Here is a 144,179-nt window from a genome sequence, read left to right on the forward strand (position 1 = left end):
CTGGTGTTAAAATAACGTCTAATCGTCTTTATGACATTCAGTTAAGCTGTTAAATGAAGTCAATTTCAGAATGTTTCTGCTCCCTTGTATCGTATTTACTGAGTATGTATCGGTGACAGAGCATTATGAGATATTTTCCATGATCATTTCAAGTACAGAAGTGTTTGAATATTTTATAATTCAATTTTGAAACAAAGTTTTTGGAGCCAAAAAATACCCCGAACTATTTATTACTCTCAATTTTTGGCATTTTTCTCAGAAAAATAGATTCCCTTTAAAAAGTCATTATATGAAGTATTTTTCATACTGAATACAAATCTGGTGTTAAAATATCGTTTAGTCGTCTTTATGACATTCAATTAAGCTGTTAAATGAAGTCAATTTCAAAATATTTTCTGCTCCTTTGCATTTTATTTACTGGGTATGTATCGGTAACTGAGAGCATTGTGATATATTTTCCATGATTATTTCAAGTATAGAAGTGTTTGAATATCTTATCTTTCAATTTTGAAACAAAAAGTTTTTGACATCTGTTCTCAGAAAATAGATATCCTTTAAAAACTTATTATATAAAGTTTTTGACACTGTTCTCAGAAAATATATATCCTTTAAAAACTTATTATAAGAAGTATTTTTCAATCTGAATACAAATATGGTGTTAAAATGACTAGTCGTCTTAATGACATTTAATTAAGCTGTTTAATGAAGTTAATTTAAAGATATTTTTTTGTTCCCTTGCATTATATTTACTGAGTTTGTATCGGTAACTGGGAGCATTATGATATATTTTTCCATGATTATTTCAAGTATAGAAGTGTTTGAATATCTTATCTTTCAGTTTTGAAACAAAAAGTATTTTGAGCTAAAAATACCCCTAACTATTCAGGGTCGTATCTAGGGGAAATAACATTTTATTTTGTTCCATCGAACAAAACTCCCTCAATTAATGGTATCAACCGATTCGTATTATGAAATATTACAAATATATTTCCACTCAGAACTGGTCACTGGTCTAAAATAACACATTGTATTCAGTTCTATGAGAATTTGCACGGCGATAGTGATCGCGCACGACCAGAAAACCATTTTCAAGGGGCAAAACGTGTACGAAGGGACTTCCTTTTTTCAGTGTACGTCAACAGACAAGAATGTGTTAAGTGCTCTTAAACACAAATTCACAGTGTTAACTGAAATTTCGAGAAAGATCTAGTTAACTTCCAATCAAGTAACTATAACCATAAATATCCCACTGTTGAAGTCTTTTTTTTTTTTTTTTGCGAAAATTAGGGGGGACACATTTTCCCTTTTCTGCGGGAGAACATCTCAGTGATTTCATGTCTTAAAAATTGCAAAGTTCCCTTACATCCCACTTAAGTTTTGAGCCATTCATCAATATCTCGGCAAGTTTATGATACGCCTCCCCACCTCTCTCTCTCTCTCTTGACGCAAATATGAAGGTATTTACACATCCGTGAGTTGGGAATGTTGCGTCATCAAAAAAATGTAAACTGCCGACGAAACGTTCACTCACTTGTGGCGCCGCCATTGTGCCCAACGTACATAAAAAAGGCCCTGTTGATGCGTTTATACACCATATGTCACTCTTAACGTCACACGAAATTTACGGGGCTTGAGCCTCCTCCTTCACTGTCTGTCTTTCTTGTTCAATTCGTAACCATAAGCATTCTTGGATCAACTCTGGGGGCAGTGTAGGCTGTGGGCGGCAACCAGTCAGGGAAGGAGTACCTCCCACGGTTATTAGGAGTGTCAATGCGAGGTCTGTGACCATACTACTACTACTACTACCCACCTCTATCTTCAGTAAAACTTTCCGTAGTTACTAGGCTCGTCCATATATCTCAAATGCACTCTTCATACAGTTTTCTCTCTCCCCTTCTGTTGTCACTCCTTCTGCCTCTATTTCTAATACTCGCATGAAACAGTCGTGAATGTATACAGTAACCTGAACAAAATATGTCTGACTGACTCTCGTGTCAACACACAGGAGTCGGGCAACAGCGATAATGAACTCTTCCACGACCTCCAACTCTATTACTAGATATGGCTAATCCCATTAATATCACTAACATATGCAGTATTCCTACTGAAAAAAAAAATCTGTTGATCGTCACTTAGCTAGTTTTTCCTAAGCACGTGTGTGTGTTCCCATAAACTGCACGTCTTGCCATCGCTGAGTGTTCCTGGAGCAGAGTGGGAGCAGGGCAGGGCGCCTTGCGCCTTCTCAGATGGTCGACAGTCAGAGTCTCATCCCTCTCCAATGTGTTTCCCCAGAGTCATCCTGCAAGCTCACCACACAGCAAGTAGACAGTGTTGCTGCGGGCTAACGGTACGTACAACATTATCTCATGAATAACATATGATACTGCAAGTGTACCCTACACTGCTCCTGCCGTTTTTTTTTTTTTTTTTTGTACAAGTATTACTCAAATGGCGAAGCTTTACACTATTCATAGTGATTGTCGCGAAGTGACAGTTGGCTCTATCATTTTCCACATACAACCAGCCTTATCCTGAGAAAAAGATGACACTTCTCTCACAAAAAAACAAAAAAAAAAATACCAGAATAGTCTGTCACGACCAGCTGACTCTCATGAAATTGTTAACGTCAGCATGGGGTTATGCGAGCATATGGATTCGTACCAAGGAATATATGCCCAACACACTTCACAGGCCACTCGCAAACGCTGACAATAATTGCACACTTGCCCTCAACAGAACGTGTGTAAGTGAAGGTTTACTTCCGTAATAACCTTAGACCTGATTCTTATGCCTCTAAAAAAGAAAAAAATAATACGAATTACTGACAACTAAGCCTACTGTAGAAAACATATGGTCTAATTCTAAATATAGTTCTTGCCTATCTGATTATTTTCACTGTTAATTAGAAAATTCTTAAGTAGTGTTGAAAGACTACGTCTAAACGCAGCAGTGTTCTCCGCCCACGAAATCCTCCCATAAATAGGCAACAGAGCACCAGCATGGAGACCCGGGTGCAAGTGTCGTTCAAATGACAACCAAAACTTGGAGTCGTGACGCCAGGGGCTCCAGATGGGTGGAAAAACCAAGACGGGACTAAGTTCCTCTTCTTACTGGGTCACTCCCTCAAGGAAACACCTCGAGTACAATGTACGTAGCTAATCTATCTCGAGGTATGAGCCCGCAGAGATATTCAGTTACCAGTCAATGAAAGCATACCACCAGCCACGCCAACCCAACCCCACACATGGTCCACCATTGTACACGGCAACAAATGTCATAATTCAAGACGTGGATTGTTTCATGGTTGACCGAGTTTACAAAAGAAAAAAAAAGCTGAAAAACTGTTGTGATATTATTTCGTACAAATGATTCCTGAAATAACTGTTTCGGTTGATAGGCTAGGCTATGTAGACGCCGCTACCTCTAGGTAAAAGTCGACAGCAACATCTCTAAACACCAAGCCCAATAAACAAATAGGTCAGGATCACTAATATATTTGAAGCAATCAACAAAACAATATTTTTTTTCTTTGCTTTGTCGCTGTCTCCCGCGTTTGCGAGGTAGCGCAAGGAAACAGACGAAAGAAATGTCCCAACCCACCCCCATACACATGTATATACATACGTCCACACACGCAAATATACATACCTACACAGCTTTCCATGGTTTACCCCAGACGCTTCACATGCCCTGATTCAACCCACTGACAGCACGTCAACCCCGGTATACCACAACGATCCAATTCACTATATTCCTTGCCCTCCTTTCACCCTCCTGCATGTTCAGGCCCCAATCACACAAAATCTTTTTCACTCCATCTTTCCACCTCCAATTTGGTCTCCCTCTTCTCCTTGCTCCCTCCACCTCCGACACATATATCCTCTTGGTCAATCTTTCCTCACTCATTCTCTCCATGTGCCCAAACCATTTCAAAACACCCTCTTCTGCTCTCTCAACCACGCTCTTTTTATTTCCACACATCTCTCTTACCCTTACGTTACTTACTCGATCAAACCACCTCACACCACACATTGTCCTCAAACATCTCATTTCCAGCACATCCATCCTCCTGCGCACAACTCTATCCATAGCCCACGCCTCGCAACCATACAATATTGTTGGAACCACTATTCCTTCAAACATACCCATTTTTGCTTTCCGAGATAATGTTCTCGACTTCCACACATTCTTCAAGGCTCCCAGGATTTTCGGCCCCTCCCCCACCCTATGATCCACTTCCGCTTCCATGGTTCCATCCGCTGCCAGATCCACTCCCAGATATCTAAAACACTTTACTTCCTCCAGTTTTTCTCCATTCAAACTTACCGCCCAATTGACTTGACCCTCAACCCTACTATACCTAATAACCTTACTCTTATTCACATTTACTCTTAAGTTTCTTCTTTCACACACTTTACCAAACTCAGCCACCAGCTTCTGCAGTTTCTCACATGAATCAGCCACCAGCGCTGTATCATCAGCGAACAACAACTGACTCACTTCCCAAGCTCTCTCATCCCCAACAGACTTCATACTTGCCCCTCTTTCCAAAACTCCTGCATTCACCTCCCTAACAACCCCATCCATAAACAGATTAAACAACCATGGAGACATCACACACCCCTGCCGCAAACCTACATTCACTGAGAACCAATCACTTTCCTCTCTTCCTGCACGTACACATGCCTTACATCCTCGATAAAAACTTTTCACTGCTTCTAACAACTTGCCTCCCACACCATATATTCTTAATACCTTCCACAGAGCATCTCTATCAACTCTATCATATGCCTTCTCCAGATCCATAAGTGCTACATACAAATCCATTTGCTTTTCTACGTATTTCTCACATACGTTCTTCAAAGCAAACACCTGATCCACACATCCTCTACCACTTCTGAAACCACACTGCTCTTCCCCAATCTGATGCTCTGTACATGCCTTCACCCTCTCAATCAATACCCTCCCATATAATTTACCAGGAATACTCAACAAACTTATACCTCTGTAATTTGAGCACTCACTCTTATCCCCTTTGCCTTTGTACAATGGCACTATGCACGCATTCCACCAATCCTCAGGCACCTCACCATGAGTCATACATACATTAAATAACCTTACCAACCAGTCAATAATACAGTCACCCCCTTTTTTTAATAAATTCCATTGCAATACCATCCAAACCTGCTGCCTTGCCGGCAGGTTTATACTACAATATACTACAATATACAATATATTACAAGTAATTCTTATAATCCGAACACAAGATGGACACTATGGCGGACTAGCTACCAAACATTTATTCGAATTAAATCTGAAATTTACATTTACTCATAAATAGTTTTATTTCTTACTTCAATAAGTAATGCCTATACCCTTATCTTCTGATATAACAATTAATCAAGGGCAGACGGCATTAATAAGGGTAAGTACAACCTGATTATATAAAGAAACTAGTACACGAGTCTAGAGTTACCTAAACAGGAACGAGAGAGAAACCGAAACTCGAATCATTCAACAATTTATCTCCAGCTGCCAAAATTACTGTATATACATAACAGGCACTTCTTTATACAGAAAAGATAAAGAAATAACAAATTTTTACAATACTTTAATGATAATTCATATAACGAAGATGATATCAATGACATAATATCAGTCTACGAATCTATAACAGAAAACGTAATAGCATATTAAGGGACACTATACAAAACAAAAAATTTCTTTTAAGGGTTATAATAAAAGGTAATGCATAACACTATATATATATATATATATATGTGGGTGTGTGTGTGTGTGTGTGTGTGTGTTAGCGGTATGGTTGGTGGGTCACAAAGTCAGTGGTCGAGGAAATGTGTGGTGTGAGGTGGTTTGATCGAGTAAGTAACGTAAGGGTAAGAGAGATGTGTGGAAATAAAAAGAGCGTGGTTGAGAGAGCAGAAGAGGGTGTTTTGAAATGGTTTGGGCACATGGAGAGAATGAGTGAGGAAAGATTGACCAAGAGGATATATGTGTCGGAGGTGGAGGGAACGAGGAGAAGAGGGAGACCAAATTGGAGGTGGAAAGATGGAGTGAAAAGGATTTTGTGTGATCGGGGCCTGAACATGCAGGAGGGTGAAAGGAGGGCAAGGAATGGAGTGAATTGGAGCGATGTGGTATACAGGGGTTGACGTGCTGTCAGTGGATTGAATCAAGGCATGTGAAGCGTCTGGGGTAAACCATGGAAGGCTGTGTAGGTATGTATATTTGCGTGTGTGGACGTGTGTATGTACATGTGTATGGGGGGGTTGGGCCATTTCTTTCGTCTGTTTCCTTGCGCTACCTCGCAAACGCGGGAGACAGCGACAAAGTATAAAAAAAAAAAAAAAAAAAAAATATATATATATATATATATATATATATATATATATATATATATATATATATATATATATATATATATATGTGTGTGTGAGAGAGAGAGAGAGAGAGAGAGAGAGAGGAGATTAGGTCGACATGTTTGAGCCACTGTCGGGCGGTTTTGCGAGCGCGACTGACACACGTCCTACCCCATCGAGGGTTGTGGCATTTCGCCTTTACACATTAACCGCAAAATCTCATGCAGGACGTGGAGGATGACATAAACGGTCCCCAAGCAGGTATCTGTGGTGAGTGACTTCCCATGAAAACATAACGTTCCTCGTGGAAGTTTCCTCCAGCGTGTCTTACAGTCAGCCCTGAGTCGGCACAGCATCAGTCCAGAACCCCTGAATCAGTCCAGTGAGGGAGGTGTGAGGCCTCACTCCTCCGGTAAACAACGAGGCGCACGCCCTTTAGGCGTGCTTGTGGCGGCCGGGTCTGCGTCAGCTGTCCTGCCCCACCAGCCTGGTGTTCCTGAACGTGCGACCCGGCGGGCATAAACATTGACTCAGCGTCTCACAGACTCCTCCCTCATGTCCAGCTTCCAACACTGATGACGCACTCAACACCTGCTCCTCTGACCTGCTGACCACACATTACATTCATCACGCTGCATGACGACCTGTGGGGGTGAGGGCCAGTCCGCGGTCCTGGCCGATCATAATGATGTACAGGGATCTGTCAACAAGCACATGACCTTACGGGGGGAAGATACAAGCAATTCTGGGGTTGGGAGGCCCCTAGCATAGTATAAGGAGGCTGTTTAAGGGGACAGGATCAACTTCTGTTGTCGTCTGGAATACCAAGTGTTCACACCAGTGCAGTATGTGTAAGTTCATGATAGGAAGTCTCAGTATTCTACTTCTTCCTTTTATTCTCATATTTTTTCATAAGAGATTTCCTATGAAGGAAGAAAGAAGACTGAGGTTCTCCAGTGTGACATGCAACACTTGGCGGGAATGACATTCTCCAGTGTGACATGCAACACTCTGCAGGACTGAGGTTCTCCAGTGCGACATGCAACACTTGGCAGCAAAGAACAGTTTACTGTTATCATGTCAAAAGTATTCTTCTGACGGGACCATCATGAACGACTACTGAAATTCTGGTGAGTCATGCGTGGCGGGGCACAGACTGACTGGCAGAATGGACGTACGTTCGCTACAACGAAGCATTCGATCTTTGCCGGTCATTTCGTTCACCGCATTCGTAAAAGCGGTTCACGTGGCTCTGGTGTCGCTGGAGACAAGTGTTCCTGCAACACCCGTGAGACGGTTGTCTGTCGGGTCCAGGAGGTCAGGAGGTTGGTGTCAGGGGTCGGGCACACGTCCCATACGGGTAGTGTTGGTTATCAGGGTGGGTTAGGTGGGCTGACACCCACCTCCGGGATGATGGCTGGTGCCAATCTGACGCCAGTAACCGTTTAAGTACGACCTGCTTTGGGGGGGGCCTACGGTGATCCCTCTGACACGACCCTTGCTTCCAGGTCGTACACGAGCGTCCCAAGTGTCTCCCGTTGTTCAAGGGTCGTGGGGGGGGTGCGCGCCCCTCACGCCCGGCGCGCCACGGGCACGTCAGCGAGGCCCCGGGCGGCCCGTGCCCAGGTCAGCGGCCCGTCTGCTGCTGATGCTGGTCCGTCCGCAGCGCACACACAAGGAGGAGGAGGAGGAGGCAACCCTCCCCTCTCATCCTCCTCCTCCTCGCCCTCCTGATGACTTTTCACATTTGCCACAACATGTGATGTGGGGTGAGGAGTGACCCCTGCGTCGCCTCGTACTGGCCCTCCACGCTTGAGATGCCCACCCCCCTCCTTGCCCCACCCTTACCACACCACCACCACCATCACACACACCCACACCATGTCACACTTAGCGACCTGCTGACGCTCTGGCCACACTTTGCCCTGGACCCTTGGGGCATCAAGGGCGGACACAGGCTCAGGACGGGAGGCTATGCAGCATCACCAGGGACGCAGAGCGCCGCCTCGCCAGCCCGGCGTTGACACTCACGTTAAAGGTAACTTGCGTGGCCCGTCCACCCGCTGACCAGGTGAGCAGGGAACCTGTTGTCTCTTAGTCTTCCTCGAGACGTCTCGCACGCCGCCAACACAGGATATCTCGCTCTCAAGTCGCGTTGTCTTGTGTCCTTGCACAACATCGTGAAATATTACCTCCAAGAAAATTCAAGACATTGTGACATCGTCTTACTGTGTCTCGTCCCATTACGTGGCGTATATCAGAGGCCTACGTAAGGGTGCGGTAGACATCTTGTCGGATTCTCGTACAGTTAACGTCTCCGGGCGTGTAAGCGGATACCACACATCCTTCCTCTATACACCGCACGTGTTGCGTATTAACTCGTCCAATCTGCGTCGTGTTTACTCCGTGGCTTGAAGCATCTCGATCGGCAAAGTCACGGCACACCAGCCCGTGTTGGAGGCTGTGCATTTTACTCACGAGATCTGGGCAGCGGCCAGAGCGGTAAGTTAGGTAGGAGGCAAGAGGGATACATCATCATTCCTAGGAGTGTACAGCGCGCAGCCTGGGCGGCGGTACCAGAGCATTTCGGTCGGGAGGAAAGTGAATGGCGTTTTCCAGGATTGCGAAGTGCCGAGCACGACAGATAAATCTGGTGTTGTCGACGGTAGCGGGTGTTGCTTAGCAGTGAAGAGAAGGAGACGCAAGTGTAGTGATAGCAGTGAGCAGTGAGTGTTGGCGGGGGTATGGTGTGTAGCAGTGGAACAGGGTAAGGTTGGGGCGGCACAACAGTACCACCTTGCGGGACCCGGCCATGTGAGTGTGGCGGGAGGTACGGACGACGCACGCACGCACCAACACCAGCAGCAGCAGCCTCTCCTGCCGCAGGTAAGGTTCTCCATCAACGTCCTCATGGCGAAGGTAAAAGTGGCTGCAGGTGACCACCACACTGCCACTCTTATAACATAGGGACCCATGGAGGTAACGCTGATCAGGAAAAAGCCGAGTGTATCGCTGAACGCCAGTTATGTAGGCGTGTACTCCTACTGCCATGACCCTCACACGACATACGTGCCCACTGGGGCATGAGCTTGACCTCCCGTTATGTTAGTGTCCTCATCTCACGGTGTTAGTGTGTGTTTGCTTATATTAGTGTCTTAGTGTACTTGTCTTTTTTTACAAAGCCTGGCTGTTGGAAGTTTGTATGTTCTATGAAGGTGCGCTTTCCTATGCACTTTGTTCGTGTGTATGTGTGTGTGTGTGTGTGTGTGTGTGTGTGTGTGTGTGTATATATATATATATATATATATATATATATATATATATATATATATATATATATATATATATATATATATATATATATATATTCCTACTAGTCCACGGGGAAAATGAAACACGAAAAGTTCCCAAGTGCACTTTCGTGTAATAATCACATCATCATTGAGAAATCCCTTAAGTTAGCAAAGAAATCATTTTATAGAGTTGAACCCAAACCTCCCATTGACACCAAGAATCTTTTAGTTCTCCCTTTCAATAATAATTTCACTTTGCTTCCCATGTTGCTTAAATCCTTTAATGTAAATGTTGCCTTTAGCAACAATAATATTATAAAGAATATCTTAATCAGGAATTCACCAGAGAATTCTCTTGGATGCATCTATAAAGTGCCTTGTGGAAACTGTGATAAATTTTATGTAGGTCAGACTGGTAAGGATCTTTCTGTTAGACTTCAGCAACATAAATATAGTATAAGAACGGGACAAGAATCAAATGCCTTGTTTAATCATGTTAAAAACTATGATCATTGTATTGACTGGGGTAACGCCATCTCAATTATTAACTCTAACTCTATTACCAAGAGAAATATCATTGATTCTTCTATTATTGAATACACAAAGAATTATAATCTTAATATTAGTGATGGTCTATACAAATTAGATAACTTTATTGTTGATAAGATTTGTAAAATGATAAGTTTATGAACGCTCGTTGTATGTTTTGGACAATCACATATTTACCAAATGGTGTCCTAGCTTCGTCTCTTCGATGTGTATCAACTGACTTATATGTCTCTCCTGTGTCTCCCCTGATGATGTGATGATCACACGAAAGTGCACTTGGGAACTTTTCGTGTTTCATTTTCCCCGTGGACTCATAGGAATATCTTGATCACGCGCAAAATTGTGATCCTTTCCAATATATATATATATATATATATATATATATATATATATATATATATATATATATATATATATATTTTTTTTTTTTTTTTTGCTTTGTCGCTGTCTCCCGCGTTTGCGAGGTAGCGCTACCTCGCATATATATATATATATATATATATTTTTTTTTTTTTTTTTTTTTTTATACTTTGTCGCTGTCTCCCGCGTTTGCGAGGTAGCGCAAGGAAACAGACGAAAGAAATGGCCCAACCCCCCCCCCATACACATGTACATACACACGTCCACACACGCAAATATACATACCTACACAGCTTTCCATGGTTTACCCCAGACGCTTCACATGCCTTGATTCAATCCACTGACAGCACGTCAACCCCTGTATACCACATGACTCCAATTCACTCTATTCCTTGCCCTCCTTTCACCCTCCTGCATGTTCAGGCCCCGATCACACAAAATCTTTTTCACTCCATCTTTCCACCTCCAATTTGGTCTCCCTCTTCTCCTCGTTCCCTCCACCTCCGACACATATATCCTCTTGGTCAATCTCTCCTCACTCATTCTCTCCATGTGCCCAAACCATTTCAAAACACCCTCTTCTGCTCTCTCAACCACGCTCTTTTTATTTCCACACATCTCTCTTACCCTTACGTTACTTACTCGATCAAACCACCTCACACCACACATTGTCCTCAAACATCTCATTTCCAGCACATCCATCCTCCTGCGCACATCTCTATCCATAGCCCACGCCTCGCAACCATACAACATTGTTGGAACCACTATTCCCTCAAACATACCCATATATATATATATATATATATATATATATATTATCCCTGGGGATAGGGGAGAAAGACTACTTCCCACGTATTCCCTGCGTGTCGTAGAAGGCGTCTAAAAGTGAGGGAGCAGAGGGCTGGAAATCCTCCCCTCTCATTTTTTCCAAGTGAAGGTATTCCCTCTAAGGCTAAGTCCTCTGTTGTTAACGCTACCTCGTTAACGCGGGAAATGGCGAATATGTATGTTTACTTTGAAGAATGTATGTGAGAAACACTTAGAAAAACAAATGGATTGTATGTAGCATTTATGGATCAGGAGATGCTCTGTGGAAGGTCTTAAGAGTATATGGTGCGGGAGGCAAGTTGCTAGAAGCAATGAAAAGTTTTTATCGAGCATGTAAGGCATGTGTACGAGTAGGAAGAGAGGAAAGTGATTGGTTCCCAGTGAATGTCGGTTTGCGGCAGGGGTGAGTGATGTTTCCATGGTTGTTTAATTTGTTTATGGATGGGATTGTTAGGGAGGTGAATGCAGAGTTTTGGAGAGAGGGGCAAGTATGCAGTCTGTTGTGGATGAGAGGGCTTGGGAAGTGAGACAGTTGTTCGATAATGATACAGCGCTGGTGGTTGCTTCGGATGAGAAACTGCAGAAGCTGGTGACTGAGTTTAGTAAAGTGTGTGAAAGAAGAGAGCTGAGAGTAAATGTGAATAAGAGCAAGGTTATTAGGTACAGTAGGGTTGAGGGACAAGCCGACTGGGAGGTAAGTGTGAATGGAGAAACACTGGAGGAAGTGAAGTGTTTTAGACATCTGGGAGTGGATTTGGCTGCGGATGGAACCACAGAAGCAGAAGTGAGTCACAGGGTGGGGGAGGGGGCGAAGGTTCTGGGAGCGTTGAAGAATGTGTGGAAGGCGAGAACATTATCTCGGAAAGCAAAAATGGGTATGTTTGAAGGAATAGTGGTTCCAACAATGTTATATGGTTGCGAGGCGTGAGCTATAGACAGGGTTGTGCGCAGGAGGGTGGATGTGTTGGAAATAAGATGTTTGAGGACAGTATGTGGTGAGAGGTCGTTTGATCGAGTAAGTAATGAAAGGGTAAGAAAATGTGTGGTAATAAAGAGTGTGGTTGAGAGAACAGAAAAAGGTGTATTAAAATGGTTTGGTCACATGGAGAAAATGAGTGAGGAAAGATTGACAAAAAGGATATATGTGTCAGAGTTGGAGGGAACAAGAAGTGGAAGACCAAATTTGAGGTAGAAGGATGAAGTGAAAAAGATTTTGAGGGATAGGGGCCTGAATATGCAGGAGGGTGAAATGCGCGCAAGGAATAGAGTGAATTTGAACGATGCGGTACACCGGAGTCGACGTGCTGTCAATGGATTGAGCCAGGGCATGTGAAGCGTCTGGGGAAAACCATGGAAAGTTTTGTGGGGCCTGGATGTAGAAAGGGAGCTGTGGTTTCGGTGCATTATACATGGCAGCTAGAGACTGAGTGTGAACGAATGTGGCCTTTGTTGTCTTTTCTTAGCGCTACCTCGCGCGCGTGCGGGGGAGGGGATTGTCAATTCATGTGTGGCGGGGTGGCGACGGGAAAGAATAAGGCAGCAAGTTTGAATTATGTACATGTGTATATATGAATATGTCTGTGTATTTATATATATGTATACGTGCAAATGTATAGGTTTGTATGTGTTTTTTGGACGTGTATGTATATACATGTGTATGTGGGTGAGTTTGGCCATTATTTCGTCTGTTTCCTTGCGCTACCTTGCTAACGCGAGAGACAGCGACAAAATAATAATAATAATAATAATAATGAATGATAATATATATATATATATATATATATATATATATATATATATATATATATATATATATATATATATATATATATATATATACGAATAAAGTGTATATGAACGCGCACCTTCATATATATATATATATATATATATATATATATATATATATATATATATATATATATATATATATATATATATATATATATATGAGCATCAGATTGGGGAAGAGCAGTGTGGTTTCAGAAGTGGTAGAGGATGTGTGGATCAGGTGTTTGCTTTGAAGAATGTATGTGAGGAATACTTAGAAAAGCAAATGGATTTGTATGTAGCATTTATGGATCTGGAGAAGGCATATGATAGAGTTGATAGAGATGCTCTGTGGAAGGTATTATGAATATATGGTGTGGGAGGAAAGTTGTTAGAAGCAGTGAAAAGTTTTTATCGAGGATGTAAGGCATGTGTACGTGTAGGAAGAGAGGAAAGTGATTGGTTCTCAGTGAATGTAGGTTTGCGGCAGGGGTGTGTGATGTCTCCATGGTTGTTTAATTTGTTTATGGATGGGGGTGTTAGGGAGGTAAATGCAAGAGTTTTGGAAAGAGGGGCAAGTATGAAGTCTGTTGGGGATGAGAGAGCTTGGGAAGTGAGTCAGTTGTTGTTCGCTGATGATACAGCGCTGGTGGCTGATTCATGTGAGAAACTGCAGAAGCTGGTGACTGAGTTTGGTAAAGTGTGTGGAAGAAGAAAGTTAAGAGTAAATGTGAATAAGAGCAAGGTTATTAGGTATAGTAGGGTTGAGGGTCAAGTCAATTGGGAGGTGAGTTTGAATGGAGAAAAACTGGAGGAAGTGAAGTGTTTTAGATATCTGGGAGTGGATCTGGCAGCGGATGGAACCATGGAAGCGGAAGTGGATCATAGGGTGGGGGAGGGGGCGAAAATTCTGGGGGCCTTGAAGAATGTGTGGAAGTCGAGAACATTATCTCGGAAAGCAAAAATGGGTATGTTTGAAGGAATAGTGGTTCCAAGAATGTTGTATGGTTGCGAGGCGTGGGCTATGGATAGAGTTGTGCGCAGGAGGATGGAGGTGCTGGAAATGAGATGTTTGAGGACAATGTGTGGTGTGAGGTGGTTTGATCGAGTGAGTAACGTAAGGGTAAGAGAGATGTGTGGAAATAAAAAGAGCGTGGTTGAGAGAGCAGAAGAGGGTGTTTTGAAGTGGTTTGGACACATGGAGAGAATGAGTGAGGAAAGATTGACCAAGAGGATATATGTGTCGGAGGTGGAGGGAACGAGGAGAAGAGGGAGACCAAATTGGAGGTGGAAAGATGGAGTGAAAAAGATTTTGTGTGATCGGGGCCTGAACATGCAGGAGGGTGAAAGGAGGGCAAGGAATAGAGTGAATTGGAGCGATGTGGTATACCGGGGTTGACGTGCTGTCAGTGGATTGAATCGGGGCATGTGAAGCGTCTGGGGTAAACCATGGAAAGCTGTGTAGGATGTATATTTGCGTGTGTGGACGTATGTATATACATGTGTATGGGGCGGGGTTGGGCCATTTCTTTCGTCTGTTTCCTTGCGCTACCTCGCAAACGCGGGAGACAGCGACAAAGTATAATAAAAAAAAAAAATATATATATATATATATATATATATATGCGCGTGTGTATGTGGGTGGATGAGCCGTTCTTCGTCTGTTTCCTGGCGTTACCTCGCTGATGTGGGAGACAGCGATTATGTATAATAAATAAATGAAATATGAATAATGTATATATATATATATATATATATATATATATATATATATATATATATATATTATTATTATTATTATTATTATTATTATTATTATTATTATCATTATTATTCTTAAGCGCTGTTTCCCGCGTCCGAGAGGTAGCACCAGGAAACAGACGAAGAATGGCCCATCTACTCAAATATACATATATGTATATAACGCCCATATACACACATATACATACATATACATATCAACATATACATACATAGACATACACATACGCAGACATTACAAACATACACATGTACATATACTTGCTTGCCTTCATCCATTAAACACTTCCCTATCCACATCCAGGCCCCACAGAACTTTCCATGGTTTACCCCAGACGCTTCACAAGTCCTGGTTCAATCCATAGACAGCACGTCGACCCCGGTATACCACATCGTTCCTATTCGTTCTATTCCTTGCATGCCTCTCACCACCCTGTATGTTCAAGCCCCGATCGCTCAAAATTATTTTCACTCCATCCTTCCACATCCAATTTGGTCTCCCGCTTCTTCTTGTTCTCCACGAGACATATATTTTCTTTGTCAATCTTTCCTCACTCATTTTCTCCATATGTCCAAACCATTTCAAAATACCCTCTTCTGCTCTTTCAACCACACTCTTCATTTTCATATGTTTCTCTTACCCTTTCATTACTTACTCGATCAAACAACCTCACACCACGTATTGTCCTCAAACATTTCATTTCCAACACATCCACCCTTCTCCGTACAACCCTATCTATAGCCCATGCCTCACAACCATATAACATTGTTGGAACTACTATTCCTTCAAACATACCCATTTTTGCTTTACGGGATAATGTTCTCTCCTTCCTCAAGTTCTTCACTGATTCCAGAACCTTCGCCCCTTCCCCCATCCTGTGACACACTTCCGCTTCCATGGTTCCATTCACTGCTGAGTCCACTCCCAGGTATTTAAAAGACTTCACTTCCTCTATTTTTTCTCCTTTCAAACTTACATCCCAGTTAAGTTGACCCTCAACCCAACTGAACCTAATAACCTTGCTTTTACATTTACTCTGAAATTTCTCTTTTCGCACACTTTTCCAAACTCAGTCACCAGCTTCTGTTTCTCACTCGAATCAGCCACTAGAGATATCATCGGTGAACAACAACTGACTCACTTCCCAGGCCCTCTCATTCCCAAAAGACTGCATACTTGTCCCTCTCTCCAAAAACTCCTGCATTTACCTCCCTAACAACCCCATCCATAAACAAATTAAACATCCATGGGGACATAACACACCTCTGCCGCAGACGGACCTTCAATGGGAACCAATCACTCTCTTCCTACTCGTGCATATGCCTTATATCCTTGGGAAAAAAATTTTCACTGCTTCTAGCAGCTTACCTCCCACACCATATTCTCTCGACTTTCTAAAAAGCATCTCCATCAACCCTACCATATGCCTTCTCCAGACCTTCTTCATACATATCAATCTGCTTTTTTAAGTATTTCTCACAGGCACTCTTCAATGCAAACACCTGAACCACACATCCTCTACCCCAATCTGATGTTCTGGACGTGCCTTCACCCTCTCAGTCAGTGCCCTCCCATACGATTTTCCAGGAATACTCAATACTATATATATATATATATATATATATATATATATATATATATATATATATATATATATATATATATATATATATTGTTACGAACTCAGTGCTTATTCGAGCAAGGTCGCCAGTAACATATATATACGTTACAAATACTATACTAATCCTTGTCTTTGCAAGGACGTTAGATTTGTTATATTGCACAACTCAGGATAATGCTATCTTAACGTTATGGGATTAAAACAAACACCAGGGTTAGAATTACTTATAATGAAAGAACTCAAATGTACAAGGTGAACACATAAATCAGGCAAGAATCATTTACCACTGAACATGTGTTTAACATTGAACATGAGTTAACATTCCAGATAATATTTCAAACCAGGAGATCTCTTTCTTTTATGACTCTTTGTTCGGTAACATTACACTTAGACCTGACGTGACACAGTAAACATCATCGTTACACTTAGCTAAATCAGACGTAACACAGTAAACTTCGTTGCACTTAGCTCAACCTGACGTGACACAGTAAACATCATCGTTACACTTAGCTAAACCTGACGTGACACAGTAAACATCTTATAAACTAGGGCAGCGGTGGCTACGGGGTTCGAGACAGGGAAAGCCTACATTAACTTGCTGGTCTCGGGACTGCTCAAGGAATCGATTCCCAGACGATCGTTTGAGCCTTTTATCTGAAGGAACAGCTAGCCACGTCTCGACCCGCCACCTAATTCTACGATAGGTCAGAATGGCTTAATTGCCCTTGATTAGTCAAAAGACTGATTGTCACGCCCTCATCTTGACGTGATTGGCTGAAGGAGGCCTAAGGTCCGGCCTACATATTCAAACTTCTTTGCTCCCTTGTCCATGACAGCAGCGAACGTACGGGATGACACCCCGCAGCTGGCCCCACGCCTTGACCTGACACCGTTGACAAGGGTTTGGGTGCTAGAGGACTGGTCAACATCTGCTTCAAAACATAATTGCTAGGACAATCAACACGGTCAGGGAACTGAGATCCGAGCCGATAGCAACCAGACCCTACACCAAGGCACACCATACACAGAGATACACCATACTCAAATATACGAACATGTGGACACACACACGTGTTCGTAACAATATATATATATATATATATATATATATATATATATATATATATATATATATATATATATATACAAGAATATATCGCATATGAACGCGCACTTCCATATAATATACAAACCTCCAACAGTTAGAATCGAACTCGGGGCCTCTGTGTGTGTAAGGCGAGAGAGCATTATCGCTAGGCTATAATGGCGATCGCCATGTACGCACGGATGATTTTCTTGCTTGAGTGACGTCGCACTTGCCGCACCGCATGGTGGGCCCAGCACCACCCTACGATGGGTCCACAAGATGAACCCGGCAAGAGCAACTTGTTCCCCAGGGTGCGTCATGGACGATGGAGGGTGCGTCTCGCTCAAGACTCCTTCTAGTGTTACAATAAGCTCACAGTCAACACTCAGGTGTGTCCTAAAAACATGGCTACAGGCCATCTATAACCCCACAAACCCTGGTAACGGGGACCTTCCACGGTAGTAACGGTGACTGTACAGACAACGCGCCCAATATTGCGCTACCTTGCCCCAGGACGACTTCTCAAGCCAATCCCTGATCGTTCTCTGGGAACTTTGTGCAAACTCAACGCTTGACCAGAAGAACCTGTCGTGCTCGAGCAGGATCTTGAACGATAACTTGTTTCCGCGTTACCTCAAAATGTCCGACTCAATAGCAATCCCTCTGGGACCTGGTTAGATATCTTTCCGGGCTTATACTTGTGACGTCACTTCGGGAAAGTACACTTCCCTTGTGCGAAATTATATTGAAATCATACGATAGTTGTAATACACAGTAAAGCTTCCATTATCGATTACTCTTTAAAAACTTAAAATACATGTTTTACACAACCGCATGTCAGCAAAAATGGAGAAACAAGTCATCCATACGTCACAAATGCGTATCACTTCGAGTGTGAAATTTCCCGTGGCGATGTGAGATTCTAACACCACTTTGTGACTTAAGATTCTGTGCAATATACTACACGTTAGACACGACTCATTTAAGAAATAAGAGTTCATGGCATTTCTAAAGCCATCATCACAGGTTAGAAACAAATGTGATGAATCAGGTACTGATAAAATACAATTACATTTAAACTGTCGACGAATTAGGCACCACATACTCATTCTGGCTGTAAGCAAATCCAACTTTTCTTTATTCTAATTTGATGAATCATCCACTTAAATGTATACAGTTGTATTACACTGTTCAATAGAGGAAGTCTTCAACGATAAACTTTATGTTTTCATCATACATTCCAATATTGCAAATACTAAACTCCGAGCCAAGCGTGTCACCCAGTGGACGGACACTCCCGTCGTCACGTAAATGTGACTCATGAGAAGTGTAACGAAAATGTGGCAAACTTCACCAAAGTCGTATAATCTAAGATTTGACAATAGCTGGCAAGATAATTTAGTCAACACCGGAAATGACATTTGAACGGAATACTTTATTATATGCCATGCTATGTTATGCTATGCTATGCTGTGCTACCATGTATAGTCATCTTATGAAGAAATATGAGTAACTGTCTTCCGACAGACAGGTTCAAAGACAATTGATGAATCAGGTTCAATATAATGTTTTACCCAATGTGACGAAACTCATTCCCAGTACACAAGTGATCCATACTCATATCAGACTCTTCAATGTTTTAAAGCAAACATTCAGAAACTGTCAAATGACATAATCATGGCAGGGTGAAACGTAGAATTAAATAACACGACAGAAAGAACCATAAAGTAGGCGATCCTAGTGTGTCACGCCAAGAAGGTGTCCCTAACTCTCACGGCTCTCGATACACACTGAGAACGGAACCATTTTCGACGTCACTTCTTTATAAATTTTACTGAAATGATTTTTCTAGAGATTAAAAGAGGCGTCTGTAAGGAAGCTCACGCCATAATCAACGCGACTAGACAAAAATAACTCGTGTATAGGAATCGTGCACACTGAGAGGAAAATAAACGTACAGACTACGGTTATTCAAGAATGGTCTCTCTCTCTCTCTCTCTCTCTCTCTCTCTCTCTCTCTCTCTCTCTCTCTCTCTCTCCTAGTGGCAGAAGGCTAAGGATGACAATGTTTCACTGTGAATTTATAAAGCAACATTATCTTAGAAAATATCAGAAAATATTGAAGAAAAACATGCGAGAATCTAGGAAAAAAATTTGAAAAGATTATTCAAAGTAATTCAAATAATAAGACACATATAGGGAAGGGGAAAAAAAAGAAAGACAAGAAAACAGCATGAGGTTAAAGGCGCAGTTTCAGAGGAGCCAAGGACTGGTAATGATGTAATGTGCTTCAAAACAAGAAACGATATAATTCGCCATGTAAGATGTGTGGTGGCACGCAGGTCAATATCTAGCCTCTTAGTCCATGGGCCAGACTAGACAGACACCAGCACGTTCTGAAATGGCGAGTTCTGGTTATGAATAATTGAATGTGTATACGTCTACTGACGAAGGTCTGATGTGATGACGAGGGCTGAGTGGTAGCCGTCAACTGAAAGCTTAAGGTTCCCACTCAGTGAGGCGCAGGACGCCATCGTGCAATACACAGAAATTACTGACCTATGAATATAGTGACTCACTTCAAGGTCAAGTGCAACACGCGTGAGATTGATTAGTCGAGTAAGCGTTCGTCTGTGTATTGTTACAAGCCAAATATTGTCAAATAACAGATTCTTCTGTTTTCACATTTTTGTAATTCATGAGGTTAAGTGTTAACCGATTAATCACGTTATCAATTCAATTTGACGTCATTACATGTAGTATAGACATGCCTGGGAAAGATGTAAAATATAGCATCACCACGAAAGCCATGGTATACTTAATTTCCTGAGAACATATTTTTCGTTATCATACAATGTAAAACTATCATGATTTTACTGAACTGGTTACAAAACATCCTCATTTTGCCGAGGACATAGCACGTAAGGTAGCAGCCTTCACCCACACGTGAAATACATGAACAACTTTATGTATGAAAACCTATTTTCTGTGCGAGAGGTTACAGAGTCACTTGCCTGGCATACTGGTTGGTTTCTTAATACTACAAAAAAATTCCCTTCCACAAGGCAGCAGTAATGATAATTTGTTCTTTGTTTATCAACACAATAGATAGAATTTGAATTCTATATGATATCACGGTTGGGACAGTCACAATGTTGAGTATCGTCATTATATTCATCCACGGTCACTTTCTCCTCTTGATTAACAAGATGATTGTTTCATGTCTACAATGTACAGATTTGTTTACATTTCCAACCAAACTGCCAGGCAGGATGAGCAGCAGTCTAGAAGCTCACGAGCTGGCAACAGTGACGCGATAAGAGTTGCCAGACAGTTTCAGGGGCAGGTGACAAGACACCCCCTTGCCTCCTTTCAATTTCCAGCTTGCCGTCGGAACCTTCGATCCGTCCACAACCTCTACGGCCCCGCCACCTAACGTTCACATCATCTCCCCCCAAACAGCGACCAGCGCTGGCTCGAGGAACATGCCTGAAGAGGCGGCAGTAGACATGAGGCGGTAGCAGAGTGGGATGGACTCAGCCTCGCCTCGTTTAGCACAAGGTAACAGTACCTCAAAACACTGACGTCAGAAGATGATGTGGCGGGGATAGACATGACAAGTGGTAATTCGTAGCTTCTGGAACAGTTCTGTGAATACATCCCACGGCTGTCCTATGTGTTGCGTGATGATGGTTGGTGCTCATCTGCCTCAGTGCGCCCATTTTACTGACCTGAAGGGACGCCTAATGTATCACATCCCTTGAAGGCAAGCGACCCCACCAGGTCATACATGACTGACACCGTCACCCAGCGCCCTACCAAACCTCTCGAGGTCACAATACCACGTTCGGTTTCGCGTCCAACGCCTTCCATCCTGCACCCACTGGATGCTCTCGTAGGTTTTGTGAGGCACAACGATTGGTGCTTACATACGTGCGTACATGTGAATCCTCCACGGAGGTGTGGACGCAAGCGAGTGCTGGCTTCCTCCTGCCTCACGTGCAGCTCATCTTCATCCCACTGTTCCTGTGTGATTCTGGAACACGTATCATCACATGCTGGATGGAATGACATAAGATCTGCTACATGAACTGGAGAGAAGTTTCTACAATTGCTAGATGCTGTGTCTTGGTGGTATGTGCCTGAACTCAATGAATGCATCAGTCTTTCCCTCGCATCTTTCACCATCTATGATGGATGTTAAACATCAAAACGTTGGCTGTGGGCTCCTTCGGGAAGAACTAACGTCAGTATATGTACTGAGCCAACTGCACAAATGTTTTTTATCTTAGATTTTCTGAATTTGTAGACTCATCCCATCGATGGTAATCATCGAAGGTTCTGGAATTTCTTCAGCCGGGGGAGGGGACGCACACTTCTGTTCCCTGGCAAAAGCTGCTTTATCGGTTTCCCGCAGAGACCCGTCATCACTGATAAGTGCCACTTCAACCCAGGTGCAAGTCTCGGCTGTGACCCACCATCACCATGTGTCCAGCCTTCACAACAACAACAACCTGGTCAGCCTGCGCGCGGCTGGCTGCCTGGCTGCTTCCCAACGTTGGGGGAATGTTTTCAGGCTATTTCTCGTCTCGTCATAGAACTGTGCAGTTGGTGGTGGATTTGCTTGCAGGTGTGTTATACTCTGAAATGTCTGGATGCGCCTCTCTTAATCTCTGGGCTTCAAGGAAGTCAGCCGAAACACCGAGAGTTGTAAGAACAGCAGACGACAAGCTGACACAACCCCTCTAGAGTGTGTGGATTCGACCAGCTGGTCTCCGTGACGTCACCCAAGGATTTGAGATTCACAACTAACGGATTCGGATGGATTGGCTTGGATTCACTCTTACCCACCGCATCTCCAGGAAAATCTAGAGTTACGAGAAACGAGTCGTCCGAGTTACAGATTAACTGTTGTATGTGAGATGGAGAGACTGTGTTTTTCTGGACTAACTACCAATAACAATTGCGTGGGTGACGCAGAGAAAGACAGCACTGCTACTTGGGGCAAAGAAATGAAACTTGACAGTTATTGAAGTGATCTGCAGCGTAGTGAACCAGCACTTCGCACCCACTTAAGAAAACATCTACTGTTCCAGTCATCAGACACCACACACGCATGGCGTTCACTCCCTACACTACAGGCAGGTATTACAAGCGAGAGGCTAAATGTCCTCATAACACAACTATCACCTGACTAGGATGAGAGAGAGAGAGAGAGAGAGAGAGAGAGTAAAAACTCTAAGTATCCTGTACAAACATTTCGTCTCTTTACCCTACACCAACTCCTCACCCGCCCGCTCTTCCACCCGACCCAGAGCGAATATAACAAAGCTTTAGAACACATACAACACACCGGTCAGGACAACCAGTGGCCGTCTCGTAAACACAAACGCTCGACGCCTTGACAACGAACCAAAGATCCTCTATTTACGTGTGATCCACCTCAGTAGACTTGACATTTCATTCTCTGCAACAACACTTGATCTCCTCCCACCTTACCTGTTCCTTAAGTAACCACCGACCTCAACAGGATATAGAAAGCTTATCCACACCTCACACTTCAACAAAGCTATGCTCACAGATCCCCCGCAATAACGCTGACCAAACAATATATATATATATATATATATATATATATATATATATATATATATATATATATATATATATATATATATATATTATCCCTGGGGATAGGGGATTAAGAATACTTCCCACGTATTCCCTGCGTGTCGTAGAAGGCGACTAAAAGGGGAGGGAGCGGGGGGCTGGAAATCCTCCCCTCTCGTTTTTTTTTTTTTTTTAATTTTCCAAAAGAAGGAACAGAGAGGGCCAGGTGAGGATATTCCAAAAAAGGCCCAGTCCTCTGTTCTTAACTTCTTAACGCTACCTCGCTAACGCGGGAAATGGCGAATAGTTTGAAAGGAAAAAAAAAAAATATATATATATATATATATATATATATATATATATATATATATATATATATATATATATATATATATATATATATATACTGAAATGACGCGACGACCAAGCACTGATCACCCACCCTCTTAACTCAGTCTCATATGCCATCCCACGGATCCGTCAGGAGCCACAGCGTCTTCCCACACAGGAATGATGAGTTCCGTTTTCTCTCTCTGGACACCACCCGTCTCTACAACAGTACCAAGATGTATCAGCGATGTAGTAGATAACTGGAGGCAAGGTGTTGAAGAGTCTGGGGCCCACGAATGTTTAAAGTGGCCTCCTCCCTTTCTGTGCATGTGTGATCGCATCTTTGAATTTCATAAAGTAGTAGTCAACAAAGTCTTCCACGCCTTCTACCATGCCAGTTGGATGTCGTATCCGGATGTAAGTTCGGAGCCATAATTTCACGTACATTGAGTCACACACACACACACACACACACACACACACACAGACTGTCCTGTCTACGCCCGTGCCTGGCAACACTGCACAGACACCGTGTCAACACATCCAAAGACCCCGTCATGCTCGCGATGCAGTTACCACAGTGACGAAGACACCGACCACTCCTGACGTACACACACTCACACACACACACACACACACGCACACATCACCACCTTATGACCTATGGTCTCCCACGGTGGAAGTAGCCGACTTCCTGAGCACTGCGGGAGCCCACAAATGACAGAAAGAACTGGATGGTAACAGCCTCGCCATCACGAACAACACAAATATATAACAAGTGTCAATATCACAAAACTCTCTCTCTCTCTCTCTCTCTCTCTCTCTCTCTCTCTCTCTCTCTCTCTCTCTCTCTCTCTCTCTCTGCTGGAGTGGGATCAAAAGCTTTCCATCTTCTCGACCCTCCCGCTGTCGTCACCTCACTTCAAACCGATCCTTTATCAAGAGTCGTGACGTTGTTTGCTTCTCTCTGTTTTACAGGTATCATTATAGTCAGTGTTGCTGCTGCTGCTGCTGCATCCCACTGTTTCTATGTTGATACCAGCCGTACATGGATTCACCGTTGTAATGTACCCCTCCCACTTTTTTTTCCTCCCCCTCCTTCTTTCTTTCTGAAATCTTTTCACCTTCCACAGTCGGATCTACAAACAACTCAGGAGATTTATGTCAATTCTTCTTTCCCTCCCTCACTCCTGTTATCTCAGTACCCAGTTATCTCAGTACCCAGGCGGTCATGACTGGGTCATCACTTTACGGCATCACTTCGGCTACTGGGAGAGGAAAGGCAGGCTATTGCCACACTGTATACTCATTCATCTTTATAATGTATGAGACGAAGAAGAAAACGTATAATGTTGGAACCACTGTCCCACTATCATTTTCTCTGGTCAGGTCTACAAGGACTATTTTCTTGTCCCATTTGCCTGTTTGTTTACTGTGATATTTCATCTTACTTAAACTCTTGAGGACTACGATACGACCCTTGAGAACTACGTTACGACCCTTGAGTACTACGATACGACCCTTGAGTACTACGTTACGACCCTTGAGTACTACGTTACGACCCTTGAGAAGTACGATACGACCCTTGAGAACTACGTTAGGACCCTTGAGTACTACGTTACGACCCTTAAGTACTGCAGTACGACCCTTGGATATGATGGCCTTAAGCGTCGAGTTATAGCCATCCGCCCTGCTCAAGGGTCGTACATCCCTGCTCAAGGGTCGTACCACCCTGCTCAAGGGTCGTACCACCCTGCTCAAGGGTCGTACATCCCTGCTCAAGGGTCGTACATCCCTGCTCAAGGGTCGTACATCCCTGCTCAAGGGTCGTACATCCCTGCTCAAGGGTCGTACATCCCTGCTCAAGGGTCGTACATCCCTGCTCAAGGGTCGTACATCCCTGCTCAAGGGTCGTACCACCCTGCTCAAGGGTCGTACATCCCTGCTCAAGGGTCGTACCACCCTGCTCAAGGGTCGTACATCCCTGCTCAAGGGTCGTACATCCCTGCTCAAGGGTCGTACCGCCCTGCTCAAGGGTCGTACATCCCTGCTCAAGGGTCGTACATCCCTGCTCAAGGGTCGTACCGCCCTGCTCAAGGGTCGTACATCCCTGCTCAAGGGTCGTACCGCCCTGCTCAAGGGTCGTACATCCCTGCTCAAGGGTCGTACATCCCTGCTCAAGGGTCGTACCACCCTGCTCAAGGGTCGTACATCCCTGCTCAAGGGTCGTACATCCCTGCTCAAGGGTCGTACATCCCTGCTCAAGGGTCGTACATCCCTGCTCAAGGGTCGTACCGCCCTGCTCAAGGGTCGTACATCCCTGCTCAAGGGTCGTACATCCCTGCTCAAGGGTCGTACATCCCTGCTCAAGGGTCGTACATCCCTGCTCAAGGGTCGTACATCCCTGCTCAAGGGTCGTACATCCCTGCTCAAGGGTCGTACATCCCTGCTCAAGGGTCGTACCTCCCTGCTCAAGGGTCGTACCTCCCTGCTCAAGGGTCGTACCGCCCTGCTCAAGGGTCGTACCACCCTGCTCAAGGGTCGTACATCCCTGCTCAAGGGTCGTACATCCCTGCTCAAGGGTCGTACATCCCTGCTCAAGGGTCGTACCGCCCTGCTCAAGGGTCGTACCGCCCTGCTCAAGGGTCGTACCACCCTGCTCAAGGGTCGTACATCCCTGCTCAAGGGTCGTACCACCCTGCTCAAGGGTCGTACATCCCTGCTCAAGGGTCGTACCTCCCTGCTCAAGGGTCGTACATCCCTGCTCAAGGGTCGTACCACCCTGCTCAAGGGTCGTACATCCCTGCTCAAGGGTCGTACATCCCTGCTCAAGGGTCGTACATCCCTGCTCAAGGGTCGTACATCCCTGCTCAAGGGTCGTACATCCCTGCTCAAGGGTCGTACATCCCTGCTCAAGGGTCGTACATCCCTGCTCAAGGGTCGTACATCCCTGCTCAAGGGTCGTACATCCCTGCTCAAGGGTCGTACATCCCTGCTCAAGGGTCGTACATCCCTGCTCAAGGGTCGTACATCCCTGCTCAAGGGTCGTACCACCCTGCTCAAGGGTCGTACATCCCTGCTCAAGGGTCGTACATCCCTGCTCAAGGGTCGTACATCCCTGCTCAAGGGTCGTACATCCCTGCTCAAGGGTCGTACATCCCTGCTCAAGGGTCGTACCACCCTGCTCAAGGGTCGTACCACCCTGCTCAAGGGTCGTACATCCCTGCTCAAGGGTCGTACATCCCTGCTCAAGGGTCGTACATCCCTGCTCAAGGGTCGTACATCCCTGCTCAAGGGTCGTACATCCCTGCTCAAGGGTCGTACATCCCTGCTCAAGGGTCGTACATCCCTGCTCAAGGGTCGTACATCCCTGCTCAAGGGTCGTACATCCCTGCTCAAGGGTCGTACCACCCTGCTCAAGGGTCGTACCACCCTGCTCAAGGGTCGTACATCCCTGCTCAAGGGTCGTACCACCCTGCTCAAGGGTCGTACATCCCTGCTCAAGGGTCGTACATCCCTGCTCAAGGGTCGTACCACCCTGCTCAAGGGTCGTACCACCCTGCTCAAGGGTCGTACCACCCTGCTCAAGGGTCGTACCACCCTGCTCAAGGGTCGTACATCCCTGCTCAAGGGTCGTACCACCCTGCTCAAGGGTCGTACATCCCTGCTCAAGGGTCGTACCGCCATTAGACTCGTAGGTCGTACCGTCGTGCTGAGGGGTCGTAGCGTCCTGCTCACGGGTCGTACCGTCCTGGTCGAGGGTCGTACCGCCCATCTCAGGGGATCGTACCGCCCTGCTCAAGGGTCGTACCGCCCTGCTCACGGGTCGTACCTCCCTGCTCAAGGGTCGTACCTCCCTGCTCAAGGGTCGTACATCCCTGCTCAAGGGTCGTACCACCCTGCTCAAGGGTCGTACATCCCTGCTCAAGGGTCGTACCGCCCTGCTCAAGGGTCGTACATCCCTGCTCAAGGGTCGTACCACCCTGCTCAAGGGTCGTGCCGCCCTGCTCAAGGGTCGTACCCAAGGACGTAACGATGATTATCTCGGTGTGCGTCTAACACAGGGTCTTGCCTACAGCGGCAGCGTCCAGCGTACTGCAGTCCAGAGTGTCGTGCCGGGAGCGACTGAGGATGTCGGCCGAGAGCTACACACGCTGGCATTCCAACCCCAGCGACGAGGACGACGACGACGACGAGAACGAGGACGAGGACGCCGGCGGCCGGGTGGGTCGGGGCGGCACTGAGGCCGTCACCATCGTCAGCTCCCCCAGCGGGGCCCGACCCCGTCACCTGCCGGACCTCACCCCAGCAGCACAAACCAGGGTCATATGTATCATGGTAGGTCCATCGTCCGTGTTCCCTCATGTTAGGTCCACCGTCCGTGTTCCCTCATGGTAGGTAGGTCCATCGTCCGTGTTCACTCATGGTAGGTAGGTCCATCGTCCGTGTTCCCTCATGGTAGGTAGGTCCATCGTCCGTGTTCCCTCATGGTAGATCCATCGTCCGTGTTCACTCATGGTAGGTCCATCGGCCATGCTCCCTCATGGTAGGTCCATCGTCCGTGCTCCCTCATGGTAGGTCCACCGTCCGTGTTCCCTCATGTTAGGTCCACCGTCCGTGTTCCCTCATGGTAGGTAGGTCCATCGTCCGTGTTCACTCATGGTAGGTAGGTAGGTCCATCGTCCGTGTTCCCCCATGGTAGATCCATCGTCCGTGTTCCCTCATGGTAGGTCCATCGTCCGTGCTCCCTCATGGTAGGTCCATCGTCCATGCTCCCTCATGGTAAGTCCATCGTCCGTGCTCCCTCATGGTAGGTCCACCATCCCTCGTGGTAGGTCCACCGTCCGTGTCCAGTCATGGTAGGTGCACCATCTGTGCTCAGTCATGGTACCTACCTGCAGTATCGTCCTCAGCCACTCATTGTACTTGTTTCAAAATGATTCACTGTTGGCGTTCCGTTCTCATCCGTTCATGGTAGTCGCTTCATACTCATTTACCCATGTTACGGTGCATCAAACGTACCTACTCTTGGTAGATGTATCAGATTTACCCACTCATAAGCGCCTCATACTTATTCATGGCAGCTGACTCAACCTTACCCACTCATGGTAACATACACTGCCTTGGAAATCACATTAATGTATGTAAGTACCTACTTGTACAGCACGGGGGGGAAGAGAGAGAGAGAGAGAGAGAGAGAGAGAGAGAGAGAGAGAGAGAGAGAGAGAGAGAGAGAGAGAGAGAGAGAGAGAGAGATCTACACGAACGGAGAATTCATCTCTTCAACTTTCTCTATCTAACAATTATTCCAAACTTTTGTACGTGGTATGTTCTCAACATTCACTATCTCACAACTCAGTCTGGGGGTGAAGCGGGTGATGTGGAGTGAGTCTGAAAGCATGGGAGAGTGGTCAGGTGTCTGGACGAAGGCAGTGTTCGCTCCACTCTGTATAAAGGTGAAGGTAGTCTGAGTGAGTGTTAAGGTCATAGAAGAACGAGGAGGGGCGGTAGACCGTGGAAGAGAGGAACAGATGCAGTGAGGAAAATGAGGAAGGTGTGGGATGCTTCAAATGAAGATGACTGGGGACCTGATGCCCTGGAAGCATCTCATGTATGGAAGGTGACTGGGGACCTGATGCCCTGGAAGCATCTCATGTATGGAAGGTGACTGAGGACCTGATGCCCTGGAAGCATCTCATGTGTGGAAGGTGACTGGGGACCTGATGCCCTGGAAGCATCTCGTGTCTGGAAGATGACTGGGGACCTGATGCCCTGGAAGCATCTCATGTTTGGAAGGTGACTGGGGACCTGATGCCCTGGAAGCATCTCGTGTCTGGAAGGTGACTGGGGACCTGATGCCCTGGAAGCATCTCGTGTCTGGAAGGTGACTGGGGACCTGATGCCCTGGAAGCATCTCGTGTATGGAAGGTGACTGGGGACCTGATGCCCTGGAAGCATCTCGTGTATGGAAGGTGACTGGGAACCTGATGCCCTGGAAGCATCTCGTGTCTGGAAGGTGACTGGGGACCTGATGCCCTGGAAGCATCTCGTGTCTGGAAGGTGACTGGGGACCTGATACCCTGGAAACATCTCGTGTGTGGAGCCGGTGTAACTGGAGCTTGTTTGGTCTCACATGACGAGGCAAATGTGTAAAAGTGGACAAGTGGGAAGCACCTACAAGAGTGAGGAGGTGTATCTTTCACCCTAAGACGAGGCGGCGTTGGTTTAGTATGTGCGTAGTGTATGTGGTGTGAAAGGATGCAGTTGTCTGATCCATCCTATGGAACTGGGAGACGATATGATGATGATGATAAACACTGAAGTATTGCTTCACGTCACTGCCAACTCTCGTTTCTTCCTTCCCATCTTCTCATATACTCCAGGGGTTCCATTTTCTAAATCTGAAAAACTGATCAATATCTACACGGTCAAATGGATTCAGAATCTTTAAAGTTGTAATTATGTTTCACATTCTCCTTTCCCAGTGTAGGCAAGACCATATATCCAGTGTCCTCTCCCTCCCTATAACTCAATAATACCCGTACATCTGTTCTCCTCCGCTAGACCTCCACCAGGTCTATGTTTCCTCTTGTACAGGTAAGCAAACTGGTTAGGATTCCTCTGATACGTGACTTAATGATAAATGATACGTACAGTGTATATTTTCCCCTGAATAGCTCGTTGTCTATGGACCGGAAGACAATTTTGATATCAACCTCCTTCAACACGACGGCACGACCTCTGAGCACGACGGCACGACCTCTGAACACGACGTGATCTGACCATTAAGGATGAGGCCAAAGGCCAGGACATCACAAAGGGTCGGACCGTCGTGCTCGAAAGTCGCACCGTCATGTTCGAGGGTCGTACCGTCGTGTTCGGGTAATCAGGACCCACCCGGGTATAACACTGCCTGGGCTGGCCGATTCTCCCGTACCACAGGATCCGCGCCAGGCTGTCTCATCACTACGAAACACATGACGTCAAACCCAGCTGTGGCCTCTGTTGCTATTGTGTGGCCAGGCGTGGGTTTGGCCACTCCAGGATGCTATGGCGTGGCCAGGCAAGGGTCTGGACACTCCAGGATGCTATGGTGTGGTCAGGCGTGGCTTGGCCACTCCAGGATGCTATGGTGTGTGGTGTGGCCAGGCGAGGGTTTGGTCACTCTAGGATACTATAGTGTGGCCAGGCTTGGGTTTAGCCACTCTAGGATGCTATGGCGTGGCCAGGCAAGGGTATGGACGCTCCAGGATGCTATGGTGTGGTCAGGCGAGGGTTTGGTCACTCCAGGATGCTATGCTGTGGCCAGGCGTGGCTTTAGCCACTCCAGGATGCTATGGTGTGGCCAGACGAGGGTTTGATCACTCTAGGATATTATAGTGTGGCCAGGCTTAGGTTTAGCCACTCTAGGATGCTATGATGTGGCCAGGGGAGGGTCTTGCTACTTGAAGACGCATTTCCCTATGATATCGACATGCCGTCATAAGTAGCAAGTTGTATCACCTGTCGACCGTATGTATCAAGATGACAGGAACATAGTATCTCTACCGTCATAGTTAGAATGATCAGCTCACAGTTACGTCATGAATGATATGAGAACGACAAGAGGACACACTTCAGTCTACAGGTGTACCGTGTGTAAAGGTCACAAAGTGACATGATTAAACTGTGGTATTATATTCTTTTTTTTTCAGTTGCTACCACAACCCTTGTTAACAAGGTTTAGGAGTAGCAGTGTCAGTAAGGTTGTGTGAGAGAGAGAGAGAGAGAGAGAGAGAGAGAGAGAGAGAGAGAGAGAGAGAGAGAGAGAGAGAGAGAGAGAGAGAGAGAGAGAGAGGAGTGTTGTAATACAACCTTGGCTGCTGTTGCAGATGTTGGGTGGGCTGGTGTGTATGGTGGTGGGGGTGTGTATAGGCCGGGCCTGGGGTCACACGGCCATACACCACACCATTAACCACATCATCCCGGCCAGCGAGGCCCACCACTACAACGCCTCCCGCCTCCTGCGCAACCTACAGCCACAACTGATCCTTGACTACATGAGGTAGGTCTACTGCCACTCTTGATCTGGGGAAGGGGGGCGCACTGGTTGATATGGGGGAGAAGGGTCACTGGTTGATGTGGGGGAGGGGGCAGCGATTGATGTGGGGGGAGGGAGGGCACTGGCTGATGTTGGGGAGAAGGCAGTGACTGGTGTAGGGGGAAGGAAGGCACTGGTTGATGTGGGGAAAGCAAGACACTAGTTGATGTGTAGAGAGAGAGAGAGAGAGAGAGAGAGAGAGAGAGAGAGAGAGAGAGAGAGAGAGAGAGAGAGAGAGAGAGAGAGAGAGAGAGCACTAGTTGATGTGGGGGAGGGGTCACTGACTGATCTGGGGCAGGGGTCACGGGTTCGTTTGGGGAAGGGGGCTCTGGTTGATATGGGAAAGAAAGGGCATTGGGTGATGTCGGGGACGGAGGTAATTGGTTATGTGGACGAGGGAGGGCACTGGCTGACATGGGGAAGAGAGGCACTCTATAATGTGGGGGACGGGAGTCACTGGTTGGTGTAGGAGTGACCAGCTGACAGGGGAAAGGGCACTGGTTGATGTGGGAGAAGGAGGGCATCAGTTGATGGGGGGATGGGGAACACTGGTTGATAAAGGGGTGGGAGCACCGGATGATGTATAGAGGGAGGGCACTGGTTGACGGGGAAGGAGGATACTGGCTGACAGGCTAGGGAGGGGAGTTGTGGACAGAAGAGGGAGGGAGAGCACTGGTTGATTAGGAGGGAGGGCACTGGTCGACAGAAGAGGGAGGGAGAGCATTAGTTGATTGGGAGGGAGGGCACTGGTCGACAGAAGAGGGAGGGAGAGCACTGGTTGATTAGGAGGGAGGGCACTTTTAGACAGAAGAGGGCGGGAGAGCATTGTTTGATTGGGAGGGAGGGCACCGGTCAACAGAAGAGGGAGGGAGAGCATTAGTTGACTGGGAGGGAGGGCACTGGTCGACAGGGTAGGGAAGGAAGACAGTGGGTCACGAGAGGTAACCCGTGATGATGTTCCTGCAGGAGGCTGGACGACACGCCCAAGGAGCTGCTGGCGGAGTTCGTGGAGAGTGTGTGGCAGGCGCAGGGTCTCCTCACCAGCAGCACTCACTTCACCGTCCAACTCTCCAAGCCAGACACGTAAGCCACTCCCCTGCCCACTCTCCTGGCCACTGGCGCAACAGGAAGGCAACAAATAGATCGCTTAGGTACTGGTATCCACCCGGTCAGAATTTCCTTGTTCTCATTTCATACATCTCACGTAACAAGGCTCCACAGACTGTGCAAGACAAGCCTCTGCCCATTACACCACAGCAGCCTCCCCTCTCTGGCCTCTCGTTAACGTAAAGCAGATCGAAAGAGAACGTTAGATTTACATTTTTCATCTTCCCACGCACAGACGGACATACACTGTATTTGGAGATGATTTCTATGTTGTACACATCTGTGCAGGTCACGTGTCCTCAATGGACGATAGCAGTCAGACCTGTGGTAACCTAGGTAGAGCAGGCAGTCCCTCCCACCGGCCTGAGGGGAACGCTTGTCTCCCTCACTGTAGGCTTCTGGGCCTCGCCCCGTGCGCCACGAACCTCTTACATGTAGATCTGAAGATGGTGTGGCCTGACTCATAACACCGCAGACAAGATTGTGATGCGATGCTCAAGGTGCTACACAGAGTGAGGTCAAGAGAACAACACTGGACGAAGGTGTTTCGTGTATTAGCCCTAAGGTTACATTCTGACGTCACTGTGGTCGGAGCACAATTAACTCTCATCCCATTTTCTGTGATAAGATTATTCATATGAATCATGACGACCACTTCCCATCATGTGCTACACCGGGGTCATAATCACAAGAAACTGGCAGTTTCTGAGGTGGAATTAGTTCTCAATTGAATTGTATTAAATTACTGAATGACTGAATCATAGGTACCTAATCACCATCTATGAATGTTATAAGAGTTACAAACTGACGCGATAAGAATTATAAAATGTTATGTTTTGTCCTGGGTTCTGTACGTGTGATGGCCTCCAGCGAGCACCCCAACACTGTGGAGGTCACCTACAACGACAACCACACGGAGGTCCTCAACCCACTGCCTCACACCGTCGAGTCTCCTCCCTTCAGCGCCTACAGGTAAGGAAAGAGTCGTCCTGCCCCTCCCCCTCGTCACCGCCTTCAGGTAAGTTAGGCCAGACGTCCGTTCACTGTAAGACCTAACCTGCCTCCCCTCACTGGCTCCAGGTGGGTAGCACCTCACACAGCCCTTCCTCTACAGTCAGGGGACCACAGGTGGGTTAAGACCCGGCATACACACGGTCCCATGCCTGGAGGTCGGTGGTACGTCGTCCACGTCTCCTTCAGCGACAGCAGTTGGCCCCCACAGTGCCAGTCTGTAGGCTCACAGAGGGGATGGTTCCCGTGAGGTGCTCCCTGCTGTGACTTTGTCTCTCCAGAAATGATCGAAAATAAGTTAACTTAAGTGTAACACGACTTAACCCCCTTGAGTACGACGACTTACTCCTTGAGTACGACGACTTAACCCCTTGACTACGACGACTTACCCCTTGAGTACGACGACTCACTCCTTGAGTACGACGACTTACCCCTTGAATACGACGACTCACTCCTTGAGTACGACTTACCTATTGAGCACGACAATTTACCCCTTGAGTACGACGACTCACTCCTTGAGTACGACGACTTAACCCCTTGACTACGACGACTTACCCCCTGAGTACGACGACTTAACCCCTTGAATAAAACGACTCACTCCTTGAGTACGACGACTTACCCCTTGAATACGACGACTCACTCCTTGAGTACGACTTACCTATTGAGTACGACAATTTACCCCTTGAGTACGACGACTTACCCCTTGAGTAAGACGACTTACCCCTTGAGTACACGACTTACTCCTTGAGTACGACGACTTAACCCCTTAAATACGACGATTCACTCCTTGAGTACGACGACTTAACCCCTTGAGTACGACGACTTAACCCATTGAATACAACGCCTCACTCCTTGAGTACGACGACTTACCCCTTGAGTACGACGACTTAACCCCTTGAATACGACGACTTACTCCTTGAGTAAGACGACCTTGAGTACGACGACTTACCCCTGGAGTACAACGACCTCTGCTGCCCTTCTCTACACTTCTTTAACAGCTTTTTGTGCTTCTTCAGATGTGATGACCAAACTTGAGAAGCATGTACTAGGAGATGAACAGCTTGATGAATATTTCCTTATCATATACTTGAATGCCACTTTGATATTTACCAGCAAACAGTTAGACTCTTTATCCATTCTCCTAATCTGTGGCTCTGACGACAAGCTAGGGGAGATAGCGACCACCAAGTCTCTCGTACGAACAGGATCCTGCAACTTATTTCTCGCTTGGCGATATACATGGAGAGGTCACATCCTCACCGCATTTACTCGAGTTCGATCCTATCAACCATCTTGTCAGGTCAACTGCCGAGTCTGACTCGGTCCTCCATCAGGTGGACGCAGTCCCCTTCGTTTTTCACTTCATGACCTCGGCATCACCGGGGAACATACCCAGGTGTGAGATCGGGTTCTTCAGGGCGGATCAGACACCTGCAGCCCCGCCACTGGTGACAACCCACCTCGAGCAGGAGCTCCTCTGATATGCGTTCTTGGTTCCCTGCCACACTGAGATGATCCTCTGTCTATGGAGGTTGTCTTCCGTCACTCCCACCTGAGGATAGCGCTTTAATTTTTCCCCCTCAGCCTCCCATGATGATGATGATGATGATGATGATAATGATGATGATGATGATGATGATTTGGGTGAATTAAAGACGACGGAAGTAACTCTTTCTTGGCTTTGTAAGTGAACATCTCCGTTTTCTGTTAGGAAGGCTCCGTGGTATGCCAACGACTGTATTACTGTAACTGTTCATCACTTGATTGCAAATGCATGATGCTTAAAACCATTCTGTTTACTCTGTAAACATCCGTGTCCATCCGCCAGCCTGTCTATCTAGGTTTACCTCATCCGTGTGCTTCTACAAAGTCCGTAAATATGTAGCCCATCTTGATCTTCACTAAGCTTTCTTATAATTGTTTAACAAGTAACCATCATGACCTGCCAGTTCTGTAGTACCTGTAATACCTCAACGTGTGTTGTGAGCCAAGGGGTCGCCTAAATACAATAAGCCGTTATTGATTAATTTTATTTATTTACAAACTAAATCAGCTCGAGGACGCTGACACAGTCACCAGTTCTAAAGAGGCAGCACCACAACAACCAGAGGACATACCGCGTCATGAAGGAAGAAACTTGTTCCATTGTAGGGAAGTGCTTTTATAGCGTAAGAGTGATGGATGTAGTGAATAAATTGTTATGAGCCCCGTGCGTGAAGAACTCGCTCCCCGTATAATATGATTACAAAATAAATACATAATTATACACACATGGAGCCTAGTAGCTATAAATACGTAATAATACACACTTGGATCCTAGTAGCTATAAATACGTAATCTTGGATCCTAGTAGCTATAAATACGTAATAATACACACTTGGATCCTAGTAGCTATAAATACGTAATCTTGGATCCTAGTAGCTATAAATACGTAATAATACTTGGATCCTAGTAGCTATAAATACGTAATAATACACACTTGGATTCTAGTAGCTATGAATACGTAATAATACACACTTGGATCCTAGTAGCTATAAATACGTAATAATACACACTTGGATCCTAGTAGCTATAAATACGTAATTATACACACTTGGATCCTAGTAGCTATAAATACGTAATAATACACACTTGGATCCTAGTAGCTATAAATACGTAATTATACACACTTGGATCCTAGTAGCTATAAATACGTAATTATACACACTTGGATCCTAGTAGCTATAAATACGTAATTATACACACTTGGAGCCTAGTAAGCTTATATGCTGATGATGACTCAACACTGTATTCCTCCACTTCTCAAAGTGGTACATCTTGCCGCGACAGACCTACGTCTGATAGAGCCACTATATAAACTCAGATTTGGACAGTGAAGCAGACGCATAACTCTAAAACCCTTCACGACTTTCTCATCTCTTCTGATGCCTCTGTTAATCCCTTACCGGACGCGGCAGATATACCTCACATCATCGTGGTTGTCAGCCTATCTTGGTGACTTCACATCACACGAAGAGCGACAGTCTGACCCCCTAAGAAAGTAGGAGTTCTCTCCAAATGCCAGAGATTCTTTTCCCTGAGAACACTTTACCCTCATTGCTTAAAGGATTGATTCGTCCTTGTATGGATGGAGTGCTGCTCTCACATCTGGGAAGGCTCCACCTCCTCACACTTACTTGAGAGAGAGTGCGAGTCCAAGCAACTCGACTTATCATCTCTACCAGTCTGACCTCAAAACTCGACCCACTTGTCCTACGCCACAGTGTTGGTTCTCCTTCCTTCTTCCATTCATGTTATTCATGTTTCTGCCGCCCGTGAGAGGTGGCTGCTTGCGTGGCCCCCGCCACTAACTATACCGCGTCATGCTGTGCGGGCTATACTGCCTCCCGTCATTACTAGTGTGGCCGTTAGCCACTCGAGGATGGGCCGTTGTAATATCTTGTTCCCATCTGAGCATCACGAAGCACTGGAACTCTTGACCCTCACGCACCTTACCCTAACAGATAGGACCTGATGCCTTTTCAAATGGCGTAAGTTTTTCCAAATCCTCAACTGCTTATTAGATTAAGTTTACATTTTTTTATCCTTTTCATTTCCTTGTCCCTAACTTCTGTTACATTTATATGGATAAGCTATAAATACAAGTGAACCTCTTGTGTTGAACGAGTGTAGGAGTGAGGGAACTCCAGCTTGAGGTTAGGGCCTACAGTTTGTACGGCTGTGGCATATAAAAGAGAGAAAAAAAAAAGTAAAACTTCAAGGGAAAATATACCCAGAGGGCGAACAGTAAAGCGCTTCCCTTGTGTATCGTGAAAAAAAAAGAAATGTATATGAAAATTCTTGAAGAAAATGACTGAAATTAAAAACAGATTAGGGTGGTGTCGCTAAACATCCGAAAAAAAAAACAAACATTCTTTCGCCCAAAATATTCTGTTATACAACTGTCCCAGAACTGTGTACAGCCAGATGCAGCTGTGACATAGCCCGCGGTATGGCTGGGGTAACGTTCCAGATATATCGTAGAAACTTGAGCAAACTCACTCACGTTAACGTCGGGAACATTGACTTTGTGTAGGTTAGGCTGCGGTGTTTGTATGAGCCTATCAACGAACTACCAAGGTCATTCAGGCCTGACGTCAGGGTTAAAGCCACATCCAACAACCGAAAGTTCCAGAACACCTTCCTCATGCTGCTGGTGTGGTGTGCTGCCTGGCCGTACGCTCGGCGAGGCTATAAATGTGGAGTAACTGCTGCACTGAATGAAGACTAGAAGGCGATCAACAAAGTTTTAACGTAAATGTTTCTTTTTAACTAGTCGATTATCAATGACAATACAGTGAAATGCATGATAAACGCTTGGCCCCTTAAGGACGACTTTACGCCCCTTAAGCACGACGGTACGACTCTTCAGCACGGTGTTAGATCAATTACGTATAATGCCCTAGCCTTTTGACCTGAATTTTGGAGGTCACGTCGAAGGCCAGGCTGTCATAACCAAGGTACATAACCCCGCGCTCAAAGGCAATAATCAATCAGTGTAGGTAAGTGTACTGTAAGGACTGTAACATTAATATGTTCTGTGATGATGTATTCTATTCAAATATCTTCCTCAAAGCATTTTTTTTATTTGAATTTCGAGTGTGTGTGTGTGTGTGTGTGTGTGTGTGTGTGTGTGTGTGTGTGTGTGTGTGTGTGAGTGCTGCTGATGGTGGTGTTGGTGATTGACGAGGGTGTTGGTGGTGATGGTAGTGTTGGTGATGATGATGGTGTTGGTGATGATGGTAGTGTTTGATGATGATGGTGTTGATGATGATGGTGTTGGTGATGATGGTAGTGTTGGTGATGATGATGGTGTTGATGATGATGGTGTTGGTGATGATGGTAGTGTTGGTGATGATGATGGTGTTGGTGATGATGGTAGTGTTGGTGATGATGATGGTGTTGGTGATGATGGTAGTGTTGGTGATGATGATGGTGTTGGTGATGATGGTAGTGTTGTGATGATGGTGTTGGTGATGATGGTAGTGTTGATGATGATGGTGGTGTTGGTGATGATGGCCGTGTTGGTGACTGACTGATGGAGGTGTTGGTGATGATGATGATGATGCCAGTATTGTGGTTACAGCGCAGCAGGGGTGGTGACGGGCACCTTGGTGTACGGCCACTACGGGCGGCGGGAGGACCTGGCTACGCTCCAGTCCCTCAAGATCAACCTGAAGGGCGCCATCCTCCTGCTGAGGCACGGGAAGCTCCACGACGGCGCAAAGGTAAGCATTTCCTGAGCACGACAACCTAAAACAATGAGTACGACGAGTTAACTCCTTGGGTACGACGACTTAACTCCATGGGTACGACGACTTAACTCCTTGGGTACGACGACTTAATTCTTTGGATACGACGACTTAATTCCTTGGGTACGACGACTTAACTCCTTGGGTACGACGACTTAATTCCTTGGGTACGACGACTTAACTCCTTGGGTACGACGACTTAACTCCTTGGGTACGACGACTTAATTCCTTGGGTACGACGACTTAATTCCTTAGGTACGACGATTTAACTCCTTGGGTACGACGACTTAACTCCTTGGGTACGACGACTTAATTCCTTGGGTACGACGACTTAACTCCTTGGGTACGACGACTTAATCCTTGGGTACGACGACTTGACCCGTTGAGTACGCGACTTGAGTACAACGACTTAGTCTCATGAGTGCGACGAGCTAACACCTTGAGGACGACAACTTAAGCCCTTGAGTACGACGGCTTTAGCCTTTAGTAAGGCGACCTATCCTTGAAGTACGACATCTTAACGTCCTGAGTACGATGACTTGAGTCGTTGCTTATGATGACTGAACCTTTAGAGCACGATAACGGTAGTTTTCGTACGGAAGAGGTAAAGTCATCGTGCTGAAGAGGGTTGTCATCGTTCTCAAGAGGTTAAGTCATCGTAATGAAGTGGTTCAGTCGTCATTCTCAAGAGGTTGAGTCATCGTACTCAAGAGTTTCAGTAATCATGCTGAAGAGGTTAAGTCATCGTACTCAAGAGGTTGTCATCGTACTCAAGAGGTTAAGTCATCGTACTCAAGAGGTTAAGTCATCGTACTCAAGAGCTTAAGTCATCGTACTCAAGAGTTTCAGTAATCATGCTGAAGAGGCTAAGTCATCGTACTCAAGAGGTTAAGTCATCGTACTCAAGAGCTTAAGTCATCGTACTCAAGAGTTTCAGTAATCATGCTGAAGAGGTTAAGTCATCGTACTCAAGAGGTTAAGTCATCGTACCTTTTCAAAGGGTCAGGTTCTCAGTCCTCCAGATGTTAAGAAGAGAGAGAGGAGATAACGTGAGAGGGGTAGTGTTAGCGATCACCACGACGGTAAACATAATGCCCCAGCAACGCCATCTGTCAGGTAGTTAAGCAAACGCATGTGTGTTCAGGCGTCCCTCAACCCGCGCCGAAAATCTCCAGTGAAGTTAATTACCTTTGCGTAAGTCTTAATGACATCATTACTTGACATCACACACTTACAACACTTATACTTAAGTAAATACTCTCGAGAGGTCATCACAGATTAACCTAGATATGGATCGTTGATCAGAACAACAAATTCCAACGTCAGTGTGGTGATGACACATCTGTTGCACCGTGAGTGTAGTGATGACACATCTGTTGCACCGTGAGTGTAGTGGTGACACATCTGTTGCACCGTGAGTGTAGTGATGACACGTCTATTGCACCGTGAGCCTGGCGATGACACATCCGTTGTTCTATACAGTCAGCCAAGGGCAGAGATCTCCTACACTTTGTAGAAATTCAGTGTCATCAAATATGATAACAAAATGCGGGCATAACCTTGGATGTTGTTGTACCTGTGTGTGTGTGTGTGTGTGTGTGTGTGTGTGTGTGTGTGTGTGTGTGTGTGTGTGTGTGGTGGAGGGCCGGAGGGGGGGGAGCACACTGTATGGTGGTCAATATATGCTAAGTCACCTCCACTATCCTGTCTCTAAGTAATCCCGTCACCCAGGACACCTCCCCATCCCAGGTCATTCTGTCATCCAGGTCACCTCTCCTTCTAGTCCCCACGTTATCCTATCACCCAAGTCACTTCACCTTCCCAGGTCATCCCGTCACCCAGGTCACCTCCCCTCCCGTCCCCAGGTCATCCTGTCGTCACCCAGGGCACCTCCCCCTCCTATTCCTAGGTCAACTCTCGTCCATAAGCCATTCTGTCATCTAGGTCACCCCCTCTCCCTCCCGTCACCCAGGTCATCCTCCTACCCTCCGGTGTCCAGGTCATCCCGTCACCCAGGTCTGATGACGTGTTTCTCCGCAGCTTCACAACGCAGAGCAGGCGGGCGCGGGGGGCGTGCTGCTGTACCCTGACCCGGCCGACCTGCGAGGGGTGCGGAGGGGCGGCGACCCCTACCCCAACGGCACGGGGCTGCCTGACGACGGGGTCATCTGGGGCAGCCTGAGCAAAGTGCCCGGCGACCCCGCTACTCCCTTCCTGCCCAGCCTCGACCACGTCTACAGGTGGGTGAGCACAGGGCCTCGCTCCCGTCCTCTCCTGGCCTACGGTGCACCCTCTTTCTCCCCCCCGAGGCTAGTGTGGCTCCCCCTGGTCGGTGGAGCTCCTCCCAGGCATCTGTGGCTCCCACTGGCAGGTGGGGCTACCCCTGGCATGTGTGGCTCCCACTGGCAGGTGGGGCTCCCCATGGTAGATGGGGCTCCTTCTGGCATGTGTGGCTCCCCCTGGTCAAACGAGTCTATCACGTGTGTGATGGATGATGTCAACCTCTTGGTTTAGGACTTGTTGTTGACGACTCTTCTTGGCTTCGGACCCGTGGCTGACGACTGTCTGTCCCTGGCCAGCGAGACTTCCCGCTCATGATGTGCGTCGTCGATGACTGGCCTCGGGTGATGACTTCCCACAACTCATGGACGGTGACTTCTCCCGGGATTAATGTCATCCCCCCTCCCCCCCTGGCCAGCGTCTCCCCCCCAAGTCATCCCTTCCCCTCACCCCAGCTGACATCCCCTCTGATTCATGACCCCCCAGATGACTGATGACTACTAACCTCTGACTGTGGGATGACCTCCCATCACTGGTGACCTCTGGATGACAGCTCCCCGCTAGTGACCCTCTGCAGATTGAGAGACCCGACTGTCAGGGAAGCGAGCAGCCATGGCCGACTCTCCTCACGTATGATAACACAACCGACCCTAGTGAAAGTGCCTCACTTGTAGACATATTCCTATTCATGTTCCATTTATCATAAGGAATCCAGAGATGATGTCTCGTGTCAGTGTATATATTACCTGGTAACACGCAGGTCTTCCCTTAGGATACAATGCTCTGCGTGCCTCGTGTGCTCTTGAGAAACGCTACACAGCAGAGTCTAATACAACCAGTATAAGTTGTAGACTGGACAGAATAGTGTCTGATACAACCAGTATATGTTGTAGACTGGGTAGGATGCTATACAACCAGTATATGTTGTAGACTGGATAGGATAGTGTCTGATACAACCAGTATATGTTGTAGACTGGGTAGGATGCTATACAACCAGTATATGTTGTAGACTGGATGGGATGCTATACAACCAGTATATGTTGTAGACTGGACGGGATGTTATACAACCAGTATATGTTGTAGACTGGATGGGATGCTATACAACCAGTATATGTTGTAGACTGGACGGGATGTTAACACGATCGGTCATTGCAACTGTAATCTTTTTTTCAATGCCTAAAAAGAGCGTAGCTCATTTCTACTGGTCATTAGACCAGTACTTTGTACTGCTGATGGATGTATCTTGGCAATCAACAACATACGTGAACACTGACGGATCATGTCGAGTGTTGTGCTTGTGAGAGTAGTAGTGACCCCTGATGTAGTTGTGACCGTCTTCGGCAGGAAGGAGCTGTCGGGGCAGCCTCTGGCCAAGATCCCAGGGCAGAGCGTGAGCGGGGAGGTGGCTAAGCGGTTACTGACGCTGGTTGGGGGACCAATGGTTCCTGGAGGTTGGCGGGGAGACCTGGGCGTGACCTACAAACTGGGTGGATCGTGGGCCCCGAACTCACGCCTCACCAACCTCACTCTCACCGTCAACAACGTTCTCTACCAGGAGACCATCAGGAACATCCACGCCACAATGCCGGCTGCTGACCAGACCAAGTAAACCACCAGCTTTTTCAAAGTCCTTCTATCTATCTATTTATCTATCCATCTATATATATATATATATATATATATATATATATATATATATATATATATATATATATATATATCTTTCTTTCAAACTATTCGCCATTTCCCGCATCAGCGAGGTAGCGTTAAGAACAGAGAACTGGGCCTTTGAGGGAATACCCTCACCTGGCCCAATTCTCTGTTCCTTCTTTTGGAAAAAAAAAAAAAAAAAAAACCGAGAGGGGAGGATTTCCAGCCCCCCGCTCCCTCCCCTTTTAGTCGCCTTCTACGACACGCAGGGAATACGTGGGAAGTATTCTTTCTCCCCTATCCCCAGGGATAATATATATATATATATATATATATATATATATATATATATATATATATATATATATATATATATATATATATATTCTTTTCTTTTTTCTTTTTCTTTCAAACTATTCGCCATTTCCCGCATTAGCAAGGTAGCGTTAAGAACAGAGGACTGGGCCTCTGAGGGAATATTCTCACCTGGCCCCCTTCTCTGTTCCTTCTCTTGGAAAGTTTAAAAAAAAAAAACAAGAGGGGAGGATTTCCAACCCCCCGCTCCCTCCCCTTTTAGTCGCCTTCTACGACACGCAGGGAATACGTGGGAAGTATTCTTTCTCCCCAATCCCCAGGGATTTATATATATATATATATATATATATATATATATATATATATATATATATATATATATATATATATACTTTTTTATACGTGGTTGCTGCTTTTTGCTCTAGCGAGGTAGCGCCAGGGAGACGAGAGAAAAAAAAAAGGCCGCATTCGCTCACATCCACTCTCTAGCTGGCTGTCAAATGCATTGAAACCACAGCTTCCTATCCACAACCAGGCCTTACAGACTTTTCAGTGGTTGACCCCGGCCGCTTCACATGCCCTCGTTCAGTCCATTGACTCTATCCCGTGCACGCCATCCACCCTCCTGCATAGTCAAGCCCCCGAACACTCAAAATCTTTTTCACTCCATCCTTCTATCTCCAGCATGCCCCCCCCCCCCCCCCCCCGTTCACTTTGTTCCCTCCACTTCTAACACATATATTCTCCTTGCCAATATTTCCTTATTCATTCTTTTACTATATCCAACCCATTTCAAGACACGCTCTTCAGCTTTCTCAACCACACTCTTTTTATGATCAATCAAACCATCTCACACCACGTATGTCCTCAAAAATTTAATTTCCAACACATCCACCCTCCTCCGCACATTCTCATCCACAGCCCATGCCTCGCAACCATGCAGTACCGTCGGGATTCATATACCTTCAAACGTACTGATATTCGCCTTCTTAGATAATGACCTCTCTCCACACATTCCTTACTGCTGCCAGGACCTTTGTCCCTTCACCCGCCCTATGACTCACCTTAGCTTCCATGGCTCCATTTGCTACTATTAACACTCCAAAGTATCTAAAATACTTCACTTTCTCAAAAGATTTCATCATTCAAACTTGTATCCTAACTAACCTGCCTCTTTGCGCAGCTAAACCTAATAACCTTGCTTATATTCACAGTTGCTCTCAACCTTCTCCATTCACACACTCTCAAACTCAGACACAATTTGAGGACAGTATGTGGTGTGAGGTGGACTGATCGAGTAGGAAATGACAGGGTGTACGAGAGAGGGGTGGTAATAAAAAGGGCGTAGCTAAGAGAGTTAACGAGGGTGTGCTAAAATGGTTTGGACAAACAGAGAGAATGAGCGAGAAGAGATCGAGAAAAAGGACATATATGTGTCAGAAGTGGAGGGGACAAGGAGAAGGTGTAGATCGAATTAGAGGTGGAAGGTTGGAATGAAGAAGATCTTGAGTTCTCGGTCCATGAACATGCAGGGGGTGAAAGGTGTGCGCGGGATAGAGTCCATTGGAGCGATGTGGTATACATGGCGCAACGCGCTGGCAATGGAATGAACCATGGCATATGAAGCAGCCGGGGAAAACCATGGAAAGGTCTGTGGGGCCTGGTGTAGTTAGGGGGTTGTGGTTTTGATGCAATGCACATGACAACTAAAGAATGAATATGAGCAAATGAGGCCTTTAACTTCTTCCGTTCCAGTCGCTACTTCGTTGAAACGGGAAACGGCGAACAAGTATGAAACCACATGTCTTGGAGACTTGTTTGACATTATTGTTATACAGTCTTGGTCTCTCATGTGCCCTTGTCATTTGGTAACTGAGAATGACATAGGAGAAAAGAACGTGAGGACGAGCCAGGTAACCATTGCACCTGACCACAGGACGCTGGACTCCACACTCGCCTTTCTTTGGTCCACCGTCCAGGCTGGTCCACCGTCCTGGCTGGTCCACCGTCCATCGCCCAGGTTGGTGCACCGTCCTGGCTGGTCCACCGCCCATCGCAACAGGCTGGTCCACCGTCCATCACCCAGGAGGCTGGTCGAGAATATTAACATTTTCTGATCAGGTAACAGCGGCTTGGAGTGCCCTAACGGTTGAAGGTTACACGTAATCAGATGCAATGGTGACCTCATCTTGTAAGTATATTCTCGTCCTTCTCTGTCATTCTCAATTACCAAATGACAAGTGCACGTCAGGGACCGAGATGTTGTCGGAATAATGATAAACAAATGCCCAAGATGTGTGGTCTTATCCTCATACATGTTCGCGACGGTGTTTTGCTTCCCTCTGTTTCCTCGCTGAGGTGGGAGAGATAATACAGTTTAAGAAAGAAGAAAAGTAAAAAATGGATTGATTAAAATCTCTTTTTCGACCCAAACCTTACTTGTATTGTTACTTTTAATGGCGTCTTTCAAGTATACAAATTTTGTTTATTCTTGCATGCAGGGTGATCATGATGGGCTGCCATTATGGATCTCTCTATAGCAGCTCCAGCGCCGGTCTGGGGGCGATGCTGGCCCTGAGCGACGCCCTATCCAGGGCCTACCTGCCCAAAGGCACGCATCGCAAGGTGGTGTTTTCGGCTTGGGCCGCCGGACAGCAGGGCATGATCGGCTCAACAGAGTTTACCCAGGTGGGCGGCTTCCCGTTTTCTTTGGTGTAATTAGATGGGTAACTTATTGTATTCCTCTCTGATGAGAGAGTGACGTGGCAAAGTCATATGCACAACTAAATAATACATCCTTAAGGATATAGGACAGATGTAGGTAAAATTCTGCTTGAGGTATAAAGTTTATCAAACGTGGAATCTAATAGATTTTGTTTTCGAGAATAGTTTATAACCAGAGAATCCTGATTGAGAACACCTCAGTTTCATCAGGCAATAATTCATATAAGTGGGGAGGGCTGTGAAGATAGGGAAAATGTGGGATTACTTAATGCAAAGTAAATTAAACATTTGCAGAAATTTGTCTTATTTTCGATGTCATTTTAAAAGATGTAATTATTTTGGTCTCGTATTTATAGTCAGTTTACATCCTTCTACCGGGAGCAACGACATTCAGCGAACACACACACACACACACACACAAACACACACACACACACAGTAAATAAACCTCTCCACAACTTAAATGGAAACACGGGACTAAAACAACAGTATTTTATCAGATAACCTCAAAAACAAAGTATGTTTCAGTTGTTAGTGAAAGGTAGGTGAGGATTTCATGAGTTCTGATGGTGTTTTGCTTATACAGTATTTATCCCAACATTTTCCCTGATATTCATAGCCCTTCTCAGTACTTTCATTGTATGATGAAGGCATAAATGCATCAAACCAACCATCATGCAACCCCGTGTTAATTTACTCCACAAAAATCGTATCATTCCATAAAAATCTATGAGGTTCCGGAGTTAATAACGTCGAGGCTGTAAAGCCAACAATTTAATTTTGTTTCAGTGCATGTATGGTTTTAGAAATATATTCAACATCCCCATGAAAGTGTTTAGAATATATATATATATATATTGTGTGTGTGTGGTGGTAATGACGCATACAGCCTTAATGATCCCAGCAGTCGATACGCCTAACACTCAACCCATTTTTATTGTTGTTTTTTTTTTCATTCAAAAGTTTTTAAGTTTTCAAGAGGTAGGATACAAGCATACAAGTCTGGGCCAATATGACTAGCTCTGCTGACTGACGCAGAACTCGCTCGTTCGCTAGTCAAGGTTGATGAGAGTTGACGAGGCTTCCGTACTGCTATTTGACGGATCAGACGAGGATTTTCAGGAGTTGCGCTTGTTTTGTCCCACTGTGACGGCATTCAGTAGCAGTTACCTAAGGGCAACACCGCTATCGGCGTAGCCAGGGTAATCATCAGCGTAGTTCCTCGTTAATCAGAACACAACCTACAGGCGTTAACTGTGGTTACTATACGCACCGCCTGTCTGGGGTATCGTGAAGCCGCGTTTACTGGTCACATTCATGTTATGGCGTTAATTCGGATGTATCTGTTCACATGTAATTCCAACTGATGATACTTTAGGGTATGAAGCAGTATGGTGTACTGATGTACTTACGTACTTATGTACTGAAGGCTGAAAGGGAGACACTCCCACATAACCGACAACTTGGTTGTTGTAGAAGCTTCCCAGTTTATCCTCGCTTTCTAAGCAGAAACATATTAGAAGTCCCTTTATGTCCACATTCCTCACCTCGTTGAGGTAATCTCTAACGCTAACACTTTAAGGTTCGTGGAAGTAAAGCCCCAGATGGCGGCAATATCACAATACGCTGCATCGTACACTCGAGGGAGGTAATGAGTCACGGCTAGGCTTCACACAGTTGGTTTCCTTCCATTGCCGACCACGCCAACGTTGATCACTTTTGACGCTAGGTGTTCGTGCCCTCGGCCGCTGCTCGTGGGGTTTGCATCACTGTAGACATGGTCTTAACTTGACCCTCGTCAGTCACACGTTCTCAGGCCAGAGCATGGGCTTATCAAGCTTGGGACACCGTTCAAACTACAGCTTCTCCCGCTACTGTCAAACGACATTCTGTCTGATGGATGTTCCCAATTTCGCCTGATTACACAAAATACTGCATGTCCTGCCGCGGCCATTCTATTCACAGCTTCAAAATACAGCTGCGTGATAGACTCCTATGCAAAGGTCTACACAGACATATCGATATCCACATACGACTGTATGGACAAACGAGCCTGCGCGAGAGAAGCGTTCTACTGTATACATACACAGCCTTTCTCATGACCGTGAAAGTTCCACATACTGTCATCTAGCAGAACAAGAACTGACCATACTTTATAAAGGTATTACTGAGAGAAGTAGGGAGAGGTTACGTTCCTCATGTAACGTGTTATTCCCTACGACAACTGGACAAACACAGCGACACGGTGACAATGTCCAAACATCAACTGCACAGAGAGTCAGAGAGTCTTGACCGATGCGCGATCGTCAAGATTCCTACCAAAGTATCAGTTTTAATGTGCAAAAAAGATGACTTTGATTTTCAACTGAAAACTTGTCAAGTCCAGCAGGTGCTTTACCTCCTATGGTGAAAACTTTAAGAAAACTAGTTCCGTACTTTGGTCAAGCTTAAGCCTAGCTGCTCCTATCATTCTGGACATCGAAGCTTTGATCATTTGGGACGCTTTGGTGGCCGGAGGTAGGTCTTACAAACACCCCCTCCGTTGTATGACCCTACCTCCCCTTCTTGAGCCCCACCCCATGCATTTCCCACCCTTGTATGGCCTTCCCTTCCCCGCAAACCCCACCCTTGCATTTCTCTCCACTACCATGAGGGACCCTACCCTAACCCAACCCCGACCCGTTGCATGGCCTGCTACCCTTTCCCCGGACCCCCTACCTCTAGCATAGCCCTTCCCCTTCCACTGATACCCCGCCTCTCACGTGACCCTTCCCTCCCCAAACCCCCAACTGATACAATAGCCCAAGTAAACTATTACTTAATCAATTAGTGGCATAATTTGCCGTTCATACTTCAGTGACTCGATCAACAACGCCTTAAGGGCCTTCCTCTCCCACCATACTCACGATCTACGCCCTCCCACCCCCCGACCCCCCTCCCAGAGCCCTACCATCCTCCCCCGAGCCTAAACCCCCTTAACAGCCCTCCCTCCCCATAACCCTCACTCAGTGGTGGCTGTGTCCCTTCGCTGTGCCAGACATATTCTATGTAGACTATATAAAAGTTCTGTTTTCTGAGGGAAGCAGTGCACCTGAATCAGTGTTCGGACTGTTCTCCAAAGACATACGCGACGTTACTACCGTAATGCCGTTTCGGAGTTATCAATTTCGGTCACATAGGCAGATATAGCGATAGATGGCCACACTGTTGGTCAATTTCAGTTAGATATCACTCATGTCCACAGCCACTTTACCGGGGGCCACTAGCTCGAAAGCAAGCCGACAGACAAATTTATTACACTGGACACTGTCTGCCTATCCTCCCTCAAGCAGCCTATAGACATTGACTAGTCATCCATCATCAAACAGCCTTGACACTGACCAGTCGTCCTCCCTCAAGCAGCCTAGACACTGACCAGTCGTCCTCCCTCAAGCAGCCTAGCTAGACACTGACTGGACGTCCTTCCGTGAACATCCTATACGCTGGTTAGGCATCCTTCCGCGAACGATTATAATACCTGAGGATGCATGTGTCACCTGAGGCCACACGTGCGAAAAGGTTGGCTTGTACCAGAGTACATCTTTATACCATTAGTTTTACGCTCTTGTAACTTCAATTTTTTTTTCTTTTTTTTTTTACGTTGGAGGCTCCAGCCACGAACGAAAGTCCACATTAAGTCCAGGTCTTAATTGAAATACAGAAAGATTAATGAAAGGAAGAAAAAAAAAAGAGAAGGCTAAGTACTGACGAATTTTGAAGGAAGAGTAAAACCTGTCTTTTGAAATATGCCAAGTCATAGTTACTTCCAAAGCTACAAGGTGCAGGGAAAGAATTAGTCAAGATTGCCCATTCTTGAGTTGCCAATGGCCATACAGTAATCATGTGACGCAGCAGCTTATCGAGTACTGTGTAGTCTAAATAGTGGTGGTGGGGGGGGGGGGGAACACAAGCAGCCAGCCCTCGGGAGCAAAAACCAAAGTAATACCTATAGAAGAAGGAAAGTGCACCAACACTGCGGCGTAGGGCAAGGAGGGTCAAGTTTGGAAGTGAGCATTGGTCAGTTTAATAACTTGGACAGCTTTCCACCCAACTCTGTCAAGTAAGGATGCAGAGCGAGAACCAACCCAAATATGAGAAAGCAGTACTCCATACAGGGGCGGATGATAACCTGAATTATTAATGAGAGGTGAAATGAAAACAGGATGAACAGTATGACGCTAACAACAGCTTCCAAAAATGGATATTACGTCTTACATCGCTCAGCAACAAGGATCTGAAAGCGAGAGTCCTCTACAATAAGTTTTTTTTTTCTTTTCATCAAACAGCCTTGTAAGAAGCCAGTGTTCTGCTGCCGTGTGCATTCCACTGTCTTGGTGTCTTAGACTTTAAAAAATCTCGTGGAACTGCTGGGAAGACCACGTCCAGGACTAACAGGACTGCTACAGGTAAAGATCATGGCATTACATAAGCTGTTACCTGTGGAGCTATATACAGCCCATCACGGTAATGAGACACATGCCCACGAAGTATTTTCCAGCGCACATCTCGCTGCGCCTTCCAGATTCCTGGATGACGATGGGAAATACTCTTGTGACGTTGAGTCTACCAAATGGTCATTTTCTTTTTCCCCCTAACGTCTCATTTCCCTCATTTCTGGCGTCGTCTGAATCCAAGGGTAGTGTGAGGTAGGGTGCACTCTAGGCCATAATAGTTCTCCGGAGGTGAGCATTACTGTGTGACGACGTGGTTGCAGCTACACTCGTGGTGGGTGGACACGTCGATGATGGCGTACCTGAGCCTGGACGAGGTGCTGCGGGGCACGGGCAGCATGCGGGTGAAGGCCTCGCCCACGCTGCGGGAGGTCATCCGGCAGGCGGCCACCCAGGTGTCCTGGCCCATCGGGAAGGACGTCAACGTCCGCGACGGCTGGAGGATGTCGGACCCACTCGGGAAATATGGTAGGTGTCTGACCGTCTCCTGCTGGACCACCTCCTCTTGCAAACACGAGAGGCTTCATATGCTTGTATGTGTAATTGTAAGAAGATGTAAGTATGTATACGCTTGGAGAAGTGTTCGGGTGTGTGGAAGGGACTACGTACGCTATTGTGTGGTATATGTACCAGAGTTCCCTCCATATACCTGAGTGTTTCCCCAAGCCTTAAGCCTTCCATTGCATCAGTAGGTTTCCAGCTATCTCCCCTCTTCCTCTGATCTTGCTGATATACACCTGATCACTATCCACACAGCCTTTCAACTATTCATGCATCATTTCGGTCCCCTTACGGTCTTCCAACCACAACCTCGTCTCCATGACTTAAGACTGGGCACGTCCACCCTCCATCCTCCCCTCACAGTACCAAGTCTGGCGGCACCCAGGGAGAGTTCAGTGCTCATTCCTGTACAGTGTTTTGACAGGCTTTCCCTGAGATGGCTACTGCTTCACTGTGCGAGATCCCTCTGTATAGCGGAGGTTATCTTAGCTGTGGCGGACTCCTACGTTACTTCTTCTACCAAACGATTCTCTGCCCAGCCATGGATTGATCGCTCCCGCTCTGATGCTGCTCGTATCAGTATCAGAAAGAACCGGGTCAGGAAGCTCTTCCCTCCCCCTGAATCCCCACTCTGTTGTCATTTCTGTTCAGAGTCACTGCAAAGCTGTTCCTCGTAAAGTCAAGCACACCTGCATGAATGTTTTGACTTTAGGTCTCCTGACAAATCTTCCTGGTCCATAATCATAAGCACCTTCATAAAGTTCTGTCATTCAACATTTCCTCTTGTGTTCCTTACTGCAGCTAACTCTTCTCCAGTTGATGAAGCCACTATTTAAGTATCTTAATCTCCTGTAATCCTGATTTGGATGATTCCCTTGTGTAGTTCTTCTCTTCCTCCTCCTTCTCCCCCTAAACATACTTCCTCCTGTATCATCTTGGCGTAAGGTCTTTCCAGTAAACTTTCTAAGCTTCAAATGGACAAGGTACAAGGTGCGTCGTTTCTCGAGAGTAAGGTGGAGGTAGTGGGCGCAGTCTAACTGAGAGTGCTAACGAGGGTGTGGTGACGTGGTGTGGACGTAGGGAGAAGAGAGGAGAAAGACAGACAAGGATGATGTACGTGGCAGAGGTAGACGGAGCGAGAGAAATGGGGACGGCAGAGCATGAGACGAGAGTTAGAGTGAAAGGATATTTGACGTTCCATTCAAAGTGAAAGGTGGGCAAAGGATAGGATAAATAAGAGCAATTGGGTATATGAGGGGTGACTGACTGACGACGTGGTGTTCGGCGAGGTACCGTCACCAGGTACATACTGAGTAGTGTCATCAAGCATCCCACCCATCGTCCTGACCGACACGTCACGCCACAGAAGCGATTGACGTAATCGGAGATTATTACATGTTCTTTCCTTTATCCTGCCGTCTGCCGTTACATGATTCATAAAGACATCTTGTCCACGTACCAAGTGCACGTATGACTTCCTTCGCGCCAGAAGGTGTTGACGGCGCTCGGTGTTAACTCTACATCAGGAATGGAGTTTCAATTTCGCGGGGTAACCTCATCGCCCGTCCAGGATGGTAGTAGCTTCACTGCTGGCCTTCTTGGCTGTTGTAGTCAAGTAACGCATGCATGTACCAGAAAACACATATTTCTCTCTCCCGTGTTGTCTACACCACTGCAGCCACACCTCTCCCGTGTTGTCTACACCACTGCAGCCACACCTCTCCCGTGTTGTCAACACCACTGCGGCCACACCTCTCCCGTGTTGTCTACACCACTGCAGCCACACCTCTCCCGTGTTGTCTACACCACTGCGGCCACACATCTCCCGTGTTGTCTACACCACTGCGGCCACACCTCTCCCGTGTTGTCTACACCACTGCGGCCTCACCTCTCCCGTGTTGTCTACACCACTGCGGCCACACCTCTCCTGTGTTGTCTACACCACTGCGGCCACACCTCTCCCGTGTTGTCTACACCACTGATGTCACACCTCTCCCGTGTTGTCTACACCACTGCGGCCACACCTCTCCCGTATTGTCTACACCACTGCAGCCACACCTCTCCCGTGTTGTCTACAACACTGCAGCCACACCTCTCCCGTGTTGTCTACACCACTGCAGCCACACCTCTCCCGTATTGTCTACACCACTGCAGCCACACCTCTCCCGTGTTGTCTACACCACTACGGCCACACCTCTCCCGTGTTGTCTACACCACTGCGGCCACACCTCTCCCATGTTGTCTACACCATTGCAGCCACACCTCTCCCGTGTTGTCTACACCACTGCAGCCACACCTCTCCCGTGTTGTCTACACCACTGCAGCCACACCTCTCCCGTGTTGTCTACACCACTGCGGCCACACCTCTCCCGTGTTGTCTACACCACTAGGGCCACACCTCTCCCGTGTTGTCTACACCACTGCAGCCACACCTCTCCCGTGTTGTCTACACCACTAGGGCCACACCTCTCCTCTGAATCAAATCTGACGTGCTCTCTCGCACCTTGTGTTGTTCTGTGTCTTACTTTACACTAATCCAATCAACATTCTCTACCGTCCACACTCGCTGCTGTGATTTGGACCAACTCCCTCTGCTTATTTTCCTTGTGTCACAAACCATTAAAGCTGCTTGCTACATCCGGTTCTGCTCACACTCGCGTGATACGACGTATTTCCTGTCTATATGCAATTGTGCTTTTACAAGGCAATGCGTACAATGTGTTGCTGTCATGTGAAAACATTTGGTCATGTATATATCGGTATGGGTGGAGTACAGGTGTGTGTGTGTGTGTGTGTGTGTGTGTGTGTGTGTGTTGGCGTGTGTCAGGCTGGTGACCAAGTGACCCGCTCTTACAGACGTGCACTTCAGCAGCCTCGGCTCCGGCAGCGACTTCGTCAGCTTCACGGCGCAGCGGGGCGTCCCCTCCGCACACTTCACAGCCATGGGAGAGGAGTGGGTAAGGCGACACGTAGGGGGAGAGGGGAGAGGAGAGCAAGTATGAGTTCAGAATGAGTTATCGTGAGGCCAGGATGAGTCCAGGGCAGGTAAGTCACGGTGTAGGAATGGGGAAGTGAGTCAGGACGGGAGAGTGGGTATAGTATTAAGTAATTCCAGGTGAGGGAAGGCTGGAGTCACCGGGAAGGTGAGTATGGGTGAGGGAGGAGTGAGTGAGTGTAGGGACCCTGGGTAGAGTGTGGCTACAGAGGAGGAGGGAGAGAGGCACCGCCAGTGACATGTGACAAACACGTCTCCCAGCGACCATTATGGCTGACGACCACGTCTCCAAGCGACCATTATGGCTGACGACCACGTCTCCAAGCGACCATTATGGCTGACGACCACGTCTCCCAGCGACTATTATGGTTGGAGGAGCGTCCGGCATTACAGGTACACTGGCCGGGGGCCAAGCGGCAGGAGACACGGTCCACCAGGACCGTGTCTCCTGCCGCTTGGCCCTACTTGACCTTCCTACCTACCACCTGACCCTCCTCCCTCCTGACTGACCTTCCTACCTACCACCTGACCCTCCTCCTGACTGACTGACCTTCCTGCCTACCGCCTGACCCTCCTCCCTCCTGACTGACCTTCCTACCTACCACCTGACCCTCCTCCCTCCTGACTGACCTTCCTGCCTACCACCTGACCCTCCTCCCTCCTGACTGACCTTCCTACCTACCACCTGACCCTCCTCCCTCCTGACTGACCTTCCTGCCTACCACCTGACCCTCCTCGTACGGTCGTGCTCAAGGTCTGTACCATCATCCTTAAGGATCGTACCGTCGTGCTCAAGGTCTGTACCATCATCCTTAAGGACCGTACGGTCGTGCTCAAGGTCTGTACCATCATCCTTAAGGACCGTACGGTCGTGCTCAAGGTCTGTACCATCATCCTCAAGGACCGTACCGTCGTGCTCAAGGTCTGTACCATCATCCTTAAGGATCGTACCGTCGTGCTCAAGGTCTGTACCATCATCCTTAAGGATCGTACCGTCGTGCTCAAGGTCTGTACCATCATCCTTAAGGATCGTACCGTCGTGCTCAAGGTCTGTACCATCATCCTTAAGGATCGTACCGTCGTGCTCAAGGTCTGTACCATCATTCTTAAGGATCGTACCGTCGTGCTCAAGGTCTGTACCATCATTCTTAAGGATCGTACCGTCGTGCTCAAGGTCTGTACCATCATCCTTAAGGATCGTACCGTCGTGCTCAAGGTCTGTACCATCATTCTTAAGGATCGTACCGTCGTGCTCAAGGTCTGTACCATCATTCTTAAGGATCGTACCGTCGTGCTCAAGGTCTGTACCATCATTCTTGAGGATCGTACCGTCATGCTGTAGGTCTGTACCATCATTCTTAAGGATCGTACCGTCGTGCTCAAGGTCTGTACCATCATTCTTAAGGATCGTACCGTCATGCTGTAGGTCTGTACCATCATCCTTAAGGATCGTACCGTCGTGCTGATGGGGTTAAGTCATGATGATAAAACAGTTGGTAAAGTTGATATTTTCATCATCTCGGCAAGATAACTCATTTCTGCCCATATGTCTTTCTTTCCTATGTGTTGGTGACACCGCCTGGCCTCGCTCCTGGCCACCTGGCACCGCCTGGCCTCGCTCCTGGTCGCCTGGCCTCGCTCTTGGACACCTGGCACCGCCCTGCCTCGCTCCTGACCACCTGGCACCGCCTGGCCTCGCTCCTGGCCAACTGGCACCGCCTGGCCTCACTCCTGGCCACCTGGCACCGCCTGGCCTCGCTCCTGGCCACCTGGCACCGCCTGGCCTCGCTCCTGGCCGCCACCTGGTGTGCGGGGTGGACTACCACAGTGGAGCACCTACTCCCTGCGACACTCTCAGTACGACACCCTGGAAACGTACACACAGCTGCTGGACCCCGGCTGCAAGTGGACGCACATGCTCGGTAGGTTCCCGCCTCACCTGGCGTCACTCTTCACCACGCTTCCTGCCTCCCTCACGCTTCCTGCCTCCCTCACGCTTCCTGCCTCCCTCATGCTTCACTGACTCCCTCACGCTTCCTGCCTCCCTCACGCTTCCTGCCTCCCTCCACGCTCTCCCCTGACTCCCTCAGCTGCCTCCTCCTATCTCCCTGCCCCTCACGCTTCCTAGCCTCCTCACGCTTCCTGACCTCCTCACGCTTCCTGCCTCCCTCCTGCTTCCTGCCTCCCTCACGCTCCTGCCTCCCTCACTGCTTCCTGCCTCCCTCACTGACTTCCCTGACTCCCCTCACGCTCTCCCTGCCTCCCTCACTGCTCCTGCCTCCTCACGCTTCCTGCCTCCCCTGACGCTTCCTGCCTCCCTGACCGCTACCCTGCCTCCCTCGACGCCTCCCTGCCTCCCTCGAAGCTCCTGCATCCCTCACGCCTACCTGCCTCCCTCACGCCTCCCTGCCTCCCTCACGCCTCCCTGCCTCCTCACGCCTCCCTGCCTCCCTCACGCCTCCCTGCCTCCCTCACGCCTCCCTGCCCTCCCCCACGCTCCCTGCCTCCCCTAACGCTCCTGCCTCCCTCACGCTTCCTGCCTCCCTCACGCTCCCTGCCTCCCTCACGCTCCTGCCTCCCCTAACGCTTCCTGCCTCCCTCACGCTTCCTGCCTCCCTCACGCTCCTGCCTCCCTCACGCCTCCCTGCCTCCCTCACGCTCCCTGCCTCCCTCACGCTCCCTGCCTCCCCTAACGCTTCCTGCCTCCCTAACGCTTCCTGCCTCCCTCACGCTTCCTGCCTCCCTCACGCCTCCCTGCCTCCCTCACGCTCCTGCCTCCCTCACGCTTCCTGCCTCCCTCACGCTTCCTGCCTCCCTCACGCCTCCCTGGCCTCCCTCACGCTTCCTGCCTCCCTCACGCTCCCTGCCTCCCTCACGCTCCCTGCCTCCCTCACGCTTCTTGCCTCCCTCACGCCTCCCTGCCTCCCTCACGCTCCCTGCCTCCCTCACGCTCCCTGCCTCCCTCACGCTCCCTGCCTCCCCTCACGCTTCCTGCCTCCCTCACGCTTCCTGCCTCCCTAACGCTTCCTGCCTCCCTCACGCTTCCTGCCTCCCTCACGCTCCCTGCCTCCCTCACGCCTCCCTGCCTCCCTCACGCTCCCTGCCTCCCCCAACGCTTCCTGCCTCCCTCACGCTCCGTGCCTCCCTCACGCTCCCTGCCTTCCTCACGCTCCCAGCCTCCCTCACGCCTCCCTGCCTCCCTCACGCTCCCTGCCTCCCTCACGCTTCTTGCCTCCCTCACGCTCCCTGCCTCCCTCACGCTCCCTGCCTCCCTCGTATGATGACGTTGCTCGCTATGATTGCTATGCTCATGATTCTGCTCGTTCATGACCTTCCTGGTCTTTGCTCACAGCCATGAGTTGTGTTTACTCTAAAATTATGAGTTTTCTATGTTATGCTCGCGGGTCTCCACTTATATAATATAGGGCCTGACATACGATACACTATCGTCTACAGATATACGGGAGTAGGGAGGGAAGAGGACAAAGTTTTACAGGAAGTGGAAGACCTTCCTGTTAGAAAGGGTTAGGTTAGGCATTAGGTCACGGGTGTTAGGAGAGACACGAGACAGTAGAAGAGAGTTCGAGAGCTTAGCGGTGTAGGGGAAGAGACAGACATCACAACGGTTCACCCGTGACTTGCCGAAGGTCCACGAAGTAACCTGTATGACGCAGCAGCTCGCCAGCCTGCCCAGTGTTACGGGGGTTTAGCTAATGGTGACGGTATTTGACCAGCCAGTCCCCGGTATCAGAACTCGATGTAATATACGTATTAGACTACCAGAGGTCTGTTGTAATGACCGGTCATTATGATCATATAATGCTACGTGTACTATGACCGATCATTATGATCATATAATGCTACGTGTACTATGACTGGTCATTATGATCATATAATGCTACGTGTACTATGACCGATCATTATGATCATATAATGCTACGTGTACTATGACCGGTCATTATGATCATATAATGCTACGTGTACTATAACCGATCATTATGATCATATAATGCTACGTGTACTATGACCGATCATTATGATCATATAATGCTACGTGTACTATGACTGGTCATTATGATCATATAATGCTACGTGTACTATGACCGATCATTATGATCATATAATGCTACGTGTACTATGATTGGTCATTATGATCATATAATGCTACGTTTACTATGACTGATCATTATGATCATCTAATGCTACGTCTACTGTGAGTGATCATTATAATCATATAATGCTACATCTACTATGACCGGTCATTATGATCATATAATACTACGTCTACTATAACTGGTCATTATGATCATCTAATGCTACGTGTACTATGACGGATCATTATGATCATGTAATGCTACGTGTACTATGACGGATCATTATGATCATATAATGCTACGTGTACAGAGTATGATGTCTGTCATCACGGCCACAAGTCATCAATCTTCCACCCCCCCCCCCCCCCTCCCTTACCACAGTCACCACCCATGACCGTACTAGAAGGGTCAACACGCCCACCGTTCTCTATCCCACTGTGGACCTCGTGAGCCCAATACATTACATTTTCTATGAAAAAAGAAAGAGATATCTAAGAAACACTTACGTCCTCTGCAGGCCCTTCATGACCCTGGCCACGTGATCTGAGCAGACGAGAGAGAGAGAGAGAGAGAGAGATTAGATTACCCTTTGACATGTCGTGTGGCACACAGTGGTAGCCTAGCCTCCCTGGTGGCCAGGACGTGGCTGAGAAATACTGGTGATGTGATCGATATTCCATACATGATATGACCTGATGATGCTCTATGTATAGTGTAGGTATGGTAGGGACAACAGGAGGGGACATAGCAGGGACAATAGGAGGGGACATAGCAGGGACAATAGGAGGGACATAGCAGGGACAACAGTAGGGACATAGCAGGGACAACAGTAGGGACATAGCAGAGACAACAGTAGGGACATAGCAGGGACAATAGTAGGGGCATCGGGGACAACAGTTGTGATATAGCAGGGGCAACAGTTGGGACATAGCAGGGACAACAGTAGGGACATATCATGGACAACAGTAGGGACACAGCAGGGACAACAGTAGGGACACAACAGGTGGGACAACAGTAGGGACATAGCACTTCAACATTTAACCTCGTCTCTCTTCGTATAAAAGTTAACTGTTATTAGCCTAAACTCTGTAAAAAAAAAAATGTTGACCGCGTGGGAGGAGTGCAGAAATAACGTGCAGCTGGGATTAAGATTTTACTTAAAAATCTGATTAGTTACTTTGTGGAAGACGAATCCAACAACAGTAAGGGAATTTACCAGCGACATTCGATGTAGAATTCTCCCTGGACGGACCGACTTGTAGTAAACCGTAGGACCAGTGTGCCTACGTTAGCTTGGTAGGTGCTTACGTCGAGCTGGTAGATCAGGCTGGTAGATCAGGCTGGTAGATCAGGCAGGTAGATCAGGCTGGTAGATGCTCGCTTGCTTGCCGCGTCTGCCGCCGACCTTCGCCTCTAGAGTGTACCACCTCCACCTCCTCCGTTCCTCCGGCAGCGTCGCTGGTGGGGTCGGTGATGGTCATGATGAGCCAGAGCGAGGTGCCCCCCGTCCTGCTGAACGAGCTGAGCGGCGAGCTGTACAACGGGTGGCAGCGGTTCCTCCACCTGCACACCTCCGCCCTCACCAAGTCCGGCTACAACTTCACCAGCATCCTAGGTGGGTACACTCCTCCAGTGGGGGGGGGGGGGGTCCCTGGTGGGTACACTGCCAGGGGTCCTATGTGGGTACACTCCCCTGGGGTCCTAGGTGGGTGGGTACACTCCCCTGGGGTCTTTGGTGGGTGGGTACACTCCCCTGGGGTCTTTGGTGGGTGGGTACACTCCCCTGGGGTCTTTGGTGGGTGGGTACACTCCCATGGGGTCTTTGGTGGGTGGGTACACTCCCCTGGGGTTCTAGGTGGGTGGGTATACTCCCCTGGGGTCCTAGTGGGTGGGTACACTCCCCTGGGGTCCTAGTGGGTGGGTACACTCACCTGGGGTCTTTGGTTGGTGGGTACACTCCCCTGGGGTTCTAGGTGGGTGGGTATACTCCCCTGGGGTCTTTGGTGGGTGGGTACACTCCCCTCGGGTTCTAGGTGGGTGGGTACACTCCCCTGGGGTCCTAGTGGGTGGGTACACTCCCCTGGGGTCCTAGTGGGTGGGTACACTCACCTGGGGTCCTAGTGGGTGGGTACACTCACCTGGGGTTCTAGTGAGTGGGTACAGTCCCCGGGGTTCTAGTGAGTGGGTACAGTCCCCAGGGTTCTAGTGAGTGGGTACAGTCCCCGGGGTTCTATCTTAAGTACAGTCTCCAATATTGAGGGAACCATGTATGACCACGAAACGAGTGCGCATGCGTACCAGCTGCGCAAAGGGAGTGCGCAATGGCCAGCAAGTTATATACCGGGTAAGTCAATGATTCCCTGTCGTGTGTTGTTGTTAGCGTGAGAGGTTTCCCGCTCACGACGGAGCGATGGTGGCTCGTCAGCGACGCTGACGCTGAGGCAGGCTGGAAGACGACAGGTGATGACGTCAGTCATTGCCATGCTGGCGCCACCTACGTACGTACTTCTGTCATTACCTGATATTTCTCTCTTCTCTCTTCTATCACTTCTGCTGCAGCGACCACCGCCATCACACTTGTCATTATTTTCTTAATATGTTCTAAGGTGTGACCAGCAGCTTTTACAAGGCTTCTGATATATATATATATATATATATTATATATATATATATATATATATATATATATATATATATATATATATATATATATATATATATATATATATATATAATCTTCCAAAAGAAGGAACAGAGAAGGGGGTGGCCAAGTGGCGAATATGGATGAAGATAATTTTTCCGCCAGGTCAGTAATTTGGTAACAGCCAATTAGATAGTTTAAAAGCACGCCAGTCCACTGCAGCATGCAGCCTTACATCATGGTCGTAAATAAGAATCCACAAAATCACAGAAATATTGAGTATGGATAAAATGTAAAATACCACGGGTATATATCTGGCACAGACGGTAAATATCATCAAGTAGCCAGTCATATTAAGTCCTCATTAAGCACGGAACGAGAAAAAATATATATATCGTTCATTTACCTGGCAGGTTCAGATATCTAGCTGGTACACCATTATGAATACACGACGCGTCACGCAAGGTCAGTGATTTCGCTGAAGTCGTGTTTACTTTGCTTCGCAACGGGATCCCGAGTGGGTACAGTCCCCGGGATGCTAGGTGGGTATAGTCCCCGGGATGCTAGGTGGGTACAGTCCCCGGGATGCTAGGTGGGTACAGTCCCCGGGATGCTAGGTGGGTATAGTCCCCGGGATGCTAGGTGGGTACAGTCCCCGGGATGCTAGGTGGGTATAGTCCCCGGGATGCTAGGTGGGTACAGTCCCCGGGATGTTAGGTGGGTACAGTCCTCGGGATGCTAGGTGGGTACAGTCCCCGGGATGCTAGGTGGGTATAGTCCCCGGGATGCTAGGTGGGTACAGTCCCCGGGATGCTAGGTGGGTACAGTCCTCGGGATGCTAGGTGGGTACAGTCCCTGGGATGCTAGGTGGGTACAGTCCCCGGGATGCTAGGTGGGTATAGTCCCCGGGATGCTAGGTGGGTATAGTCCCCGGGATGCTAGGTGGGTACAGTCCCCGGGATGCTAGGTGGGTACAGTCCCCGGGATGCTAGGTGGGTATAGTCCCCGGGATGCTAGGTGGGTACAGTCCCCGGGATGCTAGGTGGGTACAGTCCCCGGGATGCTAGGTGGGTACAGTCCCCGGGATGCTAGGTGGGTACAGTCCCCGGGATGCTAGGTGGGTATAGTCCCCGGGATGCTAGGTGGGTACAGTCCCCGGGATGCTAGGTGGGTATAGTCCCCGGGATGCTAGGTGGGTACAGTCCCCGGGATGCTAGGTGGGTACAGTCCCCCGGGATGCTAGGTGGGTACAGTCCCCGGGATGCTAGGTGGGTACAGTCCCCGGGATGCTAGGTGGGTACAGTCCCCGGGATGCTAGGTGGGTATAGTCCCCGGGATGCTAGGTGGGTACAGTCCCCCGGGATGCTAGGTGGGTACAGTCCCCGGGATGCTAGGTGGGTATAGTCCCCGGGATGCTAGGTGGGTACAGTCCCCCGGGATGCTAGGTGGGTATAGTCCCCGGGATGCTAGGTGGGTACAGTCCCCGGGATGCTAGGTGGGTACAGTCCCCGGGATGCTAGGTGGGTACAGTCCCCGGGATGCTAGGTGCGTACAGTCCCCGGGATGCTAGGTGGGTATAGTCCCCGGGATGCTAGGTGGGTACAGTCCCCGGGATGCTAGGTGGGTACAGTCCCCGGGATGCTAGGTGGGTACAGTCTCCGGGATGCTAGGTGGGTACAGTCCCCCGGGATGCTAGGTGGGTACAGTCCCCGGGATGCTAGGTGGGTACAGTCCCCGGGATGCTAGGTGGGTACAGTCTCCGGGATGCTAGGTGGGTACAGTCCCCGGGATGCTAGGTGGGTACAGTCCCCGGGATGCTAGGTGGGTACAGTCCCCGGGATGCTAGGTGGGTACAGTCCCCGGGATGCTAGGTGGGTACAGTCCCCGGGATGCTAGGCGGGTACAGTCCCCGGGATGCTAGGTGGGTACAGTCCCCGGGATGCTAGGTGGGTACAGTCTCCGGGATGCTAGGTGGGTACAGTCCCCGGGATGCTAGGTGGGTACAGTCCCCCGGGATGCTAGGCGGGTACAGTCCCCGGGATGCTAGGTGGGTACAGTCCCCAGGATGCTAGGTGGGTACAGTCCCCGGGATGCTAGGTGGGTACAGTCCCCGGGATGCTAGGTGGGTACAGTCTCCGGGATGCTAGGTGGGTACAGTCCCCGGGATGCTAGGTGGGTACAGTCCCCCGGGATGCTAGGCGGGTACAGTCCCCGGGATGCTAGGTGGGTACAGTCCCCGGGATGCTAGGTGGGTACAGTCCCCCGGGATGCTAGGTGGGTACAGTCCCCGGGATGCTTGGTGGGTACAGTCTCCGGGATGCTAGGTGGGTACAGTCCCCCGGGATGCTAGGTGGGTACAGTCCCCGGGATGCTAGGTGGGTACAGTCCCCGGGATGCTAGGTGGGTACAGTCTCCGGGATGCTAGGTGGGTACAGTCCCCGGGATGCTAGGCGGGTACAGTCCCCGGGATGCTAGGTGGGTACAGTCCCCGGGACCCTAAGTGGGTACAGTCCCTGGGACCCTAAGTGGGAGTCTCAGGGATCCTAGTTGGGTACAGCACCACCACAGTTACAACACTGTACCTAACGCGATTCTCTCCATTAGGAGTCGAAGGGTCATTATAAGTAATCGATTAATCTAAATTAACTGAATGATAGCCTAGTTATTTATTTATATCTCATATATCAACCTACATTAAGTAGTATTCATAATGGACCACAGTATACCTTTATTATGCCTCAATACTAATTTTTCTAAGTCCTCAACATGTCCAGGGAAGCCAAGGGCGATACATGCAGTGGCAGTGTGTATAACCTTACCAAGGGGGCCATACATGCAGTGGCAGTGTGTATAACCTTACCAAGGGGGCCGTACATGCAGTGGCAGTGTGTATAACCTTACCAAGGGGGCCATACATGCAGTGGCAGTGTGTATAACCTTACCAAGGGGGCCATACATGCAGTGGCAGTGTGTATAACCTTACCAAGGGGGCAATACATGCAGTGGCAGTGTGTATAACCTTACCAAGGGGGCAATACATGCAGTGGCAGTGTGTATAACCTTACCAAGGGGGCCATACATGCAGTGGCAGTGTGTATAACCTTACCAAGGGGGCCGTACATGCAGTGGCAGTGTGTATAACCTTACCAAGGAGGCAATACATGCAGTGGCAGTGTGTATAACCTTACCAAGGGGGCCATACATGCAGTGGCAGTGTGTATAACCTTACCAAGGGGGCCATACATGCAGTGGCAGTGTGTATAACCTTACCAAGGAGGCAATACATGCAGTGGCAGTGTGTATAACCTTACCAAGGGGGCCATACATGCAGTGGCAGTGTGTATAACCTTACCAAGGGGGCCATACATGCAGTGGCAGTGTGTATAACCTTACCAAGGAGGCAATACATGCAGTGGCAGTGTGTATAACCTTACCAAGGAGGCAATACATGCAGTGGCAGTGTGTATAACCTTACCAAGGGGGCCATACATGCAGTGGCAGTGTGTATAACCTTACCAAGGAGGCAATACATGCAGTGGCAGTGTGTATAACCTTACCAAGGGGGCCATACATGCAGTGGCAGTGTGTATAACCTTACCAAGGAGGCAATACATGCAGTGGCAGTGTGTATAACCTTACCAAGGGGGCCATACATGCAGTGGCAGTGTGTATAACCTTACCAAGGAGGCAATACATGCAGTGGCAGTGTGTATAACCTTACCAAGGGGGCCATACATGCAGTGGCAGTGTGTATAACCTTACCAAGGAGGCAATACATGCAGTGGCAGTGTGTATAACCTTACCAAGGGGGCCATACATGCAGTGGCAGTGTGTATAACCTTACCAAGGGGGCCATACATGCAGTGGCAGTGTGTATAACCTTACCAAGGAGGCAATACATGCAGTGGCAGTGTGTATAACCTTACCAAGGGGGCCATACATGCAGTGGCAGTGTGTATAACCTTACCAAGGAGGCAATACATGCAGTGGCAGTGTGTATAACCTTACCAAGGGGGCCATACATGCAGTGGCAGTGTGTATAACCTTACCAAGGGGGCCATACGCGTCGTGAGGCCATGGATGGGGTTGAGCCATTATCTTGATCACGAGAATAAGGTGTTCAACACTGTTGACTGCTGATTACAAACTGACGATGGAAGGGCGTAATGACCCCTGACCCGTCGATGGGTCTATTGCCCAGATAATCTCATACCGAGCAGACAGACAGAACAGACAGAACAGACAGACAGGGCGTCTTCCTCTCCTCCTCCGTCTCATCTTGGTGCAATTCTGCCTAACACCTCGGGTCATTATATCACACACCTCCAGCCACACCTCGTTCATCCACTTGCTCAACCCAACACCACCACCTCGCCTGTCTCTCGCGCCTCACTCACACCTGGACCACAACATCCACTGTGGGCCTCTCAACCATCCACAGTGGCACCCTTTCCCCAGTTCTCCCCCTATACTCAACTACAATACTCAAGCCTGACTCAGTGTCCCACCTATAACTTCCCCACAATGTTGTTGTTCGTATTTACACTCACATTCCATTTTTCTTTACCGTTCAAAATGCTTGAGTAGGTCTGGCAGTGCGTCATCCGTCCGGCCCGCCCCACATCATCCGCCGGCAACACCATCACCAGAGGCCAGGCCTCCCACTCCTCCATCACCACCAAGACTCCTTGTCTTAAGACCATGTGTGACGACAATAAACAACGAAATATATATATATATATATATATATATATATATATATATATATATATATATATATATATATATATATATATATATATATATATATATATATATATATATATCCGAGTTTATCCCTGGGGAAAGGGGAGAAAGAATACTTCCCACGTATTCCCGGCGTGTCGTAGAAGGCGACTAAAAGGGGAGGGAGCCGGGGGGCTGGAAATCCTCCCCTCTTTTTTTTTTTTATTTATTTTCCAAAAGAAGGAACAGAGAAGGGGGCCAGGTGAGGATATTCCCTCAGAGGCCCAGTCCTCTGTTCTTAACGCTACCTTGCTAACGCGGGAAATGGCGAATAGTATGAAAGAAAGAAAAAATATGTATTCATACATATTCGCAATTTCCTGCATTAACGGTGGGGGTTAGCTAACGTGCACGTCGTCTTCAGGAACCCTGTAGGTCCCACACGTCCCTCAAGGTTGACATATCTGTCGGAAACTTGCGAGGAAAATCTAACGTCGAGCTCCTCTTCTAAAAGCGTCATGTTAAGGTCTCCGTGGGACGCGTCTGAGGTGTGATCTCTTTAGCATTAAAACGAACTTGCTACAGATCACACCTCAGACGCGTCCCACGGAGACCTTAACATGACATTTTTAGAAGAAGAGAAACTCGACGTTAGATTTTCCTCGCAAGTTTCCAACAGATATGTCAACCTTGAGGGACGTGTGGGACCTACAGGGTTCCTGAAGACGACGTGCACGTTAGCTAACCCCCACCGTCCACGTGAGTGTTGCGACCGACCACTAGGAAGGGGAGGGCCTGAGTGGTGTGGACACGTCCCGTGAGGGATGATCAGCGGCACAGTATTGCGAGATGAGAGTTGTAAGGTTAACCCGCAGTGTGACGCCTCTCTCTCTCTCTCTCTCTCTCTCTCTCTCTCTCTCTCTCTCTCTCGTCGACCACACCAGGCCTCCTCCCGCACCTCCTGGACGCTGACACACACACAAACACACACACACACACACACACACACAGCGGAGGGCAACAATGACGATGTAGGAAGGTCTAGGAATTACGACATAGTCACAGGTCAGGGGGCTACAGACATGCGGACCACGGCAGAAACAAAGACCTGGTGACTACGTCCAGGACGAACTGTTCTCAGGGAACGAGAGAGAGAGAGAGAGAGAGAGAGAGAGAGAGAGAGAGAGAGAGAGAGAGAGAGAGAGAGAGAGAGCCACACCACCACCAGCAGTAGGAGGAGGCCAAAACAGGGAAAACAAAAGTAGGGGGAAACTTTGTAGTACAAAAAGAAATTGAAAAAAAATTGTGTAATAATAAAGTTGAACAGATGGCAGGGAGGAGAGGAGTGGAGGGGAGACCCCACTCCCTCCCCTCCGGTTACTGTACAATGAGGCAATCATCATTTGGTAGTTGGAGACGGAGGAGAGGTGGGCCACGTGCGGCACACAGCTTACTAGGGTAAGAGGGAGGACTCTGGCTGGCTGGCTTGGGCCGGGCGGTGGGTGTGTGGTACGCGCGCCTCTGATCAATAACACGGCACCCGACCTGCCTGATGACGCCTCCACCCACCGCCACCCAACCTTCACCACCACAACCTTCCCCCACCACAGCGGCAGCTGGCCTCACTCCCGCCACACCGGCACGAAGAAGAAGAAGAAGAAGAAGAAGAAGAAGAAGAAGAAGAAGAAGATGAAAAAGAAGAAGGATAAGAAGAAGAAGAGGGGGGAGACACAAATTATCTTTGCTTCCACCTGGACGCGCATAACACGTAGATCCTGGAAACGCCCCTTTTCCAGGAGGGGTTCTGGAAATCTCTGTTGCCCAACGTGACGGAAGTGGTTCACTAGAAGGTTCTGGAAGGGTGTGTTTGCCACGCAACAAGGTCCGCTCTCTCTCTCTCTCTCTCTCTCTCTCTCTCTCTCTCTCGACGTTACTGTAAGACCTCCTCCTCCATGGCTCGGGGGGCAACTGGTGGCGCAGTCGGAGACGACCTTTGTCTCCAGTGATGCAGGTTAGGGAGGAGTGTGTGTGTGTGTGAGAGAGAGAGAGAGAGAGAGAGAGAGAGAGAGAGAGAGAGAGAGAGAGAGAGAGAGAGAGAGAGAGAGAGAGAGAGACCTGCTGGACGCTGGGGAGGTATACGGTAATATTGGGCGACGTGTGACTCCCGTGTGTGTGTGTGTGTGTGACCAGCTGGGGAAGTGTACGGTGAGGTGTGGTTCCCGCGTCGTATATATATATATATTATTTTTGTACATGACTGTAGGATCCCCGTTCTGTGGTTTATGCAGATTCGAGGCTGCATCACAACGTGAGGCAGGAAAATGAAGTTCCTCCACGAAAATGTATTCCTTCTTGTCAATTTAGACTTTTCACTCGCAGCGCAACCTGAAACAGGCAGAGTCCGGTAACACACACACACACACAGACACACACACACACACATGTATGTATGTATATATATATATATATATATATATATATATATATATATATATATATATATATATATATATATATATATATATATCTTTTTTTTTCTTTCTTTCAAACTATTCGCCATTTCCCGCATTAGCGAGGTAGCTTTAAGAGCAGAGGATTGGGCCTTTGAGGGAATATTCTCACCTGGCCCCCTTCTCTGTTCCTTCTTTTGGAAAAATTAAAAAAAAAAAACGAGAGGGGAGGATTTCCAGCCCCACACTCCCTCCCCTTTTAGTCGCCTTCTACGACACGCAGGGAATGCGTGGGAAGTATTCTTTCTCCCCTATCCCCAGGGAATTACAAAAGATATAAACATCCAAAACATTTAAGTGTAGATACCAAAGAGCTACCTTCACATAACCTTGAAAGGAAGGTAATCCCCACTGTAGGGGAAATGTCCATCCATGCAACCATATCCTCTGGAGGTCACAAATTGCCTAGAGCTCTGAGTTGACCTCTTACCATCTACCGGTCTAGTTTCTACATGAAAGCAAGTAGAAGAATACCATCTATCAGATCTAACAAGAAAAACACAGTAAGCCAATAGTTTGTGTTCTGATCATTTCCCTGTAAATGGCTCCTGCAAAGATGAATCTCAAGACTTTCAAACAGTCTGAATAAGTTCCTACAGCCAGGAAGTCTTTTGCTTGAAAAACAAGATCTAAATTTCTTATAAAAAAATTTAGTCAAGGCAAATGAAACCAATAATGTCTCCAGCCACTGATACCTTGTGTGGAAATTTGATGAATGGTCTCATTTCAAAATGAATTCGAACTTTTGGAAGGTCTCTGCAAAAGCTATCCGAACTTTCAATGAACAACTTTATTCCATCAAATTTCTCAAGATATTCTTCACTTTCCTTACCAGGTGATATATAAGATACGAATTATTCCTCATCACTTTGTTGTCAAACAACCTATGGATTTTTCTGCAAAAAAGCCACTACATATGCACAACCTGCAGGTCAACAACAGTGCACATATACTTTGGGTACCAAGGAGAGCAAAACTTCTTCCAACTCCTTCCTGCTGATGAGATAAAACCTATATAGATTACCGCTGGAACTCTAAAGGACAACCAAATAAAGGCAGCGGAAGTCAACACAAAATTGATGTGGAGTGCCATTCCCCTAGAAAGCATCAACTAATGCTGGCTGCAGTTTAAGGGCCTAGTCCTTCATTTTCTTTCATATAAGTCAGGGTCACAGTCTCTGGGAACTCTGTTACCAAGCCAACAGTGGACAAAATCTGGGCTCCACACTCAAATGATGTGTAGACAATGTAAGGGTCCAAAGCAAAAGGGCTATGAAGAATGTGGCTGATGCAACAGATAACAGAATACTTTGCTGCATGTCAAAATATTACCAGATTTATGTAATATAAAAAGGCCTAAGAAAAAAAGACCCAATACTACTGACAGCATTCCACCTACCTGAAAGACATGAGAGCACGTGAAATGGACTGCATGTACAGGTAACTCCTGAGGCCAGATATTCACCTTGTTTGAGCATTCATACGTTCGCTCATGGAGACTGGTAAAACGCACCTTAGAATCATGGTAACTTCTATGGATCACACTCACAAAGGTTTCATACTTATCTCAAAGAGTTGTTAAGGAATGCAAGGTGCACTGTTTATAAATGCTTCAAAGTTGCATTAAAATGAAAACTTTTATATATATATATATATATATATTTTTTTTTTTTTTTTCATACATATTCGACATTTCCCGCGTTAGCGAGGTAGCGTTAAGAACAGAGGGCTGAGCCCAAGTGGGAAATATCCTCACTTGGCCCCTCTCTGTTCCTTCTTTTGGAAAAGTGAAAGCTAGAGGGGAGGATTTCCAGCCCCCTGCTACCTCGCCTCTTAGTCGCCTTCTACGACACGCAGGAAATAATGTGGGATGTATTCTTTCTCCTCTATCCCCAGGGATAATATATATATATATATATATATATATATATATATATATATATATATATATATATATATATATATATGCATTACACGTGATAGCTAAAGACTGAGTGTGAACGAATGTGTCCTTTTTGTCTGTTTTCCTGGCACAACCTCGCTGAAACTGGGAGTAGCGACGGAAATGGATGAAGGCAAGCAAGTGAAAATATGTACATGAGTATATGTCTATATATGAGTATGTACATGTATGCATATATCAATATGTATATGAGCGTTGGAGGTGTGTATGTTCTATGAAGGTGCGCGTTTATATGCACTTTATTCGTGTATATATATATATATATATATATATATATATATATATATATATATATATACTGCACGGGGAGGGAGTTCTACACTAGAGGGGCCCCGTCGCTTGAACTTTCTCTACCATCACACAACTTTGTCAACTTGTGTGTGGCGTCCGCGTCGTTCACAAGTTCCTCACTGATTTCTTTTTTTCTTCCCCAGTCGTCCATCATTCTTGAAGAGTACTTCTTCACTACATCTTTTCTAGCAAGTGTCTTTGGCCTCCGGTTCTCCCGTCCCTGTATCTTTCGAAGAAAACTTCTGTAAATGTTGACTCCACAACCCCCCAACAGTCTCAGGTGTAGTGTCCATAATTCGGTCCTTAATATTCCTGATCTTTATCATCTACTACTACTCTATCTACATTTCTGTACAATACGTTCAGTCTGGCATTTCCATTGCTTAACCTTCCTGGTGAGGCTGTTCCCCCCTTCCCTCTTGCCTCATTGGGTGTTTCCCATTGTTTTGCCTTCTGATTATACACTTTGCTTCTCTCCCTCAGTTCCCTTGGTTTCTCACTTCTAATGAATAACTTACTAAATTCCACCTTGTTTTCCAGTACCTTAGCCTCCTCAGGTACCTCCTACCTACATGATTCCAGTAACCATAACTGTGTGTGTGTGTGTGTATGTGTGTGTGTGTGTGTGTGTGTGTGTGTGTGTGTGTGTTCATCGGGAGTTTGGTATGGTCGGAGGGAATACATGGGAAGAGCATATAAAAAGAGACCTGATGGTCTAAGACGAGGCCACTTGCTAGAGAGCAGTAACAATAGTGTACATGTCTCGTTCCTGCAGTTGGAGAGAGAGAGGTGTTGCTTGGTCGTGTGTGGTGGGTCGCCACTCCTCAGCGGCGGGTTGACAGTTACTATAATCATCCAAGGAATCCCATCCAGTAATCTTGATATAATTCAACCATCATTTTCATCCCTAATTAGCAGAATGTCTTTGTGAGATTAGCCGCCCGGTCTAACCCTTTGAGCACAAAGAAACGGCTATGAGCACAACGGTACGACCTTTGAGCACGACGGTACGACCTTTGAGCACGACGGTACGACCTTCGAGCAAGACAGTAAGACCTTTGAGCACAACGGTACGACCTTTGAGCACAACGGTACGACCTTTGAGCACAACGGTACGACCTTTGAGCACAACGGTACGACCTTTGAGCACAACGGTACGACCTCTGAACACAACGGTACCACTCTAGGGCACGACGGGACGTCCCTTGGGCATGGATGGCTGGCTGGCCTTTTGGCCTGACGCTATGAAGGTCAAGTCAGGGCTAAGGTCCAGCGAGCATAACACGATGCTGTCGTCCTCAAAGATCGCACCGTCGAGGTTAAGGGTTGTACCGCCGGATTGGCTTGTAGTCTTGTAATGAGTCGGTGCATATCATGTGGAGGAGGACCCGGTGTCTGAGTACTGAACCAGTTGACCAACCACCCACCTTCCCCTCCGACAGATGCCATCGAGGAGGAGATAGTAACCCTGGACGAATCCCTCAAGACGCTGCAGGCCTGGTACGACTCACGACTATCGTACGTCCGGCAGTACCCGAACTCCTTCCCTGGCCCTGCCTACTTCAGGTAAGGAGGACCTGCCCTACTACAGGTAAGGATTCACCCATTACAAGTGAGGACCTACCCCACTACAGGTAAGGACCCACCCATTACAAGTGAGGACCTATCCCACTACAGGAATGGAGCCATTCACTCATGGTGAGGTCCTCTCCAGTGGTGGGTAAAATACTCACCATGAGTACAGAGCGCCACACTCCAGGAATGGGATATACATGATAACACCACTAGAGACACAAACCGCTCGTTAACACTACGAACCCACTCGCTACTGCATCTTGGTAGACACTAGCAACAGTGACGCAAAACTCAGGATCCCATCCACTGTAGGGACTGACCCATAGTGGATCTGTATCCTCCCAGTGTAAAAACGATCCCTCCCTCCCTCTCTCCACGTAACAACTTACCCACTACAGAGAAAGATGTTCCCACTGCATGTATGAAACTCACGTAACAGTAGTTGAGAATCACGTGCAAAGGACATGATTCTCCCCACTACAGGTACGGACGAAACCATCCCTGGTACCGTCCTGCCCACTACAGGTACGGACGAACCCAACCCTGGTACCGTCCAGCCCACTACAGGTACGGACGAACCAATCCCTGGTACCGTCCTGTCCACTACAGGTACGGACGAACCCATCCCTGGTACCGTCCTGTGCACTACAGGTACGGACGAACCCATCCCTGGTACCGTCCTGTGCGCTACAGGCACGGACGAACCCATCGCTGGTACCGTCCCTCCCACTACACGTATGGACGAACCCATCCCTGGTACCCTCCTGTCCACTACAGGTACGGGCGAACCCATCCCTGGTACCGTCCTGTCCACTAGAGGTACGGACGAACCCATCCCTGGTACCCTCCTGTCCACTACAGGTACGGACGAACCCATCCCTGGTACCGTCCTGTCCACTACATGCCATGGGGGTGTGTGGGTCTGATCTCGTGATGATGACTGGGAACAGTGAGTGATGTGTGGAGGCGAGGCAGCAGGTGGGAGGACACTGGCCGTGTGCCCGGCAGCTGGTAACACGGGTCGTGGCCTGCACGGCTGATGGAGGCCAGTCAGTATATTCCAGAAGTCTGCAGGAAACACGCTTGAATTTGACATGTGTCTTGACATGTTCAAGGGGGGGACGGACTACACCTGAATGACGTAGGTGCTGTGCGTTCCGGCAGCCTCCATAGTGAGCGTACACACACACACACACACACACACACACACACACACACACACACGTACGTGTTGGTGAGGGAACGCAGCCCGTGTGGAGCACACACATCACCCTTCATGTGTCCTTGTTCACATCAAGTCTCCCATATGTCAGAATGTTATCTGTCAATCCACGGAAGATACATAACAGATACTCAGAGACAACTGTATTTACATGAAAATGATGATAGAACTGGTAGTTCTAAATTTAGGTTAGGTACTTAACAATAAAAGAGGAAGTAAAGAAGGAGGTGGTGTTTTGCACTGTGTTAAACCTCATCTCAATCCCGAGTTGAGGCAAAATACTGCTCGTGGTGATGCATCGACTTCATTTTTTTGGAGAAAGTGTAGACTAAATTTCGTACGAAAATAACGTTAGGGACCTCTTTATAGTCCCCTCTCCCCCCACAAGCACAGACACCAAAAGAATCTATACTCAGTGAGCAGAAATCTATAATGAACAAGACTCGGTCGTACTGGGAGATGATGTTCAGATACCATTACCTATGTGAGGAGAATCCTCTCTAGTAGCTCCGGGCTCTACCTATTTTGCATGACAGTGTCCAGATACAATTAGATGAGACACTGACTCGTGAGGTGAACGTAGCAGACTTAGTTCTCGCTACAGATGGAGACTCGTTAGTAGCACTGAATCTGGAGAGTAAAGTTCAGTTACAATTGATCAACGACAAATGACCTTTGATTAAACTTTCGAGACGACATGTGATGCTTGTCATCACGATATTCGCGAAGAATAACAAAGTTTAGATTTGTAAATTTTGGTGAGCTTCGAATTGCTCTTGACGAGCAAGCGTAGGATGATACAGTTATGCAAAGATGAGAATATGATACTGACGTAACTTGGGAAAAAGCTTCAGCAAGACTTTCAAAGTAGTAGAGGTGCAAGTATGGTACACGGTCTTCTTCCAAAATTACGTAAAATAGTGGACCATAATGAACAAAAGAAGTGCCTGCTTGTACAACTAAGTAATACATAAGATACTGAGAGACTAATAACCAACATGAGGGGGTAGAGGGAAAATTACCTGAAGTTACACAGAAAACGAAGAGATGTATATCAAAGGCTTCTACACCTATGATCAAATAAGCTTCATAAGGCTAGAAGTATCTGATTTCACTGGCAGTAACGAACACGAAACTTGTGGGCCGGCGTTTTACCTGGAATGAAGCGAAGTACGTTTTCTTTAAGAGAAATTGGTAGCATTTCTTGAGCACGATGGATCGACCCTGGAGCACGACGGCACGACCCTGCAACACAGTGGTACGACCCTGATGCACGACGGTACAATTCTTGAGCACGACGGATCGACCCTGGAGCACGACGGTACGACCCTGGAGCACGACAGTACGCCTTGAGCACGACGGTACGACCCTGGAGCACGACGGTACGACCCTGGAGCACGACGGTACGACCCTGCAGCTGGACGTTGCACCCGTGGGTATGATGGGGCGATCGACCTCTGGCTGGAAATCAGATGATTTTATTACAAGACCAGGCCATCATATGGAAAAGGGGGGGGGGGGGGGAACCGCCGTGCTTAAAGATGGCACTGTCGTGCTCCTGGAAGCAAATAAAGACTGAGAAGATCGGTAGAAGAACAGATCTTCGTGGTGACGGGCGGCGCTGGCCCGGACACACACATACACACACACACACACACACACACACACACACACACACACACACACACACACACACACCATCAAGTCAGCTCCCTGTCAAGTTAGCTCCCCGTCAAGTTAGCTCCCCATCAAGTCAGCTCCCCTTACGTGAAGAACAACTGATGAAGAACAATCGTAAATTACACGCTGTGGTAACTAGAGTTCTGCACGTGGGAACTGTGGCAAATGCTAAAAAAAAAAATAACTTTTCTATCTTTTATTTGTCGCAAGAACAAAATAATGCCATACACAGCAGCGTCGAAAGAGGTCCCGGATGTTTTCATTCTGGAGCGGCCGCCGGAAGTGTCTCAAAGTGTGATGATAAAATTAGTGTTCTGCGTCGCGGGTAAATTGTGGTGCGAGTGTGAGTGACACTGGCGCACACACACACACACACACACACACACGGCCGGAGGCGTCGGAAGCTGCTGTGTGAGGTGGCCGACCGTGGTTGGGTGCGCGATGTCTGATAACTGTGGGAGACGTAGGCCTCCCTCTGATGCGACCGTGGTCGGCCCCGTGCACCCACAAGTCCTGGTTGGGTCAGCCGCCAGGAGGAGGTGTTCACTCCTCCCTGGTTGCGCGGGATGAGAGGAACTGGAGTCGCTTCCGTGACGTGTGAAAGAGATGATTTTTATACTTTTTTTTTTGATGGTCGCCCAAATTACACTACACGGGCGATTGCGTCCCCCAGTCACGCTCATCTCTGATTCTCTCTCTCTCTCTCTCTCTCTCTCTCTCTCTCTCTCTCTCTCTCTCTCTCTCTCTCTCTCGACCAGGGGAAGTGTGAAGTTGTGAGCCAGATGAGTAAGCTGTCAGAAGGCCGTTGTGATGACAACCTTCATCGTTATGGACAAGGAATGGGAGGAGAAAACTTGGTGTAGCTCTATGATGACCACGGTCCAAGGAGAGAGAGAGAGAGAGAGAGAGAGAGAGAGAGAGAGAGAGAGAGAGAGAGAGAGAGAGAGAGAGAGAGAGAGAGAGAGAGAGAGAGAGAGAGAGAGACGACGACGACGACGACGCAGATGTGTGATGGCTGGAAACAGCATACGCCAGCCCCCACAACACGACACCGGAGGAGGAGCGCCACCATGACACGACCCTTCCAGACCCGGTAGCCAATGTGTGTTCCTGGGGTGGCAGGGGAGGGAGGAGCCGCCCGTGTGGGGCCGCCTGGAGGAGTCGTGGGAGATGATGGGAGCGGGAGACAGCATACTGAAGAAGCTGAGCCTCGAGTCTGGGAACTGAACGCACTCTCGATCGCGACGGCGTAGTGGCGTGACCCCTCGCGTGTGTGATGCCCTCGTCTTTGACCTATTCCTGAAGGGTCAAGTGTAAAGGTCTTGCAGCGACCTACTGTCGCTCCACAAAGTGTCGTCTTACTGACGGTGCCATGACTTGGTGGCAGGTCACGGCGGGTGACCTCACCTGACCTACTAATTCCCAGAGATATGAGCTTCGTGGTCCCCACCTACGGCCGCACCTGTAGTATCCATACTCGAAGTCTGGTGTAGGCAGGTCAGAAGCTGCCGCTGCAATTATTCCATTACACAGAGGACCTGATCCCCTTCCATGACGAGAGCCCCTCTAACCTTCCTACCCCAGTCCAACAGCAAGGGAGGAGGTCCGAGATTCCAGACCACCTTCATGACCTGACCTTCCTGCCTCTTTCATACCGGCCGGGGATATCACTGCGGAAAGGCAGTCAAGCAGTATTCTTGCTCTAGCCACAGGTGTGCCACTCCGGTACCTGAATACAAACAAGGTCTTGAGGCTTCAGACTCAAGGCACCCTTTGGGCCTCCTCCGTCAGTAGAAGTCCCAACGTGACTCTTGACGTTTCATCTTCTAAACATGTTCTCATCTCCGACGTCCACCTTCAGCAGGACTCGCGTGGAAATTGCCTACGCTCGTCACGAGCAGCAGGTGTAGCAACAAGAGAATCTACGGCCACGCCCGCGGCACTCCCGCAACCCAGGAACAAACAAGCGGCCGCTGTACACTCCAGCAGCCGCGTACACACGCCACCTTCTACAGGGGCCCCACGTCGACTCTGCTGCCAAGCACTTCTCCCCCGTGTTCCTGCGTCATCTGGCATCCTCACCAGCACCACGGGACCCCAGCCAAGCCTGTCTGTTCTCACTTAACTGTCACCTCACATGATCCCCTTCCTTCACCACCATAATTCTGCACCACCAGGTACCTCACTTGCCCCAGGACTATTTCACCTGATGTACTACCTCGACCAATAAAACCCTGTTGTTGTTGTTTTGTTGTTGTTGTTGTTAATCGTGTCTCCGTGTCCCCTGTCATACCCACGAGACCTACCACTGTGCACGGTAACGGTAAAGCAGGAGGGTGGTGTACGTTACGCATCTGGTGACTGGAAATTTTTGAGGATGTGAACTTGGGAACGGGTTGGGTTATGTCACGTAAACTGCAGCTGTTGTACCTTCTCCCTGGGGCAGCCTGTACACCCTCCTGGGGGCAGCCTGTACACCCTCCTGGGGGCAGCCTGTACACCCTCCTGGGGGCAGCCTGTACACCCTCCTGGGAGCAGCCTGTACACCTTCCTGTGGCAGCCTGTACACCCTCCTGAGGGCAGCCTGTACACCCTCCTGGGGGCAGCCTGTACACCTTCCTGGGGGCAGCCTGTACACCCTCCTGGGGCAGCCTGTACACCCTCCTGGGGGCAGCCTGTACACCCTCCTAGGGGCAGCCTGTACACCCTCCTGGGGGCAGCCTGTACACCCTCCTAGGGGCAGCCTGTACACCCTCCTGGGGGCAGCCTGTACTACCCCCCCTTCAACATATCCGCCAGTTTGTAACTGTTTGCAGGAGGCCACAGCCTGCATGCCGGCTTCTCCTTAAGAGCTTTTATAATGGAATTAACATTTGTGTGAGGAGAGAAAAATGGTGGGAGGAGGTACGTGCAACTGCGGATGGGAGTGCGTCAGGGTTGGCTAGTGTCCCCATGACTGTTTAATATCATCATGGATGGGGCATTACGTGAGACGAGAGCCAGCGTTGGGTGATTACGTTTTACGGCTGCATCATTGTACGGTAGAACTGGCAGCCGCCACAGTCATTGTAGGCAGAGGATGCTGTTCTATTAGCTAATTACGAGGAAGAGTCGGGAGAGATGGGCTGGTCCCTTTAATGGAGCGTGTCGGAGGAAGACATTAAAAGTAAATGCCAGTAAGAGGAAAGATTATCAATATTCTTGACGAAGACGGGGAGTGAGGGCGGGTTAACCGTCCGCACGGAGAATAGGTAATCAAAGGTCCTTAATGAACTGAGGTATTGGGAAGTGATCAGCGAGGACGACTGTGGGAAAGGTGAGGCTAAGAATCGAGTCCCAGGTGTGGGAACGAGTGAATCCACAAGATGAATAACATCCCATGATAAATGATGAGAAATGGGAGTGGATCAGAGGCTTGTATGATGGAGTGCTCCTCCCGGATCCCACAGACGAATGTGAGCTTAGCCACTGAGTTATCCCCGGTCCAGGAAGATAATGTAAAGAATGATGGAAGCGAGTGACATGTGGAGTATACACACACACACACGCACACACACACACACACACACACACGCAAGGAAGACAGTATGGCCACCTCGGGGGTGTGGCTGATGATGGGATGGTGAAGATGTGCAGCAGTATGGCCACGTCGGGGGTGTGGTTGATGATGATAGGATGGTCATGTACGAGGGTGATGCGTTCTGTGCTGGTGGTGTGGAAGGTGACAAGCTGTGTGTGTGTGTGTGTGTGTGTGTGTGTGTGTGTGTGTGTGTGGCTGGGACAACCCGACCCACCCTATGGGACTGGAAACAGAGTTGCAGTTGACAGGTAGACAGACAGGTAGGATACGTTCAGCGTGAGGCTGGGAGTAATGTCCATCTCTTGTTCCCCTCCCAGGCAGGTGGAGCAGCGCGTGCGGCTGCTGGCCGACCTGGAGCGAGGGCTGCTGGGTCCTCGAGGTGTACAGCGGACCTTCACCACCAACCTGATGGTCGGACCAGATCCGGAGGACCCAGTCCGCGCCACTCACTTCCCACACGCCTCCCAGGCTATCACCCACGCCCTCCAGCAGAAGATCCCGTGGGAGAACGTCCACCAGGAGCTCTCTTACATCCTGGCGGCCCTAGCCTCCTACAGGCAGCTCTTTCCTGTAGACTTGCCATCGCACCCGCAAGATGCTACCGAATGAGGCAGCAACACACGCAAGGCCCGATCACCAGTGGTGGTTCCTGCGATGGATTGACAGCTGAGAACCCGTTCTCCTGTAGCTCATGTATCTGAGGACTGGCTCTCCTGTAGCTCTGATATGTGAGAACTGGTTCTCATGTAGTTCAGACAGCTGCGAAGTGGTTCTCCAATTGCTTAGACAGATGAGAACTGGTTCTCCTGTGGCCCCAACAGCAGACAGTGGTTCTCCTGTTGCTCAGTCAGCTGACGACTGGTTCTCCTGTAGTTCCGACAGCTGAGAACTGGTTCTGATGTGGTTTTGACAGTTGAGACCTGGTTCTGGGGCCGGGCTTCACGTTCAGTACTGTTTCTTGTGTCTTACTGACCAATAAAGACTGACTGAAGGTCGTAATGAAGTGCTGAGAGAGAGAGAGAGAGAGAGAGAGAGAGAGAGAGAGAGAGAGAGAGAGAGAGAGAGAGAGAGAGAGAGAGAGAGAAATCTCGAAGCGTGACACAATCAGAACTGAGGAGAGCTGGTACTGGTGAGGTGTTGACTGGTGGGAGATGATACGCGACTGACGAGAAACAACTGATTATCGTGTAGTACCGACGGCCACTGACTGGTTCTGGCGCCCTGATGATACCTGACGTGTGGAACTTATATCTGAGGGTTAGTACAGTGCAAGACCGACAGGTAAGGACTAGTTCCTGATACGTGTCACTTACGGTGTGTGTGGGGCAAGAGGAGGGAGTACCTTACATGTGTCAAGTGATGCCCTGGGCCGACGACTGGCCACCAGGAGCTGGGGTCTCCCCTTGCTGCCAGCCAGGGCCCAGCCAGGGCTGGTGGTGTTGACAGAGTGCTGTGTATACCGCTCATGTTGTGGTTTATTTGCTTTCGTCGGCACATGGTGTAGATATTGTTTGCTTCAGTGAATCGGGCGTTTTAGAAACATCCCTCCCTGCCTCCCCAGTCCTTAGTGAGTTAACAAACCCAGTGCAAGACAACAGCCGCTCCAGACGTGTAAGCAGTTCCAAGACTTCTGCGGCTTGTTGACACGACTCCCTCCTCCTGCTACTGCTGCCCGCGAGAGTCCAGCCGAGTCCTCAAGTTGTCTGGACTGGACGAATCTCACCGACTGCGTCACGAGAACTAACGGTGGCGACGACGGAGGCGCAGATGCGGCAACAGCAGGACATCCTGTCCCGCCTCCCGGTGGTGTGGGAGGTGAAGTGGAGGAGGAGGAGGAGGAGGTGTTTCATTCTCCATGACCAGTGTCGTGGAATTTCCGGAGTTTTCCCTCTATAGTGAATGGTAGTATAGCATGGTCTGCTGCCCACACACACACACACACACACACACACACACACACACACACACTCACATACACACACACACACACACACACACACACACACACACACACACACACACACACACGACCCTTGCCTCTCCCCTTCCCCAGCACTCGCTCGTCCCGATAGCCAATGTAAAAAAACCTTTGCCTAACCTGCTGTAGTAGGAGATTTACTGTGTGTATGTGTCGCTGTGTGAGTGCTCCCGGTGATGGTAGGCGATGACTTCCACTGTGATGTAATGATCGTCAGAGTCAACGGGACCTGCTGCTTCGCAGGTGGCAGCGCGGCGGAGGAGCACAACCACCCCACACCACCCACCCCCACACCTGCGTCTTCCCCACGCCCCACCTGCCTACATACGGCGTCGACGGTGTTGTGTATCACATGAGTCGGTGATACTTTTGTGAGGCGTTCAGTACACGACGCTGGTGGAGAGGGGGGTCGCTGTGGCCCGGATGACGCACTGACGCATCCTACCTACCCTTCCCGCTTCCTCAGCTTATACCACAATTATTTTACGACTGGGGTTCTGACCCCCTCTTGAGCACGACGGCACGACGCCTTGAGTATGTATGATGGCCTGGGTCAAAGGTCACGCCCATCATACTCAAGGGTAGTTCCGTCGTGTCTAAAGAGGTCATACTGTTGTTAAAAGGCAGCGCCTTTCAAATCAAAACTGTAAATAAATATGACTTGTCCTTAGGAAAAAATGTTTCATTCTGCCTTATTACATGATGAGATGACAATAGAAACTCAAGAACGTCAGATTACTAGAGACATGTAGTACTGCTCCATGATGGAATACAGACGAAGCCGGTTGTAACAGAATACAGGAGTTACGCGTGTCAACCCCCTGTTATCTATGCACAGCTGATGTTTATCACAGTAGATAAAAGCACATTACAGAAGCTGTGACAGATGACGCTGTCTCACGAGGGGAGACTTCGGGACCCACCACAGGTGACCCTGTACACCTGAATGTTCGGGGTCCTCCACAGGGGGGAGACCTTGTACACCTCAATGTTCGAGGTCCTCTACAGGTGACCCTGTACACCTGAATGTTCGAGGTCCTCCACTGGGGGAGACCTTGTACACCTCAATGTTCGAGGTCCTCCACAGGGGGACCCTGTACACCTGAATGTTGAAGGTTCTCCTCAGGTGACCCTGCACACCTGAATGTTCGAGGTCCTCCACGGGGACCCTGTACACCTGAATGTTCGAGGTCTTCCACGGGGACTCGGTACACCTGAAGCTGCTCCCTCAGCCTGGGTGGGGCACCGTATGCCTCACCAGGGGTCGGACAGCTTCAGGAGTGGTTCGACGTCCTCACAGGACTGATGCCTCCCCCTGCAGGAACACGATGGCTTCAACTTGTGTCTGTGTCCCTGGGCAAGTTTACTGTGCACCCCATGCTCATCCTGTGAGCGGTAGCGCTAAGGGATTACAGGGGTTACAAAGGGTCTTACTCAGACCCCCAGTGGGTTGATATTACATGTTACAATTCGTATTTCATTACATGCAAAGTTTCATACGGTAAGTTTTACCGACTAGAGGCAAAAAGTGGGTGCAAACTTAAAATTTCAGGTACCTTGTCATGAACAATAAGGTATTGTGACATTTCTTGCAAGGATTGTTTAGATCTATCCCTAAAAGGCTCTGTTTTTTTTCTTCTATACATTTTAAGACAAGTGTTTTAGTTTGTGTCTAAATCTTTGACCACACAAAGGCCACACCATACCTAACCTCACACCCATCTACTAGCGCCCCGCCTCCCTACGCCCTACCATGCTCCCTATGCCTCCCCATCCTCACCCCGCCCCACCTCACGCCACCCAAACCTTGTCAACAATCCCCACCCCCTCCAACAATACCCCCCCACCCCTAACCCCTTCAACAATTACCCCCCCCCAATCCAGGCTACCAACCTCGTGATGAAGGTTCATCATATAAGCCATTCTTGGGCCGTTCCACGAAATGGGTTAGCGTGTTGTTTGACCTGCCTGTTGCCAAATTGCCGGCAAACGGCACACATTGCATCCACACACTGTTGCCAGATATCTGGTTACTCACGTGTCCCTCGTTTCCACAGTGTTGCAGAGCCGAAGCAGGAACACTGATAACCGCTGCCTCAGCTGCAACACTCTCTCTCCTGCCTGTGTTGCCCCCAGACCGGAAGCGTCAACACAATTATCACAACGACTGGTACTGTAAACCTTGCCTGGCCAGTGTTGCCAACCACCAGCCCTGTGTGTGTGTGTGTGTGTGTGTGTTAATCTTCGCCTGTTGCCGAGAGCCAAGACTTTATACATTTTCCTCACGAGAGACTCATCATTACTTTTCATGAGGAAGACTCAAGAAGCTGTGACGAGACCAGACAGTAAGTGAAACACGAAGGAAAATATTAGAAAAAAAGCCGAAGCGATTTGAAAAATACGGAGAAAGGAGAAGAAAAACAAACTGTAAATATTTTGACGAACCAAAAATGGAAACCCTACTATACATGAGGGTCAGGTAATGCGATGGTAAAGTGTTACACAAGACTGGTGGTGTAAGGAACGAAACAAAGATCATAACGGCCAACCTTAGTAGGTTCATGAACGGCCACAGACAGTAATCATATGACGCAGTGACTTGTCCAGTAACAGGTGGTCTGGTTAGCGGCGAGGGGTACATGACCAGCCAGTTCTCGGGTGCAGAAACCCATGCATACGGCTGCAGAAGAAGGGACATAAAACCAACGCTGCACCGTATGGCCAGTGGGTCACAAGTCTTGAGGTTGGGGTGCGGAAGATGGCAAGTCGGTTTACCATACAGTCTACTCCCTCACCTAAGCCTATAAAGCCAGAACCTCCCCAGATGTGCGAGCTGTGCACCATACAAGACAGGGTCAGTCGTATGTATGACGAGAGCAACTGTTCGAAAGACAAGAATTTTCAGCGTCCGAACATTAGAAGGCGACTTAGCCAGTTGTGTGTTGTGTGTGTTTTCGAGCACAGTTTAGGTAACCCCCAGGTCCTCCTTTTACGAGGATCCGGCAGCTTCAAGGCTACGCTACATCCAGCACCAGGGAAATGTTGGACTCCTCTGTAGTGCGCAGTTCCTTCCCGGTACTGTCTGTACTCCTTTACATCCACAGACGATGATCACAACCTCGCCGAAGGTGGGCGTTCATCCGTGGTGTCACCCTATGCAGACGGAGTCCGGCAACGCCTACGGATTAGCTAAATGTGACGGTGATACCAAGTATGTTCACTGTGTCCGAGCCAGCGAAGGAGGCGGCTCAGTCATGGAGGGTTTTCGGGAGGACTGGGAAGAGAGAGAGAGAGAGAGAGAGAGAGAGAGAGAGAGAGAGAGAGAGAGAGAGAGAGAGAGAGAGAGAGAGAGAGAGGCTTTAGAGGAGTACGTGCGACTCGGTGAGATCTCATCCAAATCTGGGTCCACAGAGGCAGCTGTGGCGAGACTACACGAGGCTAAAGCAAGGGAAGATGAAGCGGACTTGAAGGAACAGCGTTTGGTCGTCAGCTTATGAGTGCATTTAGTTATTAGCCGACACAACGAGAACGTTGGTATTAAACCAGAGGGACACCACTGTCGCGAGGGGAAGAAGGAGAGGTTGATCCATCAGCCATTACGGAGACAGACCGACCAGCAGGAGAGGTGGATGTGAACAAACACAGTGAGGCAGGAGGACCACAAGACTGAAGCTTCGCTGGAGATGAGACCCCGATGCCACATCCCGTCCAAAGCCTTTGATTTATTAAGGGCCACAACACAGGATTTCCCGTCTCTCAGAGAGGACGGCCAGACACCAGTAACACAGGAAAGGATGTTATCAACCGCTGGATCTAACCATGGTGACATCATACTGGTGGTGATCAGAGGGACGACTGTGGCCCGGAGAAAGAGGAAGGCGAAGATGTGAGGACAGGGAATCGAGGAATTTGTAAATATTAGAAGTGAAGAAGAATATGATATTACCTGGAAGGGTCGTCCTTCTCTGGAATGGGCTGTGCGACATCGTGTTCCCAAGATGACGGAAAAAATTTTGGGTGTTAAGCAGAAGCAGAAGAAATTATCAGTCACAAGGGAACGTCCAGAGGCCAAAACCCCGCTCCCTTCCAAGTACATGAGGGATGGCAACTGCTCCGTATATACTCCGTGGTTGCGTGTGTGTAGTGTGTCGAGAACCTCCTGGGCTGTAGGTAGCGAGATGACCGGGAGAGGGACACACGAGATTAGTAAGTTATCCAGGATGGCGTCGGAGGAGAGGAGAGAGAGCCAGAATGTGTGTGTGCTCGGTCGGTCGCGAGAGAAGCTGGAGTGTCGTGTCGGGACGCGACGGAGAGGAAGTACACGACACTGTGTCTGGATAGTTGGGTCACTCACAATATCGTGGGGAAAATATGAGTGGAAGAAAGGGAGAGGAGGTCGCACGTCCTCTGGATAAAGGAACCTGCTGGATAAAGGAACCTGCTGGGTAAAGGAACCTGCTGGATAAAGGAGCCTGCTGGATAAAGGAGCCTGCTGGGTAAAGGAACCTGCTGGATAAAGGAACCCGCTGGGTAAAGGAACCCGCTGGATAAAGGAACCTGCTGGATAAAGGAACCCGCTGGATAAAGGAACCCGCTGGATAAAGGAACCTGCTGGATAAAGGAACCTGCTGGATAAAGGAACCCGCTGGGTAAAGTAGATACATTTGCGATGGTCATGGAAGGGAAACGAAAGCTGTGTGCTGGTGGGAACACTGTAAGGAGGTTGAGGTGACCCGTGTGACGTGTGTTGTGGCCGGGCGGTGCACCAAGGTGAGACCGCTGTCTGCCTCTATGGTAAGTTATCGTTCACTGTGACGAAACTGTGACGGAACCTGGCTGGCAGCGTCACCTGCATCACAGGAGAGGACGTCACCTGGCTGGGCAGCGTCACCTGCACCACAGGTGACGGCGTCACCTGGCTGGGCAGCGTCACCTACACCACAGGCGAGGTCCTCACCTGGCTGGGCAGCGTCACCTACACCACAGGCGAGGTCGTCACCTGGCTGGGCAGCGTCACCTACACCACAGGCGAGGTCGTCACCTGGCTGGGCAGCGTCACCTACACCACAGGCGAGGTCGTCACCTGGCTGGGCAACGTCACCTACAACACAGGCGAGGTCGTCACCTGGCTGGGCAGCGTCACCTACACCACAGGCGAGGTCGTCACCTGGCTGGGCAGCGTCACCTACACCACAGGCGAGGTCGTCACCTGGCTGGGCAGCGTCACCTACACCACATGCGAGGTCGTCACCTGGCTGGGCAGCGTCACCTACACCACAGACGAGGTCGTCACCTGGCTGGGCAGCGTCACCTACACCACAGGCGAGGTCGTCACCTGGCTGGGCAACGTCACCTACAACACAGGCGAGGTCGTCACCTGGCTGGGCAGCGTCACCTACACCACATGCGAGGTCGTCACCTAGCTGAGCAGCGTCACCTACACCACAGGCGAGGTCGTCACCCGACTGGGCAGCGTCACCTACACCACAGGCGAGGTCGTCACCTGGCTGGGCAGCGTCACCTACACCACAGGTGAGGTCGTCACCTGGCTGGGCAGCGTCACCTACACCACAGGTGAGGTCGTCACCTAGCTGGGCAGCGTCACCTACACCACAGGCGAGGTCGTCACCTGGCTGGGCAGCGTCACCTACACCACAGGTGAGGTCGTCACCTAGCTGAGCAGCGTCACCTACACCACAGGTGAGGTCGTCACCTAGCTGGGCAGCGTCACTTACACCACAGGTGAGGTCGTCACCTAGCTGGGCAGCGTCACCTACACCACAGGCGAGGACGTCACCTGGCTGGGCAGCGTCACCTACACCACATGCGAGGTCGTCACCTAGCTGAGCAGCGTCACCTACACCACAGGTGAGGTCGTCACCTAGCTGGGCAGCGTCACCTACACCACAGGCGAGGTCGTCACCTGGCTGGGCAGCGTCACCTACACCACAGGTGAGGTCGTCACATGGCTGGGCAGCGTCACCAATACAGCAGAATACATAACAAGACTTCTGCCAGTGTGATGCTTTGTATCTGACATCTGAAACTTTAGGAAGTTCCTCATGAAGGAGGTCAGCTCTCCTCCTCCCTCGTATCCAGCTGTCATGTAGTCCCCCTCCGGCCAGATCATAACAGATCTCGTCTCTTCAGTAAGTGTTGTCGTCAGTGCTCAAGCAACATCAGGTTAGTTTTGCCTATCTTGATCCTTGAGTTCAACTCAACTAGGCTCTTCCCAATGTCCTACTCTACTCACTAGGCTCTTCCCAATGTCTTACTCTACTCACTAGGCTCTTCCCAATGTCTTACTCTACTACTAGGCTCGTCCCTATGTCTTACTCTACTCACTAGGCTCTTCCCTATATCTTCACTAAACTCACTAGGCTCTTCCCGATGTCTTCCCGATGTCTTACTGTACTAACTAGGCTCTTCCCTATATCTTACTCTACTCATTAGGCTCTTCCCTGTCTTACTAGTCCTTCTGTCTTTGTGTAAATCATTTTCATTCTGACGTGTCCATCAATGAACATTCCTGAACTCTCAGTTAGCGGAAGGGCTGCTCTGTCCTTCAGCCTCCTTTGATGTCTTCCGTGATTTTTTTTCCTTTCTCTTATCCCCCTTTCGTGTTCTCTACTTCACTCCTTCTGTCTACGGTTTTGTCACCTCTGATGACTACAGTGACGAACTCCTCAATGTCTATAAGTTTCTCAGTCGGCTGTATTACCTCCTGGTTCCATTACTCCATATCTGCTGGTTGTATCTTATGCCTGGACTATACTTGCCAGCTGCCTGCATGTACTTAACCTGAGGAACTGCGACTGGTATATCTATAATGTCGAGTAGTCTCCTTAACCTGAGGAATTGCGACTGGTATATCTATAACGTCGAGTAGTCTCTTCATCAACACCTCTTCCTTCCCCGTTTGGCTGGTCCTCCTAGTCTAATGATGACGAACGATCTATATCTGCCTGCCTCCTGCTTCACTAAGAACATCAGTAGTGCAACCCGCTTGCCAGGTAGAATTCCTGCAGTGTTCATTTGTCAGGTTCCATTTGCCTGGCGTTAGACGTATACATATTCTCTATCTGTGCCAAAATGCACCAATCCTGAATACCGTATATACTTTTTTTCTTCAATTTTCTATGCAACGTATATTGTTCTCTCTACACCACCTTCAGTTGATAACGTCAGATGTATTTTTTTTTTCCAGTGTCCCTCAACCTCTGTACAGTACAGTCCTCTACCTCAGTCAATCCCTCTCTGTTTCTCTCCATCAGACCCACGAATTTACCCCTGTTCCCTGCCCTCTGTTCATCACACCTCTGGCCTCTGTGGGCATTCCCCTTTGTTCTTCCATCGAAGGACATCCAGAAAAGACCTTACTGACGATTTTCTCTGAGGCTTTTCATTCGCTGCGTTCCCTTCCCTCTGGTCACATTCGCTCTGAACACCTTCAACTGATCTGGATTTGTTATTGTTCTCTTTAACGATAAATTCAGTTCCCGGATTCGTCCCCTTCCATCTGCGAACACTTTTCATGATCTCTGACTTGCCCCCTCGTTTCTTAATTTCTTCCTCCAGTTGTTCTAACTCGTGATCCTTTTCTTCTCTTTCACTGCTTGTATTTTCCCCTCGAGCCTTATGATTCCACATGATGATTCAACTCTCCTCTAATCTCCTCACCATCCATTGTACGACCCTCATAGTTCCCTCCATCCAAATGATTCAACTCTCCTCTGATCTCCTCACCATCCATTGTACGACCCCTATAGTTCCCTCCATCCAGATGATTCAACTCTCCTCTGATCTCACCATCCATTGTACGACCCTCACAGTTCCCTCCATCATAGTTCCCTCCTCCTGGCACACCTGGTGACAGCTGCATGGTCGTGGTCTTAACCCGTCGTGCCTGACTCTACATCTGACGTGAAGTTCTATCACGGCTTTAAACTTATACTAAATATACTCTGTTGTCAGTGTGTCAGCCTACAAGTGTGATGAATCTCCTCGACCGAAATGTCGACACAAATCCTCTTTACTTGATCGTCGAGTCATAGACGTTCACACCGGAGCTTGTGAATATCAACATTACACAATGTAGCCTGGAAGACTTCGAAGACAGGCAGGTCTGCCTGTTGGTTACCACAGCTGACTATTACATTATTCGTCTTCCATTCACTTCCATCTTTCTTGATATTTTCTTTTTATTTCATAACTTTCTTATTCACTGAACAACAATTATTCACTTTATAAGATTTTTTTTTCTATCTATTTCAAAGACTTCCTTATTCACTGAATCACACAGTTACTTTATCTCTTCGTCACCGATCGTTGTTCACATAATGACCACAACTATTTCAATGTATTGTACTTGCCACTTCAAATGTCAGTTTGAAGCCCTCATCTCAGGACCAGTGCTCACAGCACACCTCACTTCACTACAGTGAGAATGATACGTTTAAGAAATACTGCATTCAGAAAGGAGTGAGGGGAGGGAGGGAGGGGTCCCCTCTGGTCTCATATCCTCCCTCCAACTTACTTACACAACTGGCCTGAGGAAGCTCTTGTCTGTCTGGGTCTTTTGGAAAAGATGAGACCTGGGTGCCCCTGTCTCTTGCAGTTGCTGGTGTGTGTGTGTGTGTGTTATCATGGTGTGTGTGTGTTGTCATGCGACACTTTCCTCCAATTAGCCTCAACCTGCTCCTTCAAACACAAGGGCGCGACACTCTGACATGACCTGTCTGGATTATTCGCAGGTCAGATCGTAATATCCAAAGATCGTAACGTCTTCCTTTGAGTTAAACCACTCCCGAGTACATCAGTCGACACTTACGAGCCAACTACCGGATCACCTCGTCAGACGTCCGTAACCAGGCCCCTGACGGTGACCGTACATACCTGGCCTCCGTCCAAGGCAGCACCAGACTGGCCCGTACTAGGACCACTGCCCACGTACTGGGACATTCTTAATCCCAGGAGCCTTCAGTAGCAGCCTAGACTTGACTGGTCCTGGGGGTAACTGGGACCACTGCTGGGACCACCTTCCAGTCCCGTGGGTCAGGAAGGGTGAGTGTTCAGGCTGGGGCAAGTCACCTCATATGAACACAAGGACCACGACCACTGTTGAATATGGGTCCTACCTTACTCATTCCACCCTCACTCACTTTCTGTCCTCTCCTTTCTCTTTCTCTCCTCTCCCCTCACCCTCTCTCCTCTTCCCTCACCCTCTCTCCTCCCCCGTCACCCTCTCTCCTCTCCCCTCACTCTCTCTCTCTCTTCTCCCCTCACCATCTCTCCTCTCCCGTTACCCTCTCTCCTCTCCCCTCACCCTCTCTCCTCTATCCTCACTCTCTCTTCCCTCCCCTATCTCTCTCTCCTCACCCTCTCTCCTCTCCCCTCACCCTCTCTCATCTCCCCTCACCCTCTCTCCTCTTCCCTCACTCTCTCTTCTCTCCCCTCATCCTCTCCCCTCACATTCTCTCCTCTCCCCTCACCCTCTCTCCCCCTCTTCACCCTCTCCCCTCACCCTCTCTCCTCTCCCCTCATCCTCTCTTCTCTCCCCTCACCCTCTCTCCTCTCCCCTCACCCTCTCTTCCCTCCCCTCACCCTCTCTCCTCTCCCCTTAGCCTCGCTCCTCTCCCCTTACCCTCTCTCCTCTCCCTTGGCCGTCAGTCGTTTTCACTGACCTTCTCCTGCAGGATAATGTTTCCTGTCTCCCTCACTAGGGACGTGGATGGCGTAACTGGTGTATTCAGTGCTAACCCACCAGCCTGCCTGGCCTCACACTACCACCACCATCACCAACACTACCGCCAGCCACACCATCACTTACATAGCCACCACACCATCTCCAACACTACCACTCTACCACCACACCATCACCGACACTACCACTCTACCACCACCATCACCAACACATATCACTCTACCACCACGCCATCACTTACACTGCCACCACACTATCACCAACACTACCACTCTACCACCACGCCATCACTCACGCTGCCACCTCACTATCACCAACACTACCACTCCACCACCACACCATCACCAACACTACCATTCTACCACCACCATAGACGAAGTTCAGTCTTTACGTTCACAACCCTAACCAGGTCACAGCCAGTTACTCTTTGAGCAACGACGGTACGACCCTCGCTCGAACACGACGGTACCTTTCTTCGAGCAACGACGGTACGATCACTTAACATGAAGGTACCCATCCTTTAACGTACCGCCGTGCTCATGGTGATGACCAATGTACCATCAACTGTGGGAATACTCGGAGAGAGAGAGAGAGAGAGAGAGAGAGAGAGAGAGAGAGAGAGAGAGAGAGAGAGAGAGAGAGAGAGAGAGAGAGAGAGAGAGAGGAGGGGGTGGCTCCTCATAACCCAGTAGAGCAAATCCTGACAAATGGAGGCCAGGAGACGGGACGAAGAATTCCTCCAGGCATCTTCATTCAAACGTAGACCTTCGCCCTGGGCAGGCAGGGGAGTGATCTGGCCGGGAGGAGAGGCGAGGTGGTGTGGCCGGACGGGGAGGCGAGGTGGTGTGGCCGGACGGGGAGGCGAGGTGGTGTACCTAGACGGGGAGGCGAGGTGGTCTGGTCGGACGGGGAGGCGAAGTGGTCTGGTCGAGCGGGGAGGTATGAGGTCTGGCTGGGCGGGGAGGAAGGTGGTCAGGCCGAGAAGGGATTGAGGTGGTCTGACCGGGCGGGGAGGGAGGTGGTCTGGCCGGGAAGGGAGGGAGGTGGTCTGGTCGGCAACACCCACCACCACCTCACCTCACTTTAGCTCTCCCACTCATAGAAAACGGTGTGTTGCACAGACCACATAACCCATCACTGCTCTACCCAAGGTGTCCCGTATGTGAGGGCTCCTACTGCAGGCCACACGCCAGAAATTTGCCTCCTCTGCCCGCCCTCCCTTCCTAACCACAGACGAACCACCTCGTTAGGACCTGAAAGTTGGCTACACGTCGACGCCATGCTACCTCCGCCAGCCCAAGCCCCGCGTGCTTGCAGGACGACTCCCCACAAGCCCCATGACTCAGGCTAGCCTCATTACAGTACGACTCGGCCATGAACATCAACCTCTCTCCAGCTAACATTCCAAAACAAACCTAATAATATATAAATCAATTCCAACAGCAAAGACTAGCGGGTCTTAACGAGGCTGTTGGAGATAGCGGAAGACAACAAGATACTCGTGCGTTAGTGAGGTAGGAGGACAAAGACGGACAGATGGCACTAAGAATGCGCAGACAAGGTCAGTCGTGGATATGAAGCGAGGTATTCATTAGGTCTGTCTCAAACGCCTCTATGGTACTGATTTCAACCTACTCTTAATTGTTCAATCATTCCATATAATAATAATCCCATTGAGTAATCATTTCGCCTAATTCGAGGTAAAATGTGTACCTACGAGTTGTGTATTCATATATTCACACGGTTAAGTCAGACGAATCTGTTCTTGGCCTGTTGGATCGAATTATTGAAGCCTTTGTCCATTTCGAATACTTATATCAGACCAACTCTTAACCTTCTCTTCTCAAACTTAATATTAAATTTGACTCGATTCGTCGGCTCTTACAGGATATGTTTCTCAGTCCTGGAATCATCTTTGGTAGCTCGCCTCTGTATAGTATTTCCATCCTGTCAAAGCCAAGAAGAATTTCATTTTGTAATATATCTTGTATTACAATTTGACTAATTAAAAAACTTACTTATATCTTCCCTCAAGGAAGGCGGCTATAAGCGACCACAATATTCCAGCTGGGGACGCATCAGTGTGGTGTAAAGAATGAGGGTAATTTCCCAAGACTTAAATTCAAAAGATTTACTAATAAAATCAAGAATTCTGTTCGCCCTCTTCGCTGCTTCTGTGCACCGCTGACCTGCTCATAGGTCACCAGAAATCATTTCACCTGCCTTTTTCCCGTCGTTTATCTTGCGTCGCTCAACACAGTTCATGTCGTCGCTTGTCTTCTCGTCTTTGCTATACCACTAAGTAAAACTTTGCACGTATCCATATACATAATTCTCTCGTCAGCTGTGCGCGCAGACCATCTCTCTTCCAATGCCAGACTGAGGCTGTAGACGCTGAACTTCTGCGGTAGATAATACGTGGAATTGTATGGGAGGTTGATGGCCAGGTACACCTGGGTATGGGAGGCTAATGGCCAGGTACGCCTGGGTATGGGAGGTTGATGGTAAGGTACACCTGGGTATAGGAGGCTGGTGGCCATGTACGCCTGGGTATAGCAGGTTGATGGCCAGGTACACCTGGGTATGGGAGGTTGATGGTCAGGTACACCTGGGTATGGGAGGCTAGTGGCCAGGTACGTCTGGGTATGGAAGGTTGATGGTAAGGTACACCTGGGTATAGGAGGCTGGTGGCCATGTACGCCTGGGTATAGCAGGTTGATGGCCAGGTACACCTGGGTATGGGAGGCTAGTGGCCATGTACGCCTGGGTATAGCAGGTTGATGGCCAGGTACACCTGGGTATGGGAGGTTGATGGTAAGGTACACCTGGGTATGGGAGGCTAGTGGCCATGTACGCCTGGGTATAGCAGGTTGATGGCCAGGTACACCTGGGTATGGGAGGTTGATGGCCAGGTACACCTGGGTATGGGAGGTTGATGGCCAGGTACGTCTGGGTATGGGAAGCTGATGGTCAGGTACACCTGGGTATGGGAGGCTAGTGGCCAGGTACGTCTGGGTATGGGAAGTTGATGGCCAGGTACACCTAGGTATGGGAAGTTGATGGTCAGGTACACCTGGGTATGGGAGGCTGGGGTGGGGGAGAGGAGGGGAGGGCCCTGAGTGTAAGCCATGCAACATCCTGTCAGCGACAGGGTTGCCAAGCGTTGTCATGTGACCACCATGTGGTGTGTGGTCCTGGTGGTCAGTCGGCAGTAACACCAAGGACTCCACCACAGTCCTCCACCAGGCAGGAGGTGGTGGCCCGGGGCTCCACCGCTACCTGCTCTCCACTACGGCGGCAGGACCCGACCTCCTCCTCCACCACCGTCAACACCGGCCGTTTAACCCGAATTATGACGCTCAGTGAGGCGATGACAGAAGGGGTGGAGGACCATGTGGTCTGCCGGGGACCACACTAGGAGTGGGGGACCATATTGTCTCCCGGGGACCACACCGTTAGTGGGGACCATCTAGCCTGTAGGAGGACCCACACTAGGAGTGGGGAACCATTCACTTTACAGGAGGACCATGTTAGGAGTGTAGGGGCACCTCATTTACAGGGGGTCCACACCAGGGGTGTATGGCCACACCAGGGATAGGATCACACCAGGGGTGTATGGCCACACCAGGGATAGGATCACACCAGGGGTGTATGGCCACACTAGGGATAGGATCACACCAGAGGTGTATGGCCACACTAGGGGTGTATGGTCACAAAAGGGTGTATGGCCACAAAAAGGTGTATGGCCACACTAGGGGTGTATATCCACACAAGGGTGTATGGCCACACTAGGGGTGTATGGCCACACCAGGGGTGCAAAGCCACACTTGGGGTGTATGGCCACATTAGGGGTGGGGACAGTGGTGGTGGTGGCGGGTGTCCAGCAGCTGTGCCAGCCTCCAGTGTCTAGATATAGCGTCACGCCTGGTGTCCCGCCTGCTGACGTCCACACCCTACAACCACACACACACACACACACACACACACACACACACACACACACACACACACACAGATGACACCTCCCACGCCCCTGGCAAATCGATATGCTAGGAAGGGGAGAGGAACACTGCGTGGGCGTCCGAACTGACACATGGTTCCTATCTGGGCTGGGCGGCACCGAGAGGATGGAAGGTCCTCTTATGCCTCAGCCAACGTCAGTGGATGGTGGCTGTGTGAGGGTGGAGACTGGTAGATGGTGGCTGTGTGAGGGTGGAGACCGGTAGATGGTGGCTGTGTGAGGGTGGAGACTGGTGGATGTGGCTGTGTGAGGGTGGAGACTGGTGGATAGTGGCTGTGTGAGGGTGGAGACTGGTAGATGGTGGCTGTGTGAGGGTGGAGACTGGTAGATGGTGGCTGTGTGAGGGTGGAGACCGGTAGATGGTGGCTGTGTGAGGGTGGAGACCGGTGGATGGTGGCTGTGTGAGGGTGGAGACTGGTGGATGGTGGCTGTGTGAGGGTGGAGACGGTGATGTGTGTAGTGGAGATGGTGAGTGGCTGTGTGAGGGTGGAAGTGAGTGGTGTGAGTGGGTGGTGTGTGTGAGGGTGGAGACTGGTGAATGGTGGTTGTGTGAGGGTGGAGACTGGTGGATGGTGGTGTGTGAGGGGACTGTGAAGTGCTGTGAGGGTGGAGACTGGTGGATGGTGGCTGTGTGAGGGTGGAGACTGGTGGATGGTGGCTGTGTGAGGGTGGAGACCGGTGGATGGTGGCTGTGTGAGGGTGGAGACTGGTGGATGGTGGCTGTGTGAGGGTGGAGACTGGTGGATGGTGGCTGTGTGAGGGTGGAGACTGGTGGATAGGTGGCTGTGGATTGTGAGGACGTAGACGTGACAACACTGGCCTTGTTATCGCCTTATCTATAATCAACCATATTTTTCCACCAATACCTGGGTACTTGCGGCCACACTGGAGTCTTTGCCATAGGAAGATGAGGTCACAATGGATCAGACGGGTACAGTGCAGGGTTGACAGGTGACGTCTGGAGGCGGTAGACAGAGTGTGTGAAAACGTGGCTGTAACCTGAGGTGACAGATAGAGTGTCGGAGTGACAGGTGACGTGTAAGGAGGTGACAACCTGAAGTGAACGATGACGGATGAAGTCTGGAGATGACGTGCGGAAGTGAAGGTTGACGTGTGTGGGCTAGAGATGAGGTATATACATGACAGATGATTTGTCGAGGTGACAGGTATATTATCTAGGTGATACAGAGGTGGTAGATGATGCAGAAAAGATGTTCACTACACTGAGCAGATGTGTAGCAGACACGACGGGAAAATTTGAGCCATGGGTAGACTGACACATGAGGCAGGCAGCATGAGTGACTAGCCATGTTCACTAATGTCTTGAGAAGCAACAACATAACCGACAGGTCTATTGAAATGATGAATCTTTTGACGGCAGATACGTGCGTTCTGCGTCTCCTGTTGGTCCTCTGGATTTCGTTGTGCTACCCTGAGGGACGCCAGGCATGACGCATGCTGGACGATGCTCTGACCTGGTGAAGTGTGTCCTACCAGTTGGGGGAGTCCTGTGGTCGTAACTAAAGGCCATCCTATTTGGGGGGAGACCAGGATGACTGACCATCCGTCGATCTTCATTCAGTATTGTAAGAAATAGGCATCACGCCCACTCGTTATCCCCGATATATGAAAATATATAAAAGAAACTGTTCGTTGTTGGCGAGGTCATCGCCGACACGCATACAGATAACGAAAATTCCCCCTGGTCCAGGGCTGTATGGATGACTCCCCCCCTCCTTCGGTCACCGGCGGCACACCCGTCTTGTGCCGAGCGAATGCTCACGTTCTGATGAACCTTACCCACGTCGAAGCGCCTTCATCATAATCATGTGGTTTAAAACGGACTCGTTTTCTTTCGACGGAAAATGACGCTGTTTACCCCACACGTCTGTTATGGACAGACGACTGTTGCGTAGAGAGGCTGTAGGGATTTCTTCTTCTAATGAACATGTCATTAAAAACATAACAGGATGGGTGTTGAGGTGTTCAATCGCGTCCATCAGTGTTATATCTGTCGGTCAGTCTCTTGGTCGAGACTGACGATTCTGGCTACGCCTGTATAAGAGAAGGACGCCCGGCCGCAGCTCCTGTGGCAGGCAGGAACCTCGTCCAGTTGCTTTCCTAGCGTGCACCGTGCGTGGCCGTACAGTGGTGGGTATCAGCTGGTGACGTATACGACGAAGTTCTTGCCGTCGTTGTCGTATGATGAGAGTCTTCGGCAACAGTGGGCCCGTGACGGGCCACTCAAGATCATCAAGTGGTTATCGGGATTCCCTTGATACGTGGAACAGGCTTAAGATGTCATGTGGACGTTAGGGGAGAAGGGCGATGTAATTCAGTATAGCCAAACAGCAGCCATCTCTCTATTAAGCTGAGACTTTGGTCCAGTGGCCGGAGAGCCAGGAATGCCACCACAGCGTCAGCTATATAATCCGATAAGTTGACTTTCTGCCACTAGACCATTTTACCGCATTTCCTCAAACTTGTGTCAAATGTCAGAGAAATCCGCACGGTGAGTCTCGGCCGCCCCGGGCGACCAGGGAAGAAGACGACTATAAAATCATGGTAGACAAAGCCGTAGTATAGCGTCAAGCTCCACACAGTTACCTGTGTTCTGTCATGTCAACACAATACCCTGGACCGACACGTCAAAGACTGTTGTCCTTCTGGTGAGGGAGAGTTTTGCGGTCTTGTAACACTACGCGGGGGAAACCACATCCAAACGGCTGCTCTTGCTAAGACAAGTGTTCCATGAGCTTAAGAACACCGCTGCCAGATATACTAGATGAGCCCGGTTGCACGAGCTAATCTTGAAACAGGATAAGAGTACGGCTCTTTTTGAAAACTGTTTTCACTACAATCATCCGGGAGAAAGTTTACCAGTGGGAAATGTACCTAACAGAATAAGATGAAAAAAAAAAAAAATTCTACAGTGATCAGAGCTATGTAATATCATTCTCAAGGAGTGTTGAGTATTTAGCGACATACGCCATGCGTCACCACATCCACAGAGACACAGCGATTGAGAATGAAATGAAACAGATGAATCTGGCGAGGGCTGCCACCTGTAGCCAGCTGCCCTACACTAGACAGGAACGTAACAATACGGTTCTCCAAAACATGAGTCTCTCACTTCACGTCTCAAACTACACCGACAACACCATCAGCCATGTTCTGGGTCATAGGTTACGTCAGTGGGCCGAGGGGCTCCGCTCTGACGTACAGGAGAGAGACAGACACGTTGGGGCAGCCGTCGGACCCCTGTCGTACGGAACACGACAGACGACAAAACCTCCACCGCCACGACCCACACCACGCAAGCCGTCGGACCCCAGTCGTATGGGACACGACTGACAATCCACCTCCACCGCCACGACTTTATCTCCCTGTCGTACCATGAAATAATAACAGTAGGACTACTACTGTACAGGTCTCCCTCCCTCCCTCCCACACAGACACCAGAGGAAGAAGAAAGAGTTTGTGATCAGTTTGCAGATATCTGAAATGGATCAGATTACATCATAGAAGGAGATCTGGACACACTAGTATCGAAATGGGGAGAATCCCTTTCCAGTAGCTCCGGGTTCACACGTGGACTCTTACCTACGTTAGCTTGACGGTGCCCCAATCTAATTAGTTGAGAGACTTACCCGTGACGAGAGTATATTAGACTTAGTTCTAGCGGCTAATGAGGAACACGTTAATAATGTTGAAGTCTGAGAAAAAGTTCGGTACCAGTGATCAACGACAGATCACTTTTGAGGTCACTCAAAAAAAAAAAAAAAAAAAAATACCCATTTTGAACATGCAAATTTTAATGATTTATTTTTTTCACTGCTTTTGACGAGCAAACATGGGAGGATATGGTCAATGAAAACGACATGAACGTAGTAGCTTGGCAAAGCTTCGGTAAAACCATAGCAGAAGAGGGAACGAGTGTGCCAATCCGTAATAGACGATCTATTTCTAAAACAAGGCTGAAATGAAGGAAGGTCAAATGAAAAAAAAAAAAGTGCCTGTTATCTAAGAAAGTAACTCATAAGAAACGCAAAGACGCCATTAACGAACATGATAGAACAAATTATTTAAGTCTGCGACGAGAGGGAGTACGAGAGTTAACTATAAGATCCTAAGGAGTTCTACATTGATGCTTAGAAACAAGAGTCGTAATTCAGTCAACTGGTCCAGCAATTACGGAAGACAATGATTCGGTTCAAGACAAGGAAACCATATGACAAAATACCTTAAATGACTTTTTTTGCGACTGTGTTTACAATCGAAGACACAACAACCCCCCTCCAGTTGCACTGGTGAGAGAGAACGTTCTTAACAACTGGACATAAAAGACGAAGACATTCTATGATCAATAAACGGAGTGAAAATATGTCAGAATACAGGCACAGATGAGTTTTATCCAAGGACGACGAAAGAAGCGAAATACGAGATAGTTAGGCCCTTGACGGCCCTATTCAATGAGTCACTCGCTCCAAGGAGAAAGTTCCGGAGGATTGGAAGTTTGCCAGTGTAACATCGATATTCACAAAAGGTAATAAGTCACTGCCCGGATAATTATCATCCTGTTAGCTTAACGTATGTTGTTCGAAAACTTATAGAAACCATTTAAAAGGCCTGCCACTTAAACGATTCTCAGCTTTGTTTTATGACAAAATCAACGCAAGTAAAGCAGTTGATGTTGTCATATATCTAGATTTTCAAAAAAAAGAAAATAAAAAAGGAATTCGATAAGGATCCGCATCAAAGGTCACTAGCAAAAATTCAGCCACATGACAAAAACGGGGCTGAACTTCAGTGGATATGAAGTTTGCTGACTAGACTGTCACTAAAAGAGTTGTGATCAATGTTCGAGCGTCAGATTGGTTCGACGTAGCAAGTGGAGTGCCACAAGGATCAGTCTTGGGACCGGTTCTCTTTATCATATACATTAATAGTATTGATACTGAGCTGCATTATACCAGTATTCGCTGATGATACGAAGCTGGGGAATAAATCCACAATTGAACTTGAACGTCTACAGCTTCAGACTGACATAGACAAAGTGATGGACTGGGCTCATAGGTGGCAAATGAATTTACAGTATTGGTAAGAGCGAAGTCTGATATTCTGGTAGGAAAGCAAACAGGCAAGCTTCAGTATGAACTTTGTTGAACTGCAGAAGGTAAGTGAGGGAAAAAAAGACGGGCGTGGAATTTTCTGGTGACCTAAAACCAAGTAAGCAGAGTGCACAAAAGCAGTGAAAAGAGCGAACAATTTTCTTACTTATTCATAGTCAAGGCCTTTGTACATCATCCTTACCCTTTGCAATTCACTGGCTTCGTCCCCATCTTGAATATCGTGATCAGTTTCGGTCACTCTACCTAAAAAAAAAAAATGAATGAAATGGAAAGAGAGCTGTATACAGCTACAAAGATGATTCCCGGGTTGAGAATCAAATCCTACGAGAGCATATTAAACCACTCGAATCTATTCCATTAAGAGGTGATCTAATACAAGTATTCAAAATGATGAAAGAGTCAAGTAATCTTGATCTATCAAAATATTCAAGACTTGATTCGTCTGATTTCGCTCGCAGTAATGGATACAAATTCGTGGGCAAACAATTTTATCTCGAATGAGGCGAAGTGCTGTGTACACAGGATTGGTATCACATGGAATGCGTTTGCAGTCAGGGTGGTGGAAAGCAGAACTACAGATACGTTTACGAACAGCGTACATTAACTATTCCGCTTCAAGTCCACGACTTAACATTATTCGTGCTTCCTTAGGCCCTTTGGCAACTAGTAGTTTAATCTGAACCATCTGTATGCCTTCTAGCCCTTACCACACTACTCTCTGTGAGTTTCTGATGTCACCAACTCTCACAAACAACCTCGAACGGACACCCAGGAGTCTGTTGCTGTCTGAATACATCTGTAAAGCAACGTTATGGTGGCACAAGCCCGGCATTCTCACCGTAACGAACCTCATCGTACCATGACATTCACCATGACAATCATGGTCGATGCGATTGAGGAAATTATTATATAAAGTTACGTCGAAAAATACCACGAGACAGAAGTCAGTGTCGGTATGAAACGTCTTCTGCTGACAATACCAAACGGAACCACGAAGAAATCCTATGGTAATGTTGCAAGCCAGGGAGTCACCACCCTGTCCACTGGTACGTTAATAAACTGCGGAAAAACTGTGACGTACTTTAAGTCAACTAAACTATGGCTGAAATATCTTCATGTCTTTCTGTCTTTGTCTGTACTGACTACTGAAGCGACATCTCGTGATCCAGTCCCCATTGCTAGAAGAAAAATAAAACATTCGACAGCATACTGACCTAAATGGAATGAGAGGTTTAAGACTCTAAATGGTTGTAGAAATGAACACTGAAGAAAAAAGAAACTGCTAAGTGCAGCAGCTGTGTGTGTGTGTGTGTGTGTGTGTGTGTGTGAAGTCGGGTGCGTCCCAGCGTCTTGGTGTGTCGGTCAGGTCGGGGTTCCGAGAAATGTCCAAGACTTCCCTCCCCTCGACCGGTGTACAACCACGACTTTTCTTGGAATAAAGAAAGGAGAAAAAAAAAAAAAGGAGAAAAGAAACAGGAGGAGTTAATGCCATGATGAACCGACGACATGTGTAGATGAGGCAGAGAGAGAGAGAGAGAGAGAGAGAGAGAGAGAGAGAGAGAGAGAGAGAGAGAGAGAGAGAGAGAGAGTGTTACCATGGCGGAAGCGGTGGCCTCCCTTGTCACCTAGTAACTGTTACCACACTCCTCCCTCACGAACTACAACCTCTTGTTTACAGTGTCTATTCTCTCTCTCTCTCTCTCTCTCTCTCTCTCTCTCTCTCTCTCTCTCTCTCTCTCTCTCTCTCTCTCTCTCTCTCTCTCGCAATTAAAAAGAAAATCACGGAGGTTAAGTCCTGACCGACGGCCATCACATTAAGACCTCATCATTTTCGTGCACGGCCGGACACGGTGGGCGGCATTGATCTATCTATCTGTGGTCTATTTATAAGTTCGTCCTCATCCGCGTCGGGCGGTTCGAGTGCGTCCAAACTTCTTCTTGCCTTAATCACACTTCAAAAGAAAAAAAAAAAAAAAAGAATTCGAGTGCACTTGGCGCGAGGCAGTTGGGCGTAACCATCTAGTAATAATGCAATCACACCAGTACATACGTGGTCTGGTCACCAGGCCCGCCCTCCCTCCATCGCTCCAACGTACGCTACAACTGGTCTTTTAAGTCACCATCGAAGTCCCTTGTTCCAGAAACAGCCCAATCAACCAACGGGCCGGTGAGGACCGAGCGATGCAGCGGCGGCCAGTACACAGTCACCAGTACCATCAACACAGTCACCAGTACACAGTCACCAGTATCATCAACACAGTCACCAGTACAGTCACCAGTTCACAGTCACCAGTACCATCAACACAGTCACCAGTACACAGTCATCAGTACCATCAACAGTCACCAGTTCACAGTCACCAGTATCATCAACACAGTCACCAGTTCACAGTCACCAGTATCATCAACACAGTCACCAGTGCCATCAACACAGTCACCAGTTCACAGTCACCAGTGCCACCAACACAGTCACCAGTTCACAGTCACCAGTGCCATCAACACAGTCACCAGTTCACAGTCACCAGTGCCATCAACACAGTCACCAGTTCACAGTCACAAGTACCATCAACACAGTCACCAGTTCATAGTCACCAGTGCCATCAACACAGTCACCAGTACCATCAACACAGTCACCAGTATCATCAACACAGTCACCAGTTCACAATCACCAGTACCATCAACACAGTCACCAGTTCACAATCACCAGTACCATCAACACAGTCACCAGTTCACAGTCACTAGTATCATCAACACAGTCACCAGTTCATAGTCACAAGCACCATCAACACAGTCACCAGTTCACAGTCACCAGTACCATCAACACAGTCACCAGTTCACAATCACCAGTATCATCAACACAGTCACCAGTTCACAGTCAGCAGTACCATCAACACAGTCACCAGTTCACAATCACCAGTATCATCAACACAGTCACCAATTCACAATCACCAGTACCATCAACAGTCACCAGTACCGACAACACAGTCACCAGTTCACAGTCACCAGTACCATCAACACAGTCACCAGTTCACAGTCACCAGTACACAGTCACCAGTAGCATCAACACAGTCACCAGTACCATCAACACAGTCACCAGTATCATCAACATAGTCACCAGTACCATCAACACAGTCACCAGTTGACAATCACCAGTATCATTAACACAGTCACCAGTTCAGTCACCATTACCATCAACACAGTCACCAGTTCACAATCACCAGCACCATCAACACAGTCACCAGTACACAGTCACCAGTACTATCATCACAGTCACCAGTTCAGTCACCAGTACACAGTCACCAGTACCATCAACACAGTCACCAGTACACAGTCACCAGTATCATCAACATAGTCACCAGTTCACACTCACCAGTGCCATCAACACAGTCACCACTTCAGAATCACCAGTATCATCAACACTGTCACCAGCACACAGTCACCAGTTCACAATCACCAGTATCATCAACACAGTCACCAGTTCACAATCACCAGTATCATCAACACAGTCACCAGTTCAGAATCACCAGTACCATCAACAGTCACCAGTACAGTCACCAGTATCATCAACACAGTCACCAGTATCATCACCAGGACCACCAGTACCGTCACCATCATCACCAGTATCGTCACCATCAACACCAGGATCACCAGTATCGTCACCATCAACACCATCATCACCAGTATCATCACCATCAACACCAGGATCACCAGTATCGTCACCATCAACACCATCATCACCAGTATCGTCACCATCAACACCAGGATCACCAGTATCGTCACCATCAACACCAGGATCACCAGTATCGTCATCATCAACACCAGGATCACCAGTATCGTCACCATCAACACCAGGATCACCAGTATCGTCACCATCAACACCAGGATCACCAGTATCGTCACCATCAACACCAGGATCACCAGTATCGTCACCATCACCAGTATCATCACCAGGACCACCAGTACCATCACCACCATCACCAGTATCGTCACCAGGACCACCAGGACCGTCACCACCATCACCAGTATCACCAGTACCGTCACCACCATCACCAGGATCACCAACACCATCACCAGGATCACCAACACCATCACCAGGATCACCAGTAGTCACCGACACCATCACCAAGATCACTAGTAGTCACCACGATCACCAACACCATCACCAGGATCACCAACACCATCACCAGGATCACCAGTAGTCACCGACACCATCACCAAGATCACTAGTAGTCACCAGCACCGTCACCAGGTAGTCACCAGGATCACCAGTACCATCACCAGCCTGGTGAGGACTGGCGCAGAACAAAGAGCGGCCAGGCAGGCGGGCTGGCGGGCGGGCTGGCTGGCTGGCTGGTGGTGGCCAGGTTAAAGTGCGGCAGACGTGGTGGAGGAAGCGGACCCCTTTAACGTGCAGCTGCCCTGACACTGACCTTCAGGCATGCCCGTGTTTACATCCCGTCCACACCTGCTCCACCACACCACACTTGCTACCACATCACACCACACCTGCTCCACCACACCACACAACACCACACTTGCTACCACACCTGCTCCACCACACCACACTACGCCACACTTGCTACCACACCACACCGCACCCACCACACCACACCTGCTCCACCACACCACACTTACTCCACCACACCACACCACGCCAAACCTGCAGCTCCCTCACACCACTCCTGCCTGCTACAGCTCACACATAGGAAACACACACATGTGTATATATTTCCTATTATCATCATCGATCCGGAGACAGAACGAGTCATCTAGTAAGGTCTCAGAACTTGACCCGCGCCTGGCAATCAGGAAGTCATAAGGCCAGAGAGAGAGAGAGAGAGAGAGAGTTATGATGAGAAGTGATGTCGACAAACTGCTCCAGCGGGCGGTCCACACACCCAAGACAAACGGACAACAGCGTAAAGGCCTCACACACACACACACACACACACACACACACACACACACAAACTATCAGAAAGCCAGCAGGAGATGACACGTGATCTTGGTGTGGTAACTGGTAATGACGTGAGACGCTCAGCTGTATATACTGGGGGGAAAACAGAATGTTTCATTACGTATCAAGAAATATAAACTGTATATAAACGGTCGAAATAAAGAGACAGAGCTGCATCTGTAAAGCTCTCACCTGATCGCTTCTAGGATTATGCTGTTCAATTCTTGGACTTAAATTCATCCAACACGAACGAAAACAAGACCGTTCTTCGTCTGTCTCCTGGCGCTACTTCGCTGACGCAGGGAAGCGTCGATCAAGTACAATACAAAGAGGAGCAACAAAACCAATTCCATCACTCAGAAATAAGCCTTATGAAGAAAGCCGAAAGATCTAAGATCATTATTCTTAACAGATCCTACACTACAAGGAGACTCAGCAAAAAACACTGTCATAACACTAATTGGTTTCCACTACATATTACATGATAATTTCCTAATGTTAGACTGACTCACAAAGTCCAGATATGATAATCTGAAATTTAAGGGACAAGAATACGACACAAGAGTGGAAACAGCACCTTCAGTTATAGAGTTATAACACACGACAGTAAGTCACCACTAGACGCTGTCGTGTTGAAGTCCACAGGGCAATTTAAACGCCTTTGAGCTACACTTACACTTTAAATACATCAATCTTTAGCTAAAAAAAAAAAAAAAATGACGTTCAAGAACGACTCATATAAGATATTGCATGTATTTCAACTTCTTTATTTACATCTGAACTTTCTACCCGTAGACTCTGGCGTCTGACATCAACGTAAAAAACATAACTCCCACTCGCTCTCAGCAGAGACTCCCGTACATTTCCTGTCTCTTTTATACTGCGTGTATTGACAGATACTTCCCCGCTGGCTGACGTGCCGGAGGGAGTGGTTGGCGGGGAGGAGCCCCCTGCTTTCCTATCGTGTCTCCATCTCATGGTATTACGATTTTATATTATGATTTCTGTTCTCCAGCAGATAACCTTATCATACATGATCATGTCTGTTATGTGCCCTTCCCATGTGGTGTTCTGACGTTAATCTCCACATCTCCGCCAGTGTTTACATCCAGCCCACACCTGCTGCCCTACACCTGCTGCACTACACCTGCTGTACTACACCTGCTGTAATGCATACACCAATGTTCCCCCGCATAGCAGTTATGTGCCCCGTAAACCTTCGCCACACGGTGCACGCAACACTTGTTTATAATCAACATGCAACACTGCAATGTACAGTTTTACACATCATTACACACGAAACATTCCCGCACTCCCTCGCTCAATTGTACACACTACACACTCCCACACACACACACACACACACACACACACACACACACACAAGGCAAGTGAATCATTTATGCCACTGCAGGAGGAGGAGGAATTGCCAAGCAAACTAAGCTAGGTAAGGCCTGTCGTCTCCCCAGATAGTCTGTATCTAGGTAAGGAGAGACTTGTCGTCTCCACCAGACAGCCTGTCCCTAATGCAACTCAGGATAAATAAGTCTGGTGGAAGCTGATAAGAAGAAGGAAACGAAAAAGTAAGACAGGATATCAACATCTTGAAGGGAGAGGTCCTTGGAATGAACTCAAACCAATTCAAAATACCGGGATGCTTAATGAGGTCCTTGGCAGCAGAGAATTTAGGGTATTGCATGAGCGAGGGTAAAGATGCCTGTGGCGAGGTGGGGAGCCTGACAGCTCCCACATTATGGCTAGAATGAAGAAGAAAAAAAGAGCTTTTACTTACGAATATACTGACCAGAGTACAAGGTGACCACATGAGACGCCTTTGCTCAGGGCCATGAAAAATGACTGAGAGCAGTACATGAGCTGGACGAACTGAACAAGGCTGTGATGGAGCATCACTGGTTAATAATAATAATAACAATAATAATAATAATGATAATAGTAATGATAATAATAATAATAATGATAATAATAATAATAATAATAATAATAATAATAATAATAATAATAATAATAATAATAATTATCCCTGGGGTTAGGGGATTAAGAATACTTCCCACGTATTCCCTGCGTGTCGTAGAAGGCGACTAAAAGGGAAGGGAGCGGGGGGCTGGAAATCCTCCCCTCTCTTTTTTTTTTTTTTTTTTTTTTTTTTAATTTTCCAAAAGAAGGAACAGAGGGGGCCAGGTGAGGATATTCCAAAAAAGGCCCAGTCCTCTGTTCTTTACGCTACCTCGCTAACGCGGGAAATGGCGAATAGTTTAAAAGAAAGAAGAAATAATAATAATAATAATAATAATAATAATAATAATAATAATAATAATAATAATAATGATAATAATAATAATAATAATAATAACAATAATAATAATAATAATAATAATAATAATAATAATAATAATAATGATAATAATAACAAAACTGGAGGATGGTCTCAAATATGGGTAGGTACTGAGGAGGCTCACATGAAAGGCAGAAGATGGAGCAGGACAGCAGTCAGCCCAGTCTTTCATGAGCAGCAAACACTGTAGGGGAGGAGGGGCGGGCACTGGGTGTTTGCGCAGGTGGAGGTTACTACGACACAGACGTATCAGCAATGGAACACCACAACCTAGGGATTCTGGGACAGACAGGCCGAACGAAATACTGTACGGAGCCACAGAGGAGGCAGCGTGTACAGGCAGAGAGAGAGAGAGAGAGAGAGAGAGAGAGAGAGAGAGAGAGAGAGAGAGAGAGAGAGAGAGAGAGAGAGAGAGAGAGAGAGAGAGAGAGAGAGAGACAAGACACTTAGGGAAGCGTGTGGTGCAATGGATGGAAGCCTTGAGGAGGCAAAGATCGTTGAAGACAGCTGCGCGGCGATGCGAAAGCAGACCATAAGATGAACAACAAGGAGGAGAAGCCAACATGACTGCAAGAGATAATAGTATAGTGAGCCACTACATAAATGAGGATAGTTGTTCCGAGGGAAGTTATGAGATGATCTGTGAGGCTGGAAGCAAACCATCTCGCAAACAGGGAGGGAAAAGGGGAAGCTAGAAAATGGGTGGCAAGGACAGACAGAGAAGATGAAGGAGTCAAAACATGGGTGCTATCTGGCTGCTAACGGAGAAGTGGGACAGAGGAGAAGAGAGACGTAGGTCAACAAGGAATCCCAAAAGAGTGGAAGAGCTCAGAGTTGTGCTGTCGGGATACAGGTGACGTTGCAGCTACATTGAATATGAAGGATACATGAGAGAGAGAGAGAGAGAGAGAGAGAGAGAGAGAGAGAGAGAGAGAGAGAGAGAGAGAGAGAGAGAGAGAGAGAGAGAGAGAGAGAGAGAAACGAGGATTGCATGGGATGGAAAGAGGAGCAGAAAGACTTTGAAAAGATCAGGGTGGAACAACGAAAAATGACAATTCAAAATCTTTCCTATATAAGGTCGTAAGGAGCAGTTTGTCATTTAAGAAAAGGTCATCAAGAGCAAATTATCATTTAAGAAAAGGCCATCAGGGGCAGGGGCAAATTATCAGTTTAGAACAGTTAATGAAACTAACACCATCGGAGGTAAGGAATCTCGAGGCTGAGGAAATATTTGAAGAGCTGACTCACGTTTGATTGGATGTTTACAGCTGAGAAAAATACTTCATTAGCATGAGCAGGGTGGGTACAGGAAGAAGACTTTTAAGCTACATAAAGTGATAGAAATAACATGATGAGGCTACTGGAAAACAATCTGGCCTATATAAGGCGCATGGTCCTAACAAAGTCTCCTCATATTCGCTGACGGAATGTGTGGAGCCACCTGCTACACCACTCGAGATATTGTTCAGTTACTCACCAGAGGAAAGGATAACTCTCAGAATGTGGAAGGGGACAAATTTCGGGCCGTTGTTTAAGATAGATGATCGGGAAATCGCGCAGGACTACGAGTCACTTCCGCTAACAATTATGACCTGTAAAACTATGGAACAAATCATAATCAGAGCACAAATGTGTTCACTTGCCAAGAAGAAGCTAATTAGCGAAATGACAACACGGATTCAAGATTGAGCTCCATTTTCGATGAATGGGATGCACTATGTGTTCCTGGACGGAAGGGAGGAGAGCCTTTGACACTGTGCTTCAATGGAAGCTGATAAAGATGCCAGAGCAACAGACAAGATGGAAGGGTAGATTCCCCAAGTGGAGAGAAGATTACTTCAGCGGGAGGAAGCAGAGGGTGGCAAGTGGTGTGCCACTGGGATAGGTTTTGGCTCTACTACTAATCTTAACTTACATGTAAACGACTTTTTGCCTGATGCACTGGACTTTTACCTCAAACATGTTTGCAGATGATGTCAAGGTCATGAGAGAAACGTAAAATGATAATGATGGCACCATCTCACAGGGCGACCTGGCCAGACTCCAAGGTTGGTGTGATAATCTGGCGATAAGACTCAATACAATTAAAAGTAAGGAATGAGGATGAGATAACGTGAAAAAACGGTGTGAAAGACACTTGGGGGTCGACATCGTACCTAAGCTCTCATCAGACCTGCGCATCAGGAGAACTGTGATGGAGGCAAACTGTCCGCTGACAAACATTAGAATCACAGTCAAGTATATGGATAAGAAATATGAATATGGCAAGTTATCCACAACATATATCAGGCAAAAATTAGATTAAGCCTCTCAAGTCTAGTCTCCACGTTCCAGGATGTTCAGAAATTTGAACTGTGAGCCTCCAGAAAAGAACAGTTGAGTTGATATTTCAATTAAGAGCGCTGACACTGAGGGACGGACTGAGGGCCACAGATCTGTCCACCATGGAAGACAGAGAAGAGAGGGTTAGGGTGGGTGACCTGATGACATCCTTCCAATCATACATAAGTCGACTGGATGATGTTGGCTGGGAGCAGTTCTTCGTGACACGCAGCACCAGAGTAACCAGAGGCCACGACGCGACGCTAGGTAAGGCCTTAGGTGGGTAGTAGGGCTGTAGAGCAGTCTTTTAGTGTTATGTCGGCGGGTGGCGGGGCCGGACTGAATAAGAAAACGGTGAATGCCGGCTGCTTACAAAGGCTGTACCAGGCCCCACGAGTGTAGAAATCTCTCTCCGTACTGTACAAATAGGTGCACACACACACACACACACACACACACACACACACACACACACACATTCATGATACACCGGCTGGAAAAACTGATCTGGAAATGTTTACGTGGTGAATGAGGGAGTAAAGACAGCAGAGATGATACAGCAAGCACACCAGAGGGCACAGCAGCTGCTCTGGTGAGCGCTGAAACCATAGGCTAAGTGACCTCTCTCAACAGGCGAGAGAAAAGTCTTTAGAGCAAAAGCAAAAGTATTATACTTTCTTGGCGACTGCGGTAAGGTAAACCTTTGTGTATACCCGGAAGTTTACGTAAACCGCGTTCGTAAACTAAGCTGAAATTTCTCCACGCCTGACGCAGAGCTGTTGACACACACACATACACACACACACACACACACACACACACACACACACACACACGCCCTCCCCCAACAACTCGGTGCTGAGCCAGTGACTCGGACGCGGAGGTGTAAGCAGCTGCAGACGTTGCCTCCCGTTTATGAACAGCTCGATCATTCCTGAGGCCGGGTATCAGAGCGTGGCCAACTGCCTCCTTCCACACAGCAACGGCTCCTCCTTCTCCTCCTGTACTGTATAGTCCAGAGACACACAGACCCACCTCGGTATTACGGTCACTCGTCGACACCTGCCAATCTACGAGCTGGTGCAGGTGTCGTCCCCAGGCGAGATGACAGGTTGAGGGTGGGTCGTGGCGACAGCTGCAGGGCTGACCCCGGCCGCCCCTTCTGCAAAGGGTCGGTGAGAGAGCCTTTGTGTTGTTCCCTTGCTAACACGAGAGTGAGGTAATATGCACTGGGGTGAGGAGCGATCCTGACCGAGACAGTGGCCGCCTCTGGCGTACAGACGCATCACCACAGATGACCTCCCCACCCACCCCAGACTCTCCTCCACCAGACGACGGAGGGAAATAGAAATACGTAGTTTGGTTTTTACACACACAAAAAAAAGTGGCCAACGCCGAGCTGGATATTGTAACATCCCCGTGAAATATTTGCCGTTAGTCCCAGGGATTGTGTCCCAGTAAATACTGAAATAGAATAGGATTCGTTGACTGAAATATGACTGGAGAGCCGACCCACCCACCCACCCACCCCACCACACGCTCAACAATATAAATAAAAAATGCAGTATAAAACATTTTCACGACCCGACAACATAATGGAAAACAGGAAAATTTATTTCCTCCACTACAAACAAATGTAACTGACTCTCCCCCTCCCCCCCTACACACACACACACACACACACACACACACACACACACACACAGGGGCGAGACTTGCCTGGCGCCCTCTGTAACACCCCTCTCTATACCACTCTCTTACCTCCACCGCGCTTGAGGGTACTCCCTACACGATGTGGTTTTTGGTTTACTTCACATGATTAGTCGACCAAGTGAAAGCATAAGGAAGTGAACAGCGTGTGGCAGCACTCAGGACATACTCACACACGTGCCTTCAAAACGCCCAGGTCAGCGTTGCAACCATCTGCCACCAATACTGGCACTGCTTGCACTGCTGCAGGCTCATGCATTGTGCCTTCCCCCGCGCCTGGTGCCCCTCCCTGTAGGCTGCTGGAGAGAGAGAGAGAGAGAGAGAGAGAGAGAGAGAGAGAGAGAGAGAGAGAGAGAGAGAGAGAGAGAGAGAGAGAGAGAGAGAGAGAGAGAGAGAGACTTTCCTCGGCTTCTCTTCAACTACCTACTCAAAGAGGCGCTAAACACACCGTTCCACCTGGCTCTCTCTCCAACCATCACCCAACAGCTCGGGAAGACGTTGCCGCACCACCGTCGGAGTCACCTCCTGTCACCAGGAGTCCCTCATCCCCGACCCGCAGTCCGGTACCACACACTGCACCAAGCCCGTCTACGCTGGTGCTCGCCACGACAGGAGCAGGCCAGGCCAAGGCCACTGTCAACTCTACAAACTGTGTGTAGGGAAGCTGGACAGAACGTGTCGCGGGAGTCGTCGATGTTTTTAACTCCTCCGTCACGAGAGCGGCTCCTGCGATACGTCAGGATGAGATGTGAGTATACGTTGATGTGGGAGATGTGGAGGGAAGAGCAGAAGTGCAGGGGAGGGGAAATACGGCAGGTGGGGAAACGCCGTATCAGTCCGTTCGAACTCTTGTGTCTGAGTGATCGCTGAGGGGGTGTGGTGTATGATCTCGCCCCGTGTTCTGTAGGTGAAGGATGATGAATTGTGGGTTCACATAAGGGGAACTTCGGTGATGTGTGGAGACAGTGTCTCTGATATGGCTAAGTTGTTATGTTGAATCTAACCATCTCTTGTCGTTTGGTCGTTTGGTCTGATGCTGGTGTTCCACGCGCCTCCTGGTCGTGCAGCATGGATGTACGTCTTGAGAAGGTGGTACAGGGAACCTCCACACACTTCATGTTGTGAAGGAGTATATAACTTTCATGTTGACACGTGAATTCATGATTTACATGGAAGCTATGGGGTAAGGGGTTGGGGGTAATTCTCGTTCTAGTTGAGAATGTTGCTCATGACGAAGTTCGTAGTCTTAATTTAAATTCTGGGGCCACACTGACGTGACAGCAGACGGTATGATCCATCGGAAATACAATATGGTCACAAGAGTCACTGAGCTTCTTCACATCACAGAAGCTCCCCACACTCGGGACGGACGACCTACACCATTAACCTACAGAACACTGAACGAGATCATTCATGGCCAATTCTTCAAGCAACCAATCACAGAAGAAACCTTCATGGAGTTTTTTCACCAGCCGCGCTCCCAACACTGCTACATTTCCGTCCGCTTCCCTTGCATAAATCGTCTTGCTTCTCAAACTGTCATGTGTAATGCACCGAAACCACAGCTTCCTCATCCACAACTAGACCTCACAAACCTTTCCATGGTTTACCCCGGACGTACCAAATGCCCTTGGTGGAGTCCATCTCTGTGTAAGGACATCCAACTAATCCCTCCATTTATCGTCGTGAATCGTCCTCACGGCTGCTGTCTCCAAACACCCCCAAAATCCCATCCTCTTCTCTCACGGCTCTGGCAGTGTAAGGTCTGCTGGTGGCCTTCTCTCCAGCATGATTCACCGCTGAACAGATTCTCTCTCTCTCTCTCTCTCTCTCTCTCTCTCTCTCTCTCTCTCTCTCTCTCTCTCTCTCTCTCTCTCTCAGGAATTTTGGCGAGTCTTTTGTCATGGCCCTTGATATCTGTAAAGCAGTTCACAGGGTGTGACATGAGTCTTGGTTTTCTAAGTTTCCTTGTTTTGGGCTTCGCTGCTTCTCTTTGTTCTTCAGTACACAGTTCTCCCTCACTCCCTCTCTCCCTCCTCCTGTCTGGCAGGTGTTGATGGACGAACTCTCCTCCCTCACCAACAGCCGCATCGTGTACTCCCTCTCTTCTCTCCATCAATATTTCCTCTACAACCTCCGACTCTCTTCACTCTCATGATCTCTGTAGGTCCGCTCCACAAATACCTAATGAGCAACGGTTAATCACATGAATTTTTTTCTCGTTCTGTATTTGTCTTCCATCGTGCGAGATGCCTATCATTAAGGCATGTTTCTGTTCGTGCCACGTTCGGTTATTGTATAACGAAAGATAGGAAAAAAAATACCTTAGGTCTTTCGAAGTAGAATGTTTTTACACTCTGGTTTATATCCACTACCAAAAAAAAAAAAAAAAACAGTAAAAAATCAAGACTAATCTAACCTTAATTAACTGTTTAGATCAAAACAATCAGGATCCTTTTGATCATCCTCAATACCTGTGTCAGATCAACTCCTGACCTTTACTCTCGTCTAAGTTCACTAAGTTCGGATCGTCTATTTTGCTCTCATAAACTTTGTTCCACCAGTTCGGGCTTCAGCACGGCAGCTCGCCGCTCGTCTCTCTCTCTCTCTCTCTATTTCCATCACTCTCTTTTTCAAGTGGGATTACCAGAACTGAACGCAGTGTTCTGTGCGAGCAAACACCAGTGAACTGCAAAATGTGAAAATTAGATTTGGATTAGATTAGATGAGTCCAGTGCTGCCACATCTGTCCATTCATACGCCAATGTAGGAGTTCTGACGTGTTGTAGTTAGTTAAGGAAATCAATACGTAGGATATAGCTAGGATGTAAGGGCCATCGATCGTTAAGACAGCAGCTGTAAGACAAGAGAAGGCCGAGGGGGTAGAATCGGCTGTTGGCACGGCGCGGCAACTGGCTAGCACCAGGGTCATGATGGGTGACCAAAGCAGCAGCAGATCGGCTCCTCCCACACTCCCCCCCGTCTCTGACCTCGAGCACCGACGCGGGAAAGAACTATTGGTTCTTTCCTGACTGACCTGGCACGTTGATGATCAGAATACCCTTCTGGAAGGATAACGTAAAGACCGTAGAATCTAAGCGCTCTTACATCACAGTATGTGTCATTGTTGTAGTTGTAAACGGGTTGGGGTGAGTTGATTGCTTCGTCAGTACAACACGGGGGGGGGGGGGGACGACTTGGCCCCCTCCCGTCATGTGAACTTTCATATGTTATATTGACGTTCTTCACGTGAGGGTTTTAAAAGAGAGTGAGAAAGTGACGAAGAACATTAGTTTGCCATTATCAATAATACATCCTATTTTCTAAGCCACTGAATGTTCCAGGGGATGTTAACGGTCTGCCCCCCTCCCCAGCCTACAGGAGAGGTGGTGGTGATCACAGGAAGCCTGATGACCCTCGGACAGAGTGGGTTGATATCGTCATCATTAAGAAGTGCTTCAAAGCCACAGTTCAGGGGCTCCAGTGGTACACTTGTTGTAACAGGGTTGGAAGTAGTGCCGTCAAGGGCAATCCGTATTCTATTTACATTTTCATTTTCCTTATTTTCTCTAGTTTCTCTACCTCCATATATATATATATATATATATATATATATATATATATATATATATATATATATATATAGAGAGAGAGAGAGAGAGAGAGAGAGAGAGAGAGAGAGAGAGAGAGAGAGAGAGAGAATGAGTGAGGAGATGGATGGATTGAGTAATAAAGATTTTGAGTGATCGGGGCCCACGCATGCAGGAGGGTGTAAGGCGTGCACTGAACAGAGTGAATCGGAACGATGTGATATACAGGGGTCGACGTGCTGTCAATGGATTAAGCCAGGGCGGGTGAAGTGGTCGAGGTAAACCAAGGAAAATTCTGTGGGTTCTGTGGGATTGGGAGCTGTGGTTTCGGTGCATGACACAAGACAGCTAGAGAATGGAAGAGCGCGGATGCAGCCTTTCTTCGCCTGTACCTACAGCTACCTCGCAAACGCAAGAAACGGCGATCAAGTATAATTCCACTTCTCAAATGTAAACCAATTCAAAAATGTCATTACTCTTCAAGAATAAGACCAATCACAGGTCAGCTAGGGTCATAGGTAAACTGACCAGATACTTAGATACAAAACATAATCACCAGTGAAATACTTGAGTGCAGGTTAACAACTCCTACCCCCCAGACTCGCCAACAGTCTTAACCACTTCATAAACCCCATTAAGAAAAAAAAAAACAGAATAATTGATGTATAATCTTGCCTCTTCAGCGTCCATGTGTCCCTGCGCCAGACAGGAGGGTATCAAAGGCGGGCTAACGCCTCCCGCTCAAGGGTTCACCCGCCCTGTTCTCCCGTGTCCCTGGTTCTGGCCGCCTTGCCCTTACGCCACCGACCCTTCCCGACCACGTCTATCACACTGGTCGGCCGGCTCTTGTCAACAACGTACGAGTATATCATTTACTCGATATCAGGCAATCGCTTGATAACAGAAAGTGACACGTTTATTCTGTAAGATAATTATTGACATAATCACCGTTAACAACAAGATGGCTCGTCAGGAGGTCGCTAGGTTGTGACACCAATCATTGGGGAAGGTGATGATGCCTTACGAGATGTCGAAAATCCAAAATCCGTTTTTTTTTTTTTTTTTGTCAAAATATTGTGACAGCGGCGATGATGACGTCTTTCGTTATGATCATTCGAGAAACACTAGGTAGTGAGCCGCGCGCCATACCTTGTGGCATACCTTCGTTATATCCAGTATATACATATAATCTGTTATATAACAAGGTCCTTACGTTTTCTGTTCAAAACTTTGTCTATGTTTTCCTTCATACGGACATTTTCGATTTTTTAGAAATTCCAGCGCGTGACGCTGACTCTGAGGACGTCAGCCCGTGATCCTGACTGTAAGGACGTCAGCCCGTAACCCCGACTGTAGGGACGTCAGCCTGTAACCCCGACTGTATGGACGTCAGTCCGTAACCCTGACTGTAGGGACGTCAGCCTGTAACCCTGATTGTAGGGACGTCAGCCCGTGACCCCGACTGTAGGGACGTCAGCCTGTAAACCAGACTGTATGGACGTCAGTCCGTAACCCTGATTGTAGGGACGTCAGCCCGTAACCCTGACTGTAGGGACGTCAGCCCGTAACCCTGACTGTAGGGACGTCAGCTCGTAACCTTGACTGTAGGGACGTCAGCCCGTAACCCTGACTGTAGGGACGTCAGCCAGTAACCCCGACTGTAGGGACGTCAGCCCGTAGCCCTTAGTGTAAGGACGATCATAGCCTAACAGTAGCACTCCCGGCTGCCACACAAGGGTCCCGGGTTCGATCCTGGCTGTTGGAGATTTGTATGTTGTATGGAAATGCGCGTTCATAGCACTATATATATATATATATATATATATATATATATATATATTCCTATGAGTCCACAGGGAAAATGAAACACGATCCTTTCCTCCATATATATATATATATATATATATATATATATATATATGGCTGAACCAAGTTCCCATTTTATCAACCAGCCCTTAGGAGTGGATGAACAGCTGGGTTGACTGTGGACCGATTGCCGTAACCAGGATTGGAACCGATGCGCTCGACCCTGCGTTACGATCAGCAACGCTAACCGATACACCACGGAGGCTTGTTTGCAAGGACGCCAGGCCGAGATATTGGATGAGCGGATGTAACTGGGTGCAAAGGGTGAGTACTCAAGAGTGAAGCTGGACTACAGACCAGCATCGATAACGTGAATGGCATGCAAGACAAGAGAAAATAATCAGGAGAGAGATAAAGAAGTTTTATAGGTTGGGCGCTCTACTCAACCCGGAGATAACATGGACTTTTGCGTGACAATTTTACTAGATATCTGTGAGATAGACCATCATATATATATATATATATATATATATATATATATATATATATATATATATATATATATATATATATATATAGGGTAAATCGCATTTCAGTAGTTCAGGTGATTTATTCAAACGTTACAATCCACAACATATTTCATGGAGACAATCCGCCTCGTCGGGTGTAAACAATGCATAGGTTTCAAATCCCAACACCATCACAAAGACTTGTACATCCTGTTACCACCATCAAAGGGAAAGAGGGAGATGATGCCTTGTGGTTCATCGGGGTTGTGCGGGTGGTAGCTGGCCTGGGTAGCGAGATGCGTGTTCACCTACTTATGTTGTCTTAATTCTTCCCGTAAGTTTGTGAACAAGACTTACTGGAAAGCCTGGAAGACATCCTATACATCTAGCAGCAACAATGTAGAAAAGAATTATAGATCTAAATGTCTGGGGTTGTCCTAATCTCCTAACTTACCTAATGTAAGACTACTACAAAAAAATGTGCTTTTAATGTTGCCTTCTAATACAACAATACTATCAATCATCTTTTCTTTCTTTCATACCTGTTTGCCGTTTCCTGCCTTAGCAAGGTAGCATCAAGAACAGAAGACTGAGCCTCATAGGAAAATCCTCAATTGGCTCCTTCCTCTGTTCCTTCTTTTGGAAAGTAATAAAACAGGAGAGGAGGATTTCCAACCCCCCATTCCTGCTCCTCTTAGTCGCCTTCTACGACACGGAGGAGATGCGTGGGTAGTATTCTTTCTCTCCTATCCCCAGGGATAATTATACCTCATTAAGAAGTAGGCTACGTAATCAGAAAATTAGGAGTGTTTACGCCTATAAACGTAAGTCATGTAAAGATGTAAATATTGGCCACACGGGTAAAACTGACAGATGCTGTTGGCACAGTCATTCAAAACTCAGAGGTGACCACGGTACGTAATGCTATTGCTAAGGAAAGCGATCACTCTAAAGACCTTGAAATAGTCAAACTGTACCCTTCATCGGATTATGCTCCCCGTAATGTCATTAAATCTGTCTTATTTGCTATTATCAATGTATTTAATCTATCCTCGGGTAACTTTGAAGCACATCCGATTATCAACCAAATCATTATGGAAGAATTATCAAGACAAGACAACATAAGATGAGTAGTTGAACACGCACCTTCGCAACCCAGGCGAACCTCCTCAACACGAGCCACCCCACCCAATCCCCGCTCCCAACCACGAGGCACACCTATATTTCCCTTTGACGGTCAAGTCAATGTTTACTCTGTCAGACATGGCAGTAACAGAATGCACAAGCCTCTGTGCTGGTGTTGGGATTTGAAACTTTATGAACTGTTGACACCTGACAAGGAAGGACTGTTCCCGTGAAACAAGTGGATGGTAAAGTTTGAACAAATTATCTGAACTATTGAAGTGCGATTTACCCTTCGTAAATCATCACGAACGAGTGTGATCCTTAAATCATCAATATATATATATATATATATATATATATATATATATATATATATATATATATATATATATATATATATATATATACTTGCCGAACTTTTCAACTAACATCAAAAGCAGAATGAACAGCTGGGTTGTCTGTGGACGTACTTCCGCGACTACGGTTCATCCTCTGCAGGCTCGACCCAGCGAGGCGGTTCATAAACTCGTCACGGTCAAGAAACGCTAACCGCTACACCGCTAAAGCTACGGAGGAAGCTTGAAGCAACAGAGACTACACTATACGACAGAAGGACCGACAAACGATGAAGCAGTGATCGCACGCATGGCTTAATTAGATTTAATCATGGAAAATGTAGTCACAGAGATGGGGAAGGGATTGAACAGACTACACAATAAGTATTAAGTAGGGAGAAACGAACTATAGGAATCATAATGTGAAAAAAAGCGACCATGGAGCTGACGCGACACCCAACATGTCACTAGCGCAGTATGTGTATGACCGCCAGCGTTAAAACTACCCAAGAGTACATAGCCTATGAAGTGTGTCGGGAGATATTACTAACGTTCGTTCGTCCTAGGCTTGAATATGCCTTACCAGTCCGGTCTCCTCACTTGAAGAGCCACAGGGATCGGCTGGAGCGTGTCATAAAGGAATATACCAAAAATCGTCACCCAACCTGCGTGGAATTAATGCTAAGTAGAGGATGGAAGCCGACCACCTTGAAGAACACATGATGAGGGAAAGAGAACATAATTACATAAGAATCTTAAAGTCAAGGAGCCGTTAACACAGAACAGTTTCCCTGAAGTGGGAGGAGAGCTCATAGCTGGGAGTGTGGCAAGGATAGTGTACGGAGGGAGGTGAGGGGAGACACTGCTCCAGAGACAAGAGTTTTGAACTCGTGGATGAGTGATCGAAGAGGAGGGAAAATGCGACTGACTACTACTGAATACTCAAAGGTAAATCATGGGTCACCATGACGGCAATAATTTTCATCTCTGTATCCACAAATAGTTAATAGCACACGAGCCTCCATGGGGCAATGGTTAACTTTGTGACATGATTGACCAGCACTAGGCTAATGACCAACCAACATGTTCGTCCACCTCTTTGAAGTGCTCGATGAATAGGCACCTGACGTAAGCTGGTGCCTGCGTGTGTGTCTATAGTATATATATATATATATATATATATATATATATATATATATATATATATATATATATATATATATATATATATAGGGGTTAGTGAGAGGACAAGAGCAAGGGAAGGAGTAGCAATACTCCTGAAACAGGAGTTGTGGGAGTATGTGATAGAATGTAAGAAAGTAAATTCTCGATTAATATGGGTAAAATTGAAAGTTGATGGAGAGAGGTGGGTGATTATTGGTGCATATGCACCTGGGCATGAGAAGAAAGATCATGAGAGGCAAGTGTTTTGGGAGCAGCTAAATGAGTGTGTTAGCGGTTTTGATGCACGAGACCGGGTTATAGTGATGGGTGATTTGAATGCAAAGGTGAGTAATGTGGCAGTTGAGGGAATAATTGGTATGCATGGGGTGTTCAGTGTTGTAAATGGAAATGGTGAAGAGCTTGTAGATTTATGTGCTGAAAAAGGACTGATGATTGGGAATACCTGGTTTAAAAAGCGAGATATACATAAGTATACTTATGTAAGTAGGAGAGATGGCCAGAGAGCGTTATTGGATTACGTGTTAATTGACAGGCGTGCGAAAGAGAGACTTTTGGATGTCAATGTGCTGAGAGGTGCAACTTGAGGGATGTCTGATCATTATCTTGTGGAGGCTAAGGTGAAGATTAGTATGGGTTTTCAGAAAAGAAGAGTGAATGTTGGGGTGAAGAAGGTGGTGAGAGTAAGTGAGCTTGGGAAGGAGACCTGTGTGAGGAAGTATCAGGAGAGACTGTGTACAGAATGGAAAAAGGTGAGAACAATGGAAGTAAGGGGAGTGGGGGAGGAATGGGATGTATTTAGGGAATCAGTGATGGATTGCGCAAAAGATGCTTGTGGCATGAGAAGAGTGGGAGGTGGGCTGTTTAGAAAGGGTAGTGAGTGGTGGGATGAAGAAGTAAGAGTATTAGTGAAAGAGAAGAGGGAGGCATTTGGACGATTTTTGCAGGGAAAAAATGCAATTGAGTGGGAGAAGTATAAAAGAAAGAGACAAGAGGTCAAGAGAAAGGTGCAAGAGGTGAAAAAAAGGGCAAATGAGAGTTGGGGTGAGAGACTATCAGTAAATTTTAGGGAGAATAAAAAGATGTTCTGGAAAGAGGTAAATAGGGTGCGTAAGACAAGGGAGCAAAAGGGAACTTCAGTGAAGAGCGTAAATGGGGAGGTGATAACAAGTAGTGGTGATGTGAGAAGATGGAATGAGTATTTTGAAGGTTTGTTGAATGTGTCTGATGACAGAGTGGCAGATATAGGGTGTTTGGGTCGAGGTGGTGTGCAAAGTGAGAGGGTTAGGGAAAATGATTTGGTAAACAGAGAAGAGGTAGTAAAAGCTTTGCGGAAGATGAAAGCCGGCAAGGCAGCAGGTTTGGATGGTATTGCAGTGGAATTTATAAAAAAAGGGGGTGACTGTATTGTTGACTGGTTGGTAAGGTTATTTAATGTATGTATGACTCATGGTGAGGTGCCTGAGGATTGGCGGAATGCGTGCATAGTGCCATTGTACAAAGGCAAAGGGGATAAGAGTGAGTGCTCAAATTACAGAGGTATAAGTTTGTTGAGTATTCCTGGTAAATTATATGGGAGGGTATTGATTGAGAGGGTGAAGGCATGTACAGAGCATCAGATTGGGGAAGAGCAGTGTGGTTTCAGAAGTGGTAGAGGATGTGTGGATCAGGTGTTTGCTTTGAAGAATGTATGTGAGAAATACTTAGAAAAGCAAATGGATTTGTATGTAGCATTTATGGATCTGGAGAAGGCATATGATAGAGTTGATAGAGATGCTCTGTGGAAGGTATTAAGAATATATGGTGTGGGAGGCAAGTTGTTAGAAGCAGTGAAAAGTTTTTATCGAGGATGTAAGGCATGTGTACGTGTAGGAAGAGAGGAAAGTGATTGGTTCTCAGTGAATGTAGGTTTGCGGCAGGGGTGTGTGATGTCTCCATGGTTGTTTAATTTGTTTATGGATGGGGTTGTTAGGGAGGTAAATGCAAGAGTCTTGGAAAGAGGGGCAAGTATGAAGTCTGTTGGGGATGAGAGAGCTTGGGAAGTGAGTCAGTTGTTGTTCGCTGATGATACAGCGCTGGTGGCGGATTCATGTGAGAAACTGCAGAAGCTGGTGACGGAGTTTGGTAAAGTGTGTGGAAGAAGAAAGTTAAGAGTAAATGTGAATAAGAGCAAGGTTATTAGGTACAGTAGGGTTGAGGGTCAAGTCAATTGGGAGGTGAGTTTGAATGGAGAAAAACTGGAGGAAGTGAAGTGTTTTAGATATCTGGGAGTGGATCTGTCAGCGGATGGAACCATGGAAGCGGAAGTGGATCATAGGGTGGGGGAGGGGGCAAAAATTTTGGGAGCCTTGAAAAATGTGTGGAAGTCGAGAACATTATCCCGGAAAGCAAAAATGGGTATGTTTGAAGGAATAGTGGTTCCAACAATGTTGTATGGTTGCGAGGCGTGGGCTATGGATAGAGTTGTGCGCAGGAGGATGGATGTGCTGGAAATGAGATGTTTGAGGACAATGTGTGGTGTGAGGTGGTTTGATCGAGTAAGTAACGTAAGGGTAAGAGAGATGTGTGGAAATAAAAAGAGCGTGGTTGAGAGAGCAGAAGAGGGTGTTTTGAAGTGGTTTGGGCACATGGAGAGAATGAGTGAGGAAAGATTGACCAAGAGGATATATGTGTCGGAGGTGGAGGGAACGAGGAGAAGAGGGAGACCAAATTGGAGGTGGAAAGATGGAGTGAAAAGGATTTTGTGTGATCGGGGCCTGAACATGCAGGAGGGTGAAAGGAGGGCAAGGAATAGAGTGAATTGGAGCGATGTGGTATACAGGGGTTGACGTGCTGTCAGTGGATTGAATCAAGGCATGTGAAGCGTCCGGGGTAAACCATGGAAAGCTGTGTAGGTATGTATATTTGCGTGTGTGGACGTATGTATGTACATGTGTATGGGGGGGGTTGGGCCATTTCTTTCGTCTGTTTCCTTGCGCTACCTCGCAAACGCGGGAGACAGCGACGAGGTATAAAAAAAAAAAAAAAATATAAATATATATATATATATATATATATATATATATATATATATATATATATATATATATATATATATAAATATATAAATATGTAAATATATAAATATATAAATATAAATATAGGGATTGTCTTAAGAATGATGGTAGGGGAGAGAGAAAGAGAACTGTTTAGTGTTTTTTTGTTTTTTTTGTATGTGAATGTATTTGGTTGTGGTAGGAATGGTTGGAGGAGGGAAATTTGGTTTTATAGTTAACAGAAGAGTGAGTGTATTTCTTGTTTCTTATTGGGAAAGGACGGATTTTGAGGGGATGGTAGGGATTGGAAGGGTCATCCCATTTTGGTTCTTGAGCTTTGTTTTGTGCCGTTTGGAATTTTTTGAGCTCATTTTGGATATTTTGGGGGGAGGGGGGCTAGATAAGCACAACAAGTGCTTGTTCATATGAAATGCATGTAGAGTATGAAAAGGAATACTCTATAATTTACACAAAGCATGCAGGCAAATGATTGAAATTTTGGCAGCAGTAATTTTCTGGAATATGTATTTTGGATATGAGGTCTTTGGAAATCATGATGAATAGTTCTACACCACTGGTTTGAGATTAAAGGAAAATGCTATTGCTGGTTTACTGTTATGTCAGTATAAATGCTTATATTATGGTTAGATGATGTTCAGGTTTCAGGCTCATTGGCCTGTGATATGCTAATCTGCCAAAGGCATTTGTTGGAAGACACTGTAGGTAGTTGTCAGAGTTCAGCAGCCTAGTTTAGGCTAGACTGCTTGGTATGCATCCATGATATACCATTTGTCAGACTGAAAAAAGTTGGTCACTTAAACAATTGAAATTTGGTGAAAAGGAATATAAGCACTAATGTGCATGATACAAATTCATTGAGTTACTATGATGGATTTTACAATGAGAGAGAGTAATTTGATGGCAAATTGCTGTCCCTGATTTGGTCAGAGAATAAACATTTAAGTGAAAAAGCAATGAGGATGAAAATATACAGGTCACAGAAGTAAAGTGTAAGACAATTCTCCTAAGAAGTTTAATGATAACTTAATGATGTTGATAAAACTGTACAGCACTGTAAAAGGGTGAAGTGATATGGAAGGTATTTGAAAAAAATGAACATTTAGATCTAGCCACAAGGGTCTTTAGAAGTGTAGGAATAGGGACTTTAATTAATGGTTTCAAAGAGATATGTAGACTCTAAAATCTTATTCATGATGATGAATATGATGTATTCTGGGATTTTAAAGTAAATTATTTATTGAAATAAAATCTGAAGCACATAATGACATTACATATGGATAAAGTGATAGAGAAAAAATAGGATGTGGAAAGAAGAGAAAAATATGTTGAAAGAGAAGAACAGCATGATAGAATCATGATGCAGGAAAAATGGTAGTTTAGGAGACATATGTAAAAGTTGATTGCAGAGTAGTGAATGAAAGCCTCATGCAGATGAAAAAATAAGAAATGTGTATGTCACTCTGAAAGATCATGTTTGACTTTAAAACTGGGATGTGTATGAATGAACTAAAAGGTTAAATGTACCTGAACAACTCCATATGATAAGAGATAAGGAGTGGAATTAATGATAACAGATAGGGGATAGGGGAGAAAGAATACTTCCCACGTATTCCCTGCGTGTCGTAAAAGGCGGCTAAAAGGGGAGGGAGCGGGGGGCTGGAAATCCTCCCCTCTCGCTTTTTTTTTTTTTTTTTCCAAAAGAGGGAATAGAGAAGGAGGCCAGGTGGGGATGTTCCCTCGGGGGCCCAGTCCTCTGTTCTCGACGCTACCTCGCTAATGCGGGAAATGGCGAATAGTATGAAAGAAAGAAAAAGATATAAATATATATATATATATATATATATATATATATATATATATATATATATATATATATCCACGTACATACCTCCTGCGGATCGTATGAGACAAAGAGGGTCGGTAGACCCCGCGTGTTCATCCTTCCCTGTATTATCACATCTAAATATAAAAAAAAGAAAAAGCCAAATGATTTTTCCCTAAAGGCTCAATCGTCGATTCGTGACGTTATCTTGCAAAGGCGAGAAAGGCAAGCAGAACAGGAAAAAAATGAATGGCATATATGCAAGGTAAAAAGATACGGGATAATATCAGTGCAAAATTTCCCTCCCAATGGTACACAAATAGCGATGACGTGTGTGCCTTGAGATTTTAGTTTTTTTTTTTTTCAGGGAAGGGTTCCACATGTTGAGGGAAAACCTCATGATAAAAAAAGTAAGATTATTCTGAGAATTTACATTTCTACACGGCAAATACTTTGACGATTTCTTTTAATATATGGATCCATGAATTATGTTTAAACCTTCCCCGTAAAATGAAATTCTCAAGAAATAATACCGAGTTTATCAATGGATAAAGGAGAATGTTATCATTCTCTGGTTACAGAGTAAATCTATACCAACATAAGGAGGCTCCATGAGTGTGCACTTGGGTATGATTTTTTTTCTAATTATATAATTAAAGAATAAAAAAAAGACTTTTATTAACACCAAAATGAAGTAGACAGATTTTGAGAAAATCAGATAACTGATTTCAGCCTGGGGCAAAGCGGGTACTTTAGCTGGTGACCAGTCAACTAACTCCACTGGTGTTGCAGTGGCTCCTCCTGGTACAACACAGTGGAAGGAGTAACCAGGACCTGCCTTCCTTCACCACTAATCACAGAGTTATACAACATCTCCTATAGCTATCATAATAAATACGAATTATTATTTTTCTCAAATATCTTAATGGACATGATTCCCTTCCCCGCCTACAAAAATGAAAATAACAGACCTCTGTTGGACAAAGCCTCGAGGAATCTTAAGACAAAATACAACACAACCTGCAGCACTGTACAATACATACATATACACAGCCAAACCCATCGTAAACAATCATTATAGCTCATGCAATTTCTTCCAAGGAATGTTAGTAACATTACAGGCTTTACAGTAACCTCGAAACTTGCTCCAGCAATGGCTGAATGTAAAAAGAATATCTTTCAGTCCTGCATTACAATACTACTACTACTACTACTACTACTACTACTACTAATAATAATAATAATAATAATAATAATAATAATAATAATAATAATAATAATAATAATATCACTATAATAATAATAATAATAATAATAATAATAATAATAATAATAATATTCTTTTTTTTTTTTTTTGCTTTGTCGCTGTCTCCCGCGTTTGCGAGGTAGCGCAAGGAAACAGACGAAAGAAATGGCCCAACCCACCCCCATACACATGTATATACATACGTCCACACACGCAAATATACATACCTACACAGCTTTCCATGGTTTACCCCAGACGCTTCACATGCCCTGATTTAATCCACTGACAGCACGTCAACCCCGGTATACCACATCGATCCAATTCACTCTATTCCTTGCCCTCCTTTCACCCTCCTGCATGTTCAGGCCCCGATCACACAAAATCTTTTTCACCATCCTTCCACCTCCAATTTGGTCTCCCACTTCTCCTCGTTCCCTCCACCTCCGACACATATATCCTCTTGGTCAATCTTTCCTCACTCATTCTCTCCATGTGCCCAAACCATTTCAAAACACCCTCTTCTGCTCTCTCAACCACGCCCTTTTTATTTCCACACATCTCTCTTACCCTTACGTTACTTACTCGATCAAACCACCTCACACCACACATTGTCCTCAAACATCTCATTTCCAGCACATCCATCCTCCTGCGCACAACTCTATCCATATAATAATAATAATAATAATAATAATAATAATAATAATAATAATAATAATAATAAAAACAATAATAATAATATCACTATAATAATAATTATTATTATTATCATTATCATTATTATTATCATTATCATTATTATTATTATTATCCAAAGTTGCACTCCACACAGAAGTGGAATCATACACTCCTTTTCATCCGATGAACAAACAGCCTCACCAAAGGCGACTCCTTGCTCGCGTTGTAACCACTTGCTGGTGAAGTCCGGTAACACCAGTCCTACATTGCATGTCACTTGTCACACTAAGCACGGGTGTAAAGTATCACAGCTGCCAGGGCAGGACAAACTAACGTCTCCCCAGACCACCATACACTCCACTGGTAGAGGTGTAGGGAGTTGACATGACCACCCTACACATTCAGGTCTTCATGCAACAGCTGGAGACACCTGGTGCCCTTCATCACCGGACCACGACGGTACAACACATGGTTACGATGGCCTGGCCTATGAATTGATCCTTTAGGATCAAGTCAAACCTCAGGACATTATACCCAAGGATCGTACCGTGTCTAGCCTAGCTAGACTAATGAAGCCTAACTGTGTTTTCCAACCTAAGCAAGACGCTGCCATGATGGGTGTACTCAATCAATATACCGAATTAATCAATTGATAATGTAACTCTTCCTCTGATCAGTCAAGCTGTTTGTGATCACGGCCCAGAGGCTTACGTACCCTCACAACCTGGCTCATCGGATACACTTTTCATGTATATATTCTTAATCTTTTTTTTCTTAATTCCTCCACTTCCCGATCTACAACGTAACGAGTGATTAGTTACGGGTCCCGGATGTCTATACTGTTTTCTATTACTGTATTCATCGCACATCTTTATAGAATCATAGGTGTTACATTATTTTAGTCTGCACCTATCATGCAAATAAGAAATCATTTTCATTTCAAATTGAGGTCAGGCCTTCAAGCGTTTTCCACGAGAGGATTGATGTCTCTCGGGCATCTGAGCTCCACAGAAACTGCTCTTTGTAATTCTCGTGGCTCCCAGTAGTTGTGATGTGTGACGGAGTCAATGCGGGCTGCGTGAATGGTGTTTTCTACCTCGACAATTTCATTCCCTTGAAAGGAGGTGTTAGCACACAAAAGAATTCTGGTCTGGAGAGTATAAGTCCTTTGAAGAGCGTTTTCATCAGTTTTGCATCTCTCGTCTTGATGGTTTGCAAGATCCAACCCACCATCTTTGGAGAGGCAATGATAGTTGCACGAGGGAAGATGATTGTCAGATACGTATTACTGTCTCTAGATTTCTTACATATTTGTCATAACATGATGACTTAATCACAGCTGTAATGGCTATCTAATTCTTTTCATTCAACTTCACACAGAGCGCCGTAAATTAGTTGAACCTTGCTACCACTGTATAACATTTTGTTTTTACTCATCTGCTGGAAAACTTGACAGACACCTGACTTTGGTCAGCGCATTCTTCACAGCAAGGTTTTTATACTTATTCCAGTGTCATGGGCAAGTGATGATAAGAAACTGTGGTTGTGTTTGTCAGTAAAAAGGATGAGAAGCAGCTATTTAACGACTAAGTTATATATAATTCGTATTTCGGGAAGTTGCATATGCATTTTCCTCAGTATATCAGGGTTATAAATGCATTTTCTTCAGTCATCTCCATCTAATACATGTTGTACTGCCACTGTCATATCTGTCGAAGGCTTTCTTGAGTTTGCATATCAGACGCTTTTCCCCCCACCAGTTGTCTAGTAACAGGGAAGCCTAGTCCCAGAGGTCTTACTGCTGAAAGTTATGTAAACGAAAAGATCGGGTCTTATTTAACATATGCTTCTGTCTGCTTTGTCATTGGTGTGTTACAGTTACATGAAGTCTTGTGATTGTAATATTGATTGTTCCAGAAAACAATTTGCAACCTTATGCATTTCACTTGCGACGCTTACTCTGCAACTACCCTTGCCAATTTTAAAATGTTACACAATGACAATCACACTTGATCTTACTGTTTACAGACACAGGCGCAGCAGTATCAGTGAATCATGAAAACTTTCCTCAGCAGCAAATGTGGCCGTGAAACTGATGTTGGTTTTTGTGTACCGTAAATGATCATATTCTATGTATGACAGGAAAAATGTTTAACTTAGTCTATTTGCATTACCTTCATTGCTAGATATAAGCAATAAAAAGATGATATAATTCTCATTTTATATTTCCTTCCTTCTTTCTTATCTAATGGAATCTGAAGATATTTCTGTATGTTCAAGTACCCGCAATCTCGTGATACTCTATGCTAATAATGATATAAATGTTCATGCAAAATATATGAAGCTGTCATGGAACTTAGCGCACTTGTTGACTCAAAGACCCGTAAAACAACTATTGATTTTTTTTTCTGGACGACAAAGCCAATGTAGCTTATGTACGTTAAGCTTAGCTAAACTGGGTTGGAATTAGGTAATCTTAGTTTGAGGTAGGACTTCCGTTAGGTCAGAAGAAAAAAATGTTGCGTTATATATTTCGATATCAGAGCTTTACATCTTGGTTAGGTTAGGCAAGATTAAATTAGATTGGGTCTGGGTTAATTCAATGTGGGTTAGGCTTGTTCAGGTTCACCAATAACATAATTAAAGTTACGACATTGTAAAGTAACCCTCTACCTATGCTGATGCAGTATTTTTTCCTTTTAAAAAAAAATTCATTTCTTCACAGATTTTTTTTTTCATCTACTGATACTGATCTTTTCTACAATGCACTACGTTGAGCTGCGGGGCGTTTCTCGCGCCAAGGAACAGATGCCAAGCCTCCGCCATCGATCGAAACCGTAGCCTAACTCCCGCATACAGTGACAACCGAAATGCTCTCAAAAAATACAAGGAATTCTAGATGAACGGTGATATCATCATGTATGATGCATAAGAACTTCTACGTTATATACTTCATTAACGGTGTATATTCCAACGTATCAGAGCTCCCGAATTAAGGCAAACAATGTAATACATCAGACATTGTAATATCCACCATAAAAAAGCTACTAACATTTCTCACTCTGAAGGCTACTGGATTCCATTACCGGAATTCTACATAAAAACTGAGACCATAACAAAATAATCTGATAGGATTTTGGATGATTTACCAGAGATTCTGCTTTCGAGTAACATCGATGAACATCATATTCTAGGACAAGATTAATTAACTGATGGGAAGAATCGTCAGTACTGCATCATGTCGAGCTTCACGGGTGAGTGGAATTGGTAATGCTGCTTTCACTTCACCTCAACTGGGCTCCAGGGAAGTAACAAGTTTTGCGTCAGACATTCGGATACGCGAGGAAAACTGTAAGTCTTGCATCAAATTCATCTCACTGACCAAGAGAACTGACGCAGTCTTGCGCCGCAGCTGTTGTTGAAGAGAAGTGGCATCTTACGTCGATAGTACCTGGCAGGTGCATGGAAGTGGCAGGTCGCATATGACAAGTCATGCACAAGGACAGAAGTTTGGTCATAGATAGATGATGGTAAGCTCAAAGAGCGTTACAGGTCGCAGAGGAAACAATAACTTCAAAAAATTTTCTAATCTTATGTAAGTCCGACACAGTCGAAACTCTCTTAATCGAGAGTTCATTAAGATTTCTAAACTGCTTCTTTATATCAATACCTCGTCGATCGTTCGTAGTCATGGTAGCCTGCCAGGTGCAGCTCTCCACTAACAAAGCAACAGCCGCTAATCCCAGTAAACAGTGCAGACCTAACCTTACATTTCTTCGGAGAAATCATCGTCCACGCTGATGTGGCTGGACTATGTAAATGGTATCATGTTCAGCTGTAGACTCTTGGCATCTACTGATCAGTTGTTGGAGTAAATCTATTCAATACCTGTGTTCGACATAGATGATTGTTTATATATACATATATATATATATATATATATATATATATATATATATATATATATATATATATATATATATATATATATTCTTTCTTTTCTTTCAAACTATTCGCCATTTCCCGCATTAGCGAGGTAGCGTTAAGAACAGAGGACTGGGCCTTTGAGGGAATACCCTCACCTGGCCCAATTCTCTGTTCCTTCTTTTGGAAAAATAAAAAAAAAAAAAAATGAGAGGGGAGGATTTCCAGCCACCCGCTCCCTCCCCTTTTAGTCGCCTTCTACGACACGCAGGGAATACGTAGGAAGTATTCTTTCTCCCCTATCCCCAGGGATAATATATATATATATATATATATATATATATATATATATATATATATATATATATATATATATATATATATATATATATATTGTAAGAAAAGAATACGTTGCCTTGTGGGATGTAATCAGACAACTTGAACAACTTTGTGTGACATATTCCTCAGACACAAAGCGCACAAGAAAGGGTTCTCATATCGCTAGAAATAAAAAAAAAAGTTTCCAGTGGTTTACACAATCAAATCCCTTTTCTTGTATCTAACAATCGTACCTAAAGTAAACAAGCTGAGGTGCTTGTATTGTTAATGCCAATATTAATTTTTCAAAAGAAGATTGAGGTACACATCGTTTCTGTGATCCTTTTTACAATCGAATGGATGATCCTTGTTGCATATATATCTTATCTGTTCAGACGGACAGGTTTCAGAATTTCTGGATATGGTGGAAAGTTATCGACCGGTAGTTTTCAAAATCGAATGAGGTCCTAAATTTCATTCCTCAGAAAAGGAATTATAATCATATTCAACATACCTCTGGGAACCAGGTGATGATGATGCTGGCATTTATGAAAATACTCAATACAATGTATCCACTTTTTGAGAGAGAGAGAGAGAGAGAGAGAGAGAGAGAGAGAGAGAGAGAGAGAGAGAGAGAGAGAGAGAGAGAGAGAGAGAGAAATGAAGAATTTTCCTCGTAGGCTCAGTCGTTATTTCCCAACTCTGCCTCGCTAGAAATAAGACGAGCAGGTATAAAACACTGCCTCATTACTGACCGGAGCATAATCAAAAGCCACAATTGCGTCATGAAGGTTGCACCAAACATCAGAAGTCTCTCACGATGTCAGCCAAAATCATTTCCACAATTTAGACTTTTCGTAAACGTGGAGCCCTCACACTGCAATCTCAGCTTTAACCATTCACCTCTCCTTACGGATGTCAGTATATAAACTGGCTCTACAGCATATTTCCCCCCATTTCTCAAGTAAATCATCGTTGGCCAGTTTATGGAAAACAAAGAGTTTAAAGCTGAACGCCTCTACTGTATGAGATCACACAAGGGCCCGTAACCAGGGATACAGTTTAACCTCGAGTACGACGGCATGACCTTTGGGTATAATGACCACAAATTTGATTTGAACTTCAAGAACCAGTTCAAAGGCCCACACGACATCATACCTAGGGTCGTACCATCGTGTTTAAGGTTCTTATCAGCATGCTCAAGGGTCGCACCGCCGAGTTCAAGAGGCTAAGATTTACGTTAATATAACTTGACGAGCTACCATGAGAGCTTCATCAACAGACTGGGAGGATATGCTGCCATCGATCTCGCCTCACTTTGCTCGCCAACACTTCCCTCTCTTTCGCAGCCATTCTACTGACCACATATAGAGTACAACTTCTTACATACAACTCCTTCAACAAGGCATGTTTAGCTTCGTGTAGTACCGCCGAGTGTGTGGAGAGGAGCTGTTTCCACGGCTTGATGGACAACATATATTTATACTTTATACCGTGCTGTCATGTGAAAGGATAATGCCTTTATATTCGCTCGTTATTTTGAAATAAATTATTATATTTGTTTGGTGTAGTGGGGTGGACTACATGTTACGTTGGCAAATCGAATCTTTTGTCTTACCAGTTGGCCAGTTTCATCTTGAAGAAAGCTAGGCTTGAGAGGTTTACGACGTCCAAGTGGGGGTGTGTTCCAATCAATTACTACTGTTGTAGCAAAGGAATACTTTCTCACATCTAACTTGCATTGTTGTTCTTGCAACTTATGATTATGACCTCTTGCAGGTGCCCTTTTTTTTTTTTTTAGCTCATTAGAGCCCTCCTTGTTTACATGTACCATTACATGTAAAACATTGAATACTTTTCCATTGCGGTGCAAAGGGTGAAGTTCAGTGCCTGAGTCGTTCCTGATAATCTATACCTCACAAACTTTCCACCAATCTTAATGCACGCGTTTGAATTCCTTCCAAACTGTCCATATCCAATCTAAATCTAGGTGACCGAACGGAATATCCATATTGAAGTACGGGTCTTACCATGGCACAACATAGTCTACTTACTACCTTACCATTAAGGTGGATAAAAGTCCTTTTCAACACTTACAATTCTGCTGGCTTTCATTACTTGTGCTGCGACTTGTCTATGAAACTTAAACTCATTATCTACCTGAACCCTCAAACCCTTTTCCACTTCCACGCTCAATAATGCAGCCACTGCACTTCAACTGATTTAAGAAATGAGAGAAATGAGTGGCGAGGGCTATTATATATCCCAGGTGCTGAACTTTACATTTATCAACATTAGATTCGAGTTGCTATAATCTTTACCAATCACATAATCCATCAATATGAGTTTGAAGAACTTGGTATCTATTACTGGATTCTAATACGTGAGTTTCGACTGTGTGTGTGTGTGTGTGTGTGTGTGTGTGTGTGTGTGTCATCAGCAATCATTTTCAACGGACCAGAGGTTTATCGTTAACAAATGAAAAAGAAAAAAAAAATCGTGACAGGTTTCCAGCCTGAAAAGCTATCACCAACCTGCCATCTCCAACTGAAAAAAATCCTCGACCTACTAGTTAGTTATACAGGTCTCCACCGAATCCATAAGCAGCCAATTTACAGAAAAGTCTGGTGTGCATCGTTACCAAATGCCTTTTTGGAGTCGAAATAAACCACAACAACCAACCAACTTGCCCTCGTCTATCGTTTTAGTCCAGTATTCAACCGTTACAAGTAAATACAATACATGTGATCTACGAGGAACAAAGCCATAATGTTTTTCAAAATAGGAACTGTTGTTACTCGTATGTTTCACCGTAATGTTTCACCATAATGTTTAAACAAACCGGCCGGTAATTGTCAGCACAGGTTCTATTTGTATTTTTAAACAATGGTGTTGGTAGATCTCCACTGTGTAAGTCCTAAAGCAAAAATATCAGTCGCCCTAAAAGCCACACAAATTTCATTAAATAGTCTTACCATCACAGCACCCGTGTTTTACAAGACTAAGGTGCAGTCCATCTAGTAGCCTAATATGTATCCAGTTCTGACATCTTGCACATCAAATCTTCACTTTATGCCCCAGCTGTTGCACAATATCCTATACTAAGAAGTCCAGAGATATTAGATGTGTTTTCGACAGTAAACGCGCTAAAAAGAAACTCATTAAAAATATTCATCTTATCCTGGTTTGTTCTACACAAGGTACCTTCATATCGTAGACATAAAGGTAGTAGCGGCATAACTCCATAATGCCTGGGAGTTAAAGTTACACCCTTCAGATATCTGCTCCTCATATTTTCTGTATAACTTCATGGACATCTTTTTTCTTTTTTTTTCATTATAATCTTTGTCATGCACTCCTGTGGCGTAGCGGTTAACGTCGCTAACCGTGAACGCATTCGCAGGCCGCCTAGGGTCAGGCGCATAGGTTCGGATCCTGGTTGCGGCAGTCAGCTCACAGCAGTGCTTCCAACCTACTAGAGATTGGTCGATAAAATGGGTACCTAGCTCAGGCTAATAAATATGCACATATACATGACGTTAATGAGATGGCTCTGATTAGGGCATAGTTACACGTGCCGTCTCAGCTACAAATAAAGATGAAGAAAAAATGATATTTTCAGGGTTTCCCTGGCAAGTTCATCTGAATTTCATATACATGATGTGGTCATTAAACCCCAAAGGAAGAACCTAATCGAAATAATTTACTATGCCTTCCTCAGTGGTAAACACTAAGCCTAGCACTGATGACATCATAACCTACTCTACATACCTGGTTGGTTGATCAATATGCTGAGGGAAAGACTGCTGCAACACAAAGAAATGCAGTGATTTTAGCATTTGGCCCAATACCACTTAATCCTAGTGGAATTTCCAATCAAAATCGTTATCAAGGATTTGTGTAAAGAATTTATTACTATTATGATCTGGAACAAATCAACCGTAGAATTTTCCTCCGACCCTGCGGGGGTTTCTTTAAATACATCCAAAAAATAATTTGACAGTCTCCCGCTGCCATCTCGATAAATATACATTCCCTGTAAGCAGTCTATAAACTAAACAGTTGGGTCTCTTCAAACGTTTTTCTAAGATAAAGGCAAATTGCACGGCCATCTTCTTACATGGCATGAAATGTTGACATTAACTGGCCAATAAAAAGTTCACACTCTTCCAAAGGTGATTTTAAATGAAATATCTTGGCTTTAACTCGTTATCACAATCATATCTAGGTTATATTGACACAAACTCATTCTCTTTCTTTTGTTAGCTGAAGAATCCATACCAATATACAGAACAATTTTAGGTTTAACATTCTTATTCCGAAAACTACAGCTATCTTAATTTTTTTCTTTTGTTTGATTCTAACATCTTGAACCTGGGAGACTTATTTCTTATCACAAATTCGTTTCCATAAATGACCAAATCCTCACCAATTTCATTCCTACGCATTGTCAGTTCATCTTTAAGTTCTTTATTCAAGATTCTTGGCTTTAGAGCAAAGTCTTATGTAATGAAAGGCCTTATCCAATGCCTTATTCTTTTTTTTCTGATCTTTTAGTTACCTGACAGTGAAGCCAACCTCTTCAGTCACATGAATCTTGCTTTACCAGGTCCCTACATTATCCTGCGTCTCTCTATCAGTTTTCTGTGTCGCCTTCATTTACAACCGAAGTTTCTACACAGGCCAAGAACTATATATCTATCGTGTCTGCGTCTCCTAACAATGTGTAAGTTTTCACACTCCTTTACGGCATGTAATGTAACTTTATTTCTATGCTTTCCAGGTCCTCGCGTATGACTTCCTTAACACGCTTCTCTATATCAACCTTACAGCTAAAACCCGTATACGATACCACTAAACGTTATATTTTCTTGTCTAACCTCTCCAGTTTGAGCTACCCTAGTGTCCTAACTCTTTATCAGTTTAGTCCAATCTTTCATTTGCCTTGATCAACCTAGACGCTTTAGTCACATCTCCAGGTGACTCTGCCAACAAGGTCCATACGTTTCTTACGTCTTTACAAACATGACCGCACCATGACATATCATCAGTTTGTATTAACAGCACCACTAATAATAACTTACCTTTCTGAAGAAATTCCCTGACACTCGGTGCGGAACCACGTCTGACACAGTTCACAAAGTAATCCTTCTTCTTCTGTATAATTCACTTCCTAACCACAACCTCTAACACGACCTTAGCACACAACCAGAAGACTCTACTCGTATATAGGTCTTTTTCACACTGTCCTACCGCCGAGTCGCTACTATCCTAATTCTCACGATTTTGAAGGTCAACCCCCCAAAAAAAAAATAGAAAAAAAATCTATTTTTCTTGGTCAGCACTGTTTATACTTGGATAAAGCAGCTCCTCCAGTCGTCTGGCAGCAGCGCATGTGACCCATAGTCTATAGATCAGCTATTAGAGGAAAGTGATAAGAGGTTAGGCTCTTGTAATAAAGACGAAAAACAGGAACAGACGGTAAATGTTCCATTGTCGTTGTAAAAGGTGTGGGGGAACCGGATGCTTTGAGTCAAAATCGTTTTAACAAGTTTAAAGAACTGGCACTATTGCATCATTTATTTTAACAGGTGTGGCAAGCAGCACTGCTTCACCAACCCTTGCATGTATGTCATCTTAATATGCGAAACTATTGCGTCAAGGTCGTTTCAGTAGCTCTGATGAGTCTTATTCACCTCATCAGGTATGTTACTGTTGCGTCAGTATAATCTCGGCGAGTGGCAGTTGATCAAAGTCATTCCAACAGGTGGGGCAGTGTGCGTCATTATCATTTCAACAGGCGGGGCAGTGCTGCGTCGTAGTCACCTCAGAGCGCGTCAGTAATTATAATGTCATAATTGTAAACACGTGTGGCAGCGTTGCGTCATACACTAAAGGTGTGGCATGTTTCTTCACAAAGATCTCAAGAGGTGAGGTATATGTTGCTTCACAACCTACTTGTGTTGTAGTATTGCGTGCCAGTCATTCCAAAACGCATGGCAGGGCTGCGTCACAGTAAACTAGGCAGGTGTGAGGACCTGCAAAGCAAAGCATCAAAATTCTGAATAAGTATGAACTGGTAATATTTTTTTTTTCATCATGGTAACATGTTTGGCTGGATTGCGTCACAGTCAACCCCAAAGGTGTGAGTAACTACCATTCATGCTCCAAATTCATCTTAAGAGGCACCAGACACTGCCACGAGGGCGTCTGTCATCTATACAAGTGTGGTCGGGGCGACAGTAGTGCGCCGATGCTATCTTTAAAGGTGGCATAGCGCGTCACTGTCACCTGAGCAGGTGTGTGGCATCCTGCGTCATGCCATCTTAAAAGGTGTCATATCAATATCATAGGTAATCAACAACTGCGAAAAGCTATCTTTTTTTTTTCAGAGCAGGGAACTAGATGTTGCGTCACAGAGTCCGGGAACTAGACGTTGCGTCATAGTGAACTGGAGCGGTGGAGTGGGGGAGGGGAGAGGGGAGTAACATGCGCGTTGCATTCAAAGGCATTGGTGCGTCACTTCAGTGCTGAGAATTCGAAGTGTTGCATCACTCAATGGGGAGAATTCGACGCTGCATCACAGTTATTTCATCAAGTACGTATGTCATGTTTTCAAATTGAAGATGTTAGGGACTGAAATGTTTCTCGATGGTTCTGGCAAACAATGCAGACATGTAACCGACAGCGTCGCGTGACTACGCCAGTAATAAATCAACGGGGCAGCTGCAGGTTCCGCACGTATGTACAGACAGGCTTGGAGCATTTACATAATTCCCAGATGCATATGTATACACTTGCATAACATGTAAATGTGATAGTCTATCTCCTTTTTTTTTAAAGCATTAACTGGCCTACGTAATTCAATATGGACTGAGGTCAATTATTCAGTGGGTCATTATCAAAGTCTATTATCTATAATGTGGTCATTATGCTTATGTAATAATCATGAAGATTTCTTACGATTATCTTAATTAATGTTACTATTTAAGAATTACGGAAATCTACCTCTTTTCATGAAGACGACTTATCTATTTTCGGAACAGATCGTTAAATAATGCATGACATCCAAAGAATGTTTGTTCATTAAATGAAAACCTCCCATTGGTATGTGTTTAATGAACCATCCCAATGTACAACACACCATTCCCGTGTTTGATATTAGCGTCCTCTCTCTGACAAACATAAAACGTGGAAGTACCATGTGTTAACAGAAAACCAATAATAACATACCTTCCAGAAGAAATGCCCTGACAGTCGGCGTGGAACTACGTCTGACAAAGTTCTTATAGTAATCCCTCTTTTCTATTACATATTTCTTTACCACAAGCTATCATCTCACCTTTGCACACAATAATGTTTTCCTGCCCTTCCGCTACTATCCTAATTCTCACGATCTTGGAGGGTCCCCTTAAAAAAAAAAGTTCCCCTAATTTTGTTACTCGACATTCAGAAATTCATTCCTATGAGAAAACCAGAGCTCCTCTAGTGACCCATAGTCTAGTGCACCCATGACAGAAAAGTGTTTCAAGGCTCTCGTGGATAGGACATCTTGATGAAGGCGAATATGTGGGGGAACTGACGTTGGGTGATGTTTCTACGTCAGTCATAATAAGAGCGGGAAACCGGAAGCGTTGAGTTAAAAATCATTTGAACAGATTTAAAGAGCTGACATTGTTGCATCATTCAACAGTTGTGGTAGGAAAACTGCGTCACTACAGTTACGTGTGTCATCCGAACATGTCTGAAAGCACTGCGTCATGGTCATTTAAAAGTGATGTTGCATCATTCATCTCACTGGTTTTGTTAATGTGTCATTATCATCTCAGCGCGTGGCAACTGCATAGTCATTTCAACGGATGCTGCATGTTTCATCATAATCTCAGAACAGACGTGGTGGTAGCGTCATAATCATCTCAACATACGTGGTTTTTGGTTCACAGTCATCTCAACAGGTGTATCAACGCTGCTTCACAGTCATCTCAACAGGTGTGTCAACGCTGCTTCACAATTATCTCTAACACCTGTGGTAGTTTCGTTGTAGTCATTTCAACAGGTGGGTCAGTGTTGCGACAATCATTTCAACAGGCGGGTCAAGTTTTGCGTCACAGTCACCTCAAAGCTTGTGTCAAAGTTGAGTCTGAAACATCAACACATGTGGTAGTGTTGCATCACACTTTATCTCAACTGGCGTAGCAGTCTTACGTAACACTCAGAAGAGGTGGCATGTTCAGTCAGTCATTCCAAAACACACGTTGACGGTGCTGCGTCTGTCATTGCTGTGATGCGTCATAGCCATCTTTGCAAGCGAGTGAAACTGGCAGTGTTGCGTTACAGTCGTCTTAGCAGGTGTGGGGAATCTGGAAACCTTTCATCACACATCGTAAAAGGTCTGGCAGAACCGCATCACGATCATCTCAAACCTTACATTAAGTGCGTCGAGTTATTATAAGAAGCATCAGAAACTGCCAGTAAAGCGTTATAGTCATCCAAACAGGTGTGGCATTTTGTCATCTCCATTGTACAAGGTGTGGCATACTGCAGGCATGCTGCGCCAATTTCGGTACACAGAACTGTTAGTGTTGAGTCCATCAGTACGGAGGAGAATTGGGTGATGCGTCATGATCATTTCAACTTTTACATTCACCATTTTTTTTTTTTCTTAAAGTAGGGACTGACAATGTTTGTTTAAAAATGCGACTAAAAGCCGATAGGTTGAGTGATTACAAAACCTCAGTAATATTACAAGTTAGCGCGCCAACTGCAATCTCATGTATATACATTAACATGGAACATTTACATAATTCCAGGATGTATATATTTGCATAACTTCTAGATGTGACAGCTTATTTCCACATCCTTAGATGCATTAACTTATCTACGTAACTAAGTACACGTCAATCATTCTGTAGTCATTATAAGTGTAATGTCTATGATGTGGTCCTAAAGTTATGTGACATCTAATATTCTTGCAGATGTCTGCCGATTATCTTGCTGTTTACGGAGATTTAAATATATATTCATGAAGGCGCCTTACTTATTCATTCATTCATTTTCGGAATAGCTCTTTCAATAATGCAGAGTAGTCTCAAGTACGTCTGTTCGTTTAATGAAAATCTCCCATTGTTAATTTATTAAGTGTATCAAAAAACTGTCCCAGTTTATAACACCATCAGACTTTTTTGTCCATAGCGTTCTGCCATGTATCATTTCTGTGATGCGTTAACACAGGGATCCACTAAATGTACGTCCTTTTCAATTGATTACAGTCTTACTAGTATAAGTACTTACGTTGTGGGGAAGGGTTGATGCTGTAAAGAAATGGAAATAATCTTAATTACATGCAAGTGTATTTAGGGCAAGATATTCATGTTTCTTTTTAACGAACCAAAATGTTTCTCGTTTATTTGTGTTATTCCGACTAGGCTGGACGTCAATGGTGTACAAAAGTCGGCCTTGATTTATATTTAATATCTTTGAAAGTCCCTTTGTAGAATTTGATATAATGTAGAATCATCTAAGATTTCTGGGAAGTACGTTGCTGAGCAAACTATTTAGTACAATTTGTAAATATTATTTTCCAAGTTTTATCATAGTTCAGGTTAATCTGTATAGGTTAATTTATTTCGCATAAATACAATATTACTCCACGAAAATTTGAGGGAGTGGGGGGGTAGAGAGAACTAACATCCTGTATCATTAAAAGGATCTTCCAAAAACTATTGTTAAGCTACAGGATTAGAAGACTCAACCGAGTTGGAAAAACTAAGTGTAAAAGTCAGTGGACTACCTTAAATTGTCCACACATTTCATATGATTCCAGTATCTTACACAACTTGTATGCACTAAGAGAATGCTGTAATAACAAAAGACCCAGACTACAGTGACAAATAGTTATATGCTCTGCGGTCTCAAGATACCAGATGCTGTGATGGTTAGAATCATAACGCACAAGGGCGAAAATATAGGCCATGCCTGTCGTACACATTCCGCTGCATCAGCATACATCACTTCTGCACATACACATTCTTCAGAGCGTATGCCAATTTCTCTCTCCCATCGTTTTAGTGTTTATCCAGTCATGTAGAACAACTTTTCCATGAATTTGTGGCATTTTCATGTAACCTTTCAAGAGATTCCCTAAGAACTCAGTATTGCCACAATAAATTTGGTAATAAAACAACTAGAATAAGGTCGGATTTTATTGACTACAATTTTGATAACTTTCCAAGGAAGACTAGTAGCCTATTCAGACATGTAGATTGAAAAGGTATATAATTTCATGTTTGAAAAATAACACTATTACACCTTATCTGATTTTACTAATTTCTGAAGTACACTTATGGAGCAGCAGTTTTACATCAATTTCTGAAAAAGTCTTTACAAAATAATTAACCTTCCATGCAAATTCATTGCTGGTCAGGCAGGTTATTTTATATTGTGACAACTTCAGCAAAGGTCTCATGATAGCATGTGTCTAAATATTTTTGTAATATCCGTCCAACTGAAAATTATTTGGTCCAACAAAAACAAATACAACTCATAAATCAAGTTTTGTAATTCCAATCTTGAATAAGAAATCAATACCGAAACAAGTCTCAAGAAAGGAACATTAAAGTAATCCATACTTTGATATATATATATATATGGGCCACGCCACAATATCATATGACAGGTAATGTCCATCTTTAGGAAAATACGTACATATATGTGCTATGGACTACTGCAAATGACCGATATTTACTCTGTACCTTTTCTAATAAAAATTTGGAAAATATAAAACATTCTGGAGAAAACTGAAGTAAATATGACAGTCACAGCGAACATTAACGGTATTGTGGGTTGCGGTGGCCTGGGATATGGTTGTTGGGGGTGTGACACGCTCCCACGTTCCTGCCGTGACGCGGCGACACCATAGCTATCAACCTTTCCTGAAGCAGTTGCATTGTAGCACATATCACAGAAGTTTTCTGTCTTACAACACGACTGAGAAATGTAATACATCTTACAACAGAACCAACAGGGAAAAATGTATTATACAACAAGAATGGAGTATATAATACATCATAATAATAGACAGCAGCATTGGAAGCAAAAATAATACAGCAGAGATTATGAATACCAGTCCATTAAATTATTCATGGATTAGCCCTAAACAAATACTGGAGCTTTCTTAAAGCATACAAGATCCTAGATAATACATTAACACACAAGTTGATTGATAAGAAAGGGAGTTCTAAGTAATCTTCAAGGACCGAGAGCTTAATACAGCATACAGCTAGGGCCTACCGAGAACATATGGTATATATCAAGCTTACTGGTGTTCAAGTGTACAAGGGTACTGACTGGCATAATACAGCATGAAGTACATAATAAGCCTGAATAAAGAACTGAATCAGTAACATCAACCCATACATAACCATTTGATCTTGATGGGTGCACAATTTCAGTCTGGACTTCACTGGTTCAGTGAAAAGGAATCAAATTCTATAATCAAACCGACTGTTTAGAGGTTACAGGATCTCTGACTGGTCGAGTGAAGAGCAAGCCGTCAGGTCACGAGTTGGAATGCAAAATCAGTCAACAGGTCTAAGAGGAGAAATAACCACCAAACACACTGGGCTGTGGCCTTGGATGCTCGTCTATGGTAAAACTAGGGAACGACCGTGGTCGAGAACTGGAAACATCTTCCTATAACATATTGTTCGACTCAAAGACGTGGGGTGTCAATATGAAAATGCTTAAGATTACAGAAATTTTACGTCTTTGAGTTTACATTTACCAGGTTTACATTTTTACCTCTGCTTCATGTATTCACAGTCACCTGCATGTTAACATATAAGAGTCAGTTGAGGTTGTGACGTGCATCAAACTCTGTTCAGTAAAATAAAACTAAATTAGGAAACATCTTTCATAAACCTGTTACAAGACAGCCTTAATACCCACTAGCATTTTTGTTTCATACACCCATCTGTATAAGCCAGTGGGCATCGAGAGACTAGTTACTTTTCTGAATTTATTTCACTTTTGACAATCTATGGAAAATCTCTACAATTAGCACCAGATCACTATTTAATGTCTCAAAAAGTAAAAAAATAGTTCTATCATTCTTGCTACAACGTTATGTAAGTACAAAAACGGATCCTGACAATACAGAAGAGTATTAAACTTCCACACGGCTAGTAGGCCAACTTTGTTACTGCATGATCCACTAACCTTGCAATTACACAAATAAGAAAGAAATCCTCCATAAGAAATATTAGAATTTTCCCACATAATATGAACGCCAGAAAAAGATTATATTCAGTGACCATGGCTTACATACATACACACACACACACACATACATACTTTCCATATACATACATATACATATATATATATATATATATATATATATATATATATATATATATATATATATATAACCTTGCTGTCTAACCAAAGACAAATATCCATTGCCACAGAGTTAAAGACAGACCTCAGTGCAGAAGATATAAACAAGTCAATTCCTCTCGCTACATAGTTAACTTTTCAGGGCATAGAGTGTGTGGGCGGGGTTGGTTCCACTATCCTTGCAGAAGTGCAGTAGCTGACCTCAAGCCTACGTCTATTTCCCTCAGTCAAAGACAACACACAACACCTCAGTCATTATTACCTACCAGGCATACCAGTCTGCATGATTAGACTAACGAGATGAGCAGTGCTTTACACTGAAAATAAATAAACGGTGGTACTAGTACATAATTATAAACATATTTGACACCATCCCTAAAGCCAGTGTCCATGTAACAACTGTAAAAAAAAAAAATCAGACAAATTATATAATTTACATAACTCAGGTTACACAATATGAAGTGTCCGGTGTGCTCGACCCAGCGTCAGTTAACAGGTGTAAACAAACAGACTGGGATCTCGACTAAAGTGGGAACATCACAAACTAGAACTCGAACTCGGAAATGTCTTGAAAGCTTCACTGAACTCATGACTGACAGCTGACTGGTGCAAACGTTACTGTATTTTTGAAGTAAAGACTTCTAGCAACCTTGAATATAATCTCTGCAGGCACCAGCCTGGTCCACCATCAGCCTGGTCCACCACCAGCCTGGTCCACCATCAGCCTGGTCCACCATCAGCCTGGTCCACCATCAGCCTGGTCCACCATCAGCCTGGTCCACCATCAGCCTGGTCCACCATCAGCCTGGTCCACCATCAGCCTGGTCCACCACCAGCCTGGTCCACCATCAGCCTGGTCCACCATCAGCCTGGTCCACCATCAGCCTGGTCCACCATCAGCCTGGTCCACCACCAGCCTGGTCCACCATCAGCCTGGTCCACCACCAGCCTGGTCCACCACCAGCCTGGTCCACCATCAGCCTGGTCCACCACCAGCCTGGTCCACCATCAGCCTGGTCCACCATCAGCCTGGTCCACCATCAGCCTGGTCCACCATCAGCCTGGTCCACCACCAGCCTGGTCCACCATCAGCCTGGTCCACCATCAGCCTGGTCCACCACCAGCCTGGTCCACCATCAGCCTGGTCCACCACCAGCCTGGTCCACCATCAGCCTGGTCCACCATCAGCCTGGTCCACCATCAGCCTGGTCCACCATCAGCCTGGTCCACCATCAGCCTGGTCCACCATCAGCCTGGTCCACCATCAGCCTGGTCCACCATCAGCCTGGTCCACCATCAGCCTGGTCCACCATCAGCCTGGTCCACCATCAGCCTGGTCCACCATCAGCCTGGTCCACCATCAGCCTGGTCCACCATCAGCCTGGTCCACCATCAGCCTGGTCCACCACCAGCCTGGTCCACCATCAGCCTGGTCCACCACCAGCCTGGTCCACCACCAGCCTGGTCCACCATCAGCCTGGTCCACCACCAGCCTGGTCCACCATCAGCCTGGTCCACCATCAGCCTGGTCCACCATCAGCCTGGTCCACCATCAGCCTGGTCCACCATCAGCCTGGTCCACCATCAGCCTGGTCCACCATCAGCCTGGTCCACCATCAGCCTGGTCCACCATCAGCCTGGTCCACCATCAGCCTGGTCCACCATCAGCCTGGTCCACCATCAGCCTGGTCCACCATCAGCCTGGTCCAC

General features: G+C 46.7%; 1 protein-coding gene across 3 annotated transcripts; it reads left to right on the forward strand.

Annotated features, from left to right (window-relative positions):
* Window positions 1–8,253: 8,253 nt before the first annotated feature.
* Window positions 8,254–80,968, forward strand: LOC139745729 (aminopeptidase NAALADL1-like). 3 transcript variants are annotated; one of them, XM_071656229.1, is made up of 15 exons: window positions 8,254–8,415; window positions 27,666–27,925; window positions 31,459–31,631; window positions 32,634–32,750; window positions 33,645–33,746; window positions 38,911–39,052; window positions 41,117–41,316; window positions 42,701–42,961; window positions 45,823–46,009; window positions 50,799–51,003; window positions 53,893–53,993; window positions 55,860–55,953; window positions 59,579–59,740; window positions 71,698–71,821; window positions 78,630–80,968. In XM_071656229.1, the coding sequence occupies exons 1-15, from the start codon at window positions 8,352–8,354 to the stop codon at window positions 78,919–78,921; spliced, it is 2,484 nt and encodes an 827-aa protein (XP_071512330.1). In that variant the 5' UTR covers window positions 8,254–8,351; the 3' UTR covers window positions 78,922–80,968. The 3 variants fall into 3 exon arrangements, with proteins under 3 accessions (XP_071512330.1, XP_071512348.1, XP_071512339.1); XM_071656247.1 differs by lacking the exon at window positions 8,254–8,415 and adding an exon at window positions 8,663–9,263 and having other exon boundaries at window positions 27,652–27,925; XM_071656238.1 differs by lacking the exon at window positions 8,254–8,415 and adding an exon at window positions 8,667–9,263.
* Window positions 80,969–144,179: the final 63,211 nt, after the last annotated feature.

The sequence above is a fragment of the Panulirus ornatus genome, chromosome 4 (genome assembly GCF_036320965.1).
Source record: "Panulirus ornatus isolate Po-2019 chromosome 4, ASM3632096v1, whole genome shotgun sequence".
Lineage (NCBI taxonomy): Eukaryota > Metazoa > Arthropoda > Malacostraca > Decapoda > Palinuridae > Panulirus > Panulirus ornatus.

Coding starts and splice junctions, on each gene's coding strand:
- LOC139745729 (XM_071656229.1), top strand. CDS start 8,352: ATGCAGCATCACCAGGGACGCAGAGCGCCGCCTCGCCAGCCCGGCGTT. Junction 8,416..27,665: donor CGTTGACACTCACGTTAAAG/GTAACTTGCGTG, acceptor TCTTGCCTACAG/CGGCAGCGTCCAGCGTACTG. Junction 27,926..31,458: donor CCAGGGTCATATGTATCATG/GTAGGTCCATCG, acceptor CTGCTGTTGCAG/ATGTTGGGTGGGCTGGTGTG.